Genomic DNA, 144,179 nt, shown 5'->3' with positions numbered 1-144,179 from the left:
GCTACACTGATGTTAACTAATTTGAGAACAATAAAAAAAAAAAAGTGGAAAAAGAAAAAAAATTTTTTTAAGTTTTTAAATGAAAATAGCATAAAAGAAACTAAAGAAAACAAAATAGAATAAAAAAAATTGCTCCTCCTGTATCCAAGAAAGAAAAAGAAAGGATAAATGAAAGCAACATAAATAAAAACAGAAGCAAAGAAAATGAATGATAAAATAAATGAAACCTGAATGAAGTTAGATTCGATTTCCCCTAGAACTGAAACTTTGCAGCACACTATGGTGCATGGGTTATTTCTAAAAGTATCATTAACTGAGAAAAATCTGAGCTAGTCATTGTTTATGGAATCATATATATAACATATTTGGTGGTGCTGGTTTGAAATCAAAGCTAATAATTTAAATCTGTTAATGCTTAATGCCTCTGACTGATGCTCATGGCATAGAAATTTGTTTAGAAATTAATTGAACACATAAATTTGATAATAAATTTCCACCCAAAGAGTTTCACAAATAATTCATATTTCTGAGATATTTGTATTTGTTTATATGCATTGCCCTATGTGTTAAAATGACTGCATATATTTTTAAATATCAGAAACCTTCTATATTTCAGTAATATATTCTAGTAGGATTAAGATCAACCATGAGTAACAAAGACTCAAAATAACAGCCACTTAAATAAACAGAGAAATTTATTTCTCTATTACATAAAAATCTAGTGGAAGCTTTCATGAAAGTTATTACACAGAAACTTACAATTGGAAAAATTCTATCAGTGAGGGAAAGAAAATGAGCAAGCTGGATTAAAATAAAACAAAATTTTGTTGGAAACATTGATGAGAAATCAGGCATCCAACATTTAAAAACTCAAGTTCTTGGGGCACCTGGGTGGCTCAGTGGGTTGGGTGTCTAACTTCAGCTCAGGTCATGATCTAGCAGTTTGTGGCTTCGAGCCCCACGTGGGGCTCTGTGTTGGCGGCTTGAAAGCTGGAGCCTGCTTCAGATATGGGTCTCCCCCTCTCTCTGCCCCTCCCATGCTCATGCTCTGTCTCTCTCAGTCTCAATAATAAATAGATGTTAAAAAAAATATATCAAGTTCTTGGAGAGAATGGAGAACACTGAGATGACCCAACATCAGAAGCCACTTTTCCTAATATATTTGTTAATTGAATATATGAGTCACAGATATCAAACAGAGAGCAGTGGACAAGAGTTTGAGGCAGTATCACTTTACCAGAGAGATAAATACTAAATACTTTTTTAAACCCGAGGGGATTTTTTAGTTATCTTTTCTTAATTTTTTTTAATGTTTATTTTTTTTTGAGAGAGAGACAGAGTGTGAGTGGGGAGGAGCAGAGAGAGGGAGACACAGAATCTGAAGCAGGCTCCAGGCTCTGAGCTGTCAGCACAGAGCCCGACTCTGGGCTTGAACTCACAAACCGCGAGATCATGACCTGAGCTGAAGTCGGACGCTCACCAACTGAGCCACCCAGGCGCCCCTCTAGTTATCTTTTCTTAATTGAGATATAATTGACATAATAGTTTCAGTTGTAAAACATAATTGATATATGGATATTTGCAGAATGATCACTACAATAAATCTAGTTAATATCCATGTAGTTATTTTTAAGTTATTAATTTCCACTATGGCCAGAGAATATACCTTTAATTCTTTCAATCATGTCATAATAGCTGAGGTTTGATTTATGAAGAATAAAGTTATATATATATATAATATTCATATTTTATATCATAAATATATATGATATAATAATATATAGTTGTTCCTTGTGTTCTTGAGAGATGAGGCTTCTGTTAGTTTATATATTTTAATCATGTCATGTATTATTCACATTTTTATATACCTACTGATTTTCCTGTTTTTAGAATAATTAAGAGACATTTAAATTTCTTTTCTATGATTATGGACTTATGTAGCTTCATTTTTTAAGTTTGGCAATTTTGTTTCATATCTGTTGATACCTAAGTTTTGTATGCATATGAGTTCAATTTGTATATTCCTGTTGCATTGGACCTTCATTGTACTAACACATTTTCCAGGTTTTGTCTAGCCATGCTAGGCTCTAAATCTACTTTGTCTAATATGACTCTAGCTACAGCAGCTTTCTTTTGGATACTACTAGCATGCTTAATATTTTTCTATATTTCTACAGTCTTTCTCTTACCTTAATTTTCAGTTAAGCCCCTTGAGAACAGCATACACTAGGTTTTATGTACTTAGCTTTTTTTTTTTAATTTTTTTTTTCAACGTCTATTTATTTTTGGGACAGAGAGAGACAGAGCATGAATGGGGGAGGGGCAGAGAGAGAGGGAGACACAGAATCGGAAACAGGCTCCAGGCTCTGAGCCATCAGCCCAGAGCGCGACGCGGGGCTCGAACTCACGGACCGCGAGATCGTGACCTGGCTGAGGTCGGAGGCTTAACCGACTGCGCCACCCAGGCACCCCTGTACTTAGCTTTTTAGTTACATTTTAAAATTTTATATATTTAAAAAATTTTTTTTAATGTTTATTTTTTTATTTTTGAGAGAGAGAGAGCGCGACAAAGTGTGAGCAAGGGAGGGACAGAGAGAGAGAGAGCCAATGCAGGCTCCAGGCTCTGAGCTGTCGGCACAGAGCCTGAAGTGGGACTTGAACCTATGGATGGCGAGATCATAACCTGAGCTCAAGTCAGATGCTTAACTAACTGAGCCACCCAGGTGCCCCCAAATTTTATATATATATATATATATATATATATATATATATATATATATATATATAATTATCATTACTGATTTGAGTTGACAAGTTTCCTTTTTTTTTGTTTTCTATTTCACACCTTCTACCTTAATATCACTTTTTCTTTCCTTTTTAACCTTCTTTTGAATTAGTTGAATAATTATCTATATATTCCTTTATCAACTTACTATGTGTACATGTTTTTACTTTCTTTTTGGTATTTATTCTACAAATCACAAGAAGGATGCTTAATTTTGGGGGGGGGGTCAGGAATAGAATTTAGTGATTCATCACTTACATATAACACGCCACGCTCTTCCCAGCAAGTGTCCTCCTTAATGTCCATCACCCATTTAGCCCATCCCCCCACCCAATAACCCACCAGCAACCCTCTGTTTGTTGTCTGTATTTAAGAGTCTCTTATGGTTTGTCTCCCTCTCTGTTTTTATATTATTTTTGCTTCCCTTCCCTTATGTTCATCTGTTTTGTATCTTAAATTCCACATATGAGTGAAATCATGTGATATGTCTTTCTCTGACTGACGTATTTCACTTAATATAATACACCCTAGTTCCAGTCACATTGTTTCAAATGACAAGATTTCATTCTTTTTGATCACCAAGTAATATTCCAGTGTGTGTGTGTGTGTATATCACATCTTCTTTATCCATTCATCAGTCAATTGACATATTTGGGCTTTTTCCTACTCTGGCTATTGTTGATAGTATTGTTGGGGTATATGTGCCCCTTTGAAACAGCACACCTGTATCCCTTGGATAAATACCTAGTAGTGCAATTGCTGGGTCATAAGCCAGTTCTATTTTTAATTTTTTGAGGAACCTCCATACTGTTTTCCAGAGTGGCTGCACCACTTTGCATTCCCACCAGCAGTGCAAAAAAGATCCTCTTTCTCTACATCCTAGTCAACTTCTGTTGTTGCCTGACTTGTTAATGTTAGCCTGTCAGAATGACAGGTGTGAGGTGGTATCTCATTGTGGTTTTGATTTGTATTTCCCTGATGATGAGTGATGTTGAGCGTTTTCTTATGTGTCTGTTAGCCATCTGGATGTCTTCTTTGGAGAAGTGTCTCTTCATGTCTTTTGCCAATTTCTTCACTGGATTATTTGTTTTTTGGGTGTTGAGTTTGATAAGTTCTTCATAGATTTTGGATACTAACCCTTCATCTTATATATGTCATTTGCAATCTTCTCCCATTCTGCCAGTTGCTTTTTAGCTTTGCCAGTGTCCTTTTAGTTTTCCTTCACTGTGAAGAAGCTTTTTATCTTGATGAGGTCCCAAAAGTTCATTTTTGTTTTTGTTTCCCTTGCCTCTGGAGACATGTCAAGTAAGAAGTCACTCTGGCGGAGGTCAAAGAAGTTCTTGCCTGTTTCTTCCTCTAGGATTTTGATGGCTTCCTGTTTTAAATTCAGGTCTTTCATCCATTTTGAATTTATATTTGTGTATCGTGTAAAAAATGGCCCAGTTTCATTCTTCTGCATGTTGCTGTCCAGTTTTCCCAATACCATTTGCTGAAGAGACTTTTTTCCATTGGATATTCTTAAGAAGCATTCTTAATTTATAACATCTACTAGATATTATAAATTCAACATTTCTAACATCTACTAGATATTATAAATTCAACATTTCTAACACCTAAACATAGCCTAATAAACTGCTTAAGAAACAAAGTAAAAAGATCTTCTAAGAAACCAGAGAAAAAAAACACCTGCCAGGAGCAAAAATAAGGATGATAATTAATTTTTAGCAAATATTAAGTAAGCCAGAGGAAGCAATAAGATTTATCAAGTGCTGAAAGAAAAGCTAAAATATCAATCTAGAATTAAAAGGAAATTGGAAAGAAAAAAATTCTTAAAGCAGAGGAATGTAAAAAGTAATTAGAAGCATTACAAAGAGTAAATAAGTTTGAGTAACTGTTAAGTAGACAAAAACCAGTAATGTCTAATGTAATTTAAAACATGCAGGTTCAAAATCATGAGAGAAATTTAAACACCTGAAAGGACATTAATTCAATTCGATTCTACTAACGTCCTAGTATTGTTTTAGAAGTGGTAAAAGTAGTAATTTAAGTAAGAATGTAGTAACTCAAGGATGTATACTGTAATTTCCAGGGTAACCACTAAGAGTATGGGTGCATGTGTACACACTCCCACACACACCCCACACATGCACACAATGAAAGTTAAGACAAGGGAAAATAGAATAATAAAAAATATTTGTTTAATCCATAAGAAGACAACAAAGAATACTAGAGAAACTAAAGAGGGAAATAGCAAGACTATACTGTAAATTGAGAAATGTTAGTTAAAATGTATTGAAGTAATAATATCAGGAACAACAAGTAGGATACATACATAGTTCTTAGAGATATTGAAAATCACAATAGGAAGATATGTTGAGGGGCACCCAGGTGGCTCAGTCGGCTAAGTGTCCAACTTCGGCTCAGGTCATGATCTCATTCGTGTGTTTGAGCCCCGCGTTGGGCTCCTGCTGTCAGGTCAGAGCCTGGAGCCTGCTTTGGATTCTATGTCTGCCTCTCTCTGTGCCTCCCCATCTCGTGCTCAATCTCTCTCTGTCTCTCTCTCAAAAATAAGTAAAACATTTAAAAAAAGAAAAAAAGATCTTGAAAATCCTTATGGCAATATATTTGATTATTAAATAATCAGATACATTTCCAGGAAAAAAATACATTATAGGTGATATGAATATTTAGTTCTATTAGAGAATTTAAGTCTGCATATAAAAGCAGGTTGTCAAAGAAATCTCCAGGCCTAAATGGTCTCATTGTAATTTTTCCCCAAACACTGAAGAAAGAAACTATACATAAATTCTATGGGAAAATAGAAAATGTGAGAAAAGTTAACTCATTCTATGAGACCATTATCACACTGGCAACAACAGTTTTACAAGGACATTAAAAGAAAGAAATACAAGCCAATCTTTATCTTAAATTTCGAGGAGGTCAAAGTACTAAGTGAACTGTTATAAGCAAATCTCATATTGTAAAGGAATTAACATTGTGCCTTGACCAAATGGGTTGTTTCAGGTTCACATGGTTGCTTTAACATTAGAATATCAAGCAATATATTTCACCATATTGACAGTTTTAAGGGAAGAAACCATTTTAGTAGATGCAAAAAAAGCATTTGACAAAAAAGAAAAACATATTAAAACAACTTTTTTCTCAGCAAACCAGGAAGAATAGGGAACATCCTTAATCTGATAAAGAGGTTCTGCAAAGCAAAACAAAAAAGTAAACAAATAAAACCTTACAGAAATTACATGCTAGTTACATATGTGTGTTCATTTGTGAAAATTTCATACATTTAGTTTTTGATTGATCGTGTTGTTGTGAAAGATAAGGGGCAATTTTACAATGACATAGCTAAACATACTTTCTATTCCTTCTTTAAAAATTTTGTATACCAGAGGCACCTAAAGGTAGGCTGCTCCATAAATACTGAGGTCCTAGGCAGCTTGTTATTGTGACAGCATATTTTATAAAAAACCATAAATAACACTGCCGGCAGCATATCAGAGACAATTATCCTGCACCATCGGCCCTATTGTTTTGATTTAGTGGGGTCTTATAAGGAAAAGCAATACTTACTTGTCACATCTAACTGCAGGAGTCTAATATGTTTGAAATTTTTCTCAGGGTTCATTATGTTTGGTTTTCTTTCTATTATTTTAATGCTTGTTTTGTGTTTTGAAGGTGTACACAGAAAGTCTTAGGAATTTTCTGCCTTTCATGAATATAAGAAAGGTGTGGAAGGTGCTAACTAGTATATATAATCTGATCTTTCCGATCTTTTTTTGGAGGAGAGTGGAGTCTGGGAAGATATAAGAGTTTCATATACATCTTATATGTATATGTATTCATGTACATTTATATATATTGTATCCATGATTTAATCTCTAAAAAAGTTTGCATTTTAAATATCAAGCCCTACCCCCAAATTTTGCTTATAGATAAAGGACAATTTTTCAACCCAATTCCATGCTCACCATTTATATTTGTTCAATTCCTTCTCTTCAGCCCCTAATATGTTGTATGTGTTAAAGCAACACAAGTTTCTAATCTGTGTTTGCCAAGTTCACGATACATACTTTTTTTATGATGAGGGAATAAGAAAGAGTTTAAAAATCAAAAGATAGAAGTAAAATAAAGTTTTATATACAGAATTTAAACATATATTTTCCTCACATTATACTTTGACTATTGTTTACCGGAAGTCCCTAAACACACGCCATGCTGCATGGAAGCATATGGTTCAATGCAAGTTCCTGAGCTCTTTCTGGATCTAGATGGTCAAAGTTTAAAGAAAAAAAGGCTTATTTTCTGGGAGAGAATGAATTTTTCTTATTTATAATTTAAGTGATTCCTTTGTTCCTACTTCTAAAATAAAACTTATGTCATACTTAAGTTTTATTATGTAGCTTCTACATGAATTATGCAACTAAATTTCAAATATGTCAAAATAACTAGTAATTGTTATTTTTACATGAGTGCCATAATGCCTGCAAGTGCCAATATGAGCCTACATTCCGAAAATAGTCTTCAGATAGAAATTTTAATATATGTCTGTAATCTTTAGCACTAAAACTAAAGCTGTTATCTTTCCTGGTGGTCATTTTCTTTCTACATTCCTTCCTTTTCCCCTCTTTCCCTTTCTCTTCCCTCCCTTCTTCCTCTCCTTCATACTGGTAAATGAAGAACATGCTTGCAAGTTAGGTTAGAAAATCTTTGTTCATTGATCTATAATGTACTCCATTCAATACACACTCTGTATTAGGCCTTGAAATGGGTGCAAAGGTAAATCAGGTTCTCTGCCTCACGAAACCTATGATCTATAAATGGCGTAGTAATCTGCAAGTTCAGTGGAAGGTAATATATTCAATGGGCCAAAAAACAGAATAAAGGCTGTTCAAAGAGGAAAAGGTTTCTTCTAAAGAGGACATCAGAAAAGTTTCAACGAAAGTGGTATTGGAGCTGAGCCTTAAATAATTGACATGGAAAGGGATAACGGTTTTAGGTACATAAGAAAAAACAGTGTAATAGTGCATATAAAATCATTGAGAGATATCTGTAAGTGTACATGTTATGACTAAAAGGTCACCATGAAGTGCTAAATTTGTTTTAAAAATTAGTTTTGTAAAAATTGAATACTTTTTATGGTTTCACAGGTGTATACATATGTCAAAACTTATCAGATTCTACCTTTTAAATACTTGCAGTTTATGTCAAGTGTGCCTCTACAAGCTGGAAATTTGTAAAGCATAAAATGTCCTTCCACCTCAAAATTTTAATATTTAAAGACGACAAGTTTAATGTGGGCTTATTCTATTGCACTCCACAGAGAATCAAAAGCAAAAACCTGATTTTTTTTGTTTATGAATATAAAAGTTGACTATATCTTAGCCTTAGGTATTGTGTTTCAGTTTACTGAACTGATAGATATAATATAATAATACAGGATATTTTTAACTGTCGGTATTTATTAATAAACGGTTTATTCCTTACTGTCTTTCCATTTTGCATTTGCTGTACACACTTCAAGTGACATATTTCAATAACATAAGATTTTCCCAGAGGAATTTTCTTCCACATTCAGTGTGTTGATGACATCAGTGACTCTTCTAAGTGATTTCTATGTTATATTCATTGTGATTTCTCTGTAAACAAAATTGAAGCACTTACTCATAGGATGAATTTGAAGATTTTCAAGCCTCCACTTTATTGATATTTTCCTTTTGGTGGTGACATTTATATTCTAGGAGTTAGAAGGAAAAGATGCTGAGAAATACTTATTCTAGGCAACTTGTAAATTGAGATATATCTCACCTCCATGATCAAGAGGTTTTTCCTCTGTCACTAACTTCAAGTCTATGATACTCTTGCCTCCTTTGCCAGACCCTGAGTTCTGAATTAATCCGCTTGTCCAGTGATCAGAATTCCCTCAAACTTCACTCTGCTACCTCAAAGGGTCATTGTGAGGGGGAATGAATTTCATTTATGATGATGACAATTAGCTATTATAAGCACTTTTCCTACAGTGCCCATCCTTACAAGCATCATGTGTGGTCATTGCTTTAATGAGCCTCATTTTATTTTATTTTATTTTATTTTATTTTATTTTATTTCATTTTACTTTACTATTTTATTTTATTTTATTTTATTTTTTATTAAAGTTTATTTGTTTTGAGAGAGAGAAGCAGAGCACATGAGCAGGGAAGGGGCAGAGAAGGAAAGAGAGAGAATCCTAAGCAGGCTCCACACTGCCAGCACAGAGTCTGATGTGGGGCTTAAATTCACAAACCATGAGATCATGATCTGAACCAAAGTCAAGAGCCAGATGTTCAACAGACTGAGCCACCCAGGCACCCCAACTGTCATTTTATAAGTAAGGAAATTAAGGCACCCAGAGAACTTAGGTAAGTTTCCCAAGGTCACAAAACACATAAAATGTGGAAGTGAGATTCAAAAAGTCTAGTCTTATACTTGATCACGGTTTATACTATCTTTCAGTAAATTTGAAAAATATAAATCAATATATGAGTTAACTAATATAGTCTCCTACACATATTATAATGCTTTAACACCCAGATAAATCTAAAATTTTCCAGAAGTTTAATTAGTAGCCCTGTTAATTAGAACTTTTAAATATTATAGCAATAACAATGGAAAAAATTGTTTTGTTACATTACATCTTTGGTTTTGGGACATGCTTCTGTTGACCACATAAATCTAAAACAGCCTACTCAGCTGACAATCGGCTTACCTATAACTCTGATACACTTCTTCCACTTTTCTTCTTAAAAATAGTTATGAAAAGAAAATCATTTACTTACTATATAATACATTTTAATCAAACAGGAAATAAATATTGTGATAATAATTGCTATTATTATTATCAAGAATACATCATCACCAGCCTCTCATGACATTACTCCACCTCTAATTCCAATTTGTACAGAGTCTCTACTTCCTGTAAAACATCATGAAATGTTCTTTACAAACCAAACATCCTAGCATTTATCTTTGGCATTAATATCTATCTCAATGTAAACAGATAAGGATTTTGAAGCTTATACCTTTTAAGGAAATTTTAATGTCACACAAGGTATTTGGGTTCATTAGAAGAAAATAACTGGCCATTAGAAAAATTAAAAATTTCAGCACTTTTCAGGGCACCTGGGTGGCTCAGTCAGTTAAGCGTGTGACTTTGGCTCAAGTCATGATCTCGGGTCCGTGAGTTCAAGCCCCATGTCAGGCTGTGTGCTTACAGCTCAGAGCCTGGAGCTGCTTTGGATTCTGTGTCTTCCTTTCTTTCTGCCCCTTCTGCACTCATGCTCTCTCTCTCTTTCTCTCTAAAAAATAAATAAACATTAAAAAATTTAAAGAAAAATTTCATCACTTTTCATGTGCCTGTTGGCCATTTATATGTCTTCTTTGGAGAAATGTATATTTAGTTCATTTGCCCACTTTGTAATCAAATTATTTACCTTTTGGCTTTTAAGTCATCACACTTACTACCAGGGAAATGCAAATCAAAACCACAATGAGATGTCATTTCATACCTGTTAGGATGGCTATCACCAAAATATTTGGTGATGATGTGGAGAAAAAGGAATCCACATCCTGATGGTGGGGATGTAAATCGATAAAACCACTATAGAAAACAGTATGAAAATTCTTCAAAAAATTAAAAATATAACTCCCATTTGATCCAGCAACTCCACTTCTGGGTATACAGCCAAATGAATTCAAATCAGGATCTTGAAGAGATATCTTCACTCCCACATTCATTACAGCATTATGCACAATAGATAAGACACAGAAGGAACGTAAATGTCCATTTATGGATGAATGGATGAATCAAATGTGGAATACACATACAATGGAATATTACACAGTCTTTCAAAAGAAGGAAAGCCTGCCATTTGTGATAACATGAATGAACCTGGAAGACAGTATGTTAGTTGAAATAAACAAATCACAGAAGGACAAGTAATACATGACACCCTTTTTATGAGGAATCTAAAATAGTAAAATTCTTAGTGGAAGAAAGTAGAATGGTGATTTCCAGGGGCTAGGAGAAGGGTGAAATGAGAAAGTATTAGTCATAGGATTCAAAGTTTCAGTTATGCAAGATGAAGTCCTAGAGATCTACTATACAGCATAGCGCCTTCAGTTAACAATATTGTATTGCATACTTAAAAATTTGCTGAAAGAGTAGATCTCATGTTAAGTGTTCTTATCCTATAATAATTGTAATAGTATTATTAATATATTATTATATAACATTATTATATTAATATATAATTATTATTGTAAATAAAAAGGGTTGTAAGAAAATTTTGGTGATGATGGATCTGCTCATGTTACAGATTGTAGTGATGTGTTCACATCATTTTGAACATACTTTTGTTTATATAAACAAAATCTATTTGTTATTGTTATTTATTTGTTATTTTAATTTAATAAATACATACACTTGTTTATGTAAATAAAAAGAGTCCTCCTGGTTATGGATTTAGGAATTTAACATCTAACACATATATTGTCACAATGTGTAAATATATAGAAGTAGTTATATAAAGAAACTGGAAACTAAATTATTAATACATAATTTTCATATAGAATGAGAGCACTTACTTATCAATAAGCCACAGTTAAGTGGCACATTATTTGTCATTTCCTTATATTTCAAATACCAATTGTTAATAGTAAGATGAATCAACACTTTGATCTCAGTTACACATTATTTTAAAAACTGCTTTTCACCTGAAGCTAAGACTGGTTACACAGTATTTGGAAAAAGAGACTAGAAAATCATATTTTGCTTTTTTTAAAAAAAAGTGACAACCTGTGGTACAGAACTGTAACATTTCTATAGTAGCAAACTCTATTAGGTGGTTTATATGCTTCTCAAGTACGGTAGGTAAAGCATGGTCCTTTGTATGTTGCTGAATTTGGCATTCTTGGGAAGTTTTCTGCTACTGATAATTAATGTTTCTAATAAAATCAATGTTTTGCTAACTGTAGTTTGGTGACAACATCAGGACCTTGAAGGGATAAGAAGGAAAAGAAATGAGGAGGAATATAACAAAGAGGAAGAAGTGGAAGGGGAGGAGAGGGAGGCACTTGTTAGAGGAAGAAGAGGAAGCAAAGAGGAAGAAAAAGATGTAGAAAGTAAATGATGTAATACTAAAAGTTGACTAGGACAAATAGCAAAGTGACTCATGTGCAAGTACCAAAGTAATACTGGGCAATGCACTTTCAGAATGAAAATAAATGATAATCTGTAAAATGTATTGAATTGTGATATAAAATTTAGTTACCTGAATATCTGATATCTACCTAATAAATTTTATTTATATAAGATAAAATAAATAATATAATAGTGAAATTTATGACATGATCCTTCTCTAAGAGAGATCCAATGTCAAATTGGGGAACCAGAAACACACACAAAAAATAATAATATTATAACTGACTTCCCTTAATCATATACATTGGTTCATAACCTCTTTGTGAGCTTCCTGGATATAATCTGAAAGCAGTCCCCATTCATGGAGGATAAGGAGAGAGGGAAGAAAGAAGCAGATCACTCCAGATTTGTAGGTGGCAGTTTTATTGAACAAGGGAACTTATTTACCGGGCTTATCTTTGCAAGCTGCCAAATGAGTAGTTTTCTACACCAGCCCACCAAATCTTAAAAGTGGATTTAGTCACAAATATTGTCCAGATCTTCTCAACATCACATTGTTCTCTCAAGTCTGCTTCCTTGAAAGTGGCTCCCACTGTAGGAATGGTGGACACCATACATTCCAAGAACAGAGGTTGGAGTAAGGAGCCTTGATTGCTCAGGTCCAACTCGAGTGTCAACTTGTGGTCATGTCTTCTTGATGACCTCCTCCAATAATATACAACAGCAAATCCTGTCAGTGAAGTGCAGTCCATTTGCAACCATGCTATTCCATTTCACCATTGACATCTCATTTCAGATTCATTACTATTTGCTGGAATGTCAAAGCTAAGAGTGATCTCCCTGCTTCCACACTGGTCTATTCACAGTCTTTTCACTGTGTTACAACTGGAACAGAACCGTCCTGTCATTGCTTTGAATCCCCTTCTCTGCAAAACTCCAAAGTCTTTGCCATGTCCTCTAAGTGATCTGAACTACTTGTCAACTTTGTAGCCTTCCTCTTTCATGTGCTCCAGTCACAGAAATCTTTTGTTCCTTTAATAACCCTGGCATGTCTTTACCTCACAGTCTTTGCACCTATTTTTTCCTCTACCTAAAATATTCTTAATTTTTTTAAAATTTTTATTTATTTTTGAGACAGAGAGTGAGACAGAGAATGAGCAGGGGGAAGGGCAGAGACAAAGGAAGACACAGAATCTGAAGCAGGCTCCAGGCTCTGAGCTGTCAGCACAGAGCCCAATGCGGGGCTCGAACCATGAACCATGAGAACATGACTTGAGCCAAAGTCGGACACTTAACTGACTGAGCCACCCAGGTGCCCCATAAAATATTCTTAGTGCAGCTATCTACAAGAGTCTCTCCTTCATGCCACTTGGTTCATCTACTTCTACAGTTACAGTTGAGGGAAACAGATCAAGTAACATACCAAATGACAAAAAGTATGTATGACAATGTGTGACACAAGTTAGATGAAAACTTTACTTTCCCAGACAAGTAAATAATCCAGTATAACAACTTGCATCATAATATGTTAATTGATATTTATTTCAATGTCATTTTGTAGTTTGAATTTACATAGATCTTTATTTTATGGTCTCATTTCTGTAATTGTTGCATATCAGCTTAATTTTGATTCTACAGATAATAATATTTAATGAATGGACAAAATCATAGAGATTAGACCAATTTATTCCAAATTTTAAAATCCACTCTAAATCAATTCCTATAAATACCATAGAGTTCACGAAAGCCATCAATGATGGGAAAATCACTACTTCATGAAGCGTTGTTTTTTTTTTTTTTGTCTTTTGCAGTCTTTTTGTTGAAGCCCCGATGCAAAATTCTTCCTTATATTGAGGTGAAATCTAAATTCCTGAATTTTCTTCTTTCTTGTTGTTGTTGTGGAAGTGTAACTTTCCTTGCTTTCAATTAAAGCAGTGTGTGTATTTTGCAAATTTTGTTTAAAACCTAATTTTACTAATAATTTTTACATAACTAAAGATCAACACTGCTGTTATGGCCAATTTCTGTAATGACTATAAGATTAATTTCAGATCTATTTATTAGTTCTCCCTTTCAGATATTGCTCACACATAATATCAAATTATATTATGAATTCTCCAATCTCTAAAATTTTGCCCCTCTGCAAATCTTCTGGAAGGTGAGATGCTGTAGGCAACAAGTTGTCTATGCTCAAGACATTCAGGAGCAACCCAATCAGCCTTCAGCTGACCTCAGATGCATAAGTGAACATTCCAAGTCAGTCTATCCCTAGATTGTTGTGATTGGGAGTCAATTTATTCTTGTATGCCACTGAGGATTTGCGATTAATTAAACAGCACTGTGTGCAATATATACCTAATACAAATAGTTAAAAAGTTTAATTGGTAAATAAATTTTCACATGATGTACTCTAAAATATGATGTTAAAACTAGAATAGAACACAGGTAACATTTATGTACAGGAATTATTTCAAAGCCTTTCATGCTTTAATTTATTCAATGGATATTTATTACCAGACAGTAGAGATGCCAAGATGTTGCCAACATATGTGTGCCAGGACAAGCCATGGGAAATAGATTTAATCATTTCTTCATCAAAAAAAAGTTATCAAATTTGTTTTGGCTAAGCATCAAAATGGGTGCTTGTTAAAAATTGGGAATATAATAACCAATTTTCAGACTCAAATTTTTGTGTGCAGTTTAAAAACTTCTCTGGCAAAGTGTACTCCAGCTGATTCTAGTATATTTTGTTTTCATATTACACTTTGAGAAACACAGATTATAAAATGTACAAATGGACCTAAAAGTTAAAAAAGATCAATGGTGGAGCGCTGAGGAAGACAAATACTTAACATATAGGAAGAAAAATAGGCCAAAAAAAATTGAAGAGGACTAGTCTTAACATTATTGTTCAAATGTTACCTTTCAATTAGGCCTTCCCTTGCACTTTACCAAAAATTTCAACCATCAAGTCTCTCTCTGAGACATTTTCTAGCCCTCATTTCTACCTTATTTAAAAAATTTGGTTGTCATAAATTTCTGATATGATATTATTTAATTCAAATAGTATATTTAACAATATATTTTTCTTGGGTTATTACTGTGTTCTGTGAGAGCAGGTATTTTCTCTACTCAGTGCATTATCTCCAGTACCCAGAACAGAATCTGGCACAAATTAGACTCTCATTATTTAATTGTTGAGTAATTATGAGTTAGAAGGAAAAGCAGTGTTTTGTCTAGAAGATCTTTGTCGTTCCACAGCTAATAGCCTTTGCACCCAACTGTCATCAAAGCAAACCTTCATATAGATGGGCTCCTTCTCAAAAAGAAGCTAAAGAATAAAGAGAGAAGAAATAACAAGAAATAATGAGTTACATACCTAGATGGTTTGCTGCCTGTTAAATTGGTGTATCTGGAGAGCAAATTCATGAATGTTTTTGGATATTTTAGATATAGGTATTTTGGAAGGCTGAATTCCAAAATGGACTAACTTTCATCCCCTAATCCCTGGAATGTGGCTATAATAAGATGTCATATTTGTAATATTTCCAATGTAATTAAAATTAATAATCATTTGACTTTGAGTAACTAAACATGGAGATTCTTCAGATGAGTCTAGTCTAATTACATGAGATCTTAAGTCAGACAGGTTTTTCCTTTTGGTTGCAGAATAGGAAGTCAGAGAAAACTGAAGCATGGTAAGAATTTGACACAGCACTGTTATTTTGAAGATTTGGGAATCCATGTGAGAAGACATGACCCTAAAGATTTATACAGCAATGAGAACATAGTGGATACTTTTTTTTTTAATTACATTTTTAAAATACAACAAAACTCTTGGAAAAAGTAAAAGAGAGCTAAAAATCCATAAATCCAAGAAATTGAAACACTTCCCAAAGTAAGTTGAAAATATTTAGTCATTTTTCACTGGAGACATTTTCAAATTGTGGACAAGCATAGAGAATCTGGATTGCAAATAGCAAAGAAGAAACAAAACTTTTTAGGAGTTTGATAAAGCTGATAATCTAGAAATTGAGGGGACACAAAGAAATGGCTGGCTTCACAGGAGACTGAGAAAGTAGAAAACAAATCTTCAAAGAGGCAGAGTGAAATCACATCCAGTCTTGTGATACTTATGAACCCAAGACTTGACAGAGTGGGCACTTATTTTAAAAACATTGTCAGCAAGACATGTGCACAGTTGTGAAGCCACAGGACCAAGGGGATAATCTTTCAATGAGAATTGAATCTTTTGTAATCTTTTGGGGTAAAGGATATTCACTTGGAAAGCTCTCAATCAAAAGCTTGTGAGAGGCATTTTTACAAAAAAAGACAAACCAGAGTTATACAAAGTCTTATCAAGACTACAACAAAGGCCAACTCATCCTAATTTCTGATTGGGTTTAGATGATTAGCTACTCAGTTATTTGTCTTAAGGAGGAAAGGTAAACTTTATTAAGTGTAACATAGTATTATCTAGAACCTCTAGAATTATGTCATTGCACTGACTGGTAGAAAAAACTTCTAAACAAGGTATGAATAAGAGAAAATATGACTAACGATCAAGGAAAAGGGCAGAGAACAGTTGTAGTCACACCAAAGATCCATATAGTAGAATTCAAAAATAAGTACTTAAAAATTACTATGATAATATGTTAAAGACCCTAGTGAAAACATAGATGAAAAGTTCATGAAATTTACTAAAGTATTAGAACCTCTCAAAAATAAAAAAGAATCAGTTGACACTGCAAAAAGAAAATAAAATCTGATATCTGAAATTATGAATAGTGGATAGTTTTAAATGGACACATTAGAATAAAGTGTCAGTTACCTAGGAGAAGGTCCACAAAATACACAAACTGAAGCAGTAAGGAAAAAAAAAAGTAAAATAGAACAGAGCATAAGAGATATTTTGGACACTCTTCAAAGGTCTACTCTAATTACAATCAAAGTCTTGGAAGGAGAGGAGAGAAATATTGGGTTAAAAGAAGTATTCAAAAGAATAATGGCTAAGAAGTTTTTTAAATGGTAAGACTCACAGGTACAAGAAATCTAATTACACCTTAAGCAGTATATACAAAAAGAAAGTTTAACGAGGCACTTCACAGTAAATCTGCTGCAAAGCAAAGAATAAAAAAGTAAATCCTAAAAGTCAGACAGAGGAAGAAAGATACCTTCTCTTCAAAGAACAATGAGCCATAAGAATGACAGCTGTCTTCTCACCACTAATGATGGAAGTCAGAAAGCAGTGGAATGACATCTTTGTATTTCCAAAGAAAAAGTACTGTCAACCTAGAATTCTATAACAAGTGAGTATATTCTTATCCTTCAAAAATAAAAGTGAAATAAAGATGTTTGCAGACAAAGACTGAGGGAAGCTGTCAATAATAGGGATATAGTTAAAAATAAAAGTTTAAATTAAAGCCAGTTCTTCAGGCAGGAAAAAACTGATCTAAAATGTGAACATAGAAATAGAGAATGGAATTAAAATATGGCAATAAAAAGGTAAATAAATGAGTGAATAAAAATTGTAAGCATCCATAATTTAATATATATATAAACCTATAAAAATATTTATGCACAAATTACAAATTAGTCAAGTGAATGATGGAATAGTAAAAAACTTTTCAAACCAAAAAATTTTGAAATAAAACAAAAAGAGAGCACTATTATAGATACAATGGGATAAGAAGAAAACAAAGAGCTGGATGATATACTTAACACAACTTCACAATAATTACATTAAATGTAATAAATATTCTAATTATAGTATTAAAAATGAGATACTGTCTCACAGAAATTACAAAAGAAAAAACAAGACATAAATATATGCCATGTGGAAGTATGTCAATAAGACATAGATGGGTTAGAAGTAAAAGATTAAAAACATATATGCTATGCAATTTCTTATTATAAAAGAATTGTTTTAATGTTTATTTGAGAGAGAGAGAGACAGAGACATAGTGTGAGTGGGGGAGGGGCAGAGAGAGGAAGACACAGAATCTGAAGCAGGTTCCAGGCTCCACACTGTCAGAACAGAGCCGGATGCAGAGCTCGAACTCAGGAACTGACAGATCATGACCTGACCTGAAGTTGGCGCTTAACTGACTGAGCCACCCAGGCACCCCACAATTTCTTATTATAGAAAGCTAGAGTATCTGTATTATTACCTACATATTTAGGAAAATAATGGCAACAGATAAAAATATTTTATGATGATAAAAGTCAACCAGAATATTTAACAACCAAAAACAGTATGCATATATATATAACTAATTATAAAACTTCAAAATATATTATATATAAATACATATATATTATGTATATATTTACTGTATAGATATCATTATACATAATATCTCCAAAAATATTATGTGCATTATGTGTGTGTGTGTGTGTGTGTGTGTACACATATATATATCCAAAACGATTTGGGGCGCCTGGGTGGCTCAGTCAGTTAAGCCTCCGACTTCGGCTCAGGTCATGATCTCGCGGTCTGTGAGTTCGAGCCCGGCGTCGGGCTCTGTGCTGACCACTCAGAGCCTGGAGCCTGTTTCAGACTCTGTGTCTCCCTCTCTCTGACCCTCCCCGGTTCATGCTCTGTCTCTCTCTGTCTCAAAAACAAGTAAACTTTAAAAAAAATAATAAAAATAAAAAAAAAAAAACAAAAATGATTTGAGATATAAGTAAAAGCTAAAATTTGAAACTTATACACATGGAATCAAATCATTAAAATCTTTGGAAGATCATTTTAGGACTCAAAAATCATTAACCAAATATGAAAAAGAATAAAAATTAATTTTATCAAAGCTTTCTGCTTTTCAGAAGGCATCATTAAGAAAATACAAAGGCTAAAGTCAGGCTGGGAGAAAATTAGCAATCCATTTATTTAACAGACAAATAATATGTATCTAGAATATCTAAAGAACTCTTAAAACTTAATAGCAAGAAGATAAACAACCCAAAAAATGGGTAAAAAATTTGAACAAAGCATTTATAAAAAGAAATTATATACATGTCAATAAATACATAAAAAGATATTTGACATAATTAGGAACATGTTAATTTAAACAAAACTGAGATTCTACTCCATTCAAATATGGTTGAATTAAAAATAAATAAATAAAGCTACATATACCAATTGTTGGTGGGGACATGAAACAATAGAATGTCTCATAAAATGTGGATGGGGATGCAAAATTTTAACAACCTCTGAGTAAATTGGTAGTCATTTTTGAAGTTAAATGTAAAGTTACTATATGCACCATTATTCTACTCTTAGATAATTCCCCAAAAGAAATGCTAATGTGTTCATACACAAAATACTTGTTTAAAAAGTTCATATTAACTCTACTGGATAATCATTAAAACAAAAAGGTGAATGAATAAACAAATTGTGGTATATCCATACAATAGGATTCTACTCTGAGTTAAGAAATAACAAACTACATATGGTTTCACTCTTATGTGGATCCTGAGAAACTTAACAGAAACCCATGGGGGAGGGGAAGGAAAAAAAAAAAAAAAAGAGGTTAGAGTGGGAGAGAGCCAAAGCATAAGAGACTCTTAAAAACTGAGAACAAACTGAGGGTTAATGGGGGGTGGGAGGGAGGGGAGGGTGGGGGATGGGTACTGAGGAGGGCACCTTTTGGGATGAGCACTGGGTGTTGTATGGAAACCGATTTGACAATAAATTTCATATATTGAAAAAAAAAAGAAATAACGAACTAATTTACATAACAATACAACTGCATCTCAAAACCGTTATGCTTTGTAAAAGAAGCCAGACACAAAATAATTGAAGCTGCAGTTTCTATTTATCTGACAATCAAGAAAAGACCAAACAAAGTTATAGTAATATGAAGTAGATTATTTCCTGGTGCCAGAGGTTATAAGTAGTTGATTGCAAAAAGGCACGATGGTACTGTCTTGGGATGAAGAAAGTGTTTTACATCTTAATTTGGTGATAGTCCTGAGTGTATACATTTTTTAGAACTCATGAGACCTGTATTGAAAATGAATGCATTTTAAAATGTAAATTATATCTCAATAAAGCAGATTTTTTACAAAAGACAACAGATGTGTTAAATAGGAAACAATAAACTGGCAGCGAAATGAAATATCAATTATTTAATAAATGGGATGGATTTAATACAAGTAAAAGGTTAAAATATTTATTTGTATTTTGCTTATTAAACATAGACTTTAAATAGACAGTAATATGACAAAAAGAACCTCAACACATTTAAAATAATTTAAATCATGCAGACTTAAAGACACTTTACAAAGGAGTATATTCACATGGCCAGTAAACATATGAAAATGTTCTCAGTGTCATTAATCACTAGGGTAATACAAATTAAAAACTATGATAGATAACATCCCACATTCACCAGAATAAAAATACAAAAAAGAAAATAGTAAGTTTAGGTGAGGATGAGAGGAAACTGGAACTTTCACACACATCTGGCTGAACTGTGATTTGAACAACCATTTTAATCATATGCTGAGAGGTATACATATAAAGGCTAAACATGAGACTCCTCAATCATCCAGTGTATTCATTTTTATTGCTTCTATAAAATGTAGCGGCTTTAAATAACACAAATATATTATCTTACAATTCTGTAGGTTAGAATCCATATCAGATCTCAATCAAGGTGTTGGCAGTGCACAGTTCCTTTCTGGAGGATCTAGAGGAGAATCATTTCCTTGTGCTTTTCAGTTTCTACAAACTGTCCTCATTTGTTGGCTTTTGGATTCCTATATTCATCTTCAAAGTCAGCGAGTTTGCATTCCACTTTACGGTTCTTCTGTAATCACATTTCTCTTTCACTTGGAACTCAGCCAAGAAAAGTTCTCATATCTTAGCAATTCTTGTGGATAAATTGGGCACATCTGGATAATCCAGGATAATCTCCCCATATTAAGACCCTTAATTTAATCATATTTGCAAAATTGTTTGCTATTTAAGGTAACATATAGTTCCAAGGTAACAAAGGTTCCAAGGATTAAGATGTGGACATCTTTAGGGGGGCATTATTCTAACACATCCATTAACAAATCCAATGCTAGTTAGGTTTAGCATTGGATCTAAGACTAGCAAAAAGCCTACATGTGTTAATTGAAAGACCTAAGTACTGGAATGTTGAGAATGACACTGTGTAATACCTAAATAACAAACTACTCAAATGCCTATCAGAAAACAATGTATCAAAAATTGTATTATATTCAATGGAATATAATGTAGAGTAGAATATTATGCTGTAATAATATAGAACAATAATAGAAAACATCCATAACTATGCACAAACATATGGATGAGTTTGAGAGACGTAATGTTGAGCCAAAGAAGTTAGACACAAAAGAGAATCTAGGCATCATTTAATTTAAAGTACAAAAACAGATAAATATAATTTATACTCTGAGTGGGCAGAATAGGAATTATCTAAGAAATGATACAGTATAAATGAGGGTCTGTGCTGTTAATAATATTGTTTCTTGCTATGGATGTAGATTTAACAGGTATGTGCAATTTGTGAAGTTTCAGAGAGTTATTCACTACTTTGTACAGTATATTATAGTTAAAGAAAATGTTTACAGTTTTTTTTAAATCACATATTGTTTAGATCAGTTTTCAGCACAAATAATAATCTATGTCATTTATTAAGCTCTTATATGAACTGCTATAGTAATTACTTCTATTTCTCAAACCAACTGTGCAATTTTGGTGTTACTGTTATTTTTCTGTGAGTTTAAGCAACATGACCAATGTAAAATAGACAGTGGTTGAGATCAATTAAAAACCTTACAAATCTGGTTTCCAAAGTTAATGGGTAGGTAGATAGATCTTGAATGTATTTATTTAAATATTGTAATTACTATAAATCTAAAATTTTCATAGATTATATAGATATAAGTATCTATATCTGTCTCTGTCTATCATCTATCTATCTATCTATCTATCTATATGTATTCATATATCAGAATGTCTAGAAATGTGAAAGTTCTCTAAGGTCAATTACTCTTACAAAGTATGATAACAGAATAATCACTCTGAAAGATGTCCATGCTCTAATCCCCAGAGCCTCTAATATGTTTTGTTACATGACAAGGTGGGGGAGAGACTAATATTGCAAATGAAATTAAGATTGCTAATCAACTGACATTAAAATAAAAAGATTATCCTGGAATACTTGTGTGGCCCCAATGTAATCACAAAGTCCTTTAATGTGGAAGAAGAAGGCAGAAGGGAATAACAGGGTCAGATGTAAGGATGCTACATTGCTCTCTTAAAGAGGGGGCCAGTAGTTGGAAAGGGTAAGGAAACAGAATCTCCCCTACAGCTTCCAGGAAGAACACAGCTCTGTCTATACCTTGATTAGCCCAGCAAGACCCATTTCAGACTTTGGATGGCCATATATGTAAGATTATGAATTAATGTTGTTTTAAGCCATGAAATGTGTAGTAATGTGTTATAGTACCAAGAAGAAACTACTGCACTAAGTTCATACTGTAATTTGAAGTGGATGCTTTACTGCCATTACCCTAGTTATCTGCCTGCTTCCATCCAGTTACCCTAATTACCTGCATGCTTCCATATGGCTGTTCTCTCTGGAAAGGAAAGTTCACAATTCATAGAATTTTGGAGAATCCCTCAATTAAATATTTGAAACAATGTCAACAATAGTGATTTTCTGTGGCATGTGACTTACTGAAGAAGGCAGTCAATTGTCTCTAATATTAGACACAATTAGTTCTGTTGGAGCTTGGGCTGCATGAAAAGAAGAACCCTACATTGTGAAAAAGATTTAAAATTGCAGAAAGTGGAGTTGGTAATCAATTGACTGAAACAACTGTCATAGAACACTTATAGCAACAGAAGTAAATTCAAAGAAATATTTCTATAAATAGGGTATAATATTCAGTAAACGTTCTATACTCTGAATAGCAGAACCCTCAAATTATTTCCAATCTAAAGTTGTAAACTTGTTAAATATACAGTATAATGCAAACTTTGCACACTTGGATAATATAGCTAAATGATTCATAGCTAAATGATTCATAGATGAATAAAGTATAGTCAAAATGTTCGGCTGTCCATTAAACATTAAAAGTTTTTTGTTTATTTTTTAGACTAGAGAATTGGTCAAATTGGAACAAGAAAGTGTAGACATTACCCGTAGGAAACAGCTCCATTCCAGGTGTAGCAACTCTGAGAAGCATTGGCAATATTGGAGGTAGTTACAAAAACCTTGAGCAGTCAACATTTAACTATTGCTGTAGTCAACCTAAACAAGAAGTCAGCCATGGAAAAGGGACTGAAATTGTAGATTCTGGAAAACCCACATGAATAATATAGCTTGATCTTATGGTCTGGAAAAAAAGTGAAAGGTAATGTTTCAAACTGAAATATCCTACTATAGAATGCCTAATTTCAGAGGGGAAGAAGAATTATTAATATGTAGAGCAGTCATAAAATATATCGGGAAGAAAATGGCTTATTTAGCTCTATGCTATGATACTATTTAGATTCCCAGTGGTAGGTAAAGAAGTGCAATCTGTCTGAAAGTTACAATGTCCAGATGTGACCTTCACAAATTTAATTTCTTTTATTCTTCTGAGGAACTGTCTTAAATTTTTAACTGCCCTACTTGTCAGCACCACCTGCCTGTACGTTGTTAGCCCCCAGAAGGTTCATTTCACTGATCACTTCAGAAACATAGAGTCTTTTTCATTGAAAGGGAACATACTTTTTCCCCAAAGGGACAATGGTAGTCATATCTCATCATTTATCTGAATAGTAGGTAAAGCTTAACCAACTCTAACACTGGGCTGCATCAGTTTAATATAAATAAAGATTTAAACATGTACTCCACAGAAAAAAATTAATAAGAAACACATATGAAGACTCGGATTGCAAAGCTAGGATATTCAAATTAATAGAAACACCTTATAAATTGAACAAAAATGGCAGAACCGAGGAAGAATATAATGTTCAAGTTACAATTTATGTGAAGCAGAAACGTAATTCTTGAACTGATAAGGTTAATTAGGACTTTATTATTATATCCTATATCTATATTACCTGTATCTATCTATAGTCTGAATTAAACTGAAGTGAAATGATCATATCTAGTTATGGGAATATCATTATTGAAGTAATTTATTACTTCTATGTTGTTACTGAGTCAAGCATATATTAAACCCCTCTTTCACTTATTTATGAAAATGAATAAACATAATGTTTTAGTATGTCTTCAATGGTAATGCTTCTATTTTTCAGTTTTCACAACTCATAAGGAAACTGAGGGGAGGAATACCACAGAAGGTGAGGCTGAGGGAAATTTTTTTCCATAGCAATATTTCTTTTCAATTTGAGAACAAAATAAAGTAGAAAACTATCCTCTTTTGAAGAAGTAATTTATGTAAGGGTTTAAAAGGGTAATCAATGAAAATGTTGTTGGGTGAACCAAGGAGACCTTGGGCCCTAAGGCCTCAATCCAGCCCCTTCAGAGATGTTGCCAGAGGTTCTTGGTCTTGCCAGAAGAAAGAATTCAAGGGCAGACACAACACAGTTGATAAGCAGTACAACCAGGAAAATTTATTAAAGTAAAAGTACACTCTGGAGATGTGAGAGTGGGTGAGCTCAAAGGGGAACGGAGCCCACTGGGGTTTGGGCTTCTATTTTTTTATTGACAGTTGTTGACAGAGGGGTGAAATCTTCATTTCATGAGGCAACGATTTGTTGGAAGCAGGGTGTGTCTTCCAGGAATGTGGGTTATGCGCTTTTCCGTCCTTATTTGGTGAGGGGTTTCCTGTCATGGCACCTTCAGGGAGGAGATTTTTGTATGTTAATATAGTATAATGAAGGAATAATATGAACTTTGGCCTACTTTATCAGCCATCTTGGGCCTGTCTCCTTTGATGGTGTTTCTTGTGGTTTTGTTTGGAGTGTTGCCAGGACAGGCTCTATGAGATGAAAAAGATTCATTATTGATATCTAAATATCTCTATATAGATAGAGATATATTTCTGTTAATTACTAGAGGAAGTTTAAGTATCAATGTCTCAAATGCTAACACAACAATTGCAATTAGAACCTATCAGTATCAACTACCTCAATGTAAAATAAAGAAGCAGATAAATCCAACACCAAAGACATACAGACAAGGTTGCATTCATGGAACATTGAACATGGAAAATCTAAATTTTAATTGCATGATGAATAAGCTACCCTTTCTGCAACCGAGGAGGAAATAAGAAAATTTTGAGAAATGTTCTGAATTAGAATGTGAGATCAGAGTAGAGGCTTTATCCTGGGGCAGGAAGCAGGCTGTAAAAGCTATTGTAAGAAAGAAATTGGTGGAGTTTGCTTTGCTTCTTTCCATCCATTGCCATGGGAAAATGAGTTACATCCCATATTAGCAGTACCTCAAGTCTCCAGTGCTAGTGTATTCCAGAGTAAAATCAGGGCTGTAGGAAAGCCCTGGAAACATGAAAAGCTGATAAAAACATTGGGGCTGGCTAGATGAAGATCTGTGATTCTCTTCCCTCTCCAAACCCCAGAGCCTTGTGAATTACAACCTATGAAGTGTTTCCCCCTAAACTGTGTATCCTTTGAAAACAAAGATCTGATTTGAGGAGTTATTTTCCAGAATTTCAAGTGATAAACTATTCTGATTTCAGGATGGGGGTTGGGATGGGGGGGTGGATCTCCATTCAAGGGTTCATATATAGTGTCCTACGTCTTGAGTTTTTCAAGCTGACCCAGACTGCAGTCTGGCCTATCCCCAGTACTCAAAAATCTCATCAACATAATCCATGCTTTCCCTTAAACTTCTTGTAAAGCTGTAAAGCTGCTAAGGCCAACACATTATGTTCTTAGAAGGTCTATTGTTTAAGAGAAGCGATTTGTAGGACATATCCTTGAGATCCTGAGGGGAACATTTTTTCTAACAGAATAGTTCCCTGAGGAACCATCTTATGCCTTTCTGACATTTTATAGAGTCCCATTCTGCACTTCACCTTTGCTCTAAAGCCTTTTCTTAATTTGAAAACATGGGAAGACCTGGAAATGTGAAATTTAATTTTATTTTTGAACTCTGTAAGTACTGTTTTTCTATTTCTTATAAATTTTACTTAAAAATGGAATAATTAAATTTCAGCTCATCTCTCTCATCTATCATTTTATCATAGCCAGTGAAAAATTTCAAGTGGTGATTTAAACATTCTTCCTTGAAATATTTGCTGAATCATTAGTCATATTTTCTATTTTTCAGGTGATACGGTTTATTTTTCTATAGTTCCTAACAATTCCCTATTAGCATGCTCTTCATATTCTTTTAAGCTTTTATTGATCTCTTCTTTAAGAAAAATGTTTATTTTTTATTTTTGAGAGACAGACAGAGAGAGAATGAGTGGAGGAGAGGCAGAGAGAGAGACACAGAATCTGAAGCAGGCTCCAGGCTCTGAGCTGTCAGCACAGAGCCCAGTGCAGGGCTTCAACTCCCAAGCTGTGAGACCATGACCTGAGCTGAAGTGGGATTGAGCCACCCAGGCACCCCCCCTACTGATCTCTTCTTTACTAACACCAAGCTTCTGATAAATGACTTCCTGAGGTTCTTTTAACTTTTGCTAGCACTCTCCAAATATTGCTTGTTTCACCCAACCACCTGGTCCTTAAAAAACTTCCACATTCAGGTACAACAAAAACCACTCTCAAACTCAGAGGCACACATTTTTTTGTCTCCTAAATATGTATTTTGGCAGGGCTTAGCAAAGAATATTTCATTTCCATTCAACTCATCACAAGATGACAAATTAAATATATGATTATAATTGTAGATCATTGTGCAAAATGTTTTCCCCTTGCGTAGCTATCAGTTTTGCTTCATGTATCGTAAAGCTCCTTGTTATATGTTTGACCATTTTGGATTGTTACATCCCTCTAGATGAATTGATCCCCTTATCATTAGGATAGGACTTCCTTTATCTCAGGTAAATAAATGTCTCTTCTCTGAAATCTGCTTGAATATTAACATACTAACTTAAACTGTACCTTTGAAGTAGGTAGGTCTTTATATTTAAATCTTCCTTTTTTATTTAATTGGGGTGCTTAGACTGCTTCCATTTAATGTGATTACTGACATGGTTAGGTACAAATCTATCATTTGCTGAAATCTCTTCTTTGTTCCACTTTTTCTTTTTTTCTGCCTTCTTTGGAAATAATTTAATATTTTTATCATTCCATTTAGTTTTTTTTTCTTGGCATATTAGTTATAATCCTTTTTTTTAAATGTTGTCGTTTCTCTAGAGGTTATAGCATTCATCATTGAGCTAACAGTTCAGTTCTAACCAATAGGATACCATTTTAAGATAGTATCAATAGTGAACTTTGCAAGTGTATGTTTTGATTTCTCACTTCCTGATATTTATGGGTTTTTTTGGGAGGGGGGTTATTAACTTTATATGTAAATATGGCCTAAACTCCACAGTGAATTGTTATTTTTATGTAAGTATTATTTTATTTTGAATAATATATTGCCTAAAATAGATTTAAGTAATAACAAAAATTATACATTTACCAAAGTAGATAGAATTTCTGATGCTCTGCTTTTTTTTTGTGCAAAACCATTTTTGCATCTGTTGATATTTTCTTTCTTCCTACTGGATTTCCTATACTTTCTTTTATAATGTGAGTCTTCCAGGAATGAATCTTTTACTTTTTGTATGTTACAAAACACCTTCTTAAAATTATTTAGTTTTGAAATATATTTTCACTGGGAATAGATTTAGGCTGGCAAAATTTTTTTTTTTCCTTACAGATATTTAAAGTTGTTGATCTACTGTCTTCTCATCTGCATCATTTTTGATGAGAAAGCTGTTGTCATCCTTATCTTTATTCCTTTGTATGTAATGTGTCTTTTGCTCTGGCTGCTTTTAATATTTTCTACCTATCACTGGATTTGAGTGAGAGATATGATGGTGTTTTCTTCATGCTTCTTGTGTTTAGGGATCATTGTAGTTCTTGGATTTGTGTTTGTCATTTTCATCAGTTTTGGGAAAATTTTTCCTGTTATATTTGCAAATGTTAGCCCCTGTCACATGTCAGGGACTTGAATCACATGTTTTAGGCCACTTGAAATTGCCCCACAGCTCAGTGATGCTTTTTATGTTTTTACTCATTTTTAAATCTCCATTTATCATTTTGGGTAACCTCTATTGGTATGTCTTTGAATGCACTAATCTTTTATCCTGTAACGTCTAAGCTGCCATTAAGCCCATCAAGTTCATGTTTCATGTCAGATTAGGTAGCTTCATATCCAGAAATTTGATTTGAATCTTTTTTTATATCTTTCTTGTCTTAACATATTCTATCATTTCTCTAACTTTTTGTACACATAAATATAGTTATACTTAGTGTTTTAAAATGTTCGACTGCTAGTTCTATTATCTGCGTTATTTCTGAGTCAGTTTACCCTAATGACGTTTATCTCCATTCTGGCTTTTTAATGCTTTTTTGGGAAGCAAGCTATTTTTTATTGGATGCCATACATTGTAATTTTACCTTGATGAATGCTGGATATATTTGTATTCATATAAATGTTCTTGAGCAGTAATTCAATATTATTGTAAATGTTGTTGGATACAGTTAGTTTGATCCTTTTGGGTCCGGCTTTAAAAACCAACTATAAGTAAAACTAGACTAATTACTCTCCACTAGTGATGTGAAGCCTTTATGAGGACTACATTTACTCTTGACTCCATGAATTATGAAATATTCCAGCCTGACTGATAGAAATAGTCACCATGCTCAACCCCATGTGAGTGCTGAGCTCTGTTTCCTCTAATCCTCTCATTTGGTTCTTTCACTGGATTTGGGCAATTTCTTCATACATATGCATAGATCAACACTCTGCTGAATGATCAGAGGGAATGGTCCAGTCCACAGATCTCTGGAGTTCTCTGTGCAGGTCTCTCCTCCCTGGCACTCTGCCCTGAAAATAGTAGCTGCCTGGCTTTCCTCAGACTCTCCACCTCTTCAACTCAGACAGTTTGCTGGGTTTTGCCTGAGTTCCTTTTCCCTGTGCATTTCCTGGAAATTCTCTTCAGGTAGGAACCTGAGGCAATAATAGATCTCGAATTTTTGTCTTGTGTTTCTCAGGAATCACTGCCCTTTGTTGTCTGATGTTCAGTGTTTTGCAGACCATCATTTTGTATATATTATCTGCTTTCCTCTTGTTTCAGGTGGGAGAATAAACCTGTCCCCTTTTACTCCCTTTTGGTTGATTAACCTCAGGTCTTCTCTCAAAAATAACTCAAGATAAAACAGAAAAGCAAAGAGCTGGTCTCAAACCTGTAAACCCGGTCTATTTCAGTAACTGCTATATCTCTGTTTCTCTCAAATTCTTGGATTCTTCAGTCATTTTCACTGCTTTTTCACTTTCTTCATATCCATGGCCATCACTCCATTGACTTCATTATTTCCAAGGTCATCAGAGATACCATTATTGCTAAACATAATTAAACATAAACATTAATCTGACCTCACCTCACTTGAGCTCTTTGCAATAACTGAAACAATTGGCCAGTTCTTTTTTTTTTTAATTTTTTAATGTTTATTTATGTTGAGACACAGAAAGAGCATGAGCAAAGGAGGGGCAGAGAGAGAGGGAGACACAGAATCCAAAGCAGGTTCCAGGCTCTGAGCTGTCAGCACAGAGCCCGATGCATGGCTCAAAATCATGAACTGTGTCGGCCACTTAACTGACTGAGCCACCCAGGTGCCCCTGGCCAATTCTTTAAAACATCATATCCCTTGACACTCTTTCTACTTCCCTGAACATTCCATGGTAACTTTTGTGAATCTTTATGAACTTATCTGTCTTTACTGAAATGTTGGCAGTCTTCAGGTTCTTCATTAGATCTTCATTTTCCCTCACACTTTACAGTGAACACTGGAATTCATCCACTTACCTTAAAATGATGATTTTCAAATTTGTTTATCTGCCATCCTTGTTTCTAATTTGTTGCTTCTGCTATAACAACTACAAATCTGAGAAATAGCAATTATTCTTACCTTCTTCTTTTTCTACCCATTATAGAAAATAACCAAGTCTGAAAATCTGTCAAATTAATCCATGAATCACATGTAGCTTCTAAAATCCACCATTATTTCTTAAATTGCTTGAGAGAGATCTTCCTAATTAATTTCCTTGACTCCAGTTTTATATTTCTTAAACTTATCCTCTACATTGTAGTCAGAGTTATCTTTCTTTAACAGCTGTTTGATCATTTCACTACCCTGCTGAAAACCATTCAATGTGTCCCTGTTGCTTTTAGATAAATACTCAAATCATTATATCCGGCCTAAAAATTTTTTACATGGCATGAACATTCCTCATGTTTTCATCATATCTCATCAGTGACCTCTCTTTTCAATCTATATTCACCAAATTTAGTGACTTCAAAGACAGGCTTTATCTCATTTTCATTCTCATGCACTTATTTTTGATGTGCCTGAAATACTTTCCACTGCTTCATCCTGTCGTCTTTCATCTTGCAAATATCCATTCATTTTTCATGTTGCATATTCCTCCTCGAGGCAATCCTCACGGATGCCCAAAAAACAATTAACTGACTTTCCATATATTCATGTAATATATTTGGCCTCATATATCATAATTTATATCATTTGATTAATTGCCTTTTCTTCCCTGTTTTGCTTCAGTAAAGATAGACAATCTACTTATTTTATTTCCTCCTTTAAATATACCACATGATACAGTACCTACCACAAAGATAACCCTCAATAAATGTTTTTGTTTATCAAAAAGTGTTGAGCATCTACTGTAAGTCAAATATTTGTTGTAAGCACTTATGTTACTTCGAAGACAAAAGTCGCTGCTTTTATGGAATTCATATTCTATCTGGCTACACAGACGATGAAAAAGAAGCATAATAAAAGGATACTGTTATATTAGGCCGTAATATTATAAAGATTACAATGGAAAAATAAAACAAACCAAAATTTAGAGCATGGAATGATCAGGGAAAGACAATGGGTGAGGGAAGGAGCAATTCCACAGAATTCTCACTGAAAAGGTGAAAATCAACAAATAATTGAAGGAGATAAGGTATTTATCTACATATTGTACCAGGGAGAAAATATAAGTAAAAAACAAACCCTTAAATAAAGTGTGACTGCTGTATTTGAAAAATAGGAAGGGACTCATAGTGGTTGGATGAGAGATAGCAAGAGAGGAAATCAGAAAAGTAAGAGATCACATAATTTAAGGACTTTAACTTTTACTCTGAGTGAAATGGGAAACAATGGCAGAATTCTCAACTGAGAAGCTTAGTTATACATAGCTTAGACATGATCTTACTTATGTGTAAAAAGAACTCCTCTGACATTTGTGTTGAACAGGAACTTCAGGGCAGGCTGGGTGGCTCAGCTGATTAAGCGCCTGACTCTTGATTTTGACTCAGGTCATGATCTCACATTTCATGAGATCAAGTCCTGAACCAGGCTCTGCGCTAAAAGTGAGCCTGCTTGGGTTTCTCTCCCTCTCTCTCTGCCTCTCCCCCACCACCCTCAAAATAAATAAATAAACTTAAAAAAAAAAGAACATGAACTTCATAGATATAAAAGTAAATATATGTTTCCATCTTTGAAGGTATATTAAGTTTCTATTGTAACAAATTAATACAAACAGTGTCTTAAAACAACACAAATTTATTCTGTTACAGTTCTGGAGGTTAAAAATTCTAAATCAGTTTCACTGGGCTAAGATCAATGTATTATAAGGACTGCATTCTTTCTGAAGGTTCTAGGGGAGAATCTATTTCTTGTCTTTTCCAGCTGCTAGAGTCTGGCTATATTTCTTGGTTTGTAGCCCCTTTACAAGCAACGGCATCAGTCTGACCTCTGCTTCCATTATTACATCTCTTTCTGTGACCCTGACCTTCCTATTCCCTCTTGTAACCCTTGTGATTACATTCGACTTCCCCACATAATCCAGCATGATCTCTCCATCTCAAGATCCTTAATTTAATAAGGTATTCAAAGTCTTTTCTGCCATGAAGGTAACAAAAGAACAGATTTGGGGGATTAGGAAGTTGATGTCTTTGGGGAGGGGTATTATTTTCCCTACCACAGAAGGCTAGCATAGTTATCTAGGAAAGAGTTTGCTAATAGGACCAGAGCTGGAGAAATGGATGCAGTAGAAAGATGGATGCCTAGGCGTAGAAATAGAAATAGAAATAGAAATAGAAATAGATATAGTTTTTATTCAAGTATAGCAAACATCTGGTAAAGTAGGTCATCCTAAGTATATATTTGATGAATTTTAATACATATAAACATCTACTTAACACCTCTTAGATTGTGTTGTAAAACATTTCCAGAATTTCACCAAGCCCTTTCATTCCTTCTTCCAGTAAACCACTCCCCTCAAAACAATCACAGCACTATTTTGTCATCCATTGACACAGATTAATTTTCCCTATTTCGATATGTATGTAGGCTAAACCATACAGTTTATATTATTTTGTGTCATTTTTATTTATTTATTTATTTACTTACTTATTTATTTATTTATTTTTTATTTTATTTTTAATATAATTTATTGTCAAATTGGCTTACATACAACACCCAGTGCTCATCCCAGCATTTTGTGTCATTTTTAAATTTTAAAATTATATCTGGAAGGTTCATCCATGTCATTGCTAAATAATATTACACTGCATAAATATATGATCATTTGTTAATTTATTAATGATATTTAGACTTGGGCTTTTATGACTAATTATGGTATGAACATTCCTGCATGGGTCTTGAGGTGAATAGAAACTGAAAACATTTCCCACACCATAAAAATCAATTACATGGATTATAGACCTAAAAAGAATAAATATTCTACAAGTAAACAGGGGAATATCATTACCACATATAGAAAGGTTTTTAAGCAAGAAACAAAAATTAATAATCATAAACAAAAGACTGGATAAATTGGTTATATTTCATAATTAAAGTCAACAAGATTTCATGACAAAGGGAACATGGATTGTGAAAGAGAGAATCAGATTTGTTCCTAGGTTAGGTTTGAGTAACCAGAAGGCAGATTCAGACAGACAATTTGAACTAAGGTTTTGGAGATGGGAAGCCACTTAATTTTGGACATATTGAATTAGATAATCTAATAGATACACAAGTGGAGATATCAGATAGACAACTTGACATCTGACTATGGGGTTTATAAGAGTTGTCTCAACTATAGACCTAACTTTGGACAAGAGAATGTGCAAAATCACCAAGATGGTGTGTAGAGATAGACAGGAGGAAAAAAAAAATCAAGGGACTTACTTAAATCCAAGATATTCCAATGTAAAAAGGCCTAAGGGGGAAGGAGGAGACAAAATCAAAAAAGATCAGTAAAATAAGACCAACTAGTCCTCCAAGGTAAGAGAAGAAATTTAACATTGTTGAAGGAGTGATAAAATGTTGTTTTGTGCTCAAAAAGCTAAAATCTGACAGTGTGTGGATTGTGGTTATGTTTATAAAAATAGTTGCAGTGGAGAGGTGGCAGCAAAATCCTGCTAGGGAATCTTGATTGGAAAATGAGACTAAAAGAATCAAAGACATTAGTATAATCGGTGGAAGTAATGAAATGGGGTGTTATTTGGTGGCAAAAGTGTGCTCAGAGAAGTTTTGTCTTTGTTTGTTTTAGCTGGGGGTTAACTGGAATTAACTAGTGTTATGATTTTGCCAGAGAACTACAACAAAAGTGAAAGGTGGCCACGTTGTCAAAAGTGTATGGAAGGGAATTATTTTAATTACTGAACACAGAATTTAAACTAGGTAAGTAAGGGGGTGAGGATGTCAAAGGATATGGCATCACGAAAAGAAGACAGGGCTTTGGATAACAGAACTAGTGTGGTGGGAGAAATGTTAGGTTTGTGAAGTGGGTGAATTGTAAAGATAGGAGATGGTTATCAGGAGTGAGATGTAGATTATGAAATGATTGAGATCTTTGGAAAGAAAAGGCCTAGCTTATGAGCATAGAACTATAAGGCTGATGTAGAGTACTGGATCATTGCAGGAGGGGGGTGTAAGAAACAAGAATCTAGGATATGGAAGCTTTATCTACACTGTGCCTTTGGAAAAGTACCCAGCACTTTTATGAGAGTGGTGTTGGAGAGAGTGACAATGAGGACCTAAAAATCCCTGAATAATAAGGACAAATGATCCAAGTGTTAGTTAGTAAGAACAGTTAGGCATAATTACTTATATCATCTAATGATATGAGATTCAAAACTGGATAATTTAGAAATAAAGAACAACATTCAGAAAGCAAAAATGAGCTAACAGGACACTTACTACACCTGATGCCCACTGTAACAAGTGATACAGGAAGAGGAAGCAGCCATATCTTCAGGGGGCTTCAGGGGACACAACATCCTGATAGAAGATACAGATAGAGGGGGGCAGGTTTTTAACAGACCTGGCAAATTAAGGGGGAATTCAGAGAAGAAATCACTAATTAGCATAGAGAGCAAGATTAAAGTTTGAGTGTGCGGTGAATGCAGGGGACAGAATCAAGATGTATTGGGCTTCAAAGGGATAGGATGGGAGCATGAGAAGCAAAAGATGACCTGGGATTCAGGGACTTGCTACATTCATTGTTAAAATTAAGGAATAAGATCATGATGATCTTAGTCCTGATGGATTCAAGGAAAATAGCGGTGAAGAAACTGAGTGAAGATACTTAGCTTTGGAATTGGTGGTGGCAGTAGGAACATGAAGACTCATGCACATGGTCACCTGTACTCCTCTCTCACTGTTACTCTTCAGCCCTAATCATGGGTGGGGGAAAATGAATGACTTAGTTGCTAAGAAAATTTATCTTTAAAAAGGAAAACCTACACAATATTTCAAAATCAGATGGAATGTAATTTCATACAGGGGAAGTTGGATATTCTAAAAGACCAGTGGCTTTTAGGCTATTGTAGCATGGATATCATTACCTCCCATTTAATGTAAGAAAAGGTTTGTACTAGTGTATCCTTGGAAACCTCTGTGAACAGGCATTTCAGGGATGGCAGTCAGCTTAACAAGCCACAGTGTTACGCAGGCAATTCTTAGAGAAAAGATTTCTAGTTGAGAGAGGTCAGCTCTGTTTCCTACGGGCACATACTTCTTGATTCCTAGTGGGGCATATAATCTCTCTTTCTCTGAATCCATAATACAACTGTCTAGGGTGAAGGAGAAACAATGCTGTAATACCTTAAGACCAACCAGGAACATAACCAATGAAGAAGTGATGGATGAACTCCAGAATTCTTTCTGAATGATGCTTTAGAGATGAGCTTTTCTGTCACCTTTTACAAGCTATTATTTAAAAGAGAACATGTAAATATGTGATTTTTTGTTATAGTAATATAAAGAATAAATAAAATGAGAATGTGGTGATGGAAGAAATGTCACCATGATTTTGAAGACTGGAAAGTGACAAACCTCATAACAGATTCAATCACAAAGAAACAGAAACTAGAAGAAAGATAACTGAGATGAAATGATTGGCCACAAGCAGTGTTAGTCAAGGAAACAAAGAAAAAAGAATGTCTATATATGAAACTGTCAGACTGAATGGAAACATTATTATTGGTTTCCAACTTTTGTGTAAGTGTGGAGCAAAATGCCAAAGTCAAAGCAACCAGCCAATTATGGAGTTAGTGAACTTGAAAGGGGAAACAATTTTGAAAAAGTTTTTTCTGAGGAGGATCTTGAAAAGTTATCATTTACCAGCATAAAAATATCTTCAGGGCAATTATCAAGAGAGTGGGTAGATATCATTACAAAAAGGAAAAGGTTAGAGAGTTGAGATAAACTTGTTATCTTTGTGTTATTACTCTTTGTTATTTGTAAGAGTGTTACATCCCTGGAGCAGAAAAAACAATTTAAATATTAACAAGTAGAACATTCATCAAAAAATTCTGGTAATGGAAGAAATAACCCCAAACTAAGACACAGCAAGGGCAATTGAAACTATATTATACGTTTGTAAGAAACCTTTATGTTTTTTCCAGTCAAAATAATGATACATGTTATGGTAAATTTTGGGAAAAAATATATGAATATTATATCTTAAGTATACTAATTTAGGAAGTTAGAGATTTTGGAATCACATGAGAATACTGATGTTTATCACAGGACAGCTTACACAGTACTCAGAGATTATTTTTAAACAGTAAAGAATATGCATTAACTGTTTTGCTACTGGAACTGTTTAAGGTTCTCTAAGAATATAAATATTACTAAAAATGTATTATTACTATCATAAAAGACATGTGCAGCTCCAAACTAAGCTATGCTAAATCTTAGAAAATGAGTACAATTATTGAAAAATTAAATTAAGGGTGACTGAGTGGCTTAGTAGGGTAGGCATCTGACTCTTGATTTCCACTCAAGTGACGATACCATGGTTTGTGAGCTCAAGCCCTGCCTTGGCTGTGGGGACAGCGTGGGGCCTGCTTGGGACTCTCTCTCTCTCTCTCTCTCTCTGCCCCTCGCCTACTTGCCTGTCCATACACTCTCCCTCTCAAAATAAATAAACATTAAAAACAAAATAAAGCTTAAATTAAAATTTTGTGGGGGCGCGTGGATGGCTCAGTCAGTTAAGCATCCAGCTTGGGCTCAGGTCAAGATCTCACCATTTGTGAGTTGGAGCCCTGTGTAGGGCTCTGTGCTGACAGCTTGGAGCCTGGAATCTACTTCTGATTCTGTGCCGCCCTCTTTCTCTCTGCCTTTCCCCAGCTCATGCTCTGTCTCTCTCTGTCTCTCAAAAATAAAAAAAATTTAAAAAAACATTAAATTAAAATTTTGTGCATAAAATGAAAGGTAACTGGGAGATCTTCATATGAACACGCCCGGGGCAATGGCTTACACGGCATAGGCAACAGAACAGGGAGAGGCCCAGAAAAAAAAAAAAGTATATTGTGGGAATTGTTGTGTGGTTCAATACTTAGAGTACATAGCATAAGAGAAGCACTTTGGAATAAAGTGCACTGCATTTTTACTTCAATCCTAATTATTCTTTTTTTTCAGAGTCATTATACTGCTGTGTGTTCTTCAGAAAACCATTCACTGCATTCATCAAATGTGTTAACCTATTTAAAATAATCAAATATACATTGACCTATTTAATATCTAAGAATGATATAGTAATTAATTGAGGTAAAGTTCTCACATGTAATAAATTAATTGTATGTATAGAGTAGAATATTATACTGCAGTGAAAATGTATAATGATATCTCTATGTGTTAATATGAGTAATTGCAGGAATATAATCCCATGGAAATAAAAAACATGTGGCAAAAGGATAGATTCACAATAGACCCTTCGGTATGAAAAACACAAAATAATAATGTTTGGATTACAAAGACATATGTAAATAAAACTATAATAAAGAGGAAAAACATAAAAACAAAATTCAGGACAGTGATTGTCTCTGTAGAGGGGTAAGAAGATGATAGGATCAAGAGAGACAAAAAAAGGATATAAATTTATTATAATGCTCCATTTCTTGAGCTGGATATTGAGTAAATAAATACGTGTTAATTTCATTGTAAGTATGTACGTCTTACACAAATTCTGTAAATGCGATTTTGTATGCACTTATATGTAATAAAAGTAATTTAAAATTAGGTGAATGACTTCATAAATACTGATAGAATAAATAAAATAAACAGTTCACAAAATTATTGTATGAAAATATCCAGTATAAAATATAGGGATGGAATGTTTTCAAAGATTGAACGGCAGATCTGGAGCGATAGGATAGTAGATTAAACTTAGATTTTTGTAGGGGTTAAATATCAGTAGGAACCTACTTTCTATTAAGCGTTACTATTCTTTTTTTTTTTTCTTTTTCTTTCTTTTTGGTAAAGCTTGACTCTTCTTGTATATACTATGTTTGGTAGTATTATCCCAGACCACTTAAAGCTTGTAGCTTTAAGAGAACCTTAGAACTAATTACAAGATTTTGTAAATCATCTGTCTAGAAATAACCAAAACTTGTCGTTAGGTGTAGAAGGATTATCTGATGCTACTTGTCATAAACTTTAGTGCTAGCTCTATTTCAGACACCATAAACAGAATCTTGAGGAAGTCAATCTCTCTTAATTTTTTAAAATCTTCCATTCAATATTCAATGAGTTTATTACAGTAGATCTCATCAAAGCTTTTCTCTAGCTTAAAGATTCTATGTATTTCTGACCTTCTAGAGTATTATGGATTGAAACTGTCTCTTTGGGGACCACCTTAATTTTTAATTACTGTACTGATACTACTCTGAGACAGAATGCTGTTATGCTTTTATCTGCATCACTCACTGAGAAAATGCAGTGTTAAACAATGATGCACGTTTTAATAACTCATTGAATAATGGGGCTAGTAACTCAGGAAGTTGTATAAATGAGAGAAACAGTAACAAGTCTATGTAATACAAGGGCCAAAATGAGGTATCTTTGATAATTCATTGTCCTGCTATATTCATATTTAGTTTAGAATTATGGTCTCACACCATTATATATGCATCTATAATTTATTATTCAGAAAATATGATGGGTAAGGTTAATAAATGTCCATAAGAATGTTGGAAATGCAATTAAATTATCTTCATTTTGTATATTCAGTCTGTTTTAGACTTGAAATGTATTGTCTATATCTTCTGTTTACAGCTTTTTTCTTGGAAAATGCAGATTAACATGTAAATGAAATTTATTATACAAAGCAAAAAAAATCATAGCTTCATTACTCTAAGAGAAAACAAAATTAAGCTACATAATTTTAGACTTTTATAATACGCATCCACAATTACACGAGAGAAAACCCAGAAACCTACAGATATAAATAAAAATACTACTTGGCTTACACTTATATCTATAATTTCTCCAGTTGTAGGTAAATGTTAGATAAAGTATATGTTCTTTTAATGTTTATTATTGTTCCATTAGTTTTTTTTAATTGAAATTTTCTATATTTCAAAAGAAAAATGATTCAACATTCCAAAATGAGCCTATATTAGCAGAAATAAATATTTAATTTAATTTAAAAATGTTGTCATTATTAGGGGCGCCTGGGTGGCTCAGTTGATTGAGTGTCCGACTTTGGCTCAGGTCATGATCTCACGGTTTGTGGGTTCGAGGCCCACATTGGGCTCTGTGCTGACAGCTCAGAGCCTGGAGCCTGCTTCAGATTCTGCGTCTCCCTCTCTCTCTGCCCCTCCCCTACTCATGCTGTCTCTCCCTGTCTCTCAAAAATAAATAAGTAAACTTGAAAAAAAAAAAAGGATCACTGGATCACTGGGACATCTCTCAGTGATTCCCATGTCTGTTCTCAACTGTGAATGGGAAATTACAGCAATCACAGTCTGAGAAGGGCACATGATTCTATGAGTCAGTCCCCAGGCAAAGCACTTGGTACTAGTGAAAGTAAGGAGTGATGTACAAAGTAGAGGTATTAGTGAAGATGGGCAGTAATCTAGGAAAAGTGGTAGAGGAGGGAGGTATTGAATATCAGTTTTAGCCTTGAGGACTACTACAGCAAACTGTAGTACAGCTTTTCTCTCCAACCTCCTTTGGACATTTTACAAAATGTATTTTGAAGAGCCCTCTGGAAAAATTTGTGACAGGTTGGAGCAAATGGAAGGTGAGATGAGAGTGGACTGTAATAAATATCAGTGTTCCCCCAAATCCTCTCACTGAAGCTGCTCTTGTGTCACAATCCACCCCATCCCTGCTGCCTTTCATTTCCACTGGGAGCAATTGCAGCTCTTTGTTGGAGCACTGTCTTCGGGCTGCTGGAAACTGCTTCCCTTGCACCTAGGAAAGACACAAAAGTACCTAGGGCTTTGCAACCACCTGGGCATTCCTAGACGAATTCCTGACAGATGGGCGAGTATGAAGACTCCAGTCCCTTTGTCTCAGGTCAGGACAACTCTGAGTTCTTGTTCTGGGCTACACTCCCTGTGATAAAGGCTGAAGTTTCCATCTGTGAGACTTTGCTGAAGAGAAACCCCATTCTTCGATTCATCCATTTTACTGAGGTGTTCCCCTCTTCCCCTAAAGGTTTCCGTAGAGGATATTTCTATTAGAAAGCATGTGCCTATGAGATCTTTTCTTGAGATTCCCTTAGATTACTCCAGTGAGCCAGAAGTAAGGCATTAATCTGCCCAAGCCCAAATGTAAATAGTTTCTTCCTCTTTCTAACCAACAACCATCTGAAGCCCGTTAAAACTAATTGCCCCTCCAGATTAATGCGGATGCTATAACATATCTAGCGTGATATTTTAATTCATAATAAGAAATATATATTAGGTCTTCATCTCTTTTTCTGGTACAGAGCTCCTAAAACCCCAGTAATTTCCTGAGAGGAGACCAACAAAAGTGTCTTTTGGTATGTTAATGAGGTGACCTTTGACCTCACCGAGGATGGAGGGCTGGTTGCCAGGAGAATCAATCTTTTGATCAGAGGGTTAGAACTTTCAGTCCCACCCCTCTGACTTCTGAGGAGGGGAGAGTTTGGAGGTTGAATCAAGTGTCAATGGCCAATGGTTTAATCCATCGTGACTCTGTAATGAAGTCTCCCAAAAAACCTCAAAGAAGGGTTTCAGAGAGCTTCTGGGCTGTGAACACCTGGACATTCCAGGAGAGTGACACACCTGGGAGAGGTCAAGAAAGCTCTGCATCGTCTTCTCTTGCCTTGCCCTTTGCATCTCTTCCATCTGGCTGCTGTAAGTTACACCCTTTATAAACCAGCGGCCTAGGAAGTAAAATGTTTCTCTTGAGTTCTGTGAGCTGCCTTAGCAAAATCATCAGTCAGTAAGAGAGGGCCATGGAAACCTCTGATTCATAGCCAGTCAGAAGTACAGATAACAACCTAGATTTGTGACTGACTAGCTTCGAAGTTCAAGGAGGGGATTGTTGGAACTTCTAATCTACAGATGATTGGGCTTGTGGCTGATGTCCGAAGTGGCAACGGGGTGCGGTGAGGGCAGTCTTGTAGAACTGAATCCTTAACCTCTGGAATCTGATGCTATTTCAGGGTGTCAGACAGAGTCAGAAATGACTTGAATTCTGGGACGCCTAGCTGGTACCAGGACCATTGTTTGTCGGTCCCTTCCACAAACTGGAATTGGGATCTTGATACTTTATCTACATTTAATCTTTTTTTTTTTTTTTTTTTTTTTTGAGAAACACAGAGTCTGAGTCAGGAGGGGCAGAAAGAGAGAGAGAGAGAGAGAGAGAGGGAGAGAGGGAGAGAGGGAGAGAGGGAGAGAGGGAGAGACCCAAGCCGACTCTGAACTGTGTGGAACCAAGTGGGGCTTGATCCCATGAACCGTGCGATCATGACTTGAACTGAAATGAAGAGTCATATGCTCAACTGACTGAGCCACCCAGACGCTACAATTTAATCTTATTTTAACCTATAAATGCATTATTAACCTTGGATCTTAGTCAATATTGTTTTTTCAATAATTTATACACATTTACTGTTATATGCTGCATTCTGGATAATTTACTAAAACATAATTTCCAGTTACTTATATGCTTTCTGACTTTGTTGTTATAGCTGCTAACTAATTAGAGTATAACTTACATTAGAAAAAGTAAACAAAACAAAACAAAAAAACCCTAAGCATGCAGCTCAATAAATTATTACAAAGTGAATAAAAAGACACAACTAACAACTAGGTTGAAACACTTTGCCTCACTAAGAAGTCCTTTTCCTTCCCCTTCCCATATACTCACCTTCTTCCTCCCCCTTTAATACTATTTCAAAATGACTATTTTGAAGTTGTATAAAAAAAAATTGAATCTTACAAAATATTTTTGTATCAGGCTTTTTTCAGTGAAAATATTTATGAGATTTATCCACATTTTAGCTTGTATCTGTGGTTTATTATTTTTATTGCTATATAATATTTCCCATGTGTAAGTACACCCTCATTTACCTGTCCTACAACACATTTTACTATTGATGGGATTTATTTTCAGAATTTCTGTATCATAGATAAGCATTGTACCCATCTTTTGCTGCAAGGGGTAGACATTTCTTTTGAGCAAAGATCTAAGAGCAAAGGTTTGCTGGGCCCAAAAGCAGATATTGACAAATAATTTTCTGAAGTCATTGTGTTAGGTAGACACTAGACCTGAGGGGTGGAAGGAATGCTGGAGGCAGAGTCCCAAGTCCTTGAAGGGGAATTATAGAGACATGAGCTGGAGGCAAAGACAGTGATAGATAAGCTGTACATTAAAAACCCCTGGGCACAACATCCCAACCTTAAGGCTTCCAAGACCTTGGGGCTGACAGATCCAGAGCCATAACTATGGAGCTTGTCTTCTCCTCCTCCACCTCTGCCCGAGGGCAAACCCTATACTCATTACATTATAATACATTTGCATTGCAGTTATAGCCCCCTTCCCCCACCAGAGAGAAAGGCTGCCTTGATGGTTCCAGTACAAACTTTATAGGTTTGTGGGAGTAGTTCACCCAAATGATTGGAAGCAACCTCCATTAGAGACCACCCCAATGTACTTCCCAGCTCTTCCCATCCCAGAGAAACCCATTAATATCCAATTCCAAAACAATCTAGGGGCCGGTTCCACCTCTGGGAACCTACCCATTCTCCAACCTTGAGAGTGTACTTTTGCTTTAACAAACTGCCTTGTGCTTGCTACTTTCCTTCTGACTGTCTTTATTCCAGCATGGATCCCCATGGAAATCTTATAAATCATCTCCTGGGGAATCCAAAGACTGAGAACCCCACTGGTAACAACTGTACCGATTTATACCCTTTGCTAGTGGTTATTGAGCATTCTTTTGTCTTTCAGATACTTGAGAACACTTGCATTGTCAGTCAGCCTTTTGAATGTTTGTCATCTAGTCTCATTTGTAATAGTGTCCCATGTGGTTATAGTTTGCATTTCCCCAATGATGACACTAAGTCACATTTTTGTATGTTTACTAGTCATTTGGACATCCTCTGCAAAAGGTCTATTTAGTTTTCTTGACATTTTTCCATTGCATTATCTGTCCTTTTGTTTTGTTTTCTTTTACTGAAGCCTCTTGTCATTTATAATATTACAAATATGTTCTCACATTCTTTGGCTTCCCCTTTCGCACTGTAATTGATGCCTTTTAAGCAAGAATTCTTAATTTTAACTCTAGAAGGTTTATTGGTTTTATCTCTAATGTTTATATCTGTAATCAACCTGTAACATTGTAAAACATGAGTATGCAACTAACCCCTCATCATGTTCCTCCAGTTTGCAATGATATATTTTCCTTAAGCCTAGAGATTAGATATGTGTCATTCTGTTTTTGTATACTCCACTTCATCCACTGGTCTATACTTCTACCTTAGCCCTATAATCACAATAACTTACACACTGTATATCTGTACTCTTGGTAACTGTTGAATAACTCCAACTTAGTTTACTTTTCAAGAGCATTGTGACTATCATTGATACTTTGTATTTCCTTATACATTTCAGCTTGTTAAGCTACCTGTTGTAATTTTTATGTCAGTGAATCAATAATTTAATTTGCAGAGAAATAACACTTTAAAAATTGAGTCCCCAAATCTAGGGAAATGATATATACTTCCATTTGTATTTCTTCTCCAATATTATTCAATAATATTTTTTCCATATAGAGGTCTTATACATTTATCATAATATTTACTCCTAGATATTTAATAATTTTGATATTATTATAAATAACATCATGTATATAGCTTCATTTTTAAAATGTGTATTGCTGATTCCGTTTAGTTTTTCTTTAAAAATATATATACAAACAATTTCCAGGTTATTTCCAAAATTATTTGGTAGTTTATTATCTCGTTTGCAACTCACTTTCTAGTTTTAAACATGACAACATATTTATTCAATATTTTGTGGCAGACTATTTCAAGATCTAAAGCCTTTTCCTGATGTGTTCTGTTGATTGTCACAGACAGTGCCTTATTTATGTGTGAGGTGTGTTTTTTGTTTTGTTTTTTTTTGTTTTTGTTTTTGTTTTTTTAATTTAAAATTGTGATCTCATTTTTTCCAGGAACTTTATCTGTGGGGACACTTTGAAGTCCAGGTTGAACCTTGGTTATTTCAGAAAGTATTTGCTTATGCTTTGTTTCAATCACCTGCAAGCACTATAATAAATTTAAAACAAATTTTGCAGTTTGGAGTCTTTGAAACACTCATTCACATATAGGATAACTTCATTAATTTTCTAACATTACTCAAACTTTTATGTTTTTCTTAGGTATTTACTAATATACTATTTATTAAAATGTGCATTTTCTGCATGAACAGCTTTGATAATTCTTTTTCATGATTTCTAGATTAATTAGATCAAAGATAGTTCATATTGTCAATTCTATTACATGGATACCAGCAGTTCATGGAAATGTGATTTTTATAAACTGCTAATTTAATGCATTAAATGCTTTATTTAGCATTGTAATCTTACATTTCCTTAATTAATAAGATGGTTAAAAGTTTCCCATATGTTCATTTGCTCAGTGTATTTCCTCTTTGGTGGATTTTGTATTACCTTTAACATTATATTTATTGTGCCCTTTTAATAGTTGCTTTTGTAAATTAAGATGTCATTATAGAGTGGCTTTTTCACAGGTTGCTGTAGCAATAAATGACTACCACTGCACTATGATGTCAGACTTTCCCTTGAAAGCCTAAGTTAACTTTTATTTTAAATTACTTTTTCATCTTTTAATATTTTATTGCACTTTTAAATCTTGAATATTAAATGTCAAGCCTTAAAAATTTAGGAACAATATGTATTTCACTTTTCAACGTTGAGCCTATTTTCAAAGGATTTTTTTAAGGTAAAAAAATGTTTTGTGGCTACAAACTGATCTTAAGAGTCCAAAAAAATAATCTGACTGTGAATTTTAACTCTATCATTTAACAGCTTTTAAAATTATAAGTTGTGCAAGAAAACAAAAGCAAAAAAAAAAGAAGGCAAAATTTGGTGAGACTACACCAAAATAAAAAGCTTTTGGACAGCAAAGGAAACCATCAACAAAACAAAAAAGCAACTGGCTGAAAAGGAGAATATAACTTCAAATGATATATCTGATAATGGATTAATATACAAAGTATATAAACAACTCACACAACTCAACACCCAAAATACAAATAATCCAATTACAGTCAGAGGACCATAATACACAATTTTCCAAAGAAGACATACAGATGGCCAACAGACACTTGAAAAATGCTCAACATCACTAATCATCAGGGAAATTCCTATCAAACTCAAAAGGAGATATCACCTCACACCTGTCAGAATGGCTAGAATAACAAAGATAAGAAATAACAAGTATTGGCAAGATATGGGAGGACAAATACCTTCATACACTGATGTTGGGAATGTAACTGGTTAATTGGTGTAACCACTATGGAAAACAGTATATAGACTCCTCAAAAAATTAAAAATAGAAATACCATATCATCCAGTAATTCTTCTACTTAGAATTTACCCAAGGGAAATGAAAATACTAATTTGAAAGAAATAATGCATCCTTATTTTTATTGTAGCATTATTTACAATAGCCAAGATATGGAAGTAGCCAAAATGCTCATAAATAGATGAATGGAAAAAGAAGATGTGATATATATATATATATACACACTGTATATTCCATTATAATGGAATACATATATATATACTCTATATATATATACTATATATACTATATACTATACTATATATATACTATATACTATATACTATATACTATATATATTCTATATACTATATATGTATATATATGTAAATATATATATTTATATATATATAGTATAAATATATATATATAGTATATATATAGTATATATATATATACTATATATGTATATATGTAAATATATATATGTAAATATATATAGTATATATATATAGTATATATATATACTATATATGTATATATATGTAAATATATATATTTATATATACATATATAGTATATATATAGTATATAGTATAGTATATATAGTATATATATACATATATAGTATATATATATAGAGTATATACATAGTATATATATACATATATAGTATATAGTATATATATAGTATATAGTATATATATATAGTATATAGTATATATATATAGTATATAGTATAGTATAGTATATAGTATAGTATATAGTATATATAGAGTATATATATATATATATATATATATAGTATATATAGTATAGTATACTATACTATATATAGTATACTATATATAGTATATAGTATACTGTAGTGTAGTATACTATACTATACTATAGTATACATGAAATACACAAAAATGTATGTAATTTATATTTATGTTTTATTTATTTAACATTTTATTTGTATTATATTTATAATATAGAATTTATATTAGCCCTAAAAAGTAAATTAACAGATTATGATGCAATATGCAAGTAATAACAATATTGTGAAGAAAAACAATGCAGAGAAAATAAAAAGAAAGTTATGGAAGCTACTTTTTTGGTTGGACAATCAGAAAAAGCCTCTCTGAGGAAGTGATGCTTGAGCAGCTCTCTAAACAAAGTGGACACTGAGCTGTACATACAGACATTAGAAAATTAGTTTAGTGGAGGAGAAAGGGAAACAGCAAGTGTAAATTCCCTGAGGTGGAACTATGATTATCATGTATGAGAAAAAACAAGAAAACTAGCAGTTGACAAAAGTGATTAAGGATGGTAAGCATGCTTAGAGCTGAGAAAGGGCAGACCCTGGTTTAATGAGGCCTAACAATTAAATAATTTGGGGCAGTTCTCTTAAGAATTGCAAAAAAAAAATTATAAGAACAAATTACATAAGAAAGTGAATATTGGGACACCTGGGTGGCTCAATTGGTTGAGCATTCAATCTTGATTTCAGCTCAGGTCATGATCTGAGGGTTGTGGGATTGAGCTCTTCATCACTGCACTGAGCATGGAACCTGCTTGGGATGCGTCCTCTGTCTCTCTCTTTCTCTCTCTCTCTCCCTCCCTCGGCATCCTTCCTCTACTAGCACTCTCAAAAATAAACAAATAAACAAACAAATTTAAAAGCAAAGTAAATATTTAATTAGATTGAAAAATATTCTAGATTTAAAAACTCGTAATACCACAAATGTTTTTCCATATAACACAAATAAACATAGCTTTGTGCTCTGTGGCATCCTCAAGATGTTTTAGGATTTTTCATATATTTATCCAGTCTGTAAGCCCATCAAATGTAAGTAATATCTTTCTTGTTGAAAAAAATTGCCATCCAAACAATATATTCAAACCGTGGTTTTGAAAAAATGCTAGTGAAGAGCTGATATATTTGCTATTATTATTAAAAATCATGCATTTGGGGCGCCTGGCTGACTCAGTCAATTGGGCTTCCACATTTGGCTCAAGTCATGATCTTGCAGTTCATGGGTTCAAGCCCAGCGTTGGGCTCTGTGCTGACAACTCAGAGCCTGGAGCCTGCTTTGGATTCTGTGTCTCCCTCTCTCTGCCCCTCCCCCACTCATATTCACTCTCTCTCTCTTTCTCTCTCTCAAAAATAAATGAAACATTAAAAAAACGAAAAAATTAAAATCATGCGTTTAAACATAGCTGTTTGGTTTTGTTCTCTGTAAATATAAGTGGGATAATATTTTAAAAATACTGGCTTTCCATGAAATCATTGCTTTTTTAAATAGTCATGAGAAAAGAATTGTTATACACCTCAAAGGATTCATAGAAGTAAGTTCTTCACCTTCACATGTACTCTTGATCAGCCAGTTAATATTTGTCTTTATATTAATTTTCATCTTCAGTCTGCTTATAATTTTCCAGTTTGGGTGCATCCTGATCATTTGCTTTTCTGCTATTCATTATCATTTCATTATCTGTAGTTTCTTGACTATCATGATGTTTTCCTTTACCTTTGTAATTTTGAACATGAGATTTTTTTAGTTCCATTGCTTTATAAAAAGAGACACTTTTGATATTTAAAAGTTTTTGATAACTTTTTTTGCCTGTTTATGCTTTTAGTTTCTATTTGGATAATTCCTTCCATTCACATTCAAATTTTGGTATAAATGATAATTATGAAACATACAAAAATTTATATTAAGACATGATCAAGAGCATTTAAAATTTTGACTACATAACGTTGAATTGTGTGATCAAATTCCTATTACACTATATACTTGACTCATTGATAGTTATTGGAGTTTTATCACTTGTACACTTGTTTCTCAGTCAGTTTCATCATATTAGCAAGGTAACATGCCATATTATTGGAATGGCCAAATTTTATCGAGAGAATTGGTGAGTCAAATATTCCAAAAATTCCAAAAATTCCCATGGCCATTCCATCACTACCAGCAGGGAAAATTGTTTGGAGGGAAAGTCAGAGAAGAAAAGATGGTAGTCCTAACTTTCTACTCTTAAAATATCTCTCTTTTGCCAAATTATTTTTTAAAAGACATTAAAATATTAAAATGCACTGCTGGAGACCCACACAACACTGGCAGGAGGTTTTACAAGTGAGGAAACCCATAGCTTACGCTCGTTAACTTCCCAGAAAATTGGCATATAGCAATAATTGGAAGACAAACTCAGTGGTCAAGTTATATTAGGTCAGGTAGGAAATGTTAAGAGTCTGGGGTTGTTTTTAAGATTAAATTATGCAACACTCGGAATGTTTAGAGAAATTGCAAGCAAGTGCTTAACACATGAAAACAGTCAAATGATTACCATAATCATTATTATTAGACCACAAATTAATATAACTATTTTAACATGCTTTCTAGAATATACTCACACACATACACAGTTATGAACATCTATATAATTACATATTCAGTTATATAAAGTTTAAAGTGTCTTTTATTTCTCTCTCTCATATATATGTGTGCACACATACACACACACACACACACACACAATATGTAACATGCCCATCTTTGCATACTGCCAACTTCTCCTATCTTCACGGGCAGAAAGAGGTAAGAATCAAGCTTTCTAGTAACTTTTATAAGGGCACTAATCTCATTCACTAGGGCTCTACTCTTATAACCTCATCTAATCCTAATTAGCGCTTAAGGCCCCACCTGTTAATATCATCACAGTGGTGGTAGGATTTTGATATGAACTTTGGGGAGATGCATTTAGTCCAGACAGGTAACTTGCCCTCTCAGCATGCTTTAGCTTAACTCCAAATAATCATTTCTTTTTTCACATATTTATATTTCTAACATATCTGAATTGTCTTAGAATTGAGAAAATGCTTAAAGAAGGGGCAGGGATCTGAGAAAAGCCTTCTTATAGCACAAAGAATTCTTCAACCTGACTTACGTGATGAGTTGATAATATACACATAATTCTCTTAGTGTCGTAAGTGTAAATTGATGCCCATATAACATATAATCACATTTTGTGCCTATGTGGCTATGTGTTTATGACACATTTGGATTTTTGGAAACAATGAAATATTAATATTCTTAGAAGAAAGATTAGACTATAAATCAAAGTCAAAATGATTTTCTGGTTTATGTCCCGTTGTGTGGGAGGGAACTGAAAGCTATTTAGAAACTGTCTAGGTCTCTAATTACATTGTTTTTGCACAATTTTTAAATTAATCAAATTTTCCACTTGGATAGAGTTTGAATAGAATTTTTTTTTATTAACATCTAACAAAAACAGAAAAATAACATAACAAAAGGGAGGTATTGACTTTGGAAAACAAATGTTGAAAACAATTTAAGCCTAATTGTGAAATGAAGAAAGCCAACTTTCCTATAAATGACCATTTTCTCTATATTTCTACTTTATAACTACTGTGTTATGAGAATAAATATGTTATTTCAGAGGAAATACAAGTCTGAAAGCAAGTTTGGGTTTTAGTGTCCATGTAGGGAAAGATAACATATTTCAAGCTCACATGAACTGAGACTAATAAATTCAGAATCCTTAGTGAAAGGATGCCTGAAAAACTTGGCCTATTATCTCCAATAGGAGATATGTAAGATTGTCACAGTCAAAGCTCTGAATAGGAAAAAATATCTCATAGGAAATCAGGACTTCAAACTTAATCCTAATATAATTCTGAAGTAAAAAAAAAAAATGTCATAATCTCTGAAACGGAGGATACCCAAATTCCTCCATAATAACATATAACAAGTGATTTTTATAGTGATTTTTCTGGAGCCCAGATCAGATAAAAAACATAAACAAAAATTTCTAAATTAAGTTTTTTATAATTAAGAACCCATGATAGTCACTCTTTCATACACATTAGCATAGAAACAGAAACATAGATATAACAAAATCTGAGTAAAGTGATTTATTATATGTTATTAAATTTAAAATATTTAAGTTAGATATGTAATTGAATTTTATTTGAACTTCCAGGAAGCTATTGCAAAAGTTCAGGGTGAGGAAAAAAAATGGCCAATAAACTAAAATTACATGATCATCATAGAAGCACAACTGGTATAGGATTTTTAAATAATATATTTGGTATACGTCTATTATATTTGATAAATTATATTTGATATATGATAATGTCACAGGTATTACAAAAGACAAGACTAGAATTTATACAAATGATCAATTATTCAAAATAACTTCAATCATAAGACTATAACTGTGTTTCTATTATGGTCTTATTGATTCAAAATAATTTTGGATTTTATATTTTTCCAATAAATTTGTAAACCATTTTATTTGTTATAGTTAAAGTCTTTATTTTACCATTGTCAAATACTTTTTAATGTTCATTCCTTTCTTATATTTCTGTCTGCAAAATAAAAGCATTTTGTTTGACTGCAAGTTTAATATAAATAATATTTATATGCCTTTTTCTAGGAGCTGCTTTACTTTTTGTATGCTCCAAAGATTTCTTGAGATTAAAAATGAGTGAAATTGATTTAGAAGAACATACATTCAAAATAAATGAAAAGTCATACATCAAAGAGTGATTTGTTAACATTCTTCTTATAGCTTTAGGCATTAAGTCATCATCTTCATGTCCAGTTACCTTATATTAACAACTAAATTTGAAGGAAATGCAGGTGCTTCTTCAGAAAAATATTGTCCTAAGATTTTCATTTGGATATGGACATCATCTTCATGATGTGGGTGGTAAAGTCCAAAAATACGTTGAGTTAGCTATATGTTCATCAAACCTTTTTTGGAAAACTGTAGTAAAAGGTTTTAGTCTCCTATGTGTACTCTCTTTAGGCAGAATGGCTCAGCCTCTATTTTGCATACGTAATTTGCATACCCAACTTACAGTTTCCTACCTTTTCCACTTATCATGGCGACTGGCTGCTTGGTGATTTTGTGCACATTAACAAAACCACAAATGGCTAGCACATCAAGTTCTCGGGCATGAACTCACATGATGCCTCTCAAACCATGAACTCCCACAGTGAGCTGATACTAGGCACTAATGGCCAATTACAGTGTATTATAGCTTATTTTACTGTGTGCCTCACTGAAAGGGAGGTGTTAATTAGTTCTAAGCATCTGAAAAGGGCTCAGAAAAGAGATAATCATAAATTATTGTGAGTTGTCTATCATATTTAGCCATATGTAAAAGATCATTTTTTTCATTATGTAAATATCTCATGACAGAAGCTGAAAACATAAAAAGGAAATTTAAAAAACCCATTTAATTCTACTGTTCTTTTTCTCCAGTTTTAAGCAATTTTATTATAGTATGTGTCTTCAGTTGCCTTCATGTTTCATGGTTTTATTCCTTGGTATTGTTTGACCTTAGAGCTGTGGGTTTGTAGTTTTCATGAATTTGGGGAAAATTTTGACCATATTTCCTCAAATATTTCCTGCTCTTCCCCTCTTTGGGACCCACATTATATGTATGCTAGAATCTTTAAAGTTGTCTTACATTTAACTGATGCTCTCTTCTTTCTCTTTCCAGTCTTTTCTACCCCTCTGTTTCATTTTATGTACTTTCTACTGCTATGTCTTCAATTTCATTAATTTTCCAACTATTTTTTAATCCTCACTTGTTTCTCTATAGTCTATCTTTCATCTCAGTCACTAATTTCCATATCCAGAAGTTTCATGTGTCTAATATTTAATTTTTTATTTAATACATGTAGTCTTTCCTGTACCTTGTTGAATACAAGGAATAGAGTTGTAATAGGTAATTGAATGCCATTTTTTCTAATACTCTCATATATGTTATTTCAGAGTCACTTTCCACCAATTGACGTTTCTCTTCATAATGGATCACATTTTATGCTACTTTGCATTGCAGGTAATTTTTTGACCAGTTGTCACTCAATATGAATATGTTGGTGATGGTTCTTTTGTATCCATATTTACTTTATGCATATTTTTTATCTGTAATTTGTCTATGTATATTATTGAGATTTGTTATAGGATGAAGTTAATTCATAACAGCTTGATAATTCTGATTTTGCTTCAGGTTTTGTTTAAAGGAACTAGAGAAGCATTTATTTTAGATCTAATTGTGCCCATTCTTGAAACAACAGAATCAGGACCATGAACAGATATAAACTTTGGAGATCCTTCTTATTCATTTAGGTCCCAGACCCACCTTTCCCTATTAGCCCTTAGAAGTTCCCTCATAGGCATGGGTTGACCAGTATTCAGTTGAAGACTTGACCAGGATCCTCTGCATATCTTCAGAGCTTTCTCTTTGTGCATCTCTCTCTAGACTGCTACACTGCCCTGCAAAACTTAGCCACTTCAGACTTCCTGGACTTCCAGCTCCATACTCTCAACTCAACAATCTCCAAGTTCTGCCCAGCTTCTCCCTTTATTCTCAGTGGCCTGAAAACTCTCTGAAGGTAATAAACAGGGACAATTATACATCTTGCTACATTTGATTCTCATCTGTCTGGGAACACTATTCTTAATGTGACAACAATGTTCAATAACTTGAAACTATTGTTTCACATGTTTAGTCTGTTTTTAAAAAATATTTCAACCAGAAGCACAAATTCAGATCCTGTTATTTCATCTTGGCTAAAAGCGACAGCTTTTCCCATCATATTATAAGATAAGTAGTAATAATAAATAAAAATATAGGAGTGCCTGGATGGATCAGTCAGTTGAGCAGATGACTCTTAATTTTGGCTCAAGTCATGGTCTCAGGGTGGTGGGATTGAGCCCCACATTGGGCTTCATGCTAGAAGTAGAGCCTGCATGGGATTCTCTCTCTCTCTCTCTCTCTCCCTCTTCCCCTCCTCTGCTCTCTATTTCTCTCTCTCTCTTTCTCTCTCTCTCTCTCTCTCTCTCTGTAAAATAAAATAAAATAAAATAAAATAAAATAAAATAAAATAACATAAAATAATAAAGAGTTCTCACCCAGATGGCAATGTAGGAGCCTCCTGAACCTACCTTCTCACATAGACACACTGAATCAATAGCTACATATAACCATTGCTCCTTCTGAAAGAGATCCAGAGAATCAAGGAATCATTTCCAGAAAATCAAGGAAAATGAAGAAACAGAGGAACACATTCTGAATGAAACAATAAGAAATAAAAAAGAACTTAATAAAACAGAACTAAGTGATTTATCTATTAAAGAGTTCAAAATAATGATCATAAAGATGCTCACTGAGATTGGGAGAAATGAATGAACAAAGTGAGAATTTCAACAAAGATAGAAAATATAAGAAAATACCAAATGGATATCACAGAGCTAAAAATCGCAATAACTGCACTGAGAAATTTAATAGAGGGATTCAGTAGCAGACTAGATGAAGCAAATAAAAGGATCAGCAAACTTAAAGATAAGGCAGGCAAAATCATCCAATCAGAACAAAAAGGAAAAGAATGACAAAGAGGATAGCTTGAGATGGGAAACCAATATTCACATAATAGAAGTCTCAGAAGTAAAAGAGAAAGGGGTAGAAAGCTTATTTGAAGTAATAATGGGTGAAAACTTTCCTATAATATAAAATATGGCAGAGTAGAATAAAAATGTAGAGCTTTAAAATGAATTCAAAATTATTATCTTAAAATAGACTGTAATCACTTTAGACATTTTATGTAAGAATCCTGGTAACCAAAAAACAAAAACCAATAATAGATTGACAAAAGAAAAAGAGAAAGGAATCTAAGCATACCATTATAGAAACCCATCAAATCATAATGGAAGAGAGGAAGAAAGGAATAAAGGAATTATAAAACAGCCAGAAAACAATGAACTAAATGGCAATATTAAGTCTATACCAATCAACAATTACCTTATATGTAAATGGATTAATTCTCCAATAGAAAGATATAGAGTGGCCGAATAGATGAAAAAGCAGAATGCAAGTATATGCAGCCGATAAGAGACTCACTTCAGCTTTAAAGACATAGACTGAAAGGGAAGGGTAGAAAAAACATATTGCATGGAAATGGAAGCTAAAATAAAGCTGAGATAGCTATACTTATTTCAGAGAAAATATACTTTAAGACAAAGACTGTAATAAGAGACAAATCCTCAAATAATGATAAAGAGGTCAATACAACAAGAAGATGTAACATTTGGAAATATTTATGCACCAAACCTAGAAGCACCTAGGTATTAAGAGAATATACCTGAATACAGTAAAGACCATATATAAAAAGCCCACAGCTAACAGTGGAAATCTGAAAGCTTTTCCTTCAAGAACAGGAGCAAGGCAAGGATGCCCGCCCTTGCTTCTTATTCAACATAGTATTATAAATCCTAGCAAGAGAAATTAAGCAGGGGAAAAAAGGCATCCAAATCAGAAAGGAAAGACTAAAATTGTCTTTATTTGCAGATAATGTATTATATACCAAAAGCCCTAAAGAATTCACCAAATAATATTAAGACTAATAAATAATTGCATTAATGTTGCAGGATACAAAATCAGTATATATATATATATATATATATATATATATATATATATATATACTGATATAGTATGTATTTTTAGACACCAACAATGAACTGTTACAAAGAGAAATTAAGAAAACAATCAATCTCATTTACAATAGAATCAAAAACAATAAAATAGTAATAAATTTGGCCAAGGAGTGAAAGATTTGTACACTATATAGTGTAAGATAATGATGAAAGAGATTGAAGATAAAAATAAATGGAAAGCTATTCCATGATTATAGATTGGAAGAATTAGTGTTGTTAAATTGTCTATATTACCTAAAGCAATATACAGGCTCAATGCAGTCTCTGTCAAAATCCTAAGTGTATTTTTCACAGAAATAGAAAAAACAATTATAAAATCTTTATGGAACCACAAAAGGCAGTGGCCAAAATAATCCTGAAAAAGAAGGATGAAATAAAAGATAGTCTCTTCAAAAAATGCTACTGGGAAAACTAGAGAGCCACATGCAAAAGAATGAAACTGGGCCTTTATTTTAGACAACAAATAAAAATCAACTCAAAATGGATTAAAGATTTAAATGAAAGATATGAAACTATAAAATTTCTACAAGAAAGCATAGGAGAAAACTTCAGGATGTTGGTTTGAAGATGATCTCTTGTCTATGACACCAAAACCACAAGCAACAAAAGCAAAATTAGACAAGTGGAACTATATCAAACTAAAAGGCTTATGCACAGCATAGGAAAAATCAAAGAGAGTAAAAAGGCAACCCACAGAAGGGGAGAAAACATTTGCAAAGTAAATATCTGATAACAGAACAATATACAAAATGTATAAGGAATTCATACAACTCAATAGAGTAAAAAAACAAATAACCTGATTAAAAAATAGCACAGGGGGGTGCCTGGGTGGCTCAGTTGGTTAAGCGTCCAACTTAGGTTCAAGTCATGGCCTGGCAGTTTGTGAGTTTGAGCCTCACATCAGGCTCCACGCTAGTAGTGTGGAGCCTGTTTGAGATTCTCTTTCTCTCTCTCTCTCTCAAATAAATAAACATAATTTTATATAAAAAAAATAGCACGGGACATGTCTCCAAAGAAGGCATACAAATGCCCAATAGGTATATGAATAGATGCTCAATATCACTAATTATCAGGGAAATGCAGATCAAAACCATAATGAGTTACCACCTATACCTGTTAGAATGTTAGAATGACTATTACTAAAAAAATGAAAGATGGTGAGAATGTGAAGAAATTAGAGTGTGATAAAATGTAAAATGGTGCAGCTGCCATGGGAAATAGTATGGAGGTTCCTCAAAAAGTTAAAAATAGAGCTTCTGAGTATATACCCTAAAGAACTGAAATTTGATCCTGAAGGGTTATCTGCACCCCTATGTTCATAGTAGCATTATCACTACTAAGATATGGAAACAACTCGTGTTTATTAACAAACAAAAATATAAAGAAAATGTAGTATACACATAAAATGAAATGTCAATCAGCCTTTAAAAAGAACAAAATTCTGCCATTGGTGGCAATATCCCAATTTTTGCATTACTGTGGTTTGCACCACTGTAACTGTCAGTTAAAATCAAGATTAAACATCTTGAAATAGGAAACCATGTCTAGAAACACTTTTGTGCTTTTTTTCTGTGTGCTTTTCCTTAACATAAATTCAAATATATTAGTAAGGGTCAAATTATCTCCATCTATTGAACAGAATTATTCACGGATACACCTGCTCATTTAACCACATGTAGATGTGATTTTTAAGATGAAACCTAATTAAATATCTCTTACTTTTAAAACCAAGAAAATGCAATAGCACATCCCTGAAGGACTAGGGATAACAAATGGAAACTTCTAAAACCTACTTACTGAGATACAATGGGCACATGTGCCAAGAGACTAAGCCATTATTATTAAAGTATCTATTACAACAAAAAGATGTTATATTCTCTGGAAGCAAAGAAAGTACCAGAAGATAAAGTATTTAACAGTTATCTTTATTATTTTTAGGCATATTCTGATAATTATTTTGCTGATGAAAGATGCATTTTTTAAATTTTTTTTTATTTTTTTGCTAATTCGGGTCAGTCAATGGCATATATGGAGAGTTGTGATTGATCTAACCTCGTATTCCTTGTTGGCCCATATCTGGTATCTCACACTGACATACAAATCCCAGACCATCTGGCTACTAGCAGAACAGGTCAGAGGTCAAGGACTGTTTTAGCATAGGATAGTATGCCAGCTGCCTTGTCACAGTCTTTTATTGTTATTTTCATCTCTGTTATATGAAGGTGTCATTTCCTGTTGCCTTGGAACCTTTGAGATACAACAGTCTTTGTTTCATAAAATTGAATCAATTGAATAAAACTGACCTTTTCAAATGTTGCATGAGAGTAAAATAGTGCAATTAGAAAATAGATATAATGTATGTAAAGAATGATGATATATTAATATTCCTTGGTTAACTATAGTAATTCTCCAAACATCATTTTTAAAAATTACACTTTTCAAAAATGCTTTTAAAGAGATTATTCTTTATCCAGCAGAATATTAAAGAGTAAACACCTTACCAAAGGACAAGACTCTTTCAGATACATTCGTGGCTATGAATGACAAAAAAAAAAAAAAAAAAAAGCAACTTTGTGCATGGGAAGATGTCAAACTTAAAAAGATGAAGCTTAAATTAAACTCTGGTCAGCAGTAAGGATTACTGATTTTTAAAAATTACAAATTTTGGGGTGCCTTGGTCACTCAGTCAGTTAAGCATCCAACTCTTGATTTTGGCTCAAGTCATGATCTCACAGTTCATGCGTTTGAGCCATGTGTAGGGCTCTGGGCTGATAGCACAGAACCTGCTGGGGATTTCACTCTCCCTCTCTCTCTGCCCCTCTCTGGTCTCTCTCTCTCAAAAATAAATAAGTAAAAATAAATTAAAAAAAATAAAATTACAAATTTTATGCTGATTGCAATGCAAATGGATTATGTATTATAATGTAAGCATTATTTTCTACAGAACAAAATTAGGTTTATTAAAATTGTTAAATTGCAGTGTTGCCATATATATGAATAGGAAATCAGTTTCATAATCAAAGATAACCAGACACATTTTAAGGGATTTTAACATTTTAGCTCATTTAAAAATTATTCCTTATTTAAATGTCATTTCTTTTGAGACTTTTTTATTGAATTAAATACATGACATCATATATCTAGCCACATTCTAAAGTGACATATTAATGCTATATATAAATATATATATGTAATATCAATGATTAATGAGTAATTTTATAGTTGTCTTTCAAACTTTTCATAAAACATTGCATTATAATGTAACACACTTATCTTTTGTAAAGGAGTATTAAAAAATACCGATAGGTTCCAAAATCACTCTGCTTTTGTCATTAATCTAATTTATTTATATAGTTAATATACTTCTACCTTGTGTCACATACTGTTCTACATTATTAGGATCCTTAAGTCAATAAACACACCAAAAATTCATGGATAGTAGAGTAGGTTCTTTTTGATATAAGAAATTTATAATAGTCAACAGGTTGATTTCAGTGGAAAGGAATAAATGGATATAAAAAAATAAAAGAAAAAACAATTTATCATTCTATTATAAAAATAAGTGAAGATTTGAATACAATTGAACCTAAAAAGAAGTAATTTAAAAGGGTGACAACTTATAAAAACACAGCTGAAAAGAAATAAAAATTAGGTATATTAGCTGATGTAAAAGAAAATGAATGATTTTTAAATATTCTCACAGTCTCTACATATCATAAATATATATCCATACACATAAAATTTTATATAATATCTGTAGTCTCAAAACAATGTATGCAAATAATATTGTTACAAATTGAATCACATATAAAATGTGTGACAAGACTCATTGTTCTAAGTAGAGTGGTGGCAAATCTTTCTCCCTCACTCACTCCTTTCTTTCCTTTTAAGTTTCGGGGCACCTGGGTGGCTCAGCCAGTTGAGCATCCAGCATCCTACTTTGACGCAGGTTGTGATCTCATAGTTTCAGGAGTTTGGGCCCCGCATCTGGCTCGATGCTGTCAGCACGGAGCCTGCTTAGGATCCTCTGTCCCTCTCTCTCTGCCCCTCCCTGCTTGCACACTCTCTTTCTCAAAAATAAAATAACATTTAAAAATAAGTAAGTACATTTTATATCCATGTCTTATGATACTATCTCTGTGTTTAAATATCCTAATTTGGGGGCACCTGGCTGGCTCAGTTGGTAGTATGAGTCTTAATCTTAGGGTTATGAATTCAAGCCCCATATTGGGTGTAGAGATTACTTAAAAAAAAATCCTCATTTGTCAAAGAAATTTTCCTCTGTAAGTTTAATTAATGTAGCTAATGTACAGAGTTTTTTTGTTTTATATAAGTATGGTGCATTATACTTTTCAATGCTCTTTTAGATCTGCTTTCTTCATTTCCAAAACTACTGTTCCAAGAAAGATGGTATGTCTTGGGATCTTATTTTAAACCCAGGCCGACTTTGGGTATTTGAGTTTCACAATTAATATGGCCAGTACTGCCATTATTCTACCATTCTCTGAACATTAATTTCACATTTAAACTTGGCTAGACTAGGCTACCCAATGTTGTCAAACACTAGTCTAGATATTGCTGTAAAGGTATGGTTTAGATGTGATTAACATTTATAATCAGTTGACTTGAAGCACATCAGATTACTCTTCATAATGTGAATGGGTCATTTCAAGACCTTAAGAGCAACACTGAGGTTTTCTGAAAAGGAAGGAATTGTACCTCAAATACACACCATAGAAATTCCTTAAACTGACCCTCTTTCTTTTTCTCTCTCTCTTTCTCTGCCCTCCCTCCAATTCAGTCTGTTTTTCTGGAGAACCTTGACCTAATGGAGATGCCAAAGAATAGAATAAGAGTGTAAATCCTGATCCTACTTTTTAATGTATGAGTTGGCTTGCATTTAACAAATTCTTTCTGCCTTTATGCCTTTTTAAAATTTGTGAAAGTGATGTTTTGACCATTAAATAAGATAATCAAGCGATGTTCTTAACATGGCACCTACTACTCAAAAATTGTTCAATAATTTTTATTTCATTATTATCTTTATCATAATACTACTGGGTGGAAAATGATAGAAACTAAGTAAATATTCCTAATTTACTATTTTCTAGAAATCATTTAGCTGAAATTCACAGAATGTAGACACTCTAACATACACAGTCCTATTTTCCACTAATGTTAAATCCCAGTTGGATAACAGACAATGTACATTTTTTGACAATGTTCATTTTAAAGAGTTATCAAAGTAAACTGCCTATTAATCCTCAATTTAAGAATTTAAAACTATTTAGAAACCAGATTTTCCAGCTCATGACATTTTAACAGGTCTCAGTGGGTGGATAAATGGAGAAGGAAGGAAGTCTGTTTGTTCCTGGCCAAATATTTTCCAAAGAATATAGTTACAATAAGAGTTGTTTAAAATTACTCAATCTACATTAATTTAACGGAGCCTCCTCCTGTGCTTGATGACATACTAACATATTTTAATTTTTCCCATACTTTGCTTACAAGAGGCTAAGTCATCTTCAAACTATTAGAACTTACCTTGCAAACATGTATTTATTTTAATAAGATTTTAAGTAACCATAAAAGTAGGTTGGACATAACCATCATTTCTAAAATGAATCTGAACTTGATAATTTAGCCTAATATACTTTTTTAAGGATGGAAAGTAGGGTGGGGGAAGCCTAGTTCATAATTAGTTGTGTATCTACTACAGCAGATGGACCACACTGTGATCTATTTTGGAGTCATAAATCTCTATGACTCTTCTGCTGATGTTAAAGCAAGGCCTATTTGGCAGATTATAAGGCTCTTCCAAAAGATATGAGTGAAATTTTCTTGCTTGCTTGATCACAGATCAGTGGAAATGAGCACAGTATGTTCCATGGTATAATTTACCAAATAAGGCTGCCTATTTTAATTTTATTTTTCCAAGGCCAGATTGAGATTATTATGAGCATCTGAGCCAGCACCAGCCAGTTGTGTTATAATGTTTAAAATATGTTTTCATGTTTACTATAATTTTATAAAAGAAAATTAAGCTTGTGAGATAAGAATGGGAGCTCACGGAAAATATGTTAGCAATGTGTCTATATTAGGAATGTGATTAATTTTAAATTATGTATAACATTTTGGACAATGCAGCAAGAGACATGCAGTTTCATCTCTGCTCCTTACTGTGACACCTTGGGTAGGCTCCTCATCTGAGCTTCCTGTTCATCTATAAAATAAAGAGTTATTGTCACCAAATCTGTTCATTATTTTTAAAAACGCTCACTTACTCTGAAATTACATAAAATGATAATAACAACAAAACCAGTAACAACAACAACAGCTTGTGTTACTGATCAGCTGCCCACTGTCAACTACTCCACCTGGAACCACTCATATGTTAGCTCACCTTGATCTTACCAACCACCCTAACTGGATATAATGCTCATTTTGTAGATTAGGAAGGCCATGTATTTTTTTCTATACACTTAAAAAGTGTTTCTAGTATTGAGGCTATTCTGCATGTCCCACAGATATTTATTACGTAGAATGATAAACTGTTTCAAATTCTCTTTTGTGCCCCATACCTGAGACCACATTATATTTGGTCAAGTCTCCTAAGGCTCCTTCTTGCTGTAAAGTTTTCACTAACTTTCCTTGTTTTTGATGACTTTCATAGTTTTGGTGGATACTGGTCAGGTATGTTGTAAAATGTTCCTCACTTTGGATTTGTATGATCTTTTTTTCTCATGTTACCCTGGGGATATGTGTTTTGGGGAGATGGACCATAAAAGATAAGTGCTAGATATATTTTATTTTAAAATGCCATTCTTTTTTAAATAGTATTAAGGGTATATAATATCAAAATATATACAGAATCTGATTGTGGTAAACTAATCAAAGAAGATCTAAATATGTGGATAAATATTGTGAATTTTTTTAGCTTGCTTGGCTAGAGATTTATCAATTTTATTGATCTTTGTAAATAATCTGCTTTTGGTTTGTTGATTTTCTTAATTGTTTTCCTGTTTTTAATTTCATTGATTATCTGTTCTGAATTTTATTGTACCTCTTAGGCTTATTTAACCTTACTCTTTCTGATTTTTTTTTCTTTTTCTAATTTCTTAAGGTGGAAGTTTAAGTTGATAATTTTAGATCTTTCTTATTTTTTAATATATGCATATGATGTAAATTTTTCTCTCAAGTACTGTTTTTAGTGCACCTCACAAATTTCAATGACTTGCATTTTCATGTTAATTTAAGTGGAAATTTTTGTATTATTTATGTGTGGTGTTTTATTTCAAATATTTGCAAATATACCAGCTATCATTCAGTTCTTTCTTTCTTTCTTTCTTTCTTTCTTTCTTTATTTATTCCGTTATCTGGGAACTTACTTTTTCTATGATTTCCCTTCTTCTAGATTGTTACAGTGTGTTTTACATCCTAGAACGTGGTACATCCTGAAGAATGTTCCATGTGAGCTTGAGAAGAACATGTACTCTGTTGTTGGATGGAGTATTCTATAATTGTCGATTAGATCGCATTGATTGGTAGTGCTGTCTAGGTCCTTGCTGATTTTCCACCTGCTTAATCTATCAATTTTTTACAGAAGGATGTTGAAGTCTCCAAATAATAGTGGATTTGTCTATTTCCCTTTTTTGTTGTATTTTGACATTCTTTTAGGTGCATACACATTAAGGTTCATTATGTCTTCATAAAAATACAAAAAACAAAACAAAACCTGGTCCATCTTCATCACTGATAATTTCTCTTGTTCTGAAGTCTGCTTGGGTTGAAATTAATGCAGTTATTTCTGTTCAGTTCAGGTTAGTGTTTTGTTTCTTTCCCCCATATTTTCCTGCCCTCTCTGATTTTATTTAATTATTTTTGCCTTCTCTGATTTTATTATTTTATTTTTTTAAATGTTCATCTTGAGAGAGACAAAGAGAGCACGCGCATGCAAGCAAGGGAGGGAAACAGAGAGAAAGAGAAAGAATCCCAAGCAGGCTCCACTGAAGCCTGATGTGGGGATTGATCTCACAACCATAAGAACATGACCTGAGCTGAAATCCAGAGTCCTATGCTTAACCAACTGAGCTACCTGGGTGTCCTGACTTGTCTGATTTTAAACGAATACTTTACATGGTTTCATTTTATCTGCTCTCTAATGTATCGTTATACTTAAAAAAAAAAACCAAATAACTAGGGCTTGCTGAAGAATTTGCAATATACACTTTTAACTAATTCAAGTCCATAACTGAATGACTCCATACCCCTCCATTTACAGTGTAGGTACCTTATGACATAGTATTCCTGGTCCATCCTTCCAGTATTTTGTATCATTGCTGTCATTTCACTTATCCTTATGTTATAATCACACAATACACTCTTGCTATTATGACTCAAACAAATAGTCACCATTTTGGTCAATTCAAAAAAAGAAAAAAAATATTTTACCATCATATATTCCTTCTCTAATTCTCTTTCTTTTTGTAGATCAATGTTTTGATCCATTTCATTTTCTTTCTTCCCTTTGGAACCCCTTTTAACATTTCTTGCAGGGTAAGTCTATTGGGATGAGCTCTTTCAGTTTTCATTTTCTGAGAAATTTCTTATTTTTTATTCACTTTTGAAGGATAGTTTCACTGGGTGAAGAACACTAAGTTGATGAACTTTTTCCTTTTATTTTTAAAATATTTTTATATTTTGGACTTTTTCCTTTTAACATATTAAATATTTCACTTGTTGTTTTTTTTTCTTGCTTTTATGGTTTCTAAGGAGAAGTATACTGTAATTCTATAGGTAGGGTGATTCTCCCCCCAATGTTTGTCTTTAATATTTTTTTCTTTTTCTTTATTTTTCTCTTCAAATATGATAAGCTGATTTTGTTTGTTTATTTGTTTTTGGTATTTATTGGTTCTGATATCCATTAAGCTTCTGGGATCTGTGATATAGTGTTGGTCATTAATTTGGAAAGATCTTGGCCATTATTACTTTCAATATTTCTTCTGCTCCATTCTTTTTTTCTTCTTGTTCTCATATTCCAATTATGCATATGTGACGACTTTTAACATTGTCCCACCATTCTTGGATGTTTAGTGTTTTCTTTTTCATTTAAAAAAAATATTTTTAATGTTTATTCATTTTTGAGAGAGAAGGACAGAGCCCAGCAGGGGAGGGTCAGAGAGAGAGGGAGGCACAGATTCCGAAGCAGGCTCCAGGCTCTGGGCTGTCAGCACAGAATCCAATATGGGGCTTGAACTCAATGAGCCATGAAATCATGACCTGAGCTGAAGTCAGATGCTCAACCAACTGAGCAACCCAGAAAAGTTTTTTTTTTCTTTTTTACATTCTTTTTATTCATTCATTGAATTTCAGTTTGGGATGTTCCTATTGACTGATCTTCAAGCTCCCTGATCCTATAATAGGTCATGTCCTTGAAAGGCATTCTTCATTTCTATCATGGTGTTTATGAGTTCTAGCATTTCTTTTGACTTTTTTAAGAGTTTCAGACTTTCTGCTTGTGTTACCTATCTGTTGCTATATGCTATATATTTTTTCCATTAGATATTTTAAATATTAATCATAGTTTTAAATTCTCTTTTTAATTCCAAAATCATTGCCGTATATGAATTTGGTCTCATGCTTATTTTGATTCTTCAGACTGTGTTTAGCTTGCCTTTTGAAATGCTTAGTAATCTTTTATTGAAAGTTATGCATGTTGTCTTGGATAATAGGCACTGAGTTAAGTAGATGTTAAGTGTGAGGATATATATTAATCTTGATATGAGTTGGGCTATATTTAATGTTTACTGTGGCTACAGGTTACAGAGGCTTCTAATCTTTTTGTCTCCCCTCTTGACTTTGTGTTTCTCAAAGTACTCCTTCTCAGAGAAATTCTGTCTTAAACCTCTTTCAGCTATCATATTGAAAGTTTGTTCTTATAGTTGTAAAGTCTGGGACAGGGGAAGTGTTCCATAATCCTCCAATTAAATCTCATAATTTAGTCATCTTGTGTGTGAGGCCTGTGACCCCACAAGTGTTTCTTTAATGTTATAGACTCTACTCTTCTTCATTTGCAATGTTCGTAATAGGTTTCTCCTATTCCCTGAACTTTGTTTGCTACATGTCCTTTGCGTTTTAATGAATCAGGAAGTCAAGATCAGGTTGGAGTGGATGAATGCTCTTCCCCCATCTAGGATAAAACTAAAACTTTGATTCAGTTCTTTCTCTGGAAAGTAGAACTTTGTCATGGAAAGTGATCTAGGCATATTTAACATTGATTTCTCTTCTCATTCTCCTGCCAGAGCAAGGATATATTTCTTGGACCTTCATCATTAGAAGATAGAATTCCTTTTTATTATTTTCCATTCATCTATTGCTAAGGCAGGTGTAATTTGCTTGCTCAATATTTTGACTTGGGCAAAGTACCTCTACTTGGGCCTGTGAAATTTAGTTCTCAGTGTTACTATAGTTAGTCTAATTTAGATTTTATCTGACAGAAATACATGAGAAAATTTCACCCACAATACAGAAGAAAGAATCCACCATAGTTCTACATTTATAACAAAGAGGTATCAACTAAGCATAAAGGAAATGCAAACAAATTAATTAGAATAAACTCTTTTCTCTGTAATCCATGATGTTTTCTTAAGTCAAGCTTATAATGACAAGTATAATACAAGCAATGGTATTTTTTTCCTATATATGCTTTAGATACACTTTTGATATATGCTATTGATCTTTCTGAAAAACTAGAAAAGCATCTATCTATCTACCAACTCTCTATCTATCTGTATCTGTGTATATGTGTGAATATATATGCATATAAATGTACATATATATGTATACACAATATATATGTATACACACATACACACATATTTATATCTATCTATCTATCTTACATATGTACTTAGTTTAAAAGCAAATTTCCTAGTTTGTCATTCTTCTAAGAATTTTATATTTCATTTAAGGAATAATGTCTCCATTTTAAGATAAATGTACTTAATTAAATTTTTAAAAGAGAAATGGGAAACATTCCTTTAAAAAATGTTTATTTATTTAGTTTTGAGAGATAAGGAGAAAACGTGAGCAGTGGAGGGGCAGACAGAGAGGAGACAGAGAATCCCAAGCAGGCTCCATGATGTCAGCCCAGAACCTGATGTGGGCTCTAACTCATGCACTGTGAGATCATGAACTGGGCCTAAATCAAGAGTCAGATGCTTAACTTACTGAGCTACCAGGCGCCCCAACATTCCCTTTTAAATGTAAATCTAACACAGAATTATTTCCATTCCCTTGATATTTTAAAAAAGACTTAAATTGATGAAAATCTTTGATTTCTTGTTTTGTTTGTACAAATTTAAAAAGAAAAAAAAAGACTGATAGATAAAATTGGACAGGTCTCTGCTATTGTCTAAACATAGTTTTTGTGTGAACATAACTGAGAGTCTTATCTGTAATCTAAAATTTTAAAAGAGTATACATACATTTATATGGCATATAATGCCACTAGTCATAGTTATTTCTTCTTTCAAATTTGGATTTTTTATTAATAACCTGGTAAAATTGAACTGGCTGTAAAACATGAAATTTCGGCTGGTCTCACACATATAGGTAACTGTATTAGTTATCTATTGCTCTAGAATAGTATTAATGCAAACTTAGCAACTAAAAACAACATACATTATTATCACAACTTCTGTAGGTCAGAAATATGAGGTCCTCTACCTCAGAGTTTATCACAAGGTTGCAAATAAGTGTCAACCAGGATTGGGTCTCACCTGACAGTCATGTGGGGACAGGATCTGCTTCTACCCTCATGAAGTTGTTGGCAGGATTCATTCTCTGTTGACCTGAAAACCACTGAGGTGGACAGAAGCCACTTTTACCTCCTTGCTACCTAGGACTATGCATTTGGCAGCTTACTTCTTTAAAGCTAGACAGTGAGACACTCAACAGAGGATTGGCTAGCAAAAACTTAAAATCTTATGTAATGCAATCTCAGAAATGATATTTCATCACTTTTTTGTATTTTCTGGAAAGAAGAAATTCACAAGCCTCACCCATATTCAAGGGGGAGTGAATTATGTAAAGCCATGAATATCAGAATATGGGATAGTTTGAGACCATCTTAGAGCTTGCTTACCAGAGTACCTTAGCAAATGCAGTTAAATCATTGCCAGTCCAGAAAAGTCTAAGTAAATCATTTCTTATGAGAAATACTTCAGGAGACTAAGGAAAAAATTGTACCTGTTTTGTGCCAACCCTTCCATTTGCATTAATAACTTTTCCTGCTAATCTCTAATATCTTTGAGTGAGATTTTTTATTCCAAATTAATTCCTCTAAGTGAAGAAAATCATTGTAGATAAACTATTTTTCACTAAGCTAATATTATATACTAAGTCCTATTCTAATTGTTGAACATATAATGGTTAAATAGACACATAAAGAAAAAAAGATAGATGTTCAAGATATTTAGATCAAAAAATATTAATTATTCTGCTTAAGCTCTTTTGTATTATAAGTAAATAAGAGCTACTCAAGTTATATCAAGAAGATTTTTTGGATTGTTCCAGATAGGGAAACTATCAGAAATGAAAGAAATAATAAAAATAGCTGTTCTCTCATTCTCTTTTATAGAAAATCCTTTTTCTCTTCAAAAATTCTTTTTTTCTTCTAAGGTCTTCTTATTATTCATGGTTTCTCCTCCTGTCTTGTATGATCATCATAGCTTTCCAGGCCCTGATTTTCCCCTAATATGTATAAACACATATATTTAATTGATAAGTTATAGTAGCAGAGATCTCTCACAAGTACTGTAACTGAGAGATAAGAGAATTTTGTTTTAGTTCCCCCATATTGTTTACATAAACATGTTACATGCCTTATAGAATGATACAATTTCTGATTTATTATTATTTTATATTGGTAATTGGCTACCTTCTGCTTCACTGTACAATTCATTTTAAGTACCTAATTTATTTACTTTGCCTGATTGCTTTCCTTTCATCTTTTTATACCCATACTAATTATTATTTTAAATGCACACAAATAATTGTGTTTTTAAAATTAATAGAAAGCATTCTACTTATACATTCTCTGAGATGATCAACAATGATAAACTCTGTCATCATTGCACTGTATTGAAAGTAGAGAGCCTTTCCAGAAATATTCATTCACTTTAATTAATTTTATTTAATAATTTATATTCAGCTCTTGTAGCAAAAATATAATTCTATTTTTTTTTAGCTTAGAGGGCTCTAAACAGCACTTCAATTTTCATCCCTCATTTTATTCAGTTCATCCATAAATAAAAACTCCAGAAATGCAATCCTAATTTGAGACTGAAGTAAGATCATCTCTCAAAATATTTTTGTTTTTAAGGAGTTTATTTTATTTCACTTCAAAACAATTCTCTGAATAAATCTGTATATTTCCTGTGAGCTTTTTTATTTCCTGTTTTTTTCCTATTTTTTATTTATTTTTATCTCTCTGCCCCTCCCCTGCTCATGCTCTGTCTCTATCTCAAAAATAAATATTAAATTTTTTTTAAAAAAAGAACAGAATTCTGACATGCTAAAACACATATTTTTCTAAAATTTTATGTGTAACCATGTAGTTTTGAAGTCAGATTATAAGCCTTTTTCCCCTCTGCCCTTTATGTTGGTCTAATAAAAGACACGATATGTCTAATTAGTTGTATTATAAATATTTGTTTTAAAAACTACACACTCAACCACTAACTTAAAATGTATAAATATTTTTAATGGGGCAAAAATCAAGATAAAATATACTAATCTATTGCTAACTGCATTACCTTTTTAACAACTTTCAATGAACCTTACATTTAGACAAGTAAATAAATATATATATATAAATCAGTATATTATTATACTCCTTGTGATATATCTAATTGTTTTAGTGAAATATTTTTGCAAATCAGTAATTCTTTGTTGAAATTTTCACAATGAAGACCTACAGTTACATAAGAAAAATGTTAATTTGAATAAATAAACCCTGTGAAAATATAATGGTTTCTGCATTGGACTTGGTCATTAAGGAGGGTCAGCAAGGAATCTGGGTTCGCAGATGATATTTTGATTTGTTATTTCATTCAAAACGCCACTGCTGTTTACGTATAGTTAGTTTTGTATGTGTGCCATTCTTAGGTGTTGGATGTGGAATATGGCCGGGTAATATGATGCAGCAAGTAGCATTATGTAAGCAAGGTTAACTTTCTCAGGTAGAGTTTGAGCTGGAAGAAGCTCTCAAGGTAAACGTCTCACTGTCTCACAACAGTACACAGATAGAAGCCATTTCTTGATTGGAGCAGCAAAACCACATAGAAAGGAAGAGTGAATTTTCCAAGCTACATAAAAGGAAGACTTTGTGCAGCAGTTGAGGCCTATAGAAATAGATGATTAGGACTATCTGAACACTTCATAAATTATCATGAAGTTTCTGAGTTAATTAAGTAGACATTTCCCAGTGGATTATTGAGGTATATGCAAGCTGAAAGTAAAATAAAACAGGGAAAAGTGATGTGAGAAATGGATCTTTGAAGGAGGAGAGATTAGGAAGTCATAGTTGTAAGTAGTATCTCCCAGAAGTTTTTCAAATTAGTCTTAAAAGGATTTCTATCAAAATTTAACATCTATATGTGTGTATATAATTCCCTGCAAATAGATACTATATTCAGAAGTGGTTTTTAACTCTGTTGTCCTAATATTTATCCTCAAAAAAAAAAAAAACATGGGCTAGCCTAATATAAAGAACAGAATTATGGGGGTGCCTGGGTGGGGGTGCCTGGGTGGCTCAGTCAGTTAAACTTTGCTCAGGTCATGATCAAGCGGTTCATGAGTTTGAGACCCTCGTTGGCTTCTGTGCTGACAGCTGAGAGCCTGGAGCCTGCTTCAGATTGTGTCTCCCTCTCTCTCTGCCCCTCCCCTGCTCATGCTCTGTCTCTATCTCAAAAATAAATATTAATTTTTTTTTAAAAAAGAACAGAATTCTGACATGCTAAAACACATATTTTTCTAAAATTTTATGTGTAACCATGTAGTTTTGAAGAGATATTTTTTATAATATGTGCTAAATATGAATCTATTATTTTGCTAATTGTGAAATGGAAATCTAATTTTATGATAAATGTGAAAATGCAAAGCCTTGGGTAATTGATATAAAAGATACTCTGTGTTCTTAAAAAAATGTTAAAAGATGGGGCACCTGGGTGGCTCAGTCGGTTAAACGTCCGACTTCAGCTCAGGTCATGATCTCACAGTCTGTGGGTTCGAGCCCCGCGTCAGGCTCTGTGCTGACAGCTCAGAGCCTGGAGCCTGCTTCGGATTCTGTGTCTCCCTCTCTCTCTGCCCCTCCCCTGCTCATGCTCTGTCTCTCTCTGTCTCAAAAATAAATAAAAACATTAAAAAAATTAAAAAAATGTTAAAAGAAAATTATTTTAAATAGTTTATGATTTTAACTTTTCAAATGAATTATAAAGTTGAAAATCCTTGGCAGGTATATGTACAATTTGGCTTGGTATATTTGCAAGACAAATTCATGTAAGGATGTATAGTGGTATACATACATGAATTCTAAGTAATCATTTCTACAATTAATCAAGAAGAGATTTAAAACCTATTATTATGATAACTGTTCAAATTTGCCTAGACGGGGATAAACTGCAATTTATTTCTCTTTTTTCCTCAGATTTAGAATATGCTCAAACCAGTTGTTTCTTATATCATTCTCATATATGTAAATTTCTAGTATATAACTCAGGTTGTATCCATCCCTCAGATATTTCTATTGAATATGGCTTAAGTATTACTAGAATTTACAAACAAATACAGAAACTAATAAAGAGCTTGTAAGTGTTCTAGCTAGTCCTTTTAGGAATTCTCTTCTTTCAGGTGTATGTGTTTCTTTTTTCTCCCTTTTTTGTTTCTCCTTTTCCTCTTTTTTTTTCTTCTTTTTTTTGGTCATACTAATCAATTGGATATATTTAAGGAAACTTCATTACCTTTTTTCATTTTAATATGAAATTTATTGTCAAATTGGTTTCCATACAACATCCAGTGCTCATCCCAAGAGGTGCCCTCCTCAATACCCATCACCACCCCACCTCCCCCCACCCCCATCAACCCTCAGTTTGTTCTCAGTTTTTAAGAGTCTCTTATGTTTTGGCTTCCTCCCTCTCTAACCATTTTTTTTTTTCCTTCCCCTCCCCTATGGTCTTCTGTTAAGTTTCTCAGGATCCAAGTAAGAGTGAAAACTATGGTATCTGTCTTTCTCTGTATGACTTATTTCACTTAGCGTAACAGTCTCCAGTTCCATCCACGTTGCTACAAAGGGCCATATTTCATTCTTTCTCATTTCCACGTAGTACTCCATTGTGTATATAAACCACAATTTCTTTATCCATTCATCAGTTGATGGACATTCAGGCTCTTTTCATAATTTGGCTATTGTTGAAAGGGCTGCTATAAACGTTACCTTCTTAACAAACTAAATGAAAAACAGTTGTAATACAATAGTTTCTGTAGTATAAGCTATAAGATAGCAGTTTATTATCTTGACTCTATCCACTATATATAGAATAGTGCCTGGCACAGAAAAGGCACTCAAATATTACTTGTTGAATTAATATAATACAACATTTAAACATGCTGTACAATCTTGCCATTTAGGTATTTAGCTAAGAGAAATGAAAGTATATATCCGTGAAAAGACATATACTGGAATGTTCACTTTAGCTTCATTTATAATAGCCTCAAAATGGAAATGATACAAAATGTCTATCTTCAAGTGAATGAAAAAGTAACCTATGCTATATCCAGACAGCAGAATACTACTCAGAAATAAAAGGGAATGATATATGTTACAATGTGGATGCATTTCAAAAATAGTTACACGGAGTGAAAGAAACCAAGCCAAAACAAATATGCTTTATAATTATTTTAATATAAATTCTAGAAAATGTATACTATAGTGATAAAACAAAACAAAACAATTCGTTGGTTGGCTCAAGGGGTAGGTTTTAAAAAGGATGGTAGGGACACTTTGGGGATGATGGATATATTCATTATCATGATTGTGGTTACAGTTTTAAAATTCAAAATTTATCAAATGTACACTTTAAATATGTGGTTTATTGTATGTCAGTCATACCTCGATTAATGAAAAGATAAAAGCCAAATTAACTGTGGGAATGATTCAGTGTTGTTATTGACCGGTAATGGCCAAATACCGATTTAGTGGGAAAAGTACAAATTAGGAGATCTCCAAAGGCATTGCTAAAGATTCTTCAAACTTTAATGTCAGCATGCAGTTTTGTTTGGTCTGTACATTCAAGCTGATTTTGATAAGAATCTCTGTCAAGGGACTGTATCGAAAGCTGTTTCTGTAGACAGCCTGGAAGAAGAGAGTTAACAGCTGGTTTATGCCTAATTTCTTGCCTGAGTAATGCCTGAGGTTTGAATCTTAATTGCAACACTAACTCAAGACATTTATAGAATTAATCCAGATGTAAGTTAAATAAGTATTTGGTGAGGTTAACTATGAATTTAATTGGGCTTCTGTATCTCACAAAGTTGTTTCTCAATGAAAAATTGGTGAGTAAACTTTGTGAACACAGTTCAACTAGAGAATAAGGTGTAATTACATACCCATATAAGGGCTACCTGGCTAGCAAGTATACAAGCTGAAGTGACCTCAGAGATGATAACTTTCTTAGATGCTATCTCCATGCTCTCTCAGGCACATCTCTCATGACAATAAGTGTACCGCATATAGAACAACTTTGGGATAGCCAGGTAGTCATGAGATACCCACTCTAAACGTATACTTTCTTTAAGCTGTGTAAATTTTGTCCTGGGTAAAGCTTATTGCAACTCATGAGTTTTAGTTTCAGTTCAAACTCCAGACCACTGTTTCTTGTTGAGTAGAGTACACGTTGTATCTGACAAATACTAACATTTTCCATCCAGTTTTTTAAGTGTATTGGGTAAAGCAAATATACCTTCTGTTTACATTTCTTTCTGCCTCTGGGAATTGGAATAATAGTAAGATCTAGCACTATTTATAGCCATGTATGTATCCATTCATTATTCATTTATTCTTTCATCTTTCTTTAAATCCAAAAACATTTCTTGAAATACCTACCATGTTCCAGGCACTGTTGAGTATTATGAGGGAATCAATTGAAGTAACACACTTGCAATATTGCAGGACTACAAAGCAAACCTCACTTTTTAAATTATTATCAAAGTTTTTCTCTTTTAGTCACCACGGATTTTACTTTGATTGTTATGAGGTTATAATGCATATTATTTTCAAATGCTTACATGAAGAAATATTATAATTGAGTTATATTGGGCAATTTCATATAAGTGATAACAAAATAAAATGACTTTACTATGTCATTATTTACCATTTTATGGCTTGCTGTATTTTAATAATATATAAAACGATTTTTCTTTCCATTAATAGATTTTTTAAGCCAATGGGTATTGCGAGTGTTCAAAGATTTTAAAAACACGGCTTGATATTTATCTGTTGCTCTAAGATAGACAAGTTTAGTACATAAAAATAACACTTTGGGCTTCAAAATGACCCATCTAGGCAGCACCCTGAACATGATTTCTATGTGGAAGCTTCTGTTTGAAATCAGATTATTCTGTGTATGTAGCAGACAGATACAAGCTCCATAAAGTCATGAGAAATTGTTTAGGCATGTAGAAAAATGTGAAAAAGCAATAAAATACTGGAACAAATTTTGGCTTAACAGCTTATTCATAATTAAAGCTTCTCACACTTGCTCTTCCCATGGGAAAAAAAAATAGGTTTTTCAGTGCTGTTTTAATAGAAAAAAGTTTAATTTTTTTAATTTTTAAAAAATGTTTATTTATTTTTGAAGGAGAGAGAGACAGAGTATGAGCAGGGAAGGGACAATGAGAGAGGGAGACTGAAGCAGGCTCTAGGCTCTGAGCTGTCAGCACAGAGCCCGATGCAGGGCTTGAAATCATGAGCCATCAGATCATGACCTGAGCTGAAGTATGACACTTAACTGACTTACTCAGGACCCCCTAAAAAAAAGTTTTAATTTTGAGACCTAAATGTGGAGCAATCTTAGTTTGTACTAATATTAGAAGATGCTTTTAGCAGAAGTTATTTTTATTTTTGTTACAATATGAAAAGTGAGTAGTATTCACTATTGTTTTGTTTATAAATTGTTTTAAGACCTCAAAGAGTTATTGTGAGAATTTTTCAGAATTTTGTAAATAATGAATATTAACTGTAACTATTATTACATATATTATAACACTTTGGTAAATGCTCAATAGGCATTATAACTCTTAAAACACAGAAGCTAGGCAGGTTACATAAATAATTTTAAAATATATAATTTTAAAGAGTGGTGAGATACTACTCCTTTGACAATAAGAGAATGCATATTCAACCTATATACATTTAAAATCAGAATTATTGTAAATCCCTGAAGGCTTCAAAGAAATAAATACATATACACTTAATATATAAATAAATTACTTTCTGAAGCAAAATGTCTTTCCTGGCCATCAGTATGCACATTCTGGAAATTTTCTCATGAACCAAATCATTTTCTTATAACCCTTTATAGAACAAAAACTTACTCGATATGTGTCTGTTGACCAACCATCATTCTATTAATCTATCTCAATCTAGTCATCTGTAAGACAAAACTCATGAAGCCATTCTCTCTACCTCCATGAGCCAAATGCAAATCTAATCTTTCTCTTTGACAATAGGAGTATTATCTTTCTTGTTAATGATGCCATCACCTAGTCAACCAACTGACTCAGAAGCTGAAAGTCAATCTCAAAGTTCACCTTTCCCTAAAGTCCAACATCCAAATATGTTCATGAAATCAGCGATGCTGCCACTTCCTCTGTCCTTTCTTCCATTCACATTGCTATCCTAATTTACTGTTTGTCATGTAATAGTCTCTTACGTGATCTCTTCACCTCTAGTTTTCTCCCCTTCTAATTTATCTCCTAAATATTTGAGTAATTGTCCCAAAAATAAATTTGATTATGCTTTACCACTACATATATACCTATCATATTCTCCTCTTAGTAGAATATCATCCAAATTTTGCAGTGACTTGACAAACAAGACCTTCTCTGACTGGACCTCATCTACTTCCTTGTATTATTGTTATACTATCCTCCTCTGTCATCTATCCAAATCAAGGCATAGTTTCTCAAATGCAATGTTATTTCATTTCCGTAAGCATTTGCAGATGCTCTTACATCTGTTTGAAAAGCCTTGCTTTTGTCCACTTAATACACTTCCAATATTTTAAGACTGAAATGAATATCTTCTTATTAAAACCATCTCTGAGAAGCCAGGATAATTTCCCATTAGCAATTACTTTTAGATAGCTCTATAATGGCACTAGATACTTTATACTGCATTACTGGTTTCATCCACAATTTCTGTGACTTAACTCTTCACTGCATGCCCAGTGCAATGCAGAAAACATATTTATTAAATGTTCACATTCATTAACTTGTATATCTGTACTCCAATCAATGAATAGTTAATAATAGAAAATATTCAATACAAGGAACTTTTTGCTCATTTAAAGATCTTTATTTTTGTTCTTAATCTCTTCAATTGTAGTCTTCTGGTACTCTTTTTTAAAACACCTTTATATTGGGGCGCCTGGGTGGCGCAGTCGGTTAAGCATCCGACTTCAGCCAGGTCACGATCTCGAGCACCGCGTCGGGCTCTGGGCTGATGGCTCAGAGCCTGGAGCCTGTTTCGATTCTGTGTCTGCCTCTCTCTCTGCCCCTCCCCCGTTCATGCTCTGTCTCTCTCTGTCCCAAAAATAAATAAACGTTGAAAAAAAAATTAAAAAAAATAAAACACCTTTATAGTAAATGAGGTTTGTGTTAATTGACAGCAGAATTACGGACAATGAAAAAAAAATCTATAACACATACTATGAAAAATTGAAACCAAGGGTCAAAGAAAGGTATCATTTTCCCTGTACTTTTCATAATATTATACAATTTTTAAAATGGAGTTTTAAATGTGACTGGAATTGCCAAAAAAGAAGAAAGAAAGAAAGAAAGAAAGAAAGAAAGAAAGAACCTGAGCTAAGATGTACCATATGCTAATAATTATAATGATCTATTGAAAACTTAGTTCTAAATATTACAAATGGATATATTCTAAGAAGTATAAGCTTTTTTGGGTTGCAAAAATGAGAATTCTTACACATGTAATATGGAAATGTTTATATTCTTGGTTAAACTTTCTGAAATTTATCCTTTCAACAATTGTTAACGATAAATAAAAAAATTAATTTAAAATAAATTTTATCTGGAGAGCTAATATGGCAACATAGTAGGAGAACCCTAGGCTTGCCTTATTCCTCAAACACAGCTAGAAAAATATCAAATCATTCTGAGGACCCAAAAAATCAATCTGTGGACAGATAGCATGAACTGCACAACTAGAGGGGGAGAAAAGGACACACTGTGGAAAGTAGGAGGTGTGGAGATGTGATTTGGGAAAGAAAAGGGTCATGAGTGCTGTGGAGGGGAGGGAGCGCTGATCATGGACAGAGAGAGAAAGGAGCACACAGGGGATTGCACAAGGAAAATACTTTCCCAAAGTCATTGACTGGAAAACTGAAAGGGGCTAATTTTTGTGAGTTTTTATAGTCAGCAGAGCACGAAGACTGGAGTTTTAGAGGTCATATTGTGATTGGTCTGGAGGCCAGCAGCGCTGCAGTGCTCCTGTGGAGAAGGAGGACAGAGAGCTTAAGAGCAGTTGGTAGGATCTGAGGATCCCCTGGGATGTACTGGGAGAGACAGTTTCCCCTTCTTAGAGTGCATCTGGGAGAAGTATCTTGCCTCTCCAGGAACAAAAGAGCCTGCAGACACCATTTAAAAAAAAATTTTTTTAATGTTTTATTCATTCTTGAGAGAGACAGAGCATGAGTAGGGGTGGGGCAGAGAGAGAGAGAGAAGACACAGAATCCGAAGCAAGCTTCAGGCTCTGAGCTGTCAGCACAGAGCCCTATGTGGGGCTGGAACCACAAACTGTGAGATCATGACCTGAGCCAAAGTCAGAGGTTCAATGGACTGAGCCACCCAGGTGCCCCTGCAGACACCATTACATTCCCCTGCTCCTCAGCATAAGCACAAAGACATCTGTAGAGGGGGTTAATGATACTGGCTCTTTGCTGTGCTTTTTTCCAAACTCAAGCTCCTGTGCTTTGGTGCAACTGCCCTTCTGGGACAAACTGCATCAGTCCCAGCACAACGAGACCCTCTGGGTCCATGACACATAACCAGCGTGGGTCTATGCCACACTCCTAAAGTTTGGAGTTTTAAAACTCACCCAGCCTGCCTGGGATAAAGCACAGATGCACTGCCCTGCTGGGTGGGCAGATTGCCTGGACACAGACAGGGTGAAGGCAAGGATCTGAGGGATACCTGGGAGATATGAGGGGGGATTGTTCACTCTTATGTAAGGGCTTCTTGGACAGTGGTGGGTGCAAACTTCCCTCTCTGGAAATGAGGGAGAGGATGGTGCCATTTTCCTCCACCACTCCTCAGCATAAACTAACTTCGGGAAGCATCCCATGCCAACAGTGGCAGTCTAAATTGCTTACACCAAGCACGGCCCCCCTGTGCTCTGCAGATGATGCTTTATTAGGGCAAGTGTGTATGAGAACTGGTGCAGCATGCCCCTCTCCCAAAAGACCAGCATAAATCCCTCACATACACCACGTCTATTGACCATAGAGTTCTGCAAAGCTTCAGTTTTAGTGGAAATAGCATCAGGTCTCTTAACAAGCAGACAAGAGCACACTTGGTTAAAACTTACCACACTCTGACCAAGGTCACACTCAGGCAAGGAGAAACTCTGCAGAGGACTGACCTGGGGGGAAAAGCAGTTAAAACAGAGTGCACACAGCATACATCAGAAACACTTCCTTTTGTTTTGTTTTGTTTTTTTAAGATTTTAAGTAATCTCTACACCCAATGTGGGACTCAAACCCACAACCCTGAGATCAAGAGTCACGTGCTCCGCTAACTGAACCCATCAGGTGCTCCAATAATATTCATATCCTAGGAGTACCAGAATAAGAAGGGAGGAAAAGATTTATTTGAGCAGATTATAGGGGAAAGAAATATGGGGAAGAAACAGATATCAAATCCAGGAGGCACAGAGAACTCCCAAAAAGCAGGCAACTGCCAAAAGTAAGCCAACACCAAGATATACCGTAAAAAAATTTGTAAAATGCAGAGATAAGGAAAAAAATCCTAAAACCAGCAAGGGAAAAGAAATTCCTAACTTACAAAGGAAGACAAATAATGTTGGCATAGCCACAGAAACTTGGCAGGCCAGAAGGGAATGGCATGATATATTCAATGCGGTGAATGGAAAAAATATGCAACCAAGAATTCTTTATCCTGTAAGGCTGTCATTCAAAATAGAAAGAGAGATCAAGAGTTTCCCAGACAAACAAAACCTGAAGGAGTTAGTGACCACTCAACTAGCCCTATAAAAAATATTAAACAGGCCTGTTTGAGGGGGCAAGAAAGATGAAAAGTGACAAAGACTAGAAGGGAACAGAGAAAATCTCTAGAAATGACTTAACAAGTAATACAATGTCACTAAATTAATATCTATCAATAATCACTCTAAATGTAAATTGACTAAATGCTCCAATCAAAAGACATAGGGTATCAGAATGGATAAAAAATCAAGACACATCAGGGCGCCTGGGTGGCTCATTCGGTTAAGCTTCAGACTTTGATTCTGGTCATTATCTCATGATTCAGAAGTTTGAGACCCGCATTGATCTCTGTGCTGACAGCTCAGAGCTTGGAGCCTGTTTCAAATTCTGTCTGCCCCTCCCCTGCTTGTGTTCTGTCTCTCTCTCTCTCAAAAATAAATAAACATTAGGGAAAAAAAAAAAAGACCCATCTACGTCCTGCCTACAAGAAACTCATTTTAGACCTAAAGACACCTGCAGATTAAAAGTGAGGAGGTGGAGGACCATTTATCATGCTAATGGACATCAAAAGAAAGCCAGAGTAGCAATATTTATATCAGACAATATAAATTTAAACCAAAGAGATGAAGAAGGACACTATATCATAATAAAGAGGTCTATCCAGAAAAAAGATCTGAAAGTTATAAATACTTACGCCCCCAACTTGAGAGAAGCCAAATATGTAAAACAATTAATAACAAATACAAAGGAATTCATTGATAATAATGCAATAATAGAAAAGGGTTTTAACACCCCACTTATACCAATGAACAGATCATTTGAGTGGAAAATCAATCAGGAAACAATGACTTTCAGTGGTACACTGGACCAGATGGACTTAATAGACATATTTAGAATATTTCATCCTAAAGCAGCAGAATACACATTCTTTTTGAATGCCTATGAGATCCTCTCTAGAATAGATCACAGACTTGGTCACAAATTAGGCCTCAACAAGTACAAAAAGAATTGAGTTCATACCATGCATATTTTCCAACCACAATGCTATGAGACGAAGTCACACAAGAAAAAACCTGAAAAGACCATAAATACATGAAGGTTAAACATCATCCTACTAAGAAATGAATGGGTCAACCAGGAAATTAAAAAAGAAAAAAATACATGTAAACAAAGTATAAGAAAAACATGATGGTCCAAACCTTTGGGATGCAGCAAAAATTGCCATAAGAGGGAAATGTATGGCAATAAAAGCCTACCTCAAGAAACAAGAAAAATGTCAAATATGTAACCTAACCTTACACTTAAAGGAGCTAGAAAAATAACAGCAATTGAAACCTAACGCCAGCAGAAGAAGGGAAATAGTAAAGATTAGAGGAGAAGGGTGCCTAGGTGGCTCAGTCAGTTAAGCGTCTGACTTTGGGTCAGGTCATGATCTCATGGTTCGTGAGTTCAAGTCCAGTGTCAGGCTCTGTGCTGACAGCTTGGAGCCTGGAGCCTGCTTTGGATTCTGTGTTACCTCTCTCCTTGTCCCTCCCCCACTCATGCTCTGTCTCTCTGTCTCCAAAATAAATAAACATTCAAACATTTTAAAGATTAGAGTAGAAGTAAGTAATATGGAAACAAAAACCAGTAGAACAGTTTGATGAAACCAGGATCTGGTGTTTTGGAAGAATTAACAAAATTAGAAAACCACTAGGCAGACTAATCAAAAAGAGAAGAGAAACGACCCACATAAAAATCATAAATAAGAGGAGAAATCACAACCAACACCACAGAAATACAAATAATGATAAGTGAATATTATGAAAAGATATATGCTAAAAAATTGGGTAATTTGAAAGAAATGGAGATATTCCTAGAAACATATAAACTACCAAAACTGAAACAGGAAGATATTGAAAACTTGAACAGACTGAAAACCAGCAAAGATATTGAATCAGTAATCAAAAATCTCCCAACAAGCAAAAGTCCAGGGCAAGATGGCTTTCCAGGGCAATTCTACCAGACATGTAAAAAAGAGTTTATACCTATTCTTCTCAAACTGTTCCAAAAAACAAACAAAATAAAAAAGGAAAGAAAACTGCAAAACTCACTTTATGAAGCTAGAATTACTTTTATTCCAAAACCAGACAAAGACCCCATCAAAAAAGAGAATTAATATCCCTAATTAACATTGATGCAAAAATTCTCAACAAGATACAAGAAATCAAATTCAACAGTACATTAAAGGCATCATTCACCACAATCAAGTAGGATTTATTCCTGGGTTGCAAGGGTGGTTTAATATTCACAAATCAATCAACATGATACAACACATTAATAAAATAAAGGATAAGAACCATATGATCCTCTCAATAGATGTAGAAAAAGCATTTGACAAAATGCTCCATTTTGATAAAATCCATTCTTGATAAAAATCCTCAACAAAGTACAGATAGAGCGAACATACCTCAACATCTTAAAGGCCATATATGAAACACCCACAGCTAATATCATCCTCAGTGGGGAAAAACTGAGAACTTTTCCTTTGAGGTCAGGAACAAGACAGGGATGTCTACTCTCACCATTGTTATTTAACATAATACTGGAAGTCCTCAGAAATCAGACAACAAAAGAAATAAAAGGCATCCAAACTGGCAAGGAAGAAGTCAAACTTTCACCTTTCACAGATGACATGATACTCTAGAAAACATTAAAGACTTCACAAAAAAATTATGAATTTTTTGATATATGAATTTGGTAAAGTCAAAGGATACAAAATCACATACAGAAATCTGTGGTGTTTGCATACACCAATAATGAAGCAGCAAAAACAGAAAATGAGGAATTGATCCCATTTACAATTGAACCAAAAACCATAAGATACCTAGGAATAAACCTAACCAAAGATGTAAAAGATGTGTATTCTAAAAACTATAGGACACTTATGAAATTGAAAATGACACAAAGAAATGGAAAAACATTCCATGCTCATGAGTTGGAAGAACAAATAATTATAAAATGTCTATAACCAAAGCAATCTACACATTTTTAACAGTTTATTTAATTATTTTGAGGGAGAGAGAATGTTGTGGGGGAGGGACAGAGAGAGAGGTAGAGAAACAAAATCCCAACCAGGCTAACCACTGTCAGTGCAGAGCCCCATGCAGGACTTGAACTCACAAACCGTGAGATCATGACCTGAGACGAAATCAAGAGTTGGACGCTTAACCTACTGAGCTGCCAAGGCACATCAAGCAACCTACACATTCGATGTAATCCCTATCAAAATACCACCAGCATTTTTCACAGAGCTAGAACAATCCTAAAATTTGTATGGGACCACAAAAGACTCCAAATAGCCAAAGCAGTCTTGAAAAAGAAAAGTGAAGCTGGAGACATCACAATTCTGAACTTCGAGCTATATTACAAAGCTCTAGCCAACAAAACTGAATGGTACTGGCATGAAAACAGACACATGGATCAATAGAACAGAATAGAAAATGCAGAAATTATTTTTGACAAAGCAGGAAAGAATATCCAATGGAAAAGAGACAGTCTCTTCAACAAATGGTACTGGGAAAACTGGATAGCAACATGCAAAAGGTGAAATTGGACCCCATACACAAAAATTAATTTGAAATGGATAAAAGCCCTAAATGTGAAACACAAAACCATCAAAATGCTAGAGGAGAACACAGGCAGCAACCCCTTTGATGCTGGCTGTAGCAACCTCTTACTAGAGATGTCTCCAGAAGACAAGGGGAACAAAAGCAAAAAAACAAAAACAAACAAACAAAAAACAAAAACAAAAACAAAAAAAGCTGTTGGGAATTCATCAAGATAAAAAGCTTCTGCATAGCTAAGAAAACAATCAACAAAACTAAAAGACAGCCTTTGGAATGGGAGAAGATGTCTACAAATGACATATCTGTTAAAGGTTACTGTCCAAAATCTATAACGAACTTATCAAAGTGAACAGTCAAAAAATAATTAATCCACTGAAGAAATGGGCAGAGGACATAAAGAGACATTTTTTTTTTCCCAAAGAAGACATCCAGATGGCTAATGGACACATGAAGAGATGCTCAACATCACTTATCATCAGGGAAATATAAATCAAAACCACAATGAGATACCACCTCATACCTGCCAGAATGGCTAAAAATAACAATACAGGAAACAACAGATGTTGGCAAGGATGTAGAGAAAGGGTAACCTTTTTATACTGTTGGTGGGAATGCAAACTGGTGCAGCCATTTTGGAAAATAGTATGGGGGTTCCTCAAAAAGTTAAAAATAAAACTACCTTATGATACAGCAATCACAATATTAGGTATTTGATCAAAGGACACAAAAATACTGATTTGAAAGGGCACATACACCCTGATGTTTACAGAAGCATTATCAACAATAACCACATTATGGAAAGAGGCCAAATGTCCATTGACTGATGACTGGATAAAGAAAATACCGTATATACATACACAATGGAATATAAGCCAGCCATAAAAAAGAATAATGTCTTGCCATTTGCAATGATGTGGATGGAGCTAGAGTGTATTATTCTAACTGAAATAAATCAGTCAAGAAAGACAAATACTATATGATTTCACTCATACGTGGAATTTAAGAAACAAAACTGTAACACAGGAGGGGAAAAAGAGAGAGGTGAACCATAAAACAGATTCTTAACCCATAGTGAATAAACCAAGGGTTGCTGGAGGGGAGTTGGACAGGGGTATGGGTTAAATAGCTGCTGGGTATTAAGGAGGGCACTTGTGATGAGCACTGGGTGTTATATGTAAGTGTTGAATCTCTAAATTCTACCCCTGAAACTAATATTACACTATATGTTAACAACTGGAATTTAAATAAAAACTTGAAACAAACAAATAATAGATCTACCCTATGATCCAGTAATCCTACTAATGTTTTTTTTACCCAAGGAATACAAAAGCACTAATTCAAAAGGATATGTACACCCCTATGCTTATTGTAGCATTATTTACAATACTCAAAATATGGAAGCATTCCAAGTATTCAATGATAGATGAATGGATTAAAAAGATGTAATATGTAAGCGTGTATATATATATAAGCATACACAATGGAATATTACTCAGCCATTAAAAAAAGAATGAAACCTTGCCATTTGCAACAATATGGATGGATCTAGAGAGTACAATGCTAAGTGAAATAAGCCAGTCAGAGAAAGTCAAATACCGTATGATTTCACTCATATGTGAAATGTAAGAAACAAAACAAGCCAAGAGAAAAAGACAGAGAGAGAGAGAGAGAGGGAGAAAGGGACAGGGACAGAGAAAGAGAAAGAGAGAAGGGGAAAGAAAAACCAAGAAACAGACTTGACTATAACAAACAGATGGTTACCAGAGGGGAGGTGGGGTATGATGGGTGAAATGGGTGAAATAGGTGAAGGGGATTAAAGATGATGAGCACTGAGTAATGTATAGATTTGTTGAATCACTATATTGTACACCTGAAACTGATATAATATTGTATCTTAACTGTACTGGAGTTAAAATAAATATTTAATAAAAAATTTAAAAATGAAATAAATTTTAGAAAATTTTGTTCAGAATTTGGTAACTCGCTCCAGATAATGAAAGTAATTTAAAATCTATTTTTTAAGAATTTGTGCCCTATTTTGCATCAGAAATATGTATTTAATATTTTATAAAGCTGGATCTTATACTGAAAGAAACAGCTGTTTTATGTGCATAAAACATCCAACAAGTTTTATCATCATAAAATGTGAGACTAAGAAAATTTCAATTTGATGTTGTGCCTTCTTATTTAGATTTTATGTCAATATCAGAAATACATAATTTTAATAACAACATCATCAATGCCAGACTCTGTGCGTAGTTAGAACCTGTCAGCTCAAATCTGACTCTAGGTTTTTCTCTCACTATCGTCAATCACTTCAATGAAGAATGATTCAAAGAATTTTTGCCTTAATTAATATTTTGCATTAGAATTACCAAGTTATGGACATTTGAGTTTTCTTTCTCAGCCTCCTCACTTAGGTGGCAGCTCATAAACATATCACTGCCTCTGGTGCTCATGTTCATAATGTAGAGCAACAATAATTATCTGTATATTAGATATTAGAAATCTATACATAGAATTCCAGTGTTGACTGACTCTATATTTGGGAGAGGCCCATGGAGTACCAAAGATAAAAGAGGTACTCCAGGAAACTAGCCTTTTTATATAAACCAACACTAGAAATGCAATGGATGACAAAGATCCAGGAGAGCACCCCTTTTGCAATCAAAGATAAAATGTAAAAAAGCAATATATTGAATAAATGCCAGAGTTAAAACTCAAACCTGGACTTCTACCTCTAATTTCAGATTTTATTGTTTCATTAAATCTAAATATCAATGAATGGCATATTTTTGTCAACTTATAGATGAATCTTATTTTCAAAAATTGTCTACCAGGTAAATCTGGGCTGAAAACGATATCATGTGGCTTAAAACATTTAGCACTGTTGTGGTGCCTGGGTGGCTCAGTCAGTTAAGCATCTGACTTTGGTTCAGATCATGGTCTCAAGGTTTGTGAGTTCGAGCCCTGCATCGGGCTCTGTGCTGACAGTTCTGAGCCTGCAGCCTGCTTTGGATTCTGTGTCTCATTCTCTCTCTTCCCCTCCCCCACTTGTACTTTGTCTTTCTCTGTCTCTCAAAAATAAGTAAATGTAAAAAAAAAAACCATTTAGCACTGTTTGTCACAGCTTTGTCTTTGCTGCTGTAACACAAATTCAAATACGATGTTCTTGTTTTTGTTTTTTTTTTTTGGAAGAGTTTGAGAGAAAAATTATACAGATTCCATTTGTATCCATTTGTTGGGTGGTGGGGGGTGGGGAGTGAGATATAACAGGAAAGTATTGTGTCTCTGCAATATTCTAAGGTAGTAATACTATTGTGTCCTTGTGAGGTTCTGCTAACTGGTTTTAAGAACCATTTTTTGGTCACATTTCACATCTGTGAGTTTCTTTTTTTGAAAGTGTTTTATGTTGTCAGGGGCAGCAACTATTGTAAGCAATCATTTCCTAGAGGTCAAGCTTACTGAGTCTCAGCCATGTGTAAATAAATTCCTCTGAGAGATACAGGGCCAGAAAGACCCCAGGAGGACTTTCCATCCTGATATAGAGACAAGAGGCTGCAATGAAACTTTTCATGTCACATCTCATCTCTTATAATTTTTTGAAGGTGATTCCTTTCTTTGTTAGTTCCCATGTCTATAAATATTTCTTGTTAAGAAGGCAGCTGCCTGAAAAAAAGCAGAAAATCCCTAATAAAAACCTAAAAAGAACTTCTGATATAATTTCAACGAATTATTTACCATTTTTATTATTGGTAATAAGACCGTGTCTGTTAAGACTCCTAAGCTACCACAGTGAAAAGGTAGCAGAGTATGGTGTGTGCCCTGGGAAGGTATCTCTACTCTGCTAGCCAAATTGATTCAACATCTTACATTTTGGCACATGGCTTCTCAAAAAACAAAAAACCAAAACAAAACAAAACAAGTGGGATTTTGTAACAAGGATAAGCCTTCCAGCTACCCAACCAGAATCAACAGTTGTTAGGATTAAGGGAGAGTTGTTTTCCAAGTTGTCTAGTGCTAACTTTAAAGTCAATAGCATTAATTGTGATAGAAAAAAATGGAATCACTGAGCAACTTCTCTGAAGCTACCATTGGGACTGATATATTCTGCAGAACTCCCTGACATTTGAACAAGTATTTGGAGATAGTACTAAACTAAAAGTCTCATGTAATCATAACCTGCACCCTCTCTGGATATAGTTAGTAAGTGAGAAGACAGAAATGGGGAATGTATTATTATACTAGTTGAGCAACACAATTTTGAAATTAGGTAAAATGACTATTTTAACTGTAGAGTAATAGAGAAATATAAGTAGTGATTCAGTCAAGCAGAAGATGAATCATTAGATCCTTTTATATATGAATGGTGGGTTGAAGACATTTTTTTAGGTAACTCCTATTTTTTTTTAATTAAAAAAATTTATTTAATGTTTATTTGGTTTTGAGAGACAGAGATAGCGTGTGAGCGAGGGAGGGGCAGAGAGAGAGGGAGACACAGAATCCGAAGCAGGCTCCAGGCTCTGAGCTGTCAGCACAGAGCACAACGTGGGGCTCGAACTCACTAACCGCAAGATCATGACTTGAGCTGAAGTCAGACACTTGACTAAGCCACCCAAGAGCCCCATAACTCTTATTTTTATAAGACCTAAATTGTGGTCCTGTGAGTCAAAATTTTGGATGCTAATTAATTATTATAATAAAACAAAACACAACTGCTATTACATGAGCTGCAGGCTGCTTTACCAGGCAAAGTATGAGTAGATGAAATAAATAATGATGTACCTAATGGGTGTGTTCTAATTTAGTTGTCAACAGTTTTTCCTCTGGGTTGTTCCAGTTCTAGTCACTGATTACACAGTATTCATCAAGGCCATGACACTGAACATCCTTTCTTAAACACATTCCTGCTTCTCCTAATGTATTTACCATTGTGTTGAATAACCCAACACAATGAGATCAGAAAACAAGAAAATTGTATATTATAATATTGTCCTTACCAATACTCAGACAATTAAATATCTTGGACACTTTTGGTCACAGAACAAGGTCACAGCTCTCTCCCCTAGCTTGGTCCTACTTCTTACAAGAATCATGGAGAAAGACTATGATGTGGGGGCAGGTTTAGCTACTATTTCTCCATCTGTCAAACTTCCTCTTCTCCCCAGTTTGTTACCAAGGATTCTGACTTCCAGCATAAGAGTGGGTTTGCTGGAGTTGGGGGTGGGAAAGGGGAGGAGTAAGTAACTTAGGGGGATAATTAGCATGAGGCAAGGTCTTATGAAGGTCTTATCTGACTGGTACTTTTTTTTATCTGAGACAAGTCAACTCTCCTCTCTAAAGATCCTTTTATTTTGTATGGGTTGAATTAGTTTTTGTCATCTTCCTAGCAAGTTCTGCCAAAGCAATCTAGCACCAAACTTTGGAACACATAAAGAGCCCCATTTTAACATCCTATATCCTGTGTGCCTTCCTTGCTAAAGTCCCTAAGGTTTCTGACCCATAGGGTCTTCTAATTTTTTTCTCTACTATTCCTGCTAGGAACGTTTGTCACACCACTGATTTTTCCAGGTAGGTTTGTGACTACTTTGAATCATTTCATGACACCAGTTTGGGGGAAAATTACAAGCCATATATAAATACATGAGGTTTTTCATATATAAGATTTATTTTGAAGAACATAAGCTGCTCTGCTAATCCACAGAATTAATAGTATGGTGTCTCTATAACCCACAATAATTAAACATTCAGGTAATAGGGTTGATAGAAATAACATTAAAAATATATATTAATTATACATAACTAAAAGTTCTTTAAAAATATGTTATTATTCATTTTAACTTAATTTAATTAAGTTAAGTTAGGTTAAATTAACTTAATTAACTTTATTTAATTAAGAAATAAAGGACTTAAGCAATGGAATATTAAATGTAGAGAATAATTTAGATTAATAAAATGTATTCACTTTTATTTTGACTGATCACAAATTGGGTATTCAGAAAAATCAAACAATCCATATAATGGACAGTTGCAAAAATTATCTTTTATCATTATAGAATGTCCAAAGAAATAAAATATGAAAAAATACTGTTAAAATAAATCTATAGTGTAATTTATTTCTCTTTGTTGAATCATGAGAATCTTGCCACAGAATTATGACTTTATTTATTTACTTATTTATTTTTAACGTTTATTTATTTATTTTGAGAGGGAGAGAGAATGGGGGTGACCATGAGCTAGGGAGGGGCAGAGAGAGAGGAAGAGTGAAAATCCCAAGCAGGTTCCCTGCTGTCAGTACGGGGCCCAGCAGACCCATATCCCAGGAACCGTGAGAACATGACCTGAGTGAAATCCAGAGTCAGACGCTTAACTGAACCACCCAGTTGCCCCAGAATTGTGACTTTAAAAATAAGATGCTATTGGGGTGCCTGAGTGGCTTAGTAGGTTAAGCATCCAATGAGTTTAGCTGTTTGCTAAACTGGAATTTTGCTTTAGATATATATTAGGTAAAGTTCAATAAAATACTATGTGCATTTGAGCTAAACTATGATGTAGATTACAAAAATAAAAAAGCATCAGTAAAAATTTACCTAAAGGATGATATGTAGACAAAGACAATTTTTGAGGGAGTAAGATTCACTTTATTGATTTTTGTTCAATAGCCTTTCCTTTGTCTTGAGAGATTAAATTTGTGGACCTACCCTGATTTCTTTACAAGTAGAAAACAGGAGAGAAGTGGCTGTACACCAATGAAGAAGGCAGTCAGGTTATAAGTGCTATTTCTCTTTAAGAATAGCTTCTTCAGTCACCGGTCATGAATGTGACCTTACTGCTCAAAGCTAACTGGGTCCTTAATTGTTTGATTTCAGAAAGCAGATGAGTTAACCCAACCATACTATCAATGTCACATGTATTCTCATGTTCATCATAGGTCAGTAAGAAGGCAATGCCAAACTCTGTCTTCCATTAGAAGTCTCTTTGTGTTGTTATACGGCCTTTACTGAATATCTGTACTTTGGTAAAATCTTAACTGCACTATTGCTGATGTATAGACATTTAAAAAATATGAAAGGTAGAATTTTTCATTATTTAATTTTCCTAGCCATTGAAATAGTTCATAGTTCATCAAATATTTGTTTCTTGGTAAGTTGTTCATTTTAAGTTTGGGAAAGTACATCATCACAAAATTTAAATGGTTGCATTAAATATATAAAAAAATATTAAATGCTGGTTGTTTGGATATCAAGACATCAGCTGATAATGCTTTTTGAGAGATTAGGTTTCATTTCTTTGTTAAAAGAATACCATTTCTATAACTTTTGTAAAATCATTGCAACTTATTAAAGGGCCCAACTTTCAAAAAGTTCAAAATTACTTTCAAAAGTATGCATGCAAACAGTTTAGTTAAATATCTAACTACTCTGTTTAATTTGTACGTGCAAATTATCTTTTTACATGGAAAGTTTGTGTATGTAATTATACAGCCTCATCAAAATTCAGCCTTAAATGCCAGAACTATTTATCTACTCTCCTAGAAAACTTTATAATTGAAAATTAGGCTGAGTATTTTAATTATTACAGATTTTTAAAATTTATCAAAACATGACAAATAGAATGGTGGAATTAATAAACAACAACTGTAAATAATCTTTTCCACCACTGCCACTTTAAGGAAATGTATGTGGACTGCAGACTGCTCTGGTAGTAATCTCTTCCTCAGTGAAACAAAGAAACAAAAATCAGAATGCATAATATCAATTATATAAACAATACAATTAGGTTAATGAAGAAATAAGAGAAAAATGTATAGTCTTGCACATTTACTCTCTCAAATTTTATTTATTGAGCAATGACTAGATATTAGTTATTGTGATATAATTTGGATACATAGATATGAATAAAATTTGGTTTCTGAGATGTGTAATTTTGTGAGTGCAATCATAATTACAATAAAATGCTACAGTGATATATGAAGGTTTTAACATAATTCTTTAGAATGCCATCGATAACTTAGACTAGGTTGGTAAATAAGTCTGACAAATAAAGCTTGGGCTAGTTCTTCAAAAATGATTTAAATTTGATAGACAGATAGATAAATTAGATAGATAGTTGATAGATAAGCAGAAAGAAAGTTCTAGTTTATAAGAATAGTGTAAGCAAAGCACAGAGAAAAAAGGCATGATGAGTTTGAGGAATATGTGTATTCCAGTAGAAGCAACAGATAAGAAAAAGTGGGAAAGTCTGAAGCTGAACAAATTTATAAGGCCATTTTTTTGTCAGCTGAAATATTCCAGACATCATTTAATGGGTACCTAAACAAGAAAAATCACCAGGCTCTGATGTGATCATCTCTGTGTTTGTATGTATAATTGTTTTGAAAAGATTTTGGGGAAAGAAGAAACAGTAGTCTAAGATGCCATAGGAGTGCTGAGAAATAGATACTGGGAAGGGAAAATGCAGAAAGAGACTTATTAGGGACCCTTCCCCTAACCAATTAGTCAATAAGACCCTTTTATGATCAATATGGATGGGGCTATAAAATGAGAAGCAGTGCCCTGTAGAGGTAAAGCAGAGAAGGTAACTGGCCAATGCACATGCAGATCTGAGGGCACCCTGCAGAATTCTCTTTTTACTCATCTTGCTCCTGGGCATCTAAGCCCTTTGATTTTTATTCTTTTTGGTTCAAATACCTCATTCGGATTTTCTTTAAATCCTAACTCAGTTGGATTGCTGCACATAGTAAACATTTTGTGAAAATGTGTTCAGTCTTCTGACCATTTTTCTGATACTATGTCCCAATGTTTTCTTTTCTGATCAATGCTCCCAGAATATTTTTCATTGTGCTTAGCCCCAAGATCATACTTGTTTTATATCATATATGTGTAATTGTTTTATAGGAGGCTTAGTCTACTTTGAATTAGAAAATTGAATAACTCTACAAGATTAATGGGCACTGTCATAAAAAACAAACAAACATTTCCCCAGTCATGATTCATTGCTCACCAATATTTTCATTCTCTTCATCTTTCCCCATCTTGATGTTGCTGTTCTGGTTCATTGCTGTTTGAGAAGTGTATTTTTCCATAAATTTGGCTCAGATGTGGTACATGGTTGATATACTGCTGCTCCTTGCTATACTCCAGTATCTTTCTTTCATCCTGACAGATAAGGTTTCATAGTTTTCAATCTTTTCTCTCAATAGACTGTTGATATCATTCAAACCTCATGCTTACGACACTCCAGTTGAGAGGTCAGACACCACTCTGTTGTACATTTCCTTTTGCCCATAACTTCTACTTTATATGCAGAAGCTTACAAAATTTTCTATTTATCATCAGTATTTAACAATGTTGCTCATGCTTATTTCTTTTCTCACCAATCCAGCCTGGAACACAGTAAGTCCTTTCAAACCACAGATCCTGGTTTTTCTTCAGTTCACTTAAATTTTCTGCTAGTGTTTAAGCTTTGCCTCTCCTGCATTTGTTTATTTTCACTCTTCCTGGAAAAACTTTATATTCCAACGCCAGGTCTCTTGGTTCCCCCTCCCAAATGCCTTAACTTTCTCTCATCTCTTTATCTCTTTGCTGTTGCTTTACAGTATCTCCTGTACTTGATTCATTAAGGTATTAAATATACCAAAAATGTTCAAAATAATAGTAAAAGTCAAGATCTCAAAAGGTACAGAGCAAAAGTCAATATTGACTTCAAAAGTCAAGCTTTAAAAATGTCATTATTTTATGAGAAACTATTCTTATTTTTAAAAAATGAAAAGAATATAAGAGTTTTCTCATATAAGTCCAGTTAAGATAGACTTTTAGTAATTATTACAAATCATGATATTCATTTTTTTACAAGGATGTAGGTTAATGGAATGCTTATAATGATGGTGGCAGTATAAGCCTGTGCAAACTTGCAAAAGGATTTTAAGCTGTGAGTATCCAAAGTTTTTATATTGCATATTTTCAAACCAGTAATTTTTTCCTCTAAAAATTTACATATAAGGAATAAAATGAAGGTTATGTAAAGAAGTGCTTATCATAGCTTTGTTCATATTAGGGAAAATGTTTATTATGTTTTTGTAGTATGTATAACATACTTGTCATTTCCCCCCTCTGATTTATTTTCAGGAATTCTCCCAAATATTGTTTGTCAGCAATGTGATTATGATGCGACTCGGGACTGTTTTCTTTAGTTTTATTCTGTTTGGGGCTCACTGAACATTTTGTTTCTGTGGCTTATACTTTTCATAACTTTTAGAAATTTTGTGAACATTATTTCTTCAAATATTTTTTCTTCTGCTTGACATTGTCTAATATGTCAATTAAGCCTTATTTAACTCTTCAGTCCTTTTTCCTCTTTGTATGCCATTTCAGATAATATCACTGTATCTTCAATTTCACAGACCTCTTTCTAAAGCTTAATCTGCCATATCATCTATCCAGTGAAGTTTTATTGTATACATAGCATTTTTTATTTATAAAAGCTCCATTCAAGTCTGCTTTATATCTTTATTCACTCTCTTAGTTATGTTTTCATTCCCATTCTTGACAATATTTACAATATTTTTGTTAATTTTTTTATTTTTTTGTCTGCAAATAGGTCATCTCTCTCATGTCTGCATCTGTTTTAATTTACTGAATTTATTCTTGTATCATTAGTCATATATACCTGTTTCACCGTGTTGTTTTTTATATCTGGTAGTTTCTGTTGGCTTCTGGGCACTATGAATTTTATTTTGTTGCTTATAGAATTTTGTTGTTTTCCTTTAAATAGTGTTGGATTTTTGTTTTGGCATGTAGTTAAATTATTCACAGATCATCAGGCCATTTAAAGTATGGTTGCCATAGGGGGACGGGGCTGGCGGTGGGCAAAATGGGTGAGGGGGAGAGGGAGGTACAGACCTCCAGTTATAGAATGAGTAAGTCATGGGAATAAAAACATTGTAATAGCGATGTAATGGGACAGATGGTAGCTATACTTGTGGTGAACATAGCATCATGTATAATCTTGTAAAATCACTAAGTTGTACGTTGGAAATTATCTATCATCTATCCGTGGATAGATGATAGATTTGAATATAATTGTCAGCTATATTCAAACAAAAAAAGTGTGTGTGTGTGTGTGTGTGTGTGTTTTAAGGTTTTTTGTTAAGGCATGCTCAGAGTAGCCTTTATCTAGGGCTAATTTAACCCTGTTTTTTAAGGCATTTTTCTGATTATTCTCCCCATTGCTCTGTGCAAAGAGGTATGGGCCCTCTGATATGGCTGATGGCAATGCAAACTCTTCCCTGATATGTGTAGGCTCTCTTACGGTTCCCTCTCCTTCGCTGTGACCTAGAAAGTGCCTCTGATAATAAGCTGAAAAAATTATATAACACCTGTCTTTTTTTCGCCTTCTTTCAAGATCACAGTCTTTATTGCTTGTTGTCCAACATTTGGATACTGTGATTTCACATATATTGCCTGGTTTCCCAAATGTTTATGGCAGAAAGGCAATTCTTGTAGCATTTAGTTTTCGTGGGCAGAAATAGAAGTCAAAGTTGGAGTCAGTGGTGGATTTGCATCTAGGGCCCAGAGGCAAGTAGTGGTAGCTACTCTAGCATTGTTCAGTGGGCCAGTGTTGGGGGGCACTGTGATGCCAACTTCCAAAGTGAAAGTATAGTCTTCTTCAACTTATAGTGTTAGTTGAGGCATGGTTTCCCTGGGTTTGGGGAAGTTCTGAATGTACTATGACCTATTCAATATCTTTGAAATTAATCATGTTTTTACTCAAATTAGCAAGAATTTGCTAATTTTGCTTCCTACTAAGAATCTTAAAAGTTATAATGTCATTCATAATTTTATTAAATTCATGCTGTAAAAAAAATCTTATCCTCATGCCTGTAGGCTCAGGGAACATTTTTCCCCATTCCTGGCGTACCATCAGTATTTAATTTTATATCTAAAGGGCATTTTAGCTTTAGTAAATTTCCTCAGGCTACTATATAAAATTGCAAAGCTAAGTCATTCATTTACAGCTAAATATATAACTGTAACAAGATGCAAATTGGTTTGTTTTGCATTACCAGTTGAGTGTCCACCTTTAGAAAATCTGTAAAATGTTTCATCAGATTCCGAAAACCTGCTATAAATGTGTGCAATCAGAACACCACAATTATTCGTTCAAATATTTAATGGCATCAGGCTAAGCCAGTCTAATATATCCATCTTTTATTAAGGATTATAATATTCAAATTTATTGTGTTCACCATTTTTGTATGCATTACTACATTGAGTAATGCCTAGCCTGTAGAACTACAATTTCTAAGTCTTTTGGTCAAAACCCCATTCTACACTGGACAATGTTTGGAGAATTCTATCACTCACTTTACTTATTCTTCTTATTCTCTGATTATATGATAGACTAATTCACATTTGTTTGCTTTACATTTATTTTTGCTTCTGCTAACATATTCCATTAGGTTACAATCAAGCCTTTTAGATCGGGAATTTTTCCCTTTTTTTATGATTACTTTGCTTTTTGTTTTGTTTATAATGCGTTGTTACTCTTAATCCTTTGGAACAAACTTTCTAATCCATAAACAACAATAATCGTAGCTAAGGACAAAGGCACAATTTGTTTTTGTTTTTGTTTTGTTTTGCTTTACCTGAAAGTATATAGATAAGAGAGAGACATTGACTTTCAAGTTAACAAAATATAGTTGGATTGGTAAGCAGCCAGTCATTTAAATGGTTTCATCATGAAAGAGAACCAATCAGAAGGATTTGCTATTCAAATTAATCTAAATTTTCTGTCTGTGGAAGTGTTTGGGTGGCTGGCCTAAAGATAAACAGGGAAAAGCAAGTAAAAAATAAAGTAAGTAGAAAGATATGCAATATATTAATAGATTATAACTAATAACAGAAAATAAAAACTGCAAGAATGAAAAAGTGGGAATGGATAGAAAATATATGTATATTTATTGAATGGCTAAAATGTGTCAGACATTATCCTGTATGTGATACATGTCAAATCACTTTTAAATAGGATTTATTGTCCTCATTTTACATATGAGTAAAGGCAAGACCATGAAATTTGCATCAGGTTGTTTAGCTATAAGTTGTACGTCTATGATCTAAATTCAGGCAATTCCACTCCAGATGCCATTATGCATTACCTTAGTATGAAATCAAAAGTCATTTGTTACTCTTCCAATATCTTAAATTAAAAAAAAATGAGTAATAAAGAAAACACATTTCTTTTCCCCTAATAGAATAATATAAAATCGGAGAAGTAACAAATGACCCTGGATTTCATACTAATTTTGCATGGTGGCATCTTGAGCAGAATTGCTTGAGTTTAGACCCTTAGTGAATAAATTACAGCTGAACCACTGTTATGCAAGTTCCATAGCCTCCTCATTTATGCATATGTAAAACACAGATAATAAGAAACCCTATCTAAATGTGCATTTTACATGTAAAAAGTTTGTGAAAAAGTGTGACACACTTCAGGTACTCAATAAATGTCTGTGTTGTAAGTGGGAACTAAAAGTTGGTATCATGAATAAAGAGTAGAAAACCAGTTTTGTGCAGGTGTTGATAGTTATCCGCATAAATTGTGCTTGAGTTGCTTGATAAAATTCCAGGAGAAGGTATAGAAAAAATGTAGAAATGTGAGTAAAGAAAATGAAATACCAAGTTGGGATTTATTGCTTTCATGTTTGTCTCTATAGAAGTGATGGATAAACTTAAAGAAAATAAGCGATCAACACGGAACAAGAATAGAGAGAAAACCAAATAGGGAGGATTTCTTGCACATCAGTCTTATTCTAACTCAGTCACTGTATTTACCATCTTGCTTAGCATCTTTGAAAAGCACAAAATATTATAAATAAAAAAGGATTGTTAGTGAATGTATTTCTATAATCTTAGATAAAACAGAATTATTTACAATGTTACTTAAAATTTTACATAGTCCAGGGATGCTGGCTGGCTCAGTTGGTAGAGCACCTGACTCTTAATCTTGGGGTCATGAGTTCAAGCCCTACACTGGGCATGGAGCCTACGTAAATAATAAAATAAAGTAAAATAAAATAAAATAAAATAGTAAAATTTTACACAATCCTTAAAAACCATAGACATGAACAGATTCTTTGATATTTAATGAAATATTATTGATAAACTAATCAACAGATAAATTGGTAAATAGACTGGTAAATAAAAAACATATACAATTATATATATTATGGACATTGAGTTTGAATAAATATAATGTTTGTCTATCTATTTATCTATCTACCCATCTATCTTGACAAAAGCAAACAGTTCTACAGTATTGTATTAAGTCCTGAAAATAGTCACTATTCAGTGTGACATTTAATAAAGAAATAGCTCATATCTGAAGTTGAAGCTAGAGTCACTAATACATGGAATCACATTTAAAAAATCACATTTAAAGAATAAACTCATATTTAAAGAATATTTTTAAAAACATTTAAAAATATTTAACATTTGAAGAATAAATTAAAAAAAATGTTTTTAAAGGGGCTCCTGGGTGACTCAGTCAGTTGAGTGTCTGTTTCTTGATTTCAGCTCGGGTCATGATCTCACGGTTCATGAGATCCAGCCCCACACAGGCTCTGTGCTGACAGTGCGGAACCTGCTTGGGATTCTCTCTCCCTCTCTCTTTCTGCCCCTTCTCTGGTCTCATGCATTCTCTCTAAAAATAAATAAATAAACATTAAAAAAAATGGTTTTAAAGAAATCTTCTGACAGATAATTTGTCAGCACTGAAAATGAATAAATAATAGCCCTAGCTTTTTACTCATTTACCTTACTCATTTCTGGGCAAATTGGGAAGACACTTGTGGGTCAATTGCATACCCATCTCAGCCCTTGGAGATCTTCAGTATTCCCATGGATTGAGGTCACTTTGCCCTTAGGCATTATGTAAAATAACATTATTATAGTACCATAATATATAAATTATAGGTAATATATATTTATATATAAGCTATAATATAATTATATATATCACCTATACAAACTTATAGAGAAATACCTAGAAAGAATGAAATAGTAAAGACTACACTACAGATGATGTAAACATCATCATCAACACTGAAGACGACTCAATACAATATCTGCATTGCATATATTCTTTTCAAGTGTACACTGAATATTTACCAAAAATTTGCCTGCAGCAAGTGTGAACAAATTTCTAAATATAATAAATCATATAGAGTGTGGTCTCTGTATTTACTGGGACTAAGCTACATACTAAGCTAGAGAACATAATGTGTTTAAAAACTAAGCAAACATTTCTAAATAATTGATGGCTAGAAGAAATCACCATGGAAACAACAAAATGTTTAGAACTAAATAAATACCAAAATATGACATGTAAACCTTATAGAATGGAGCCAACACTGTGCTTAGGGGGGAATATGTAGTCTTTAATAAAACCTTTATTTTATTGTGAAAGATAAAAAGGTAAAAGCCAATCACCTAAACATTGTGTCAAGAACTGGAAAAATACATAGAAATTAAATCTACCATAACATATAAATGGAAAAAATAAAATAAAGTAAATTATTTTATTAGAATACAAATATAAAACAGAAAAGATAAACAAATTGGTTAATTAAAAAATAAATGAAATTGATAAACTTCTGCCATGACAGACCAAGATAAAAAGGAAGAGAGCACAAATGATCATATTAATATGCAAAAGGGGACAGCGCTACAGATACTACTAGACTGAATCTGAAGATGATATTATGAATAACTTTGATAATTTAGATGACACACATAAATTCTCAGAAAATCATAATTTACCAAAACTGACAAAAGAAAAAATTATAAATTCTAATATTCCCATTAAATATTACAAATACTGAGTCTGTAATAAAAAATCTCCCATAAAACTAAACACTCATTGGTCTTCAAGAGTGGAATCTAGCAAAAACAAAAAAAAAAGTAATAATGCCAATATTATGAAAACTTTTTCAGATAACTTGTCTTATGACAGAAAACAGTATCAAAATTGACATTGTATATCAAAAAAGGAAAATCTTTATTACCATAGATGACAAGTTATAAACAAAACATTAATAATATAACTAATAACATATAAAATAAATCAGTTTTATTCCAAGAATCAAAGGGTAGTTTAATATTTGAAAATCAACTAGTTTAATTGCCATGTGATCAAGCAAATCCCACTTCTGGGCATATGTTCAAAAGAACTGAAATCAGTATCTCAAAGAGATGTCTACACTCCCAAGTTTATTATAGATAGCATTATTCAAAATAGCCAGGATATGGAAACAACCCAAGTGTCCATCAACAGATGAATTGATAAAGAAACTGTGGTGTGTACCTACAATGCAATAATATTCCACCTCAAAAAAAGTAAGGAAATCCTGATATTTGCAACAACATGGGCAAACATGGAGGACATTATACTGAGTGAAATAAGTCAACACAGAAGGACAAATACAGCCTGATTTTACTTATATGAGTTATCTAAAAATCATCAAAAACTCATAAAAGTACAGAATATAATATTAGTTGCCAGGAACTGGGGAGAGGGGGTTAAATAAAATGAGGAGTTGTTAAATATATATAAAATTCTAGTCATGATAGGTCAATTAGTTCTAGGAATATGTTGAACAACATGATTCCTATAGTTAACAATATGGTATTGTGCACTTCAAAATTTGTTGAGGGTAGACAGCATATGAAGTGTCAGTAATGCACCAAAAAGGGGCACAAGGAAACTGACAGGTGTTGGATAAGTCTATTACCTTGATTATGGTGATGGTATCATAGGTGTTTGCACATGTTCAACTCATCCAATTGTACATATTAAATATGTGCAGTTCCTTGTATATCAATTATATCTTACTAAGGGTGTTAAAAAGAAGAGAATGTCTTACCAGTGTAAAAGTAAAAAACAAACAAAAAACAGAATAGAAATCCAAAACCACACATATGTATATCTTAACACTTAATTTAGGACAAACTTGGCATTCTGAAAACAGTGTATCAAGACATATGTATATCTTAACACTTAATTTAGGACAAACTTGGCATTCTGAAAACAGTGTATCAAGGATGGACTTTTCAACATATTGTGATAGATTCATCTAGTTATCTGCATGTAGAAAAATGACAGTTGAGACGAATGGATAAAGAAGTTGTGGTTTATATATGCAAAGGAATACTACTTGGCAATGAGAAAGAATGAAATCTGGCCATTTGTAGCAACGTGGACGGAACTGGAGAGTGTTATGCTAAGTGAAATAAGTCAGGCAGAGAAAGACAGATACTGTATGTTTTCACTCATACGTGGATCCTGAGAAACTCAACAGAAGACCGGGGGGAGGGAAAGTGGGAAAAAAGGTTACAGAGAGGGAAGGAGGCAAACCATAATAGACTCTTAAATACTGAGAACATACTGAGGGTTGATGGAGGAGTTGGAGGGAGGGGAAAGTGGATGATGGGTATTGAGGAGGGCACCTGTTGGGATGAGCACTTGGTGTTGTATGGAAACCAATTAGATAGTAAAGTTCATATAAAAAATAAAAATAAATAAAAAACAAAAAAACAAAAAAGAAAAATGACAGTTGCTCTCTGTATTTTACCACGCACAAAAAGAAACCCCTGATGATGTGATTATTTAAAAATAAAATGTAAAAATGCTTACCTTATAGAAGGCACTGGAATAAAAAAGATTTCTTTAATAAGATTGAAATTATGGGGTCCCTGGATGGCTCAGTCGGTTGAGCATCTGATTCTCAATGCCAGCTCAGGTCATGGATCTCACAGTTTGTGGGTTTGAGTCCCATATTAGGCTCTGCACTGACAGCATGAAGCCTGCTTGGGATTCTGTCTCCCTCTCTCTCTGCCCCTCCCCTACTCACTCTCTCTCTCTCAAAATAAATAAAAATAAACTTAAAAAAATTGAAATTATATTACCTTAAAGGAAATGTTAAAATTAAATCATACAAAAGAAACAAATAAAAAGAAATCTCCTCATAAAAGTTGACATTAAGAGAGAAGAGTGATAACCAATAGGATAAGAAAATATATTTTATATATAACTATTAACATTTACTCAAATCAGTCATTAGGAAAATGGCAGGTTGAGCACCATCTTGATTGCTGAATTTTAAACTCTGATAATTCTAAGTTTGACACAGATATGGAGTAATGAGAGCTCTCAACCACTGGTGATTGAAGAACAAATTGATAAAGATGACTTAAAATCATCTCCATGAATGTTTTTTGGCAGAATCTTCTAAGGTTGAATATGCAGATCCTTTGTAACCATATATACTCAGGTATACACTCAAATTGAAATTTGCATATGAACAACAAAGACCTACAAACATATTCTTAGCAACATTATTCATAATAGCCCAAACAGAAAAGAAACCCATATTTCTTTTTGACATTTTAAGGAACTGTAGCATATTCATAGAATGCAATTACATATAACAACATATGCATTATAGCTATATACTATAACATGAATGAAAAATACCAGCATAATGGTGAATAGAAAAAATTAAGGAAAAAAATACATATGCCTTGAAACAAAATAGTATGTAGAGTTAGACATCAAGATAGGGCTGTCTTTGTGGTAGAAGCTATGAATAGGAAGTTATTTTGGGGGTGCTAATAAATCTCTACTGTTTGACCTGGCATGGTTAGAGAAGTGTATTCATTTTGTAACAATTCATTTATTTCAACAAGTAAGATTTATATACTGGTGGATTTTTGAAATTTGTATACATATATATGTATGCTAAATTTCATATGTATACATTATGTATATAAGCATTAATAACAAATAAGGAAATGGCCAACCAGACATGATTCAGTAAAAACAATACATGTAAAGATTTATACATCACCACATACATAAGATATTGAAATGATTTAATACTGAATATAAAGTAACTGCACATAAAATATGTAATGGAAATTTGAGGAACTTACTAATGACTAGAAATATTTTGTAAGTATACCCACTGGAAATTTTATGAATGAAAAAAGTAGAATTGTTTATAAATAAAAAGTATGCTCTACTTTGTAGATTAGAAAAAGCTGGAGAGAGAGAGATTAATGAACTAGGAAGTAGATATGACAATAGTGCAAAAATTTTGGCAGAGAAAAAATATGGAGAATATGAGTGACTCAAAACTATTGAGCAGAATGAAAATATCACATATAGTTCATCACAATTTTGAATGGTGACACTTATCTCTCAAATTTCTCTCCTTGAGTATAATAGGCTGAATGATAACCTCCATAGATGTTCACATCCTAATCCTCAGAACCTATGAATATGTTACCTTGAATGATAAAAGGGACCTTGCAGATTTGATTAAGAGTCTGCAATGGGTGATTATTTTGGATTATGTGGGTGGTCCAATGAAGCAAAAGGATCAGACTCAGTATTAGGAGATATAAGCACATAAGAAAGAATTTAGAGTGATGTATAGAAGGAGCCATGAGCCAAGGAATAAAGGAGCCCATAAAAGCTAAAAAAGGCAAGGAAACAGGACTCTTCCCTGAAGCCCCCAGAATGAACACAACTCTGTAAAACTTTAAATTGAGACTTCTAACCTCAAATACTCTAAGAGACAAAATCGTACTGTTTTAAGCCACTGTGTTTGGGGTAATTTGTTGCAGCAGCAATAGAAACCTAATACAATAAATTTGCTAATACATTCTCATTTAGCTACCTTTTTTCTTCAGTGCAAAATCCAGATGGGTCAACATATAATCTCACCCAAATTCCAAATATTGTCATTCTGTTTTATACATCTGAGATTGCTAATACATCTCATGTACCTAGCTTATTTGGCCCATAAAAAATTCATCTCTTTCTCTCTCTCTTTTTAAATAAGATGGCAGTAGACTGAAAGGGTAGGCCCTCAGGTCCCCTGCCCCAGCTTTAGGCAGAGTATCTTCTATTTTTTGAACATCCACTAACCAGTCCCTTAACTAATCTTGATGTAAACATGCCAATATCCTGATAAATACTTGTGGCTAGTCAGCTACTCTCTAATATGCCCACACAGTTATGGTCTTGTCTCACAAATTCCATGTTACCTTACCAAAAGTTAGTTATGTTTTTCTAAAATCTTTTTGTGTTAGTTGCACTTGTTTTCATAGGTATATTTTTAATTAAGCTTAATTAAAATTATATGAACCTACACAATATGAAGGCAAAAGAAAAGTTTTTTCCACAAAAGCTAAGTTACATGCACCGAAAAGATTCAATAAAAGCTGGTCACTAAAAGTATTGTTTAATTAGATTAAAAAATTAGAGCAAAATTGAAAGCTATCCAAAGAGGTTTATGTACGTAGCTTTCTTTTTGCAAGTGTAAAAGTTCATCTCTTAATGACAGTTGCAAACCCAAATGCTAGATTTTGGTCCTCCAAAATTGCTCATTTTCTATCAACACAGCTCTTAGAAATGAAGGTGAAACCCACGAACAGAGTCTATGAACTGATTTGTAGTCCCTGACCTGAAAACACTTCTTTCCTCCCCCTTGTATCATTAAAGTAGTAGTTTGCTTTTATTTGAGAGGGCAACAAAATGTTGTCAAATCTTAAAGTCTTATCTCAAGAAATAGAAACTCTTTATCTTTCATGACATAATCTGGAGGAAATTTGTGAGCCTCAAAGATCACTACCCCTGTCCTTTATGTTGATAATGCTATGCTAGTTGGAGCTGGTGAATAGTAAATATGAACACTGAATTGCTTAACAAGACATATCTACACCAGAGGTTATGAGATAAATGCCTGAAAAAGTTCAGGAAAACTATCACATCATTCAAATTATCAAGAGTCCAGAGGTCTGGTACCAGTCAGGTTATTCCCTCTAATGTGAAAAAAACATGAATTACCAAGGAAAATTATATCACTTTATATGGGTCTTTTTAGATTTTGGAGAAAACATATACCACATTGCACATTTTTCTTTAACTCCTTTACTCAACTTCTTTGAGGACGTCAATTTTGAGCGTGGCTTGCAGAAAGAAAGGACCCTACAACAGATTCAAGTTATGACACAAGTTTCCCTGAGCCTTGGCCGTAGAGCCTAGAAAATTCAGTAATATTGGGATTACCTATGGTAGAAAGTAATTATGGTATATTGTTTCCAAAGATGGTCACTAACAATTTCACCAAAAAATTGTGCATGCCAGTCTCCCATCAAGAGAGGAAGACTCTTTTTCCTTCCTTTGAATCTGGGTTGGACTTTTGATTGGCTTTAATCAAGAGCATGAACTAGAAGTAATACAGTACCAGCTATTAGCTGACTCTTAAGAGGCCTGGCAGCATCCATCTTCATTTTCTGAAGGACAACTAGGCAAAAAGTTTCAAACTAGATCCCTGAATGCTACTGGCTAGGTGAATTGACAGATTGGATTCCAACAGGAACCAATTTGGTTCCAGTTTGTCAATTGACAATTTGAAACAGTAGATTACAAATGCAAGGCAAGGGGCAAGTAGGACTATATTTGGAGTCAATTAGGGTGCTTCTTAGTAATTCCTTGCCAGGTGTTTCCTAGGTAAAAAAGTCAAAACAACACACACATATGCACACACACACACACACACACACACACACACACCACATACAAGTTAAGACAACCAACAACTTCTGCCACACCATCAATTAAAGAATCACAAACAACTGAAATGCTCATAGAAGGAAGGCATCTGTTGGGATGAGCTCTGCATGTTGTATGGAAACCAATTTGACAGTAAATTTCATATTAAAAAAAATAAATAAAAGACAAAAAAAAGTTAATGGGAACCTGAAACAGGTAGGGGATAAAGGTATCTATACTAACCAGTTTAGAGCTCTTTACCCAGCCTTAGAAGCAAAGGCAGTAGTGACTAGTATTTTAGGTTTTATGTGGGAATATGAGAGAACTGATATCACTCCAAATTATAAGGCAGTTAATCTGATTTGTATCATGTGTTGGGGACGTAAACTTTTCATCCAACTGAAAGCCAGGTGCTGAGGGGTATAATGTGTGAACAGTGTTGAATATCTTCTGTTTGACTGTCCATTCTACTCTTAATTATCTTTGCACCCCGCCATCTACTCCAAGAAGCTGACCTATATAGATAATCAATAGGATATCTTAGCCTACACTCTTTTTTTCATCCTAAAACTGTACATTTTTTCCTTCTTCTTTTGTTTTTGTTTTTTTCCCCATAAATGTTTTATTTAGTTTTAGTAGTTAACTTATAGTGTAATAACGGTTTCAGGAGTAGAATTTAGTGATTCATCACTTACATATAACACCTATACTGTTAAGTCCAATGTTATCAAAAGGAATCCTTAGCATATTTGGAAAGAGGAGAGTAAGATCAGGGTATCAGTTTCTCTAACTCCTTCCGTGTTTGATAGATTTAGGCTGGCTGTGCCTCTTGAAAGAAAGCCACTGCCCCAAAGTAACTTTTCCACAAGACTCTCTCCTTAGTTCCAGTAACCTGCACCCTTCCTTCATCTCTCATGACCGTATGGATGATAATGGCCACTTTAATACTAGCCATGCCTGTTTTTATGTTGTGCAAAGCTCTGTAAATAACTCATTTTTGATACCTTCCTTATATATCCTAATTAGTTTGTGCTTTCTGTTCCCTAATAAGATCCTGGCTGATACTGTAGTTATTTTAAAGGAGGGAAAGTAAGGCAAAATGAATAAGAGAGAGCCACTAAAGTTGACAAAAATAACTGGTAACGTTTTAGTTTCCCACACTTCTTTCATTACCCCTAGGAATCAAGGTATTTTATATACTACATTGCAATAGAGTACAAAAAAGTATTTTCTAGACTGTATCATAGTCTTAAAATTCTATCTATAAGTCCTTCCATGAGATGTTTTTTTCCTACTCATCATTATCTGCCTCCCTCCTACCTTTTACATCCTGGCTTACTACTGTCAACTCAGGCTCATCTTCTTTTGCCCTCTCTTTCACCAATACCTTACAATCATTTCATTTCTGAGCCCTTTCTATCCATTGTAATTGATCTCTGTGCTTTTTACATTAGTCAGTGCCAGTGTAACTAGTAGGCCCTGAAATGTTAAATATCATTACACAACAATGATGTATCTCCTTGTATTCCTTTCTCACACAAAATCTGATGCTGGTTAGTACACCCTCCAAAGCAGCAATCCTCAACACAGTGCTTCTAGTATGTAGACTGTTTCTATCTTATCCCACAGTCATCTCAACACATAAAATTTATGGTCACTATTGAAAATAATGAGAGAGATTGAGGAGGTAAGTTGTTCTTAACTGCTTTTCTCAGAAAGGACCCATATCATCTCTGTCACAGTCCATGAACCAGATGAAGCATGGTTCCAAATTAACTCAAGAGAATCTATGAAATATAAAATAACATGGATCTATCTTTTCTGCATCCACAGTTGCAAATAATTCTGGGTATACTTTTTTATTATTATATGTTGATAAACAAAAGTCTGTCTTCTCCAAGCCTTCGCATATAAATAGCAGAAAGAAGACAGAAAGATGTACAACTAAATTATTTTTTAAATATTTATATAATTAGGCATACATCTTTTCCCTATACATTTCTGCATGTGAATTGAGCACAATTATATAAAGAAAAAGATCTGCTAGCTAAAATCACATATTAATATATTTAGGCAACTATCTACAACATCCCCATCAATCATTTTTTATAATAACTTAGTTGAAGTAACTAATTCTCGTTAGATGTGGTAAGAATAAGGAAACTGCATGTTTCCGAAGTTTCTCTGGTAACAAAAAAAGTTACTTAAAATGTTTAAATATTGATTAAATAAATAAATAAAATAAATAGTAATATTCTAGTGTGTACACTTGCCTTTGCATATCAATGGATATGCTTAATTTTTAATGACAATATAAAGTTGAAAATAAATTTTAAAAAAAGTAAACCAACTAATCAGCAAAACAAACAACACACTGGAAGTTAGTAATGCCTCCAAATCCAGTAGCTCATCTTGTGATCTAAAGCAAGAACTGTGACTGTGGTATACTGATATTTCAGGACTTTGTTGGATTATTCCATTCAGCTTTAGGGAAAGAGAGCAATTTATCAGACCTCTCTTTCCTCTACTGCATCAGCTAAAATCTGCCCTCGTCATTTCTATCCCCCTATACTAATGAAACCCAGTAGCAGGGTATCAGGACCTTACCTTTCAAAGCTTTTATCTATTTAATTCTGTTTCCCAAATCAGACAGTGACATGATCCAGATGACTGTTACAGAATACCAATCTCTTTAGAAAGACTTCCACTGGCATGTCTGTACAAATCCTATGATTTTTTTATACTTCCTCAATGCCTCTACAGTCTGAATCCCAAAGACTTTACAAAAAAAAACAAAACAAAACAAAAAACCCCACAAAAACCCTCAACCCTAACTTCTATAAATTCATGTGATTTTATTAGATTAGAGAAGGTAGAAATTCTATATTTTGAATAATTAGACTTATACATCCTTACTTCTCACACATATATTATTACTTTATATCACTTACCTTGTGGAATAAATTTTTTAAAATGATCTCATATTGGAATCAATTTTCAGCACAGTTACAATTCAAAAATATAGATCTTATAATTAGGTAAAACTGAAGTAGAAACTATAATGATTTTAATGTAGAAGTAAAAAGGTTTTAAATACTAGTAAAGGTATTTCCTGAATGTTATAAATTGTAAGGGGATAGTGCATTGTATACACATATGTAAGAGAAAGATAAGGAAAGTCCAATTATATATTTGACTTAATAACTATATATGCTTCTAATATTTTTCAAGAAGGCACTTTTAGGAAATGTTATTACAAGCTAAATTGCATGAGGGCAATATTTATTTTCATGTACATGATAAGATTTTTTTTGTTTTAATAAGAGAACTTTTTATGTGTGAAAAATATTGAGATTGAAAAACAAAGCACTCTACTCCCTATTAGTATAAAAGCACTGGATTTCAAACAGAGAACATCTTTTGTAAATCACAGTATTCATAGTATTCTGTGGTGGGTAGAGAAACACATTATCTTTTTCCATTTACTGCCACAAACTTTTATGCACCAAAAATTTGTAAAATAAAGTGTAGCTCTTTTGGTCTTCCAAAACCTATAAAGAGCCTGAAATTCCCTATAATTTCAATTTTTAAAATGTCTATTTATTTATTTTGAGAGAGAGAGACTGGGGGAGGGGGGAGAGAGAGACAGAGAGACAGAGAGAGAGACAGAGAGAGAGACAGACAGAGAGAGAGGGAATTCCAAGAGGCTCTGTGCTGTCAGCACAGAGCCCTGGTGCGGGGCTCAATTGAGATCGTGACCTGGGTCCAAAATTAAGAGTCTGACTCTTAACAGACTGAGCCACCCACGTGCCCTCTATAATTTCATTTAGTATGAGCCTTGTCTACTCGTGCCGATTACCAAGGAAGTTTCCATTAAACAAAAACAGTTTAAATTTTATTGTTTTAAATGAAAACCTCGGATGAATAAGGCATTACACAAATAAGTGGTAATTTTTAATTTTTAGGAAATGGAAAATAATGACAGCAAATTCAATTTTGCCGTGATGTTCCTATGTTTTTCTCTCTTCTCGAACTCAGATATTCTACTTTACCTAAGACATACTGAATAGCAAAAAAAATATATATATATATGTATATATATATATATATATATATATATATATATATATGACTTGTAGTGTGTTTATTTCTTTAATATGAATTCCCTAAAGGCCTAATATCAAGCTATTATCAAGTAAAGGGATTGCCTTCATTTTACATGCTCATTCTCTCCCATTGATTCAAAAGGCTATTTACAATGGGAGATTTTTGGTTTGGGTGATTTCATTAATTACTCTAAAAAGCTTTTTATTTGGGGAAAAAAATGCAAACTGACCTTCACAGCATTAGTCGTGATTAGTTATCATAAATTAGGGGTTTTTTTGTACATATGTTTGTATATATACATATGTTCTATATGTATAAGCAAAAATAAAATACTTAATCTTTTCTGAATATTTTTTCTTTCGAAGTACTTAAAATCACCATTGATTCCCAAAACATTTAATTCTATTGTTTGAAATTATGATAATATATTTTAGCAGTTCTCTACTATGTCATATAGCATATTTAATTTTCCTTTTTTCCCCTAGTAATAAAAATGCTGCAGTAAAACTCACTTATATATTTCCAGACTAATTGTTTTAATATTTTTTATGGTAAAATCTTGGAGGTGTACTTTTGTGCTCAGAAAGTATACACAACTTCATGCTTTAAAATATACGTACATTTTGATAAATCACTTTAAAATAAAGCTATACAAATTTGTCCTTCTGCAGCATTAGACAAAAGTGCCTATACAACCACACTAAGGACATTCATCAATATTGTATATTGTCATTATTTTTTAAAATATTCTGTGATATTTAAAAAAAGATCTTGTGATACAAAATGTATTGCAAATATCCCTTCTCATTGTATGCTTTTCATTTTCTAATCTTTAGTGGTGCCTTCCTAAGAATAAAGGTCATTTTATTATTAAGTATTTAAGAGTTTTATAGAGGCATAATTGGCACACAATTAACTGAACATAATTAAAGTATGCAGTTTGATAAGTTTGGTTATATGTATATATCTAAGAAACCATTGCCAAAATCAAAATAATGAATATGTTGACCATCTCCAAAAGTTCCTTTATTACAAAAAAAATTATTTATATATAAGTTATACAAATGATGATTTGATAAACTTAGACATAGTATAATGATTACTATATAGCCCAAGATTTCTACATCAGGAACTATAAAGTATTTTTGAGAGAGATACAAGTTCTCCATCATCAGAGGGTTCTGCAAAGGTCCTGAATTGCAGAGGACTCAAGATTAAAAAAAAATTATAAAGCCTTTTGAGGAAAACATGGGAGTTGTCTTTAAGATCTTGATAAAAGCAAAAGGCCCTACAATTGCCTTTTCAAATGACTTGTACTCAACTCTTTACTCTTCATGTTGTTGGCTATGACTCTTTCAGCTTCAGTTTAAATAACTATGTCTTTTAAAGGCCTTACCCAAGTATATTCCAATACCAATTCTCATTGAAGTCTGTTTCTTTAATTCCAATCATACTTGATACTTGGATATTGTGGGTTTATATGTTTTTCATTTGTCTATGCATGACAAGAATTTCTGTGAAGGTAAGACTGATGTTTGTCTTCTTCAAGATGGTGTCCTAAGGATCTAGCACAATGCCTGGAAGAGGGTACAACTTCTTAAGTGTGTGTTTAATGAGCAATTAAATGCTCAAGACTAAACAATCCTAAAAACAAACAAACCTCCCCAACTCTTCATTCCTTCAAATTCTGATATATCTTGGGGCTTTAATTTGTATTTTTTCCTTTTTGCAATCTATATGTGCCTCCAAGGCACTTATTTTTTTTTTTCTTCTTCTTTGGCTTTAATTAGCATTTTAGGTTGATAACTTCCAAATCATTGCTGCAAACTTGCCATTTTTTCTAAACACCAAGGAAGTATGTAAGTATATACCACATTTTTCTGGAAATTCTAAGTTATTTCTTCCACTGAAAACTTAAATTCGGCAAGTCCAAAATTGAGCTAATTACATTCCCTTCCCTGACTTCAAACTCCCTCTCTTCCAGTAATCTCTTGATCTCAGTGAATGAAATCCGTGGCTTCCTATTTGTCATTCAGAAATCAAATGTTACCTTTGCCCATTGCCTACCATGTCTTTGATCACTCTATATAGCCTATCACATACCCTATGATCTTTCTGATGCACAACATGACCATGCTATATCCTTCTCAGAACTTTTCTTATCATTTCCTATAGCTTAAAGTCCAGACCAAATTTATAGTGCCACATCTTTCATATTCGGGCTCCTGATCTTCTTGTCTATCTGGCTAGTGTTTCTGCTACCCCCGTATATTCTGGTCCTCAGACATACAGAGTCCTTCAATTATAGAAAATAAAGATTGATGACTTCCTTCCCAAATCATTAACTGTTTACTGTCTGTGATGTTCACACTGTATCTCCAATGTTACTGTCCATCGTTTCCACCTTGCTCTTTGTCTGAAGAGACTAATCCTAGAATCTACTTCAGGAGATCCTTGCACATCAAACTGTTGGATTTGGCAATAGAAGATACCTTAGAATGGAGGATTAGAAGAAAGAGGATTTAGGGCATTGATTTTCCTCACTCCCTTTCTGCCAGGTTACATTCAGTTATCCATTTAATTCCCACAGCTCCTGACCCTTTCCATACTGCTACACTTTGAGTAATTGGTCTTTCCTCTGGCTCACAGAGGCCTAATGGTGCCTATAGTTTGACCTCTAGAATACCGTATCTCCCTTGTTGGTTTCCTTTTGTAAACAATTCCTTTATTAAATTCTCTGAGTTTGATTGTACCATCTGTTTCCTGCCACAACTCTGAGTGATATAGGTACTAACATATGTATGAATTGGCAAATAATTTTAAGTGAAGGAAGTAAATTTTTAAAATGCTGAAGGTTCTGAATCTAAATAAGACTGAACTTACTGTAGGTCCTAAGAACAAGGTTTAATTGTAGAGATTTTAAAAATATTTAGTTATATAGAATTTTATGTGTTAATAAAAGAATTTTTTAGCCTACTTTGTTACAGGTCTACATATGAAGCTTGTTTTCTGTTACGAATAAGACAAATTTCAGTATAATTTGGGATCACATAATTTCATTATCATTTTCATTAATACTTTTGAGCCACTGTGCCTTGTTTAATATACTATTAGTTAACAGAATAAATTATTTGTGAAAACTGAAACAAAGTTAGGGACAAGAGCTGCCCATAAACACAGGATTGGTTTCCCAAATAATTAGTAATGTCACAGACATTACCTAGGAAAAATCTAACAATTATATTAAAATTATTAATTATTATGGCACTGTATGTTAAAATAAATTTTAAAATAAAATGCACTTGACTAGCTATAAATGCTTTAATTTCATGTAAAATGTAAGAACTAATTTGTTTCCATTCCAGAAAATATCGGTAGGCATGATTACCAAATTTATTGCTTATAAATTCTATCCTAAGGATTAATTTAAAGTACAGTGCATTAGGAGTGGCTGGGTGGCTCAGTCGGTTGTGTTGGCTCAGGTCATGATCTCACAGTTCGTGAGTTCGAGCCCCATGTTGGGCTCTGTGCTGAGGGCTCAGAGCCTGGAGTCTGCTTTGGATTCTGTATCTCCCTCTTTCTCTGCCCTTCCCCTGCTTGCATTCCATCTCTCTCTCTCTCTCTCTCTCTCTCTGTCTCTCTGTCTCTCTCTCAAAAATGAGTAATAAGTAATAAGTACAAAAATAAGTAAAAACTTGGGGCACCTGGGTGGCTCAGTTGGTTAAGCATCTGACTTTGGCTCAGGTCATGATCTCACCCTTCGTGAGTTCAAGCCCGGCATTGTGCTCTGTGCTGACAGCTCAGAGCCTGGAGCCTGCTTCAGATTCTGTCTTCCTCTCTCTCTGCTCCCCCCACACTCACAGTGTGTCTCTCTCAAAAGTAAACATTACAATTAAAGAAAAAATAAGTAAAAATTTAAAAAAATTAAGTGCAATGCATTATTACTAATATACAATTAATAAATTGCATTTTACTTATTTATTTATTATTAATTTATTTATTTATTTATTTTGCTTTTCTGGAGATTTGCATTGCATAATTCTGTGTGTTCAGAGCACCCAGCTTACATAATACTAATGATTTCTTTCTTTTTGGTTTAGATGTGCAATTCTTTAATCTCTCTCATATGATGACTATAGTTTTACTCTACTTTCTCTTTTTCTATTTGCACATCAAATCAGGTCTATTTTCACAGGGCTGCATGAATAATTTCAAGTCTTTTCTTTTCAAATTGTTTTTTTTTACCTAAGCTACTGTTTTTATTTAATATGATTATAAAATCACATTAATAGTATATTTACCAAACTGAGACCTGTATCTACATATTAATGGTGTTTTCAGCCAAGGTAGTGTAAATTTAGAACAGCAGACTTAAACATAGCTGAATAATAATTAACCATACTGTATTGTTATATATCTTCAGATGATACTTCTCTTTCTACAAGTTAATAATAAATGCTTCCCCAGTCTTTTTGCTTGTTTCTTTGTGGCGATTCTTTGCTCTTAGAGTGTTTAGAAAATTGATCTTGAAGCCAAAATACCAAGGAGATTACATCATAACTTACAGCAGCTTATTTTAAGTGACAATTATGACAAGGCAGTATCACCTTGCAGTTGCAGACGCAGTTAATGTCCTATGGTTTTCTATTATGCTTTCTCTAATGCATCTTGATTTGTCATTCTTGTGGCATCCTCCATATGGAAATAGATACAAACATTTTTTTCTATTAATTAGCAATGGTATGGATATATTGAGTAGACTACAAATAACATACATGCATTGTGGAAAAAAAGAGTGTTTCTGTATATTTTTGTTATATAAAAATTTTAAAGTATTCCTGAGATATCTGAAAAGTTTATATACCTATGAAATTCAAAGCCTAAACTAGCTTTTGAGAGTATATCAGTCTAAGAATGTAATAAGAAATGTAATAAGATATGTGAAGTCATACGAAAAGAATTAATCTATGATGTAATGGGCTTAGTAATGAAAATGGAGAGTAAAGATAGAAGCAGGTTGTAACTTTTGATCCCTCAAGATGCAAAACTCAATTGAAAGCTAATGTCATTTTGTTTGATCCAAATATAATCTTCACCTCTGTTACCCAAATTTTCTTGCCTCAAGTTTTATGTGGAGAAGTCTTCAAGGTAGGCATAAATGTATTTTTGTGTTTTTTTGCTTTGCTTATATTTTCTTTGTTATAAGTCATATTTTTCTAATGAAAAGGGTAAGATATAAGGGCATAATTTAATTATTTTTCTTTCTTTTTGCTGTATGTTCTTCATTTAACTCTGCAAAACTGAGGGCAGAGAATATACTGTAAGAAACACCTGAGTGAATAGATTTCTAACATTATAGCACAAAAATTTTTTAGAAAGCGAATTTAAAGAAAAAGAAACAAAGATAATGAGAAAGGAGATGAAAGCAGACTGTGTCAGTAAAACGTTGGAAAGTATAAGGAAAACAGATAAATAAAATAACTTAGCATATCAGATTTCTTAAAAATTTAAATGAAAATTAACTGCCTGCATGGTGGAAATAAAACAACAGTGTATCCTAGAAAGCATAGAGAATTAGAGTTTTGGATAATTTTAAAATCTGAATATTAAAATCTAAAAATAGGAAGATTGATTAAAAATGTGGTTAAGGAGAAGATTAATCCCCAGATCCCCTGTTCTAGTCCTTATTATCATGTGACCAGCCGTCTGGCCCCCAGTCCTACCTAAGCATTAGCAGAAGTAAATAGTTTACTCTCTAACACTGGAACAGATAAGTGCTAGAATATGAACACTAGACACAGAAGAGAATGAAAGTGATGAAGTACCCTATTAAAAATAGGTAGATTAAGTGAAAATTATCACAATGAATTCTGATGCTTCCAAGTTCTCTCTTTTGAATTCTCTCAAAATAATGAAATCCAAGTTTACAGTCAATGCACTGAGAATTCCCTTCTGGGGAAACTAATTTGGCCAAGAGAAAACAAAACAAAACAACAATATACTGATTTTAGTGGATTCTCCAATAAAAGACCCAGTTTTCTGACCTATCTGTTTCTGTGGTGAGGAGCACCAATGCCCAATGAAGTTCCCAATAGCATACTAGTATTTCATTTATAAACCCTCCAACAGAAAAATGTTTAGGCTAAAACAGAAAGAAATAACTAAGAGAAAAAAGATGAAAGAGATCAGATACATAGTTGGAATATATTTGCATTTACTTAAGTTCTCAAGAAATCACAAAAATGAGGACACCTGGGTGGCTCAGTCGGTTAAGCGTCCGAATCTTGATTTCAGCTCAGGTCACGATCTCATGGTTCATGAGAGTGAGCCCCAAATCGGGCTCTCCAGAGAAAGATTCCCAAGCAGCCTCTGTGCGGTCTCATTTCCTCCCCCACTCTCTCTCACACACACTCTCTCAAAATAAATTAATAAATAAAAGTTTTTAAAAATCACAAAAACGTATTCTTTTGGATTTTTACTCAGATGGCCACAAAAGGATTTGTTCCACCAAAATAGGAGTACTCAAGGAATTATTAATTAAATAATTCAAGAAGACATAAGAAATTTAGGAAGACATGTGTTTTTGGAAAGACTAATCCAACCCAAGAAAAGCAAGAAAGACATCTCCTAATGAAGAAAGATTTCCCTAGCCATTTAAAGATTTCCCCAGCCATATAAACAGCAGGATCAGAAAATACATAAAAACACATAAAGGAATGCTGGAGGATGTTGGAGGGCTAAAAATGGAACAAGTGGTTTTCTTGAGGAATTTTACCTAATTATAAGAAAAGTTGTATTACTCTTAGAGTTTGTGGATGAATAAGTGTTAAGCTCTGGCACTGGGAGAAAAAGCATGACCAGTGTGAAATAAATCCAGAGGACTCTCCAAAAGAAAGGCCTTGGGGGAGGTGACTTTATCAGAGCCTTATCTGACATGGGAGAAGGAGCATTACACAAACCCAATTCCTTTAGTTCTCTTGTCTAGCCTAAGAGGAGGGGTTGGAGAAAAGGAACACTTGTGAATGTTACCATGCAGGGATGCTGGCTCTGTGAAAGACTGAGATTTAATCATAAGATTATAGAATGCTTATGTTCTACCCCACATTGCCACCACACAAACAGAACTTCCTTAAAATAAGTGGATTATAGTTGAAAGCGATTTAAGACAGCAAGAAACACACGCTAAGAGGAGTGCTTAAAGTCCACAGGTGCAGGGGATATGAAACCACTAGACATGAGAGTAATTTGAAGCCTCTTAGCACCTACAACCATAAAATATGAAACAGAACACACTCTTAGCCATATTATAATAAAGGCACACAGTAAAGGTCTTTTTTTTCAGTTTCAATTACCTAAAATATTATGTTTGTCTTCAACAAAAAGTGTTAAAGACAAGAAGAAAATACTGCCTGAATAGACAGAGTAAGAATCTAAACCAGACTCAGATACAACAAAAATTTTGGAATGATAAGACAGAACATATAGAGCAACTATGATTAATAAGTTAGGGCTAGAGTAGAAAAAGTAGAAAACATGCAAGAATGAATAGGTAATGTAAGCAGAGATGGGAACTCGGAAGAAAAAAAGGAAATACTAGAAATCTGAAACACTAAAACAGAAATGAAGTATGCCTTTGTTGGGCTGTAGACTGGACCTACCAAAGGACAATATCAGTGGGGGTGAATATTGGGCAGTAGATATTCCCCAAGCTGAAATGCAAATAGAAAAAAAATAAATAAGCAAACAAACAAATAAATAAAGGTGACTAGAGCATCTGTAGACTGTGGGACACTTCAAAAGGCATAACATGCATAATTGGAATACAAAAAGGAGAAAAAGAAGACAGCAGAGCAGAAATATACTTGAAGTAATAATGGCCAAAACTTTGGAGAAATCATTGATGACAAAAACCATGGCTCCATTAAGCTCAGAGAGAATAGTATAAGGAAATACCAGAAAATCGACAACTAGGTACATCATATGTGTGTTATTAATCAGGATTCTTTGGAGAAACAAACATATAAAAGATTTATTATGGGAATTGGTTCATGTGATTATGGGTGAAGTCCCACCCATTATTATATTATAAATTACATCATTATAATAGAAGTCTCACAATATGCCATTTGCAATCTGGAGAACCTGGAAAGCCAGGAGTATAATTCAGATGAGTCCAAAGGCCTGTGAACTAAAGGAGCTCATGAAAAATAACTCCCTGTCTAAGGCTAAAGGCCTCCAAAATGGGGAAGGGCAGGGCAGAAGGGGCAGTGAGAGGTGCTAGTTTAAGTGTCAAATGTCAAAGGCCTGAGAATTAGGAGCTCTGATATCTGAGGTCAGAAGATAGATATCCCAACTCAAGAAGAGAGAGAGAGAATTTTCCCTAGGTTCTAATAGAATCTTCTTGTTCTATAGAACCTTTTTGTTCCAACCACACTGGTGAAGACATCTTCTTTCCACAGTCTAAGGACATAAATGCTAATCTCTTCCAGAAACACCACTATAGACACACCCAGAAATAATGTTTTACCAGCTAGTTAAGTTGACCCATTAATCATCATAATATGCAAACTTCAGAAAACCAAAGACAAAGAGAAAAGTTTCCAAATAAATTAGACTGGGAAAAAAAACAACAACATTAAAAAAACCGTATCTCACATATAGAGAAAAAGGGTAAGAATTCATTCTATTTTTTTCAGAAACCATGCAAGCAAAAAGAGAATGTAGTGAAATATTTAATATGAAGAAAGGAGAAAAACATGATCATAGAATTCTATATCAAGCAAAATTTTTCTTTAAATTTCAGGGAAAAATAAATGTATTTGTAAACAAACCAAAACCGAAAGAATTCATTGTTAGCAGATATGCCGAGCAAGAAGTGTTAAAAGGACTTTTTCAGGTAGAAGCAAGTGATGTAAGTCAGAAACTCAGATCTATATAAAGAAAGGAAGAGTGTTAGAAAGGTGATTAATAAAGGTTAAATAAAATATTTTGCTTTTCTTATTCTTCATTGATCTAAAAGATAACTGTTTTTAAAGTAAAATAGCAACAATACATAGGGTGATTACAGTATATGAATAAGTGAAATTAATGACCACAATGCCATAATGGATGGGAGGGAGGCACTGGGAATATCCTTTTATGAGGAATTCCAGAAAGGAAATAATTAGGTTCAGTTGCTTTCTATGGTGAATTTGACCAAATATTTAAGGAAGAAATGATATGAATTCTCTACAGGATCTACCAGAAATAGAAGCAGAAGGAACACTTTCTAACTCATTCTATGAGTTACAGTTATATTAATACCCTATTAGTACTGCCCTAATACTAAAACTATAAAAACATCTTGTAAGAAAACAAAACCATAGAACAATATTTCTCATAAATATGCTATTCATATGTAAGAAAGTAAATATAAATATACATTTCATACCATATACAACAAATATTCATGAGTAATGGATTCAACTGCCACACAAAAAAAAAAAGGATTGAAGAATAAAGATGTAAAGAAGGTACAACCTAAGGATCAGGAAAGACTACCTAAGCCAGACTAGAAATTTAAAGTTTGTACAAATAAGATACTGACAAGGATGCAGAGCCAATGGATCTCTCATACATTACTCATGAGTATGTAAAATGGAATAACCATTCTGGAAAACAATTTGACAGTTTCTTATAAAGTTAAACATACAGCTAACATACAACATGACAATAACACCTTCAGCCATTTATACCAAAGAAATAAAAATATATTAATGAAGTGCATAAATATTACAGACAGTAGAATATTAATATTACATAATATATATTAATGAAATACATCTCCAATAGCAAGTGTTAGACTTGCCATCTCTACTATTTCAGCTGATAATTAAAGAAGTACACAAGGGTGGTGTAGGAGTGAACCTTGGTCAAAAGTCCTATTATGAGGAAAATATCTGATGTGTATGTAAAACACCAAGGAAGCTGAAGTCTTTTAATAAGAAGCAGAGCAGTAGATAACAATTTCAAAAAGATAATGGGAGAAGAGATACTTTGAAAGAACTCTTGCTTTTATCTAAGTCATGTGGAAAGCCTCTAAAAAGTTGGGAACAATGGCATGTATGACATTATCTGAATTATACTCCTAATAATTCCCCTTGGTTGCCATTGGATAGGAGAAAGTAATAAAGCAAGACCAAAAGGTGACCAATTAGGTTATTGCAACAAATCATGAGATAAAAATATGGCCACTTGGGCAAAAATAGCAATGGAAATTCTGAGAACTGATCAAATTCTGGTATATATTTCTTTTTTTTTTTAATTTTTTTTCAACGTTTATTTATTTTTGGGACAGAGAGAGACAGAGCATGAACGGGGGAGGGGCAGAGAGAGAGGGAGACACAGAATCGGAAACAGGATCGGAAACAGGCTCCAGGCTCCGAGCCATCAGCTCAGAGCGTGACGCGGGGCTCGAACTCACGGACCGCGAGATCGTGACCTGGCTGAAGTCGGACGCTTAACTGACTGCGCCACCCAGGCGCCCCATATTCTGGTATATATTTCAATAGAATCCACAGAATGTACTGGGAGATTGAATGTAAATTGGAGAGGAAGTATGAAAGATGGCATCGGGATTCAACTTGCGCTACTAAAATAATTGAATTCACAGTTTCAAGGGAATGTTCAGAACTCAGTGTTGGACACTTTAATGGTGAAAAGTGTATTACAGGCACCTAAGTGGAAATATACAGTAACAATTGAGTATGTAAATCCAGAGTTAAGAGGAGATAACTTGGGTAAGGATGTACATGTAGGAGCTGTCATCATGTAGATGGTAGTTGAATTTGAATGACATCACCAATCAACTGAATAGAAAGAAAGAAGAAAAGAGGTCCGTTCAGAGTTTAGAGAGGGATATTTTTAGGCACCATAGCAAATAATAAGTAATGAGGTTGATCCCATAATATCTGATTGATAAACAGTCTTCCTATTCTTCCTTCCACAACTATGAAATGATACTGGTTGGCAGGCTTTTATGTGAAGATTTGGAATTGTTAGAAAATAATTTTCTTTGTATGGAGAACTGTAGGCTTAAAGGAACAAAAATATAACACATCTTGGGTGTCTTAAAATGTCACGCAAAAATTCTTTGCAAAAATTGCCTTCATTTTCAAAGTCTCCTTTTTTTCACTTGACAGTGGTGAAAAATTGTCTTTATTCTTTTAAGTGTATACCTGTTTAACATAGTAAGACTTTTAGGTTATTTCCTTTAAGCATAGAGTAGTCTTTATGTTAAAGTGACGGATTTGTTGGTGTATAGGGAAGAGAATAAACTATGTATGTGCGAACGAATGTATTGGTAAAAGTAACTAATGCGCATTATATCTGTAATTATTTATTTTTCCCATTTTCTTTTGGATACTTCCTGGCCTTTATAGAAAAGTTTGTTGTTACTTTTTTGATGGAATTTTTCCAATATTAGATCAGATATTTAAAGAGATTTAGATTGAGGAAATGGCCTTTCCTGTATAGCACATCTAGTTTGCATTTATATGAGCAGATCTGCAACTTTCAATCTGGTTAAACATAAAGTTCCTCTTGGAAGAAACTAGGTATTAGAACTTTCAAAATGTATTAGACTAGACTGGTTTCTATTCTACTTAAATCTTATAAAAAATATCAATTTTCTATGTGACTTTTTTTATAACCCCCAATTTTTTTGTCATTATATCAATTCATTATTTAAAAAGCTTGTAGGATTTAAAATATAGAAATACAGTTAAAATGTAAATGTCCTTCAGATAACAGTAACAAAAAATTAGGGGAAAATGGCCATATTCATTAATTTGGCATGAAATGAATTAAATATTTGTATAACCAATGTGTTTATTTAATTGGCTAATTTTTTCAGATCTCGGGTGCAAATTTGGATAAAGCATACTGTTAGTTTCTTGAGAATAATTCTAATTTTTAAAAAACCTAGCATATTTATTCAGGTATATATGTAAAAACACTTCCAAACAAGAAGCATAATTATCCAAGAACCTATTTCCTAGGTAATAATCTCACACCAACCTATGTATTTCTCCCATTTTCCCCCAACAGATTTGTGGTTTTATTTACTTATTGTTTTACTGTTTCCTTTCTTTAAAAATGTTTAATCATACAAACACATGCACTTAGAAGTTTTATGTTATATCTTTCTATCTATATATCTATTAAGCAGTTTTACTTGTTAAACTTTACAGACCCTATCATACTACATATATTAAAATTTATCTTTGTTAGAACTTATAGAAGAGGTCATTCTTTTTCATGCTGTAATATTCCATTTTGTGAATATACCACGATTCATTGATCCATTTTTACATCAATGGCTATTTTGATTATTTTCATTTTCTTTCTTTTTGTTTTCTGCTCAGTAATGCTATAGACATACTGCTACAGTTATTATTGTAGTTATGTGCTGAAATTTATTTTCAATTTGTATGAACTAATGACTTATAAAATGTGTAATGTTAAAGTCTAAATATTAATACAAAGGCCAAGAATATAAAAATAAAGTTGCCAAAATTTATTATGAAGCCATAGCAATCTAATGGTATGATACTGCTACAAAAGTAGATAAATAAAACAGTGGAACAGAACAGAATACATAAAATGACACACACATATATGTTTATCTGATTTTTGAAAAACAATGTTGCAGTGGAGAAAGTATCATCTTTTCAATAAATGGTGCTGAGTCGCTGGTTACCTTACATGGAAAAAAATGTATTTTGACCCTTACCCTATAGTATACAAAAATAAGTTCAGATATATTTCAGATCTGAATGTGAAAATAAAATGATAAAATGGTGTGAAAAAAGAAAAGAGAAAAAAAGTATTTTCATGACCTTGGAAGTTAGGCAAACAGCATGAAAAGTGATAAAATGAAGAAACTCTATTTATCAATAAACATCTTTTAAGATATTGAAGAAGCAAGACAAAATGAGAGATGTTATGTATAATACATATATACAACAGAGGTTTCAAATCCACATCATTTAAATACATAGTATAAATCAATTAAGAAAAATAACAAGAAGTTAAATAAAACCTTAAAAATATTCAAGACTGTCCAGACATATCAGAAGAGAGAATGTATAAAAGGCCGATAATCTTTTTTTTAATGTTTACTTATTTTTGAAACACAGGGAGAGAGAGAGAGCGCACAAGCAGGGGAGGGGCAGAGACAGAAGGGGACACAGAATCCTAAGCAGGCTCCAGGCTCTGAGCTGTCAGCACAGAGCCAGATGCAGGGCTCAAACTCCCAAACTGTGAGATCATGACCTGAGCTGAAGTTGGACACTTAACCAACTGAGCCATCCAGGCACCCCAGAAGGCCAATAATCTTCTTTTTCCCCTAATGTTTATTTATTTTTGAGAGAGAGACAGAGCACGAGCAGAGGAGGGTCAGAGAGAGAGGGAGACAAAGAATCCCAAGCAGGTTCCAAGCTCCAAGCTGTCAGCACAGAGCCCAAGCCCAGGGCTCGAACTCACCAACCATGAGATCATGACATGAGCCAAAGTCAGATGCTTAACCGATTGAGCCACCCAGGCACCCCAGGAGGCCAATTATCTTATGAAAACATATTCAGATTCATTAGTTATCAGAAAATTGCTAATTAAAACCACAATAACTTATTCCTATATATTAATCAGATGTGGCTATATACATTTCTATCAGGATCAGCTGTTGCTTTGTTGATTTTCTAGGACCTTATCTCTTTCCTGTTATTTATAATTAACAGCAGAATTGTCATACTCTAGTATTCTAGCAAAAAAGACATATTAAGCTTCCACATAACAATAAGATGAGCATATACTAGGAATTTTCTGAAGAATTTCTATGGGGTTCTTAATATTTATAAATACATGTTTGAAATTGTCTCCTAAAACTGAACGCTAATGCTTGGGTTCCCAGAAAACAAAATGTCTTCTGATTTCCAGTTTTTTCTTTATTCAGTACATAATAACTTCCAAAAATATTTAAGTATTTCTATCCAGATGAAGTAATAACTACCAGACCAACACAGCCTATCATGAAGGCTATCATGAGGCTATCATTAGCCTCTTTGTCTAAACTTCAACAGTTTTGACTTAATGCCAATTATCTTTCACAAAATTTCCTCTTCCTGATATCAGTAATCATTTGCTTGTTTCTTCTAAGAATGAAAAGGGGATCTCAAATCATATAATGACCAGGCACATCTTTAATTTTCTAACGGAAATATATGTTTAACATTCTTTGTAGTCAAGGATTTTATAAAAACTGGTAAGTATATTCTGTTTGATTTGAAGTCAAACATTAACTTAATAGCTATCACAGCATGGTATATAACTAAATTAGTAATTTAGAAAAGATATACAGTTGGTCTTTTATCAAGTGATTACACCAAAGAAAAAAACATTTAAATAGTTACTGAAAAATATATCCTCCTGGAACTAGTAAGTTTATAGTAATGTTGTAGGATAAAAGGTTAATATACAAAAGTCAATCACTTTTTTCTATACAAGTGATTCATAAGTGGAATGTGAAAGACACAGTATTATGTACAAATCTAACAATGAAGTACAAATCTAACAAAAAATATGTATAAGATTTGTATATAAGAAAATTATAGATTTTAATAAAAGAAATCAAAGAACTAAATAAATATAGAGCTCCTCCATATTCATGGATAGACTATATTGCCAAGATGTTAGTTTTCCTAATTTTTGATCTACAGACTCAATGCAATTCCAGTTAAACTTCCATATTCTGATATTTGTATACAATATTTACTATATTAAAAATATATATTCAAATTTTTTAATACCCTGATTCTTTCAACTACATGTTAAAGCTTATTGTGTTTGTATTTCACAACTGTGTAAATAATACTACTTACAGTCCTTCCAAAACCTTGTTCTCTTTTATACCTGTTTATTCCTTCTCTCCAACTCTATCTAAGGAAGTCTGGCAATAGTCCATGGTTTCTATAAATTACTATGGTGGCCTTATTTTTTATCCAAAATTAGTATTCTCTCCAAAACTAATACATATTCTTATCAGCAATTAGAGGTAATACTTTTAAATATCATAAGTATTTTGGTTTTCCTAATAACTTCTACAAACTTTTTATGTCTTTTATATTTGTTTCATTCCCTCACCTCTTCAGAATAATATTCTGACTTAGGAGTATGCACTAATGAATAGCTATAAATAGGTATAATGTACTTACTAGTAGATTTTTGAAGCTGCAAAATTTAGACTATTCTAAAAAATTTAATAATACAAATTCCAGGATAAAATTTCTTTTTTTTTCCAGGATAAAATTTCCTGAATCTCCATCTTAGAAGATCCAAAGTCTTAACATTTTATTATTATTATTATTATTATTATTATTATTATTATTATTTTATTAGTTTTAATAACCTCTTACTATTTTCATTTTTTAAGAGAGAGAGCACGTGCCCATGTGAGGGCAGAGGAGGGGCAGAGGGAGAGGAAGAGAGAGAATCTTAAGCAGATTCCATGCACAGTGTGGAACCCAACACGGGGCTCTATCTCAGGACCATGAGATCATGACCTGAGCTGCAATCAAGAGTTGGATGCTTAACCAACTGAGCCACTCAGGTGCTGCAAGTTTTAACATTTGAAAGTGGTTAATTAAAGTCATATTGGGTTTTTAATTCAACAAATATTCTTCTGAGATCATGGTGAACGTTTGGTCCCTTATTTAACAATTACGGTGTGTCTTTCTTTTCTGCTTTCTGTTCTCAACACTTTAGCAAATACAACTTCCTTGTTAAAAAATACTTATCAATCCTAAGACAAATAATTATGTATCCACTGAATAAATCATAAAGTTAAGAATATTGTTTATGCCAGGGGTGCCTGGGTGGCTCAGTCGGTTGAACGTCCGACTTCGGCTCAGGTCGTGATCTCACTCACTGTTCGTGAGTTTGAACCCTGCATCAGGCTCTGTGCTGACAGCTCAGAGCCTGAAGCCTGCTTCAGATTCTGTGTCTCCCTCTCTCTCTGCTCCTCCCCTGCTTTGTCTCTGTCTCTCTCAAAAATAAATAAATGTTAAAAAAATTTTAAAAAAAGAATATTGCTTATGCCTCTGCAAAAATTTTATTTGTATGTAAAAATGTGATACTTGACCTACATTAGAAATCATTTTCACAAGGTATTTGAATAAATGAGTCTATAGAGAAATCATCAAATATTCACTTTAATTTTGCTTTGGAGTATAAACACCTGTGCAGTATTATTGATGGTCTTGATATGCATATATATATATATATATATATATATATACACATATATACATATACATATGTATATATGTGTATATATACATATACATATGTATATATGTGTATATATATATATGTATATATATATATATACACACACACATACACACATATATACATATACATGCATATGTATATGTGTGTGTGTGTATATATATATATATATACACACATATATTTACTACAATAAATTTAAACTTTAAACATTTAAATGGGAAATTTAAACTTTTAAGTTTGTTTAATTTGGGGGAAATCAATTTACTTAATATTCAAAAATGTGAACATTGCTGCTGTTACTTGAAGTTGCATTACACCAAATAATTTGATAACCAAAGTGCTAAAGACGTAACAAGTATTTAAATATAACCCCTGCCCCTAAGAAAAACATAGAAATAGCCTAACATTGGGGGTATTGTGTAACATGGTGTTATCTTACAGACAGATTGGGACATATCTATGTCTATCTCCAAAAATGCCTAGAACTCTGGTACTGACACTGGGTCAAGTTAAGAATAAGATGGGCTACTCAGTAAGTTTAAATTGTTTAAAGTTTGGGACTCACCTGGAAGAACCTAGGGACAGTTCTGTTTTGTTTTGCTTTATTTTTGGAGTTATGTAGATAGATGCTACCTTATACTTGGTTTAACTGGTTAAATAAATAGTTTGGCAACATAACTAGTGAGTCATAAGAAGTCCTTCTGGAAACTTTTGTCCAAGTTGTCCTGAAACAAAGATTCCATGCACTTATTTTTAGTGGTTCATAATTCAAAGATGAGGTACCTTTTGTGTGGTTAAGAAGAGTTCCATCTGGGTGTATCCTGGGCCTTTGACGCTTGCCTCTGCTTTCTCCAGCTTTACTGTATCCTCTACCTTAATTAAAGCACTACTAAGTATGGTCTACGCAACCTTGTGAGTCCTTTCAACTGTATAATCCTGTGAAATCATTGCAACTGTGAAATAGAGAGGATAATAAAATAAAAACTATACAAATAATAGTGATAAGAATAGGTTTTTATTATACATAATTAAAACAGAAAAATAGTGAAATGAAACAGGAAACAAACAGATATTTTAATGGGAAAAATTATTGGAGAACGTAAAACTCAATAACTAAATCACTAAAAGTAACTAAAACTTTTCTGAAAGCAGCTCTAGTGCTATATTGGAAAGAAAAGGAAAGAACTAATTCAACTCCAGAAATTACCAACATCCTTGGCTATAAAGCAAAGATAATAAAATTACTGTCATGGGATTATGTTAAAATAATGATTGTAAAAGAGCATAGCATATAGGACTTCGAATATAATAGAACACTTAAAACATATTTCCTTATTTGTTCAGTTTACAATTATATCTAACTTAGATTGGAAGACGATAACACGTTAATGTACTATAAATTTAAATATTGCCATGAGATAAATTTTCCCAAAATTAACCTACAGGTTTAATGCAATCTTTGCTGTACTTTCTTTCTTTTAAAATTATTCTTTTAATGTTTATTTATTTTTAGAAAACACAGAGAAAGATTGTGAGTGGGGAGGGGCAGAGAGAGAGGGAGACACAAAATCTGAAGCTGGCTCCAGGCTCTGAGCTATCAGCACAGAGCCCAACGCAGGACTTGAACTCATGAACTATGGGATCATGACCTAAGCCAAAGTTGAGCGCTTAACCGACTGAACCACCCAGGAGCCTCTGATGTACTATATTTCTAATGGCATTTGACTTTTCAAGGAGATTAGAAAGGCTATGGTTAGCCAAGAAAATTTTGGAGAATAAAGATAAAAGCTGAAGATGATACAACTACAAGTAAAGGTCTAGTACAAAACTGCACTGTTAGGAAAACATATTATTGGTGAAAGAATGAAAGCAAAGCAATGGAATAACAAAGAATCCTGAAACAGACACATATATATATGTATGTATATAAACAGACATATATATATGTATGTATATAAACAGACATAAATATATATATATATATATATATATATATATATATATGGACCATTTATTATGATAAAGAGAGTATTGCCATTTATTTATGAAAGGTAAGAATTGTAGAGCCAGAGTTGGAAAAATAATCTTTTTAGTGAATACTACATCGTCTTTGGTTATCTATATTAATAAATTAAGGGTCGCCTTGGTGGCTCAGCCAGTTAAGCCTCTGACTTTTGATTTTGGCTCAGGTCATGAGCTCACAGTTTGTGAGTTCAAGCCCTGCATTGGGCTCTGCACTGGCAGTGCAAAACCTGCTTGAGATTCTCTCTCTCTCTCTTTCTGCCCCTTCCTCGCTTGCTTTCTCTCTCTTTCAAAATAAATAAATAAACATAAAAGAAAATAATAAATACAATTGAATTTTTATCATTACCCAATATACATGTAAATTGATTTCTAGTGGATTATAGACCTAAATATATGTATGTCCACTAAAAAGGGAGGGGTATAAATTTGGAATGACAGTCAAACTCATAAGACATTGTAGGCTTGGTTTGGTACCAAGTTTACTGAAACTTAAGAAAGGGTACAGGCCAACATCACATCAGAGTTCTCCCAATTCCCAGGCATAACTTCTAAAACTTTCAGACAGACACACACATTTGCACATCCACGCACACACAAATACACACCAGAGAACCATTAGAGACAAGGCTAAATGGGTGCAGACCATCTTGGCACAGGGTAACTGAGTTCTGGGTCTCTCCAACTTTGCTGTCTTACTAGTCACAGAGCCGCCCTGGAGTTACGTGGCAAGCTTGCACTCTTTGGTTCAGCTACTCCTCATCAATTACAAATAAATATACTAGACAATGTTGATAAAATACAAAAGATATAGTGTTCTTACCTATGACATAAATTTGCAACAATCACTATACATCCATATAGTCATTGTTGTAAATGAATTCTATATGTTTAACTCAGTAAGACCATCATTTTCCTTAGTTGAAATAGAAATAGAAAATAGTTCAAACAAGAGTCAGATCCTCAGGCAACTCTGTGGCTGGGGAAAATATGGCCTGTCAGTTAAACATTTGTTTCCAATATGAAAAAAAAAGCACAACATGGCTTCAAAAAAACAAGTAGGAGAATAGACAATGCCCTTTTTGTAGACAAAGATTTCTTAAATAGAACACGAAAAGCACTACCATGAAGACAATATTGACAATTTAAGCTACATCAAAGTTAAAAACTTCTAATGATTAAAATATCCCATCAAGGGGTGACTGCGTGGGTCAGTTGGTTAAGCATCTGACTCTTGGTTCTGGCTAAAGTCATGATCTCACTGTTTTGTGAGTTCCAGCCCCATGTCAGGCTCCATGCTGACAATGTGGAGCCTGCTTGGGGTTCTCTCTCTCCCTCTTTCTCTGCCCTACCCCACTTGCATTGTCTCTGTCTCTCCCAAAATAAATAAAATAAAATAAAATAAAATAAAATAAAATAAAATAAAATAAAATAAATAAAAATTAAAATATCCCATTAAGAGATTGATAAAAGACAGTGTCAAAATATATTATCAATACATAATCAAAGGATGTATATTTATAATGTACACAGACCAATACAAAGCTGTGTGAAAAAGATGGGAAAAATTAAATTAGGAAAATTTTTATATATATATATGAAATTTATTGTCAAATTGGTTTCCATACAACACCCAGTGCTCATCCCAAAAGGTGCCCTCCTCAATACCCATCACCCACCCCCCATCAACCCTCAGTTTGTTCTCAGTTTTTAAGAGTCTCTTATGCTTTGGCTCCCTCACTCTCTAACCTCTTTTTTTTTTCCTTCCCCTCCCCCATGGTCTTCTGTTAAGCTTCTCAGGATCCACATAAGAGTGAAAACATATGGTATCTGTCTTTCTTTGTATGACTTATTTCACTCAGCATAACAGTCTCCAGTTCCATCCACACTGCTACAAAAGGCCATATGTCATTCTTTCTCATTGCCAAGTAGTATTCCATTGTGTATATAAACCACAATTTCTTTATCCATTTGTCAGTTGATGGACATTTAGGCTCTTTCCATAATTTGGCTATTGTCGAAACTGCTGCTATAAACATTGGGGTACAAGTGCCCCTATGCATCAGTACTCCTGTATCCCTTGGGTAAATTCCTAGAAGTGCTATTGCTGGGTCATAGGGTAGGTCTATTTTTAATTTTTTGAGGAACCTCCACACTGTTTTCCAGAGTGGCTGCACCAGTTTGCATTCCCACCAACAGTGCAAGAGGGTTCTAAATGAGGAAAATTCTTAAAGGTACTTCATATAAAAGATATTCAAATGACCAAACAATCCTAAGAAAAGATAATAAAAAACTATGCTCAGAAGTTTAAAATTAGGTCAATATATACTACATTAATATGATAATATAATATGACCTACCTTCTAAAATAGCTTTATGATAAAATAAAAGTTTATGAGAAAAACCAATACTGAATGTTGCCAAGAGTATACAGTAACTAACACTTTTATACACTGCAGATGGAAGCATACATTGACATAAATGCTTTGAAATTCTATGGCAGTATGTATTCAAGTTGAACATCAGCATACTTTACGACATAGCATTTCCAGTCCCAGGTATATACCTAAGGGAGAAGTACACATAAGTACACCAAATACCTTTACATTTGGCAGCATTACTCAAAATATCCCAAATCTGGACACAATCCACATATCCATAACCATGAGAACAGATACTTAAAGTATGCTATATTCAGATAAAGAGAGAATTATCCAGTGATGGAAGGAACAAAGTACTACTTCCAGTAACACCAAGAAAGATTCTTATAAACAAAATTCTAAGCAAAAAAAGAAAAGAAATACTCTATAGAGTTTAAAGGGAAAACAGGCAAAATTAAAAAATACTAGAAATAAGGATAGGGGCACCTGGGTGGCTCAGTCAGTTGAGCAGCCGACACTTGATTTCGGTTCAGGTCATGATCTCATGGCTTGTGAGATAGAGCCCCACGTTGGGCTCTGCACTGACAGGACAGAGCTGCTTCGAATTCTCTCTCTCCCTCTCTCTGTCCCTTCCCCGCTCTCTCTCTCTCTCTCTCTCTCTCTCTCTCTTTCTCTCTCAAAAATAAATAAATAAAAACTTAAAGAAATAAGGATAGGAGTTCCCTTTAGAGAGGAGGAGGGAGGTAATGATTGGAAAAGCACAAAAGTAGGAATAAAAATTTTATAAATCTGATTATTTGTGGAGAGTATATGAGTATGCTTACCTTCTGGTAATTCATCAAGTAGTACTGTGAAGAGATTATATTTTAACTATGGAGTAGGGAATGATTTCTTATACATGACAAATATGCGCGTTCAATAAAAGAAAAGACTGATAATATTTTTACCAGATTTACCTTAAGATCTTTTCCTCACTAAAACACTAATATGAGAAGGAAAATAGCAGCTGTAAAGTAGGAAAATTTATTTGCAATCTGTATAATCAAAGAGTTATAAATTATATCCATAATATAATTTAAATTCCTAAATATAAGTAATAAAAATTCAGACACCTCAGTGGAAAACTATGTAGAAACTTGAATAGGTACTCCACAAAAGATGATATCCAAAGTCTAGTAAATAGTTAAGAATGTGTTTAACCAAATGAAATGGAAATTTCAAATAAATGATGTATCAGTGTATATAAATAGGTTGATTAAAAGTTAAAAATGAGTAAAATATGAACAATAGTCAAGAATATAGGATGTCTGTTACTCTCATATAGAGATGGTGGGAATTTCATTCCTACAAATACTTTCAGAATCTCCCAGGCATTTTGTAACAAATTTAACTGTGGAATTTTATCTATTGGAATATAATCAATAGAAATGCATGCATATAAACACCAAAAAAAGGTACAAAACAGTCTATAGCAGCATTATTTATAATAGCTCATGCTTATAAGAACCCAAGATGTCCATCAAAGAAGAGCTGATAAATACATTTTTTGCACATTTAAACAATGAAATACTATATAGGAATGAAAATTTAAAACTGCAGTTTGATTCACAACTACACAGACTCATATTACACATATATTGCTGAGGGATAGAATAAAAAGTCAAAAACTACATACTTAATGATTTGATTCATCTAAATCTCAAAACCAATCAAAACTGAAATACAGATGTAGACATCAAGGAAGCGGTTAAATTTTGTTAAATTAAGGATGAAACGTAATTATTGGAAGGGATTGTGAGAAAGGCATGTCAGGTGCATTATTCATATTTTTTTTTTACTGTATAGTGGTTACAGAAGTATAATCACTGCATAAAAGAATATTTGAGCTATATAGTTATGATTTTAGTGTCTTTCTTTATGTTTATGTTATATTTCAATTTAAAAAAAAATCTTTTTGCTCCTAACTTCAGGCTGAAAAAGGGTGGCACAGCATCAGATCTCTAGTCCTGATCTTCTGCTGCCTGTCCTATTTCCCTAGCAAGCTGCATCTGGTTTGTGTAGGATTGAATTTGGAGCTGGGAGGACAAATAAAGGGATGAAAATATATTGCCTGTTTTCTATTTCCATGAGCTGATATATTGTTTTAAAGAACTGGCAGATGTTTAAAGCTGATTAAACTTTAATCAGGTGTCTCTCATGGGACACCTTCCTGGGTTCTTTGGAAAACCTTCATATTTAGGTACCTCTCACTTTCAGGGTGTTTGTTTAATGTTGGCAAATGAATTTCATCTAGTCGGTAGCTTTGTGAGCCCCTATGTATCAAGTGCTATATCACCAGCTGTTCAAGGCTAGTGTCAGTTCGCTTCTCTAAGTAACTCTGTTGGACAGGATTTAAACCCCAGCCAGAGATAGACATCCTTTCCCCTGAAACACTGGAAGTACAGACTATCACACTGAACAACTTCCCTTTCCTCCACAACAATTACTTGAGTCATGCACCATGTATTGCATTCTTTAATTTTTAAGCAACAGATCTCAAATTTCCCAAGAGATTCTACTGAATTTCTTCTTATTTGATTGAAATAAGAGATATACTCCCCTAAGCCGCAGACCATGGGGTGGTGAGACTCAAGCCCACAAGTTCTGTGAGAGAGATGTGATCAGTTGTGTTGGGAACAAAGAATAAGGGAAACTAACATAGACTGGAAGTAGACATCAGATTACATCCACAATCAATTTAATCTGTCAACTGAGACTTTTATGGGGTGAGCCATTTCACTAGGCAGACTTGGCTTTTGGAATAGTTTGAAATTGATCCTTCGCTTAGTATGTTACCTTGGTATCAGAAGAGTTATATGTAATTCAGTTTTCTTTATAGAAGACAAAATTAGTCGATTAGAAATGAAGAAAAAAAAAAAAGCACAGTCCTAACTTGGCACATTGTGCATCCTGATGTAAGGAAGTGTTTTTCACCATTTTACTAACTCAATGTATAACGTTGAGTTTGTCCAATCTTCCTACCCAATTGTGTGTGTGTGTGTGTGTATGTATGTGTGTGTGTGTGTGTGTATGTGTGTGTGTGTGTGTGTGTGTGTGTGTGTGTGTGTGTGTTGGGGTGGGGGTTCTTTTTATTGTTCCACTTCAATTTTACACATCAACAGGCTGACTTTCATGAAGCCAACTGAAAGGAAAAAGTAAATTGTCTACGCAAGTTAAGCCAGGTAGGGTTGGCTTTATCTAGAGGCAAACTCAGCCTGTAATGTAACAGTGATTGGAGAATTGGGTAGTTATGAAGACAGCAATAAGAGGCATAACTATGTTAATACTTTGAAACCATTAATGTGAGAAGTCACTTGAATATCAATCAGTGTGATGGGAAACTTGGAAAAGATAATGCTTGTTTAACAGATAATGCTTATTTCAACATTTTCCTGGTCTTGCCACCTTGATACTGGTGATATTTCCTTTTCTCAGAATTATCTGTTAAAATATTTCACTTTTCACTATCACATTGTTTTGTTTTTCAATATATGTATCAATATAATAGCCCTTTAATGTTTCTTCATGGCAAATATATCCTTTCAGTTGCTCTTCTCTTTAATCTATTATTTTGTTCTATCTCAGCAAATATCACTACCTTTTATGGAATTATAATTTTAAAATATTAATTAGAATCTTAGTGACAATTATTTCCAAATTTCTATTCTACTTTCAATATCAGTGGATTATCCTTAACCCTTTGTGTTCTCACATGGTTTTTATATTTATTTATTTATTTATTTATTTATTTATTTATTTATGCTGAACTGTCAGCAAAGAGCCTGATGCAGGGCTCAAACTCATGGACTGCAAGATCATGACCTGAGCTGAAGTTGGATGCTTAACTGATTGAGCCACCCAGGTGCCCCTGGTTTTTACTTTTTATTTTATTTTTTTTTTTTTGAGAGAGAAAGAGAATGAGAGAGGCATTTGTGAGCAGGGGAGGGACAGAGGGAGAAGGAGAGAGCATCCCAAGCAGGTTCTGCACTGTCAGCCCAGAGCCCGAAGCAGGGTTCAATTCCATGAACTGAACCGCGAGATCATGACCTGAGCTCAAATCAAGAGTTGGATGTTTAACCCACTGAGCCATGCAGGGTTCCCTCTCACATTTTTTTTTAATTTTTAAAATTGTGTGTGTGTGTGTTCCCACATGTTTTTTTGCTATAGCACATCAATTTCCACCAAAAATGATATCCTTAAATTGACATTACCTTGAATTTACATATTATTTGGGGGAAAACCAAAAATTTTTAGAGTATTTTATCTCTATGGCATGACAGACTATCATGTCTTAAAGATGTCTTTAATCTCTTTCCATAAGGTTTTGTCATATTATCTTATGAGGGAATGTGGGGCAGGATGAGGACAAAAAACAGGGTAGCATCCCCTCCCCCAGGTAGAATATGTGTGATATTCCTCGGACACTCCTGGCTACCCAAGAACAAAGGAAAGGGGATTAAGTGCTTTCCATGGTGATGTTGGAGACTAAGGCGATTGAAAAATTAAATTCCCTTACTGTCTACAGCCCACTGACAAGTCCTTGAATCCGGCAGAGTGACCTCTCTCTAGATGCCCAGCTGCCTTGATGATGACACTGTGCTAGGGGCAAAAGTGAATCTCACCTTAACATTATCCCAACCTTGCATATCCTATAAAAATTTTTTGGTTTTCCCCAAAACAATATTTAAATTCAAAGTAAAGCCAATTTAAAAATCTCATTTTTGGTGGAAATTGATGTACTGTATCTAAAAACCATGTGAGAATGGTTTTTAGATACTTCCTTTATCTCAACTGCCCCAAGATATATGCTGGCAATCATACTCCAAGCTTATGCCCCCCTGATATATATCTGAAGGGTCTCATGACTATGGTTTTATTAAATGGTAATAACTGGCATTTCCCTAGCAACAGCTAGCCCTTCAAGGTCCTGGAAACCTTGCTTCCAAAATACTTTAGAGACTTACTCTATCCCTGACCCCCTTCCAACCTGACAGTATATATAATGAGTTACCTGTCACGACCCCAGTGCAGCTCTCACTGCCCATGGGTCCTGTGTCCATGCTTTAATAAAATCACCTTTTTGCACCAAAAACGTCTTCAAGAATTCTTTCTTGGCCATCAGCTCCAGACCCCATGAACTCCCCAACAGCCCAAAACTTCATCATTATCAATGAAATTTTTCATATCCTTAATTACATTCATTCCTACTTACTGTATCTTTAAGATTCACTTGTTAAATTCTTTTTTATCGTGACACCCAGGAATAGACTCTGCCTATTTGAAACACGTGCATATACTGCTTTGGTAAAATTAAAAATAGCTTTAAGGGTTAGAAACAAGACATCTTCACCTTGTCAACCCTCAAGTGTGATGGCAGTCATGGATATGTCTGTGGTCTCACAGCAAGGATGACCAGAAATCTCATGACTAGTTTCTAATCTGGTCAGTAGTTCTCTTTTTCTCTTATTGGTCTGATATCTGGTTAACTTTTGGTTTTGTTTTCTGAATTAGGACTTCTAGTCAACTTTTCTCATAGTGCAATGAGTCATTTACACATTATGTGATATATGTTTCATATTATACTAGATATATGGTCTTAATCTAAATTATGACACCACTTTATTATTCTTTTTTAAGGTAAGATTCTTCCACAAATCTAGTTGATCCGGCGAGTGGAAGAAATTCAAATACTCAGGCCTCTAGAGTTCTATAAATATTCTCTTTCTGCCATTGGAATCATGCTCTGCCATTCCTCCCTTGGAATTTTTTGCTGCTTCAAGGGTGGACATAATTTAAAATTCATAAGAAGGTGATTTTTTTTAATGTAAGACACTGTCAATTGAAAAACAATAAGGTTCACTATATATCAAACAATGTTTCAAAATTAGAAACCTGCATTTAAAACACACACACACACACACACATACACGTGTGTGTGTGTATTTTTAATACTGTACATTTTGACTATTATTGAAAATTGCTTTTATCGATATACATTTTCAGCACCTCTTGTCTTTTATCTTTAGTGCTTAACTCTATGGATTATACTGAATCACGAAGGGTCAGAAATGAAACTGTATCTCTCCTCATATTGATGCACACTTGGGTGTGGGTGAAGGGTAAGGGGAAGTCTAGGAGCCAGATGCCCCTTTGGGAGCAGGTTTCACTGTTCTTACACATTTGGAGACATTTACTAATTTGAAAACCTGACTTCAGCGAGAGTAAACACAAATTTGACCTAAAACTAAATATGGTACAATACTGCCTACCATTGGTATCATAAAAGCAATCATTACTTTTATAAAGGCAATTCCAGAGCCAATGACATAAAAATAGTAGAGGTTAAATTTTCACTTGAATAAAAGTTTCTTAATAAATTTGCATTTTAAATTCTATCATTGCAAAACAAGGCTTAGAAACTTAATTTTTTTAGGAGATCAAGGGGACTCCTATTTAATCCCAGTAAAATTTCATAGAATTGGTAAGACAATTGAGTTTTAAATATAGAGTACACTATAAAACATCAAGAAGTAAGAACACATTTTACTGCATTTTGATGTGATAATGCTGGTTTGTTTTCCTTTTAGCAAAATCGGTGAGAGGAGTAGGAATGTTTTCCATATACGTTATTGGTTTCTTGTCTACAAATCCTGGAGAAATAAAGCTTCCATGGGTTTCTGTGTTCTTTTATAGAGGCCTAGCCTCCTAAGATAAAGAAACACACTATAAAATTAGAGAATGTTTACTTTCACTCTTCCTAGAACTGTTTTCACACACTGTAAGGTTCAATGGGTTGTCCTGTGTTTAAGACTTTTTTCATCCCTCTAATAGTCCAACAGTTACAGTGTGGGAGGGACACTTAGGTTAGCTCAGAAGGTACCGGAGACTGGAGTATTATTTTCCTAGCTATTTACATTTGACCCAGACTTCTCTGTATTGTAAAAGCCAAAACCCCTGGGGCTATCAGGCTCCTGGAGAGATTTTATTTACATACAAAAGGACTGGAATAAGGAAGAAATCCTTTCAGGGGAGGAAGGGGACAGTTGCCCCCCACCTATCCATTTTTATAAGCAGAGAAAAATTGTTTCTCCTTCTCTCACTGTGGAGTGTCTGGAACTAGACTTAGTTAATTGACCTATCTTTCACCACAGGACCGTAGTGATAAGGACTAGAGCAAAAAGGAATGGAGGTAGTCAATATTTACTGTGAGAATTTAATAAGAACTCTTTTCTCTGGTGCAGAACATGTCATGTGTCCATTTGGAATAAAAATTGATAAACATGAAAATTTATAAAACAATGTAAATGTTTATAATTAATGAATAAAGAGGGTAAATAATTTAAAGAATTGGATTACATTTCTTGAGTGCCAGGCATTGAAGAAGACTTAATAATCTTTACAAGTGTTGCGCATATATATATATATATATATATATACACACACACACACACACACACACACACACACCAGTAAACCCACCAACCCCTTAGTACCTCATTAGACCTCTTTTTAAAATGCATTTATTTACAATTTAAGGAGTTTACTTGATTCCTGGAATTTATTCAATTCCTCAAGTTTCTACGTAAATTTTGAGGTTTTCCGTTAGATTTACAATAGTCAGTTAAAACTCCAAGCCCTAAGGAGTTTTGACATAATGTGATAATAATAGCAATGGCAAATATAATGTTACCATACCCCAATTTTGAGTCTTTATGCTGTTCCAGAAACTATGCTAAAAATCTTTATAAATTGTTTTTCAATCATTATGCACAACAAATTCTCTATTCTAGAGACATTGTAGTTTCTACTCTTCAGGTCTGACCCAAATTTCCAACTCCCCCAAGAGGCTTTGCCTGAACATCCTTTTCTATATAGTTCATGACATTGTTCTTTATGTTGGTACTCTATCTTCTCTTTGCAAGCTTTTACCAAAGTCTATCATGAATTCATTAATTGATTTTTAAAAAAAAAATTTTACTGTTTATGAAACAGGGTGCTGTCGAAAAAAACCACCAGATGTCGAATAGAAGCGAGGCAAGATTTTATTCACGGCCAGGCCAAACCTGATCTGATCTTAGGGAGAAAAGTGCAGAGAACGCCCCGAACAAAGGTAGCAGTGAGCTTGTATGGATTTTAGCAAGTCAGAATATGTCATTATTTAGTTAACCAATTACAATTTACAGCATTTCATGGTAGCCAATTATATTGTGACACACAGATGTTAGTTTTGGCGGGAACCTATCAATTTAAAGTTCTTTGTCCTAAGAGGGTTTAAAATGACCAATCATAGTTAGACACCTAAGATACCATGGGGCAGTGAGTTCTTGACTTTTTACGTGTTGGTCTTGCCTAGGCCAGATCTTGGTAGAAGGGGTGGGGGAGCGTTTTGCAACCAAAGTTATCTATTTAGCAAGCAGATGAAGTTACAGAAGTGAGATAAGGCAGTTAGTAATTTCCGATAACCCTAATAGGGAACTACATAAGTTTTTATCTCAATTATTCATGAAAGGTGAGTTTAAGCCAAACTTATATACAATAAGCTTTCTAATATATTATAAGTTGACCTATTACAGTTTATTTATTTTTGACAGAGAGAGACAGAGACAGAGAGAGAGAGAGAGAGAGCATGAGTGGGGAGGGGCAGAGAGAGAGGGAGACACAGAATCTGAAGCAGACTCCAGGCTCTGAGCTGTCAGCACGGAGCCCAATGCGAGGCTCAAACTCACAGACTGTGAGATCATGACCTGAGCTGAAGTCAGAGGCTCAACCGACTGAGCCACCCAGGCGCCCCTCATTAGTTGATTTTTAATTGGATGTGATATACCTTTCCCAAAAGAATGGATGCTCCAATAAGGAAAAATTTTGTTTGACTTTTACAAGATTTTATTCCCATGAGATAGCATTGTGTTGATCCAGTATATGTTCACTACCATTTTTCAAATGCATGAATGTATGAATGAGACCTAGCAGTGTTAAATAACTTCTCCATGGTCCCACACCTACCAAGGGACAGAACAGGGATGCAAGCCAAGCTTGTGTTACTGCAAAACCTCCTTTCTTCATCATTATACAAAATGGTTTTATCTGGATTTTTTGTAATTGAGATTCTTGGGTCTCAAATATGACAAACATCTTAAATTCTTCTTGTAAATTCTTTCATATAGATCCTAAATATCTGTCTCAGTTTTTCTGGCAGTTTTCTGTGCTATTTCATGATGCACAATGTTACTTATACCACCTCAGCTACTCACACATTAACATTTAGCAAGATTTTCTCCACTGGGGTAGTTGAGTGTAAAATGAGATACATTTTTTGAGAATTGTAGTACAGTTGATATTGTCTTCATTGGGAATGAAATAACAATGCATAACTTTACAGATCCTCTGTTTCTCTCTTTCTTTTGTGTTTATTGCCAAGTTACTGCTCTAAGAGAGGGTGGTAATAACATGTTTGGCCTTGGCTGCCACTTTCTGTAATATGTTTTCTGTCTGATTTGAATGGTGACATGGAGGTCTGGTAATGAATGACTATGGTACTTGGAGATATGAGGAAATGATACAAATCCTTTGCAACTAATTAAAAATCTGTAGTGTTGACATTGGCTTAATATATGTAGTAATTCCAGAAGTTGATAGCAGTCCACCTCTAAGGGACAAGGGTCTGATGCAACCTCTTTAAATAAAGCAATTATGAAGTGTAGTGGCACAGATGTAGTTGGAGATCATCCAAATAAAGTCATAAAATATGCTAATTGGTACTGAGGATTAGAACTCAGTAAAAAAACATATTTACAACCCTGACTATTTTACAGTGGAAGCAACTTTTTTCTTCCAGAGACTAAAAGTGTACCTGAGTACTAGCAAAAACTGTCCATGGGTATTAATTCTTGTTACAATTTTAAAGTATCATAGATTGTAGTTAGAGTCAAACAAGTTACATAAGTGTCTTTTAATTTACTTAGTTAACATATAAAAAAAGAATGGTATCACTTTACATCAAATTAATAAGTTAAGAATTCTACCCAAATGTAGAATAAATACTTTATTAAAACAGAGAATACACTAAAACACTGGCATTTAAATAAAAATATTGTCTTAATAAAACATTTTTATGTATATGTGCATATATTTTTATTTGAACTTGATTAAATATGGCAAAACGTTTTGTTTGATTCTGTTTTTATTTAACTTGAGTGTATACCTAGGAGTGGAATTGCTGAGTTATATAGTAATTCTATTATTTAGCATTTTGAGGAGGTCCACACTGTTTTCCAAAGTAGCCACATCATTTTACAATCTTACCAGAAGACTATGAGGTTCCAAATTCTCCACATTCTCATTGATTATCTATCTCCTGTTTTGGTATTACAGTTATCCTATTGGGTATAAAATGGTAACACATCGTAATTTTGATTTGCATTTCCCTAGTGACTAATGATTTTGAGGATCTTTTATGTGCATGTCCCCATCAGCTATTTGTAATCTTCTTTGCAGATATGACTATTCAAACTCTTTGCCCATTTTTCAATTGCATTATTTGACTTTTTATTATTCAGTTATTATCTATTTCTATTTGTTATTCAGTTGTAGAGTTCTCTCTGTATAATGGACATCAGTCCCTAATTAGATATATAATTTGCAAATATTTCTCCTAGTCTATAGGATGTCTTTTCACTTACTTAATGGTATCATTTACAGCAAAAATAAATAAATAAATAAATAAATAAATTTTGATTGAGTCTTTGGATTATGAATGCAAGATATTCCTCATTTGATTGCACTACTCTAGCCTAATTTTGAGTGCCCTAAAAAGCTGCTTGCCTTATGTGAGGCCCAGAACAAGAAAGGATCTGTTACAGGTCCAGGCTGCCATCAAGCTGTTCTGCTTTGCCACTTGGGCCATATGATTCAGCAAATCCAACGGTGCTTAAAGAGCCAGTGGCAGAGAGGGATGCTGTTCAGAGCTTTTGGCAGGTTCCTATACATGAATCTCGGTGGAGACTGTAAGACTGCAAGGCAAACTCCTGCCATCCTCTGCAGATAAATATGCTCCTTTTGAGAAACAGTACTTGGCTTGATACTGGCCTGATCAGAGACTGAATGCTTAACCATGGCCAGCACATGCAACCTGAGCTGTTCATCATGAACAGGATGTTATCTGACACACCAAGAGTGTGTGTGCAGAAACACTCCATCATTGATATGTGACCTGGCCTGAGCACAAATAAGTTATGTGAAGTGGTCTAAATATCTGGTTTCCACTCCTGATATATGGTCTCTCTCTCCTAGCCTGAACCAGTGGCCTCATGGGGAGTTCCCTATATTCAGTTGACAAAGGAAAAGTCAAGCCATGTTTACTCATGGTTCTGTATGGTATGTATGCACCACCCAAGAGTAGACAGCTATAGCACTACATCTCTCTCTGAGACATCCCTAAAGTACAGCAGTGAAGGGAAATTCTTCTGATGTGCAGAACTCTGAGCAGTACACCTGGATCTTCATTTTGCTTGGAGAAAGAAATGGCTAGATGCACAATTATACAGTGATTCATGAGCTGTGGTCAATGATTTGACTGGCTGCTCGGGGCCTTGGAAGGAACATAATTGGAAAATTGGTAACAAGGAAATACGTGGAAGTGGTATGTGGACAGATCTTTCTGAACGGCCATGTGTTCCTTGTGAATGCTTACTTACCAAAGAGAGACATTGCAGAGGAAGATTTTAATAATCAAGTGAATAGGATAAGCCAGATAGTGGATATCAGTCAACCTGTTTCTCCAACCACCCTTGTTCTCACCCAATGTGCTCGTGAACAAAGTGGCAATGTGGTCAGTGGCAGAAGTTATGCACGGAACCAGCCACACAGATTTCATTCACAAGGCTGACTTGGCTACAGCCACCCATTGAATGCCCAGACTACCAGCAGCATAGACCAACACTAAGGTCCCTATTAGCACTATTCCTCAGGGATTTCAGCCTGCAACCTGATGGCCAGTTGATTATATTCGATCCTTCCATCATGGAAGGTGCAGCATTTTGTTCTTACTGGAATAGAAATTTACTTGAGATAATTTGCCTTCCCTAAGGATAATCCTTATGCCAAAACTACCATCCATGGACTTACAAAATGGCTTATCCATAGCCAGTTTTCCACAGAGCATGCTTCCAATCAAGGAACTCACCTCACAGCAAAACTGTGGCACTGGGCCCATGCTCAAGGAATTTAATGGTCTTTCCATGTTCTTCATCATCTTGAAGCATCTTTCTTGACAAAATGATGTGATGGCCTTTTGAAAACTCAGTTACAGTACCAACCTAGATGACAATACCTCATAGGGCTGGGGCAAGGTTTTCCAGAAGACTGTGTATGCTCTGAATTAGTGTCCAATATACGGTATTGTTTTTCTCATAGGCAAAATTCACAGATCCAGGATTCAAGGTGTGGAAATGGGAGTGGCACTCCTCACTATTACTCCTAGTGACTCACCAGCAAAATTTTTGCTTACTGTTTCTGAGAATTTATGCTTTACTGGCCTGCAGGTCTTAGTTCCAGAGGAATTAATTTTCTACCAGGTAACTCAAAATGAATCCATTAAACAGAAAGTTAAGGCTGCAACCCAGCTACTTTGGGGTCCTCCTACCTCTAAATCAACAGGCAAAGAAAGGTATTAAGGTTCTGGCTTTCGTAATTGAATCCGACTGCCAAGGAAAAATTGGACAGCTACTCTACAGCAGATTAGGAAGAATATGTCTGGAATACAGGAGATCTCTTAGGGCATCTTTTAGTATTACCATACCCTTTGATTAATGTCAATTGAAAGCCACAACAACCCAATGGGCCAGACTCTAGGAAAGAAGGTTTGGATCACCCCAAAGGTAAAGAACCATGACGAGCTGAAATGCTTCCTGAAGGAATAGAGAATACAGAATGAGCAGTAGAAGAAAGTAGTCATAAATATCAGCTACAATCATGTGACAGAAAAGAGGACTGAAATTGTCATGAGTATTTCCTCCTTTATTTTGTAATAAATGTATGTATGTATGTATATACACATCTTTGATATCTATGACATATGATAAGGTGTATATGTGTACCTGTATGTGTATATATTTTTTTCTTTCCTCTGTTTTAAAAAAAAATTAGGTTTATTCATTTTTCAGACACTGAGAGACAGAGTGTGAGCGGGGGAGGGGCAGAGAGAGAGGGAGACACAGAATCTGAAACAGGCTGCAGGCTCTGAGACGTCAGCACAGAGCCTGACGTGGGGCCCGAACTCACAGACAGCGAGATCATGACCTGAGCTAAAGTCGGACGCCCAACCGACTGAGCCACCCAGGTGCCCCTGTTTTCATTCCTCTCTTATTCCCTTATTATGTAACATGAGATGTATGCAGTAGATATCAAAGTACTTAACTATTGTTAATTTTATATCATACTATTTAAGTTGTGGGATATCAGTGAGAAGAGAAAACATCACTCAAGGTCTTTACCTTTTTTCCTTGAAAAGGTATAAATACATTTTCAGTTGTATGTAGGATAGTTGTATCATAGTAGGTGGAATTTTGACCCTTTCATGGTTCTTATTTGAAAATTAAATATGGTTTAAGGAGATGTGTATGGATACCAAGATGGCAAGGAGTGAACTTGTAATGATCAATTTTATGTATAAAACTTGCCTGGGTACCATGGGATACCCAGATTTCACCTTCTTTCTATATTTCAGTAACAGTTTTGAATTGTTGCTTTTATATTTTTTTATATCATTGTTTTGGTGTCTTTTACTTGCAGAGGTGTGTTTTGAGCTGACTTGAAGGTCTCTCCATGATCCACACAACTTGGTATTCATTCTCTTATACAAACTCACCCATATGAGAATGGATGACACTTGTGACTTTATTCTAACAAATATATGGCAAAGGTGATCAGATAACACTCCCATGTGTTGTAGACTCTACGTCTAAAGTTCTCTCTTGGCCAGCAAGAGAGCAGACTCAGGATTAAAAGTAAGAGATGGCTAATGTCCGGGAAAAGACAAGAACCCTGAATAAGGGTCTTTGCCTCGTATTTATTAAGATCAGAAGGCTTACAAACGTGATGGGCGTGCACAAAGAGACAATGAATCAGTGAACATTAATTCATGGGCATGAGGGAAAGGGGGTTTTGAAGATATACGGTGTTTGGCATTTGGGTCAATATAAAACAAATACTGGCACTGGGCAGATAGGCAGATGGTTGTTAATGGCAGACAGGAGGCACCGTGTCTGTTTATCTTAGCTAGTCTAGGGGATAAGACAGATAGGGCAAATAACCTCAGGGTTAACAAGGTACCTTTTCTTTTGTTAACCAGCTCCACTCTGGGCAGCATCACCTGCAGTACAGCAGCGGTCTATAGCCCTATATACCTGTTCACCTAACTTGGCCCTTCCCTCCTGTGAAAGCAGCTTTCTTCTATAGTACTAAATTGGAGGGTATTTTTGCCCTGAATGCCTAATCTTGCTTGCCTCATATACCTTTGTATCGTGGAACTTTGCTCCCCTCTCTATTATGGGGGCCCTGCCCCTTCATATTTTATTCTGGGGTCTTTTCTTGTTCACCCAAGCTTGAGTGAGAACATCCTATGACTTTGTAATTCTTTATGCCTTGTTAACCCATTGGTGTAAGCCCAGGGAATTTCTAAGCTTATTCCCCAAGACCCTTCCCCCGATAAGTGTCTTGATAAGAAACCAGCCCTGGCTAACACCTTCCCCAAATTACTACACCCCATCACAATGAATACTAATTCCTCAAAAGCTACATTTGAACCAGGGTTTTGTTTTTGTTTCAGATTATTTTGGTGTTTTTAGACTTTAAAAAAATTATACTGCATTTTGCTATTGTAGCTCCAATAAATTTGATATATTAGTCTCTGATTTTCAGGATTCAATCAAATGACCTATTGTAATTTATTTAACTTTCTCTTTTCCACTGGTCTTATTAATAAATGGGAAAGGAGACTCCAGGAAGTTTTTCTTATGTGCATTTGTCACAAAGTTCACTTGGGTTAGACGTTATGTATCTTAAAGTTATATTGCATGGATATTTTCCATGATATACTTCTTTATTTCAAAATTCCCTGCCACAATGGCTAGAAAAAATATCTGGTGAAATAAATAAATAAATAAATAAATAAATAAATAAATATCAGCACTGTATATTAAATACCTAATGATTATGACTAACATGATCATGTACTGCTTATACTGTGTCTTCTTAATCTTTATTTCCTTTCTTTTTCTTTCTGTGTTTTGTTCATAACCAGGTTACAGTTCAGGGCAATATTAACAGATAAAAGTAATTAATTTTATTAATTAACATTTATTTTAAAATTATTTATTAATTAAAATTTACTCAATTTAATGCCTATTAAATTGAATTAAATTAAATACATGCAGTCCTCTTTGTCCTAGTAAATGTTTTGTGCTAATATTATCAAGTTCCATTCCATTAATTCAGTATTATGAACCTCCATTGTACAAGGTATTAGTTATAGAAAGGAGAATTGGAAGATAGGACATTTGTTCTCCTGGAACTTAAAGTATT

At 33.8% G+C, this 144,179-nt stretch overlaps 1 long non-coding RNA gene across 1 annotated transcript; it reads left to right on the top strand.

Moving 5' to 3' along the window:
- Positions 1-31,664: 31,664 nt before the first annotated feature.
- On the top strand, positions 31,665-136,834 carry LOC128313944 (uncharacterized). The gene is made up of 4 exons (XR_008295102.1): positions 31,665-32,042; positions 52,254-52,320; positions 52,744-52,876; positions 136,593-136,834. It is a non-coding gene; the product is annotated as an uncharacterized LOC128313944 (long non-coding RNA).
- The last annotated feature ends 7,345 nt before the right edge of the window (positions 136,835-144,179 follow it).

Source organism: Acinonyx jubatus, chromosome C1 (genome assembly GCF_027475565.1).
Source record: "Acinonyx jubatus isolate Ajub_Pintada_27869175 chromosome C1, VMU_Ajub_asm_v1.0, whole genome shotgun sequence".
In the NCBI taxonomy this organism is placed as follows: Eukaryota; Metazoa; Chordata; class Mammalia; order Carnivora; family Felidae; genus Acinonyx; species Acinonyx jubatus.
Note: the sequence above shows the minus strand (reverse complement) of the source record. Positions and strands in the feature narration are given on the sequence as shown.